Raw genomic sequence first — 144179 nt, 5'->3', positions numbered from 1 at the left:
AGCAAGATCTCCGGATCTGTCCCCCATTGAGCATGTTTGGGACTGGATGAAGCGTCGTCTCACGCGGTCTGCACGTCCAGCACGAACGCTGGTCCAACTGAGGCGCCAGGTGGAAATGGCATGGCAAGCCGTTCCACAGGACTACATCCAGCATCTCTACGATCGTCTCCATGGGAGAATAGCAGCCTGCATTGCTGCGAAAGGTGTATATACACTGTACTAGTGCCGACATTGTGCATGCTCTGTTGCCTGTGTCTATGTGCCTGTGGTTCTGTCAGTGTGATCATGTGATGTATCTGACCCCAGGAATGTGTCAATAAAGTTTCCCCTTCCTGGGACAATGAATTCACGGTGTTCTTATTTCAATTTCCAGGAGTGTATATCAACGCCCGTTAGCAGCTGAAGGTATTAATATATAATTCTAATTTCGTTCTAGACGGCTGCAGGTCAATGCAATTCCTGCAGGACAATGCGACACTCCCACGTCCAGAATTGCTACGGAGTGGCTTCAGGAGCACTCTTCTGAGATTAAACACCAAACTCCCCAGACATGATCAATTTTGCGCTTATCTGGGATGCCTTGGGGCGTACTGTTCAGAAGAGATCTCCACCCCCTATTACTCTTACGGATTTATGGGCAGCCTCCCATAATTCATGCTGTCAGTTCCTCCAACACTACTTCAGACATTAATCGAGTCCACGCCACGTCGTGTTGTGGAAGTTCTGCGTGCTCGCGGCAGCCCTACACCTTGTTACGCATGTGTACCAGTTTCTTTGGCTCTTCAGTGTAGATGCGTATTATGTTACTGAACGCAGGGAATTCTATAGTTTGTAATCTTCGTATGTTTTTGCGAAGTCTATCTTGATTTTGCAATATTGAAAGCTACAAGCCATTCATTCAGCAAGGTAGATACAATTTTTATACAAACGGCGTGCTTCATACTCAGTACGTAGCTACATACATTAATTCTTGTTTCATAGATCATGAGTACGACATTTCGTAATGATGTGGAACGTGTCACTCTAACATAAGTTTTCTTCACACAAAATAATTAATTTTTATTTTATTTTATTTATTTTTTAATTTTTACAGTTACTTCTTCACATCTAAGAAATCATCTATCGAGTAGAAGGAGTTGTCATTCACAAATTCTTGTAATTGGCTTTTAAATGTTGGTTGGCTATCTGCCAGAGCAAACATTTTTGTGGCAACATAATTCACCCCTTTCTGTGCCAAAGTGAGATTTAATCCACAGTAGTGAAGATCATCTTTTCTTCAAGGGTTGTACCTATGCACTTCACTGTTTTTTTTTTTAATTGGCATGGGTTATTAATGACAAATTTTGTAAGTGAATATATGTACTCTGATGGTACTGTGAATATCCCAGTTACTTGGGTCGGCTCCAGCTATTAGTATGACTACACGCTTTTGTGTAATGAATACTTTCTCTCTCAATGACGAATTGCGCCAAAATATGTCATATGAAAGTAGTGAATGAAAATAGGCATAGTAGACTAATTTACTGATATGTTTATCACCAAAATGTGCAATAACCCTAATAGCATAAGTAGCTGAACCTAACCGTTTCATCAGATCATCGATGTGTTTCTTCCAATTCATTTTCTCATCAAGGCAGATACCCAGAAATTTTGAGCGTTCTACTTAGCAACAGACTTCTGTTCATAGTCTGTATTTATCAATGGTGCTATGCTGTTTACTGTACAGCTTTGTATAAGCTGTTTTTCCTCAAAATTTAGTGATAGTGAATTTGCAGAGAACCACTTAATAATTTACTGAAAGATATTATTTACAATTTCCTCAGCTGATTCTTGCTAGTTGGGTGTGATTACTGAACTTGTACCATCAGCAGAAAGAACTAGCATTGCATCTTCATGAATATGGAGTGGCAATTCGTTAATATTCAGGGTGTTACAAAAAGGTACGGCCAAACTTCCAGGAAACATTCCTCACAAACAAAGAAAGAAAATATGTTATGTGGACATGTGACCAGTAACGCTTACTTTCCATGTTAGAGCTCATTTTATTACTTCTCTTCAAATCACATTAATCATGGAATGGAAACACACAGCAACAGAACGTACCAGCGTGACTTCGAACAAATGTCCTCCGTTAGCGAGGATACATGCATCCACCCTCTGTCGTATGGAATCCCTGATGCGCTGATGCAGCCCTGGAGAATCACGTATTGTATCACAGCCGTCCACAATACGAGCACGAAGAGTCTCTACATTTGGTACCGGGGTTGCGTAGACAAGAGCTTTCAAATGCCCCCATAAATGAAAGTCAAGAGGGTTGAGGTCAGGAGAGCGTGGAGGCCATGGAATTGGTCCGCCTCTATCAATCCATCGGTCATCGAATCTGTTGTTGAGAAGCATACGAACACTTCAACTGACATGTGCAGGAGCTCCATCGTGCATGAACCACATGTTGTGTCGTACTTGTAAAGGCACATGTTCTAGCAGCACAGGTAGAGTATCCCGTATGAAATCATGAAAACGTGCTCCATTGAGCGTAGGTGGAAGAACAACCTAAAATGAGTTCTAACATGGAAATTAAGAGTTTCCGGACACATGTCCACCTAACATATTTTCTTTATTTGTGTGTGAGGAATGTTTCCTGAAAGTTTGGCCATACCTTTTGGTAACACCATGTATATCAAGAACAATAAGGGACCTAAGACTGAACCCTGTGGGACACCATTCTTGATACCTCCCCAATTACAGGACTCTGGGGATTTTTGCAGACTATCTCTACTTTTACATTCAACGTTCTGCATTCTTCCAGTTAAGTATGAATTAAACCACTTGTGCATTGTCCCACTCATACCACAATACTTGAGCTTATCTAGAAGAATTTCATGATTCACACAATCAAAAGCATTTGAGAGATCACAAAAATCCCAGTGGGTGATGTTCAGTTATTCAATGCATTTAATATTTGATCAGTGAAAGCATATTCTGAAAACCAAACTCACATTTTGTTAGTGCTTAATTTTTACAAATAAGGGATGCTACTCTTGAATATATTACTTTTTCAAGAATTTTGGATAAGGCTGTCAGAAGTGGGATTGTGCAGTAGTTGTTAGCATCAGACCTGTCCGCTTTTTTATGCAATGGTTTAACAATAGTGTAATTCAGTCTACCTGGAAGAATGCTGTTTCAGTGAGCTACTACATATGTAGCTGAGAATCCTAATTATTTGTTTGGAACAACCTTTTAGAACTCTGTTGGAAATGCCATCAATTCCATGTGAACTTTTACTTTTGAGTGAATTTATTAATTTCCTAATTTCAGGTACGTTCAGTTCCAGTTTTATCAATTTGTTTAGGTACTGCCTCTTCCATACACTGCCTTGCATTTTATAATGAATAGCTGGATCCTATTTTCTCTATAACACTTAACAAATGATTATTAAAATGTTTTCTACTTCTGACTTCTTGATAACAAACTTTTCATTGAGTCTGATAGAAATACAGTCTTCCTGTGCTCTCAGTTTCCATGTTTCCCTTTTAACACTATCCCAACTTGTTTAAATTTTATTATCAGATGTGCTGATCTCACACATAATGCACATACTTCAGGCCTTTTTAATAACTTTTCTTAATATACAGGGTGTTACAAAAAGGTACGGCCAAACTTTCAGGAAACATTCCTCACACACAAATAAAGAAAAGATGTTATGTGGACATGTGTCCCGAAACGCTTAATTTCCATGTTAAGAGTTCATTTTAGTTTCGTCAGAATGTACTGTACTTTCTCGATTCACCGCCGTTGGCCCAATTGAAGGAAGGTAATGTTGACTTCGGTGCTTGTGTTGACATGCGACATTTCTGTGAACGTTTGGGCAGGCATTGTGTTGATGTCTTGATTGGGCCCCATGTTCTTCCACCAACGCTCAATGGAGCACTTTTTCATGATTTCATACGGGATACTCTACCTGTGCTGCTAGAACATGTGCCTTTACAAGTACGACACAACATGTGGTTCATGCACGATGGAGCTCCTGCACATTTCAGTCGAAGTGTTCGTACGCTTCTCAACAACAGATTCGGTGACCGATGGATTGGTAGAGGCGGACCAATTCCATGGCCTCCACGCTCTCCTGATCTCAACCCTCTTGACTTTCATTTATGGGGGCATTTGAAAGCTCTTGTCTACGCAACCCCGGTATCAAATGTAGAGACTGTTCGTGCTCGTATTGTGGACGGCTGTGATACAAGACGCCATTCTCCAGGGCTGCATCAGCGCATCAGGGATTCCATGCGACGGAGGGTGGATGCATGTATCCTCGCTAACGGAGGACATTTTGAACATTTCCTGTAACAAAGTGTTTGAAGTCACTCTGGTACGTCCTGTTGCTGTGTGTTTCCATTCCATGATTAATGTGATTTGAAGAGAAGTAGTAAAATGAGCTCTAACATGGAAAGTAAGTGTTTCCGGACACATGTCCACATAACATATATTTTCTTTCTTTGTGTGTGAGGAATGTTTCTTGAAAGTTTGGCCGTACCTTTTTGTAACACACTGTAGTGCAGTAGTTTTTATAGTATTTCACTGTTTCGGAATCATTACTCCTCCTGGCTATAAGGAACTCCAGCCGGAGTGGCCGAGCGGTTCTAGGCGCTTCAGTCTGTAACCGCGCGACCACTACGGTCGCAGGTTCGAGTCCTCCCTTGGTCATGGATGTATGTGATGTCCTTAGGTTAGTTAAGGTTAAGTAGTTCTAAGTTCTAGGGGACTGATGACCTAAGATGTTAAGTCCCATAGTGCTCAGAGCAATTTGAACCATTTGAACATGTACACCTCATCCCAGTCTAACTGTTGCAAGCTTTGCCTAAAATTTTGAATTGTTGAATCGTTAATTGAACACACTATTATGGAGGACTGTTTTGCGTTACTGTATGGATCTATGTGATATACTGTAACTAGCTGTGCACATGATCAGACAGACGATTTTTAACAGGATTTTTTTTATTTAATGAAATTTATCTTGATCTATGAAAACAGTACCTATCAGTGAGCTGCTTTCCTGTACCACCCGAATAGGAAAATCATTAACTCATGTCAAATTGAAAAACCAAGTAACACTTCAAGGTCAAATTTTCTATCGGACTCTTTCAGAAAATCTACATTGAAATCCCTACAAACAACGATTTGCTTTCCTCTGTCTGACAGATAGCACAACAAAGAATCCAAGTTTTTCAAAAATAGTAGAAAATTTCGCAGCGGGGACCTATACACCACCACAATTTTTTTTTTTATTTTGAGCGTTTCCTCATTACAGAGGCTTATCTCCAACATAATAATTTACTTGGAAATTACAATACAAACAATAAACGTTCTTAAACTATATTCTCAAAATATTTCTCCAGGTGTTTCGATCTTGTGTGTCTTCTTCCTCTGCGCCCATTCTTCTCAATGTGTGCTGTACATTTTGGAGCCAGGTGGTCATAGGTCGTCCTCTTCTTCTTATCCCCTCCGGTTCCCACTCCAGTATCAATTTTGGTATTCTGGTTTTCTCCATTCGTCGTACATGCCCGTGCCACTATAATTTCTTCCTATCCATTACGTCATATATTCTTTCTTTTATTTCCATTCTCCTTATTACTCCAGTGTTCCTTATCTTTTCTTTCCTGGAGATTCTTGCCGATCTTCTCCAAAAGTCCATCTCTAGAGCTTGTAATTTTTTAATGTGCTTCATGTTAACTGTCCAGGTCTCCGTTCCATACAGGAACACACTCTCTAATATGGATTTGTATATTAATTTTTTAGTTCTGCTCGTTACATTCCTGCTCCATAATACTGAATTAAGCATCCCAATGACCCTCCGTCCGCTACTAATTCTTTTATTGATTTATGACTCTGATTTTCCCTCGATTTCTAAAATGGATCCCAAATAACAGAAAGTGTTTATCTTTTTGATTTTCTTCCTTCAATGTATAGCTCATCTGAATCATTAGTCAAGTATTCTGTTTTTTGGTAATTAATCTTCAAACCCCAAGTTTTGTATGGTACTGCTAGTTGATTGCACATATAGTTAGCATCCTCCCCATCTTGTGCTACGACTACTTGATCATCAGCAAATAATAAATGATGTAGGTAAACTCCATCTCTTATTTCTAATCCCATACTATTACATTTACGAGACCATGTTCTAAGGCTAATATCTACATAGATTTTAAATAATGATGGTGACATGGGACAGCCCTGTAAAAGGCCTTTGCTTTTTCTAAATTTCTGTGAAAGTTTCACTTGGCAAATGTTATCTTTATATGTCTGTTGTATTATTTGAATCAGGGAAGGGTTTATGTTTGCCATATGTAGTGCTCTCCAAAGTAATTTTCTTGGAACAGTATCATACGCTTTTTCTAGATCTATGAAAATTAATCCTATATTTTTTGATTTTTCCCTATGTTTCTCCAGAATCTGTCGTAACGTGAAAATATGGTCTACACATGATCTCCCAGCCGTGAATCCAGATTGTTCTTCTGGGGTTCTAAAATTTTTTTCCAGTTTGTTTTTAATAACTTTCGCAAAAATTCTCATAAATGTGTTTGTAACACAAATTCCTCGATAGTTTGACCAAATTTTGCGATTCCGTTTCTTAAATATTGTATTAATGTAACCTAGCTTCATCTCGTTGCGTATTGAATTTCCATGTATCATTTTGTTGAAGAGCTGTGTTATCAGTTTCACAATTTTGTCACCACCATATTTCAGACACTCCAGATTGATATTGCCTGGTCCCGGTGATTTACCATTCTTTCCTGTTCTCAACGCCTGAAGTACTTCACTTTTTAAAATTTGGATCTCATTACCTTCATGTCCTTTATCTTCCCCTGTTCCTTCTTCTAGACATTCTTCTCTGTCCTCATTTAATAATTTTTGGAAATACTCTTCCCATTCCCTTTGTGTTCTCTGTTGGAGATTAGTTTTGCTTTTTGTATCCTGTCAGAGCCCTTTCAATAGTGACCATGCTTCTTTTGCTCTCCCAAATCCTAATTTGCTATTCCCCTTGGCACATGTTCTTTCCCATGCTTCATTTTTTGCCATCCTTATTTTTTTCATCACTTCATTCTTCTTTTCCTTGTATATTGATCTTGTTTCTTCTGAGTTATCAGTCAGCCACTGAAGGAACGCATTTCGTTTTTCTCTAACGAGGACCTCTAGTTCCTCTGACCACCACTCTGCTGCATGGTTGTGGTTGGTATCTTTTTTACCCAACACCTCTGTTGCTATGATTTTCACATTAGCTTTATATAGTCATATATTTCCTCTGTAGTTCCTTCAAATGATTCAACCAGTTTCCTTTCCATCCTGGCCGCAAAGAGTGTTCTGATACTTTCGTCTTGTAGGCTGTCAATATTAAAAGGTAAATTTTCATCTTTCTCAGCCTGGTTCGTTTTATTTATGTTACTTGTATCACTCCTTGCATTCTTCCATGGCGAGAAAGGCTTCATTTTAACTAGATAGTGGTCTGATCCACACTGGGCTCCTCTATAAGATCTGACGTCTACTGCTTTGAAACGACTTGTTTGTCTAATGATAATATAATCTGTTATAGAACGAAGTTTTTTGGTGTTCTGTTGCCAAGTATATTTATGAATGTCCTTATGTTTGAAAAATGTGTTGGTAATTTTTAGATCAAATTATTCACAAATTGCAATCAATCGTTCCCCATTGTCATTATATTCGTCCTCTCCATGTTTTCCTACTATTCTACCAGATTCTCTAATTCCTACCCTTCCATTCAGATCTCCCATGATAATTAGTTCCTTTCTTCTTGGGATATTATCAATAGTCTCCCTGAGGGTGTCCCAAAATGTATCTTCCTCCTTATCTTTTGTGTCGTTCGTGGGTGCATATACGCCAATAATCACAACTTCCCTAGCAAATAATGTCATTTCAACAGTTATAATACGTTGATTGATGGATGTCCAATTTGTGATTCTTTCTTTTCATGATTTCTTTATCATAATGGAGACTCCTGCTTTGGCTCTTACTGCTTTTGATACCCCACTCCAGATATGTACATAATTATCCAGTTCTTCTTCTTCGTGGCCTTTCTTCTTTCTTTCAGAGAGTACGACAACATCCATGCTGAACATCATGTCAAGTTCTGCAGGTAGTAAATTTATTTTAGTGGAAATACCTTGCACATTCCAGCATCCAAACATAATTTTCCGTTTCTCATCGCCAGTTCGTCGTCCAAAGTTCCAATTTTTCCGAGGCATATTATTAGATTTTTTAGCATTTTTATGTTTTTATGTGAGTGAGGAGCTGGCCCACTGCACAAACCCCAACCTGGAGGACCAGGTAATTTTTACTCAAGGTTTTCTTCCTTTAGCCTTTGATAAGCCAATATCATATTATAAGGCAGCAGTTGCTAGTTTTGGTCCACTCCGGGTATTTTATTTCCCCGGTACCCACCATATCTGGTGAGCATTCCCCTATCCGCCACCTGGGGAGGCGCCTGATGGGAGACCAGCAAACTCCACACGGGTACCACAATTTTAAAAGTGTCATTATTTTGATTAACCTCACATGCCTCTATATGTTGCTCTACGCAAAATTTTTTAGTTTCCAAATTTTTCACACTCTGTCAAACTCCTCCTCTCTCCATAGTGTCTCCACCTACATGTGCTGAAACCTTATATCCACCTACATTTAGCATTTCCATACCTGTGACTATATGATGTTCAGGCAGGCATAGTACATCTGTTCCACCCTCAGTTTCTGAATCTTCCAAACAAACGAGAAGCTCATCTACTTTATTTTTTAATCCCCTGATATTCTGATGGAATATACTAAGATTATTTTAGACTGTGCTTTTATGCGAATATTGTGATAAACTAACATTATTTTTCACTGTACTGTTATGAGCATCTTGTGACATTTTAACATCTCTAGTACCTGCCTGTCTGAACTTGTCATTCAGCATTAAGTCATGCGGACAGTACCTTGAATTACTGACGTTATTACTTGTAAACAAAAGATTCATACTGTACATACGATATTTCTTTAATGGTTGCCCATTCATAAAGAAAACATATACAGGGTAGTATAACTGAGTCCTTCGTTTTCGAAGCTATGTATTTCCAAAGTATTACATGTACAAATGTGATTTATGCATGAAGAGAATCGTAAACTCAGCAATTTTCCATTTTGCACTCTACAAATGTCCTAATAGTGCCCTTCAGATCGAATGACACCGTCCAAGAGGTGTCCAAGTTTGTTCCATACCTTATGACATCCTGTCTGTGATTGCCCAGTACCACTGATGTGTTCTTTGAGTTGATCCAGCGATCTTGGCACTGCGGTTTACGTAAACACTGTCCACTGATGTACCCCAAATTGAAAATATCACAAGGCTTTCAGTCAGGGAATCTGGGGAACAAAGCGAAGAGAGCTGCATCATCTTGACCAACCCAGCGATGCGAATTTCGACGTTTAGGAAGCAACAAACACTGATGCTCAAATAAGCGATGGGAGATGAAATCCTCGGAATCAGCAGTCCGTTGTGAAACAACAACTCAACATGTCAAAGCAATTGGTAAGCTGGCAGTCTTCTAACATAAGAAAACCATTCCATATATTTTAAAACCTTAACCTTCGGCGAATCTCGTTCATGCACCACAATTTCATGAGGATGTCCACTGCCTCTCTGTGTCACATCGTGGCATTTAATATTTCCAGATATATGGGAGGTCGCTTAGTCGTTGCCTAGCAACTTGGTGGCTAAATGTTCATCCGCAAGTGCTTCGTCCGTTGTGATATAAAATTGAAGGCGCTGGCCATAATGTTGCAGTTTTAATTGTTGCACGAAGCGCAGACGGTACGGTCTGAAATGTAACCGCCGTCTTGTACAAAGTTTGCTGCGGTATTCCAAGTTCGTGACTTGCGCGGACTTTTTTATTACTGCGTACGACCGTTTCCCTCACCCTCTCCACGACTGCATCTGGCACAAATTTTCCGACCATTACTTTGCTGTTTGGAGAGACAAGGAGTGTGCTGTCGATACCAAAGCATTGTTCTCTGCTTACAAGTTGGCTTTTCTTCAGAGTTGTTTCTGAATGCTCACCGCGTATTCCAGCTCACAGAAACTGTTGTCTTGCTTCGCACCGTTTTGTCAATGCACTACACTAGTAACGTCAACTGGTGGCCAGAATGCAGAGTTAGTGAGTTTACGTTATGTTCATCCATTACTCACATCTGTACGTGCAACATTCTGGAAAATACAGACCTCTGTAAACGAATGAACCACTTGTATTAGTAATTTTTCCTGCTCCCTTTCAGGAAGTGAATGTGATCAGAAGAGCGCCTCTACTGATAAGGATAACTCTTAAAGTACTTCACAGAATTCTTCAGTGCAGGGACAAGGCAAGAGACATACTGTATTTGCACCAGTAAGTAGCTGTGGGCCTTTTGGCTGGAACTTTATTGATAAGTCTAATGTTTTCATTTAATAACTTGGCTGTTTTCACTGTAGTAGCAAACAGTTAACTAGAAACAGAATACATTCTTTTCTGAAAGAACGTCTTTATGCAACCAGCGAACTTTAGACGTTAACGCAAATCATTCCTTCACAGTTTGTGCGCGTAATCAAATTAGTTGTAATTCAGAGCATACCACAACTAGCTAGGGCATTCATCTCATACTTGTTCATGAACTACATAGTTCAATCAGGGAGACATATTTCATTTACTTGTAAAATATAATGACAGGATAATAATGTTGGGTACATAACAAGTCTCATTAACATCGGTAATCTTCTATCACGAGTACTGTCTCTCTGGTCCTTAGCTTTAAACCGCCATAGGGGCGCCTCTGTTTTTCACGTTTGGACAAAATTTATTTTCATTTCAACTTTGTAGCCAGTGCCCTTCTTGTCGCCACAATAGTATGTTTATTTAAGGGGTGCTAAACCACTGTACAAGGAAATGTAACGAACTTGTCGGCGGTTACCAATATGGCAACACATACAGTTGCTCAAACACCGACCCCCGCATGTTTGCCGTTCCTATTAATCTATCGTTAGTTGCGCGCACTTCCCACAGGCTATGGCTAGCAGAGGTCAGTATTCCTACGTATCACTTATTACTTTAAAACGCAATAAGTAATCTACGTAACATTTCTTGTTTCCTACTTTATCCATTTGCTTTCATAGTGCGTAGACGCTTGGAAATTACGTATACTGGAAAAAATTGGTAAAGCAGGTAAGCACGTCCCATGTGCAGCGCGACTATGAATGGAAGGTAAATGGGAGTAATTATCGGGAATCGAGACGGAGGGATTGGGGGGGGGGGGGGGCGGTGTACAGAAGTTTGTGCCACTGCCTGACGGCCTGACGTAATAGCTTCAAACCGAACGTCTCTAAGCTAATGCAGACCGCCTGCAGGCATAGAAACCACATTTCGTCGGCTACAATATTTGTTTAATGGATCAGATTAGAACTTTTACTCCTCTTATTACACTGCTCTCTTTTATTTTATTAGAGGGCCAGAATCACAGTGTATTGTGTACAACGTATGTAGTAGGCCTAATACTAGTGTATTTTTAGTCCAGAAAATTTCAGTCAAACAAATTACTGTGCAAAGCATAAATGACTTAGGTATAGCACTCATGCAATGGTCAGTACCCTTCTTAAACTTATATGATCCAAACATGTATCGTTTGCGGAGTGGTGGGATCGGTCATCTATATTGTTATTATCGCCATTATTCAGTCATTCTTGCGGATGGCCCTTCACTCTGTGGTAGCAGATACACGCTAGGCAGTGTAAATCAGTGTTGATGAAACCACTACCTAATAACTACCACGTAGAGGGCGCGTAACTCGAGTTGAAAGTCAGTTTCTGGAAGTTCTTGATTCAAAAATCGGCCGTTCGGGATATTCAGCCTGCTTGCAGAAAAGCATTAAAATTGGATTAACTCCGTTTTTAATTTATATTGAAACACATGAAATGGCTATCAAGTCCGTATTTAATATGGCGAAACGTTATCATTGAAAGTTCACTGTCTGTATAACAAATATTCACTCGAAAAAAATAGCCAGAATTTTAGTAAGTCCGACACGACTGATTTTCACATTCTACCAGTCACAGACCCACAGATATTCGCGAGCTAAACATTCGGTCGTTTCAGTGGTCTTCTTCGTAAGAAGTACTCGCCAAATATTCGGTAGAGGGCACGAAACACGCAACGCGGAATAGTTACTACGACCAGAAAGTTCACACGCTCTTATCTCTCAAACTGTTTAACTTAGAAACATCAAAATTCATTGAAATGCTCGTACCGTCAGCCGCTTCAGTCACGATATGTTTGAACCGAAACTAGCTCACTATTTCCTCATTTTACAGAGTATTTTTAAGGAGCGATCTATCATCGTATTATCTGTAGGCCGGCTAGCAGGCAACTCTCTCGAGGTACTCTCCTCTCTGCACACTTCTCTGTTCGCATGGGAACAGCCTAATTCTGATTGGCTGTGCATCTAAATGACCAATCTGAACATTCCTTCCTGATCATTCACGCGGCAAATCTTGCCTTATCCAATCACTAATTCGATAGTAATTAATGTCAGCCAAACTTCAATTTCTTGTATTATGTTTAATGAAAATGAGCCAAGTGCGAAATATTCTTCAAAATTAATAAACTTTTCCGGCTTTAACTTCCATTCTGGCAGCTTTTATACAAAAGCATGCTCACACAGATATACGTCACTTGAATCTTAGTTGCATCATAACTTTCCCACAGCTCATTTTGTACAAGGGTTTACGTAAAATGAAATATTAAATTTTAACGTATGTCCCACATACACTCACCCAACAAAATATAATCAAATACAATTTTGACCGATTTTTTCATTACGTATTTCAAAGTGACTAATGTTTTAAAAAGAAAATTCGAATTAATTGATTTTTGTGCACTGCATCTTTGTAACGGCTTCAAATAATAACGAAAGTCAATCTGTTATTGTTCCTAACTTGGTTTTAAAAAACAATAGTAGGTTTTAGCATTTTTAGGTAATTCTCCTTATCTCTGGATCTATAATAAATAGAAATATTAAATTTTTGACAGCATCATTCCATTAATAACAAAAGACTGTGTACCACATTTGAACAAAATCAGATAATAGCTAATTCGTAAAGGGTATGAATCTTCGTATCGACTGAATGCAATTCTCACGGAAGAGTGGAAAAAAGAACGTAGCCATCATGCAGCCACCTTACTAGTCGACTGCGTGCCTTACCGCAACTAACGTTATCTCGTAATAACTTGATGCGTTACACGTTCCCAGTATCGCTGACGTACAGCTTCAGTTCACACATCCTTATCTCGATTACGGTGTAAGTGATTGATGTCACTTACGGATCACTGTATTAAGGTAGAGAACTTTCAGCAGAAATATTGGTGCCAACCCTTATGTACACTTTAGCTGTGAAACAATTATCAGTTCTGTTGGCTTAGCTCTACGTCATCGTTTCTTGGGTGTCTGAATGACCTGCAGACAATTAAAGAGACTCATACTTCAAGAACTTAAACTCAGATCATTACGGGGGAACTTAGAACACAAATTCAGGCAAATTAAAATATTACAGCTCTTTCTTGCATGACACACTCATCGCCCAGTCTTAGATCCTAAGAAGATTTACGTCAGTACATGACCATTTCTTGCTGCATTTCATCTTTCAGAAGGAATTCTGTGAACTTCCCGTCTCATCTGCGCTTGAATAGTGCAGGTGGAAGCACAGTGCCGTGGCACGATTTCACACGCAGCTTCTGAAAATACTTAGCACTTTCTGTGCAACACACGTAACGGGTGGGTCCAATATGGCCGGCTGCATTACGTGGCTACAGCCACTCACGAACTGTACCCGTAGCACGCAGACGGGAAAATAATGGGCATACTTTCTCTGCAAATCTTTTAAACTTCGCTACGGTCGCAGGTTCGAATCCTGCCCCGCGCATGGATGTGTATGATGTCTTAGGTTAGTTAGGTTTAAGTAGTTCTAAGTTCTAGGGGACTGATGACCTCAGCAGTTAAGTCCCATAGTGCTCAGAGCCATTTTTTTCTTTTAAACTTATTGCAGGTTAGGTTGTGCTGAGAAATAATTTTTAAGAAAAAGATTCCACTTGATGCGACGTTTCCGAGTTAATTACCATTGAAGTTAGCCAATCAGGATGTAGCGCGCATCAATTCAAGCCACCCGTCAGACACGATGTCGCCAAACGCACTCATAGTTTTCTTTCCTAAAGCCAATCACGAGAGCGATACAAAAATTCAACATGGAACGGTAGTAACGATCGAATCTGAGCCAAAGGCTGAGCGGTCTCGTGCGCTATCATCTACGCTCTGAGAGCAGCTGACAGTAACTGTACGAGTATCTGGCGAACCATTTCAATTTGCACGTGCAGTAGCCTGAGTAGCTAATATAAATGCCAACGGCGCAAAGTAACGAATTTCTTTCTTAACAATTATTTCTCAATACAACCCACCCTGCCACTCGCTGACAAGCTTGCCAGTTTTTGAAAACCCTGTATAGACTTTTATGGGTGGCAAGTCATTTGCGCTATCCGCTTGTGTATCATCTGTGTGCGTTATGTGTGTCGTAGTATTTTACCAATTCTTGTGTGATATTTTATGTGGCGGACATTGGGAACCAACCACGTATTCTCCTCAACAATCGAGGATAATCATATGCCCACTGTCCGAGGTACCAAACCAATGGCCGGCCGCGGTGGTCTCGCGGTTCTAGGCGCGCAGTCCGGAACCGTGCGACTGCTACGGTCGCAGGTTCGAATCCTGCCTAGGGCATGGATGTGTGTGATGTCCTTAGGTTAGTTAGGTATAAGTAGTTCTAAGTTCTAGGGGACTGATAACCACAGCAGTTGAGTCCCATAGTGCTCAGAGCCATTTGAACCATTTGAATTTTGAACCAAACCAATGGTCGTTAATGCGCAGCGAGGAATCGAAGCGGGCCTCGCTCACCTCCCCGTCTCGGACTGCAGCACGCTGCGCGTTCAGCGATAAGAGCACTTCTTGACCAGTCTGGAATCGCCGCAAGTAAAAAAAAGTCAATTGTTAGAGACTCATCAAAATAGGTTTGTAGAGTCTCAGGAATTCGTATTACACCAAAGAGTACCGATATCGCAGGAACATACGAGTAAATTTGCGCCTTCTTTGCGAGATGGCAGTAGGCACATTTTCAATCAAGCGAAGGGAATATACAGCACATCCTGATAGCACCTTTCACCGTTTCCCTTCGAAGTGCTAAAAACAACACGGTTTTGGAACGTGTGCTGGACAGCGGTAACGAACTTTGTTTGTGCTTCTTCTGTGTGGGGCGTTGAAAGGACTAGGCGGCCGCCACGATACGCAAAGCGGACGTGAGTGCTATGCAACAAGGAGGTAGTTCCCCAGGCATTAAACATACCGCGCGTAAGATGTTGCGGCGGCGACTATCACGGCTTCCTAGAAGTCACTCGATACGGACTGCGCTGCCGATTGGCCGGCTAAGTCACATTATTAGTTACAAAATAAAAAAAGCCGTGCATAGGTCACGGACATAACTTAGCACTGCTCCCTAGCTACACAGCTCTCAGTGGAAGTGCTGTGGAGTCAGGTGGACTGTTCTCAGTCTTGTTATACTTTCTACCTGAAGCAGCTAGAGTCAGAGTATTAAACTGGTCACCTTTTGACAGGTAGTGGGATGTAGTGACCCCGCCGTCGCTATACCAATGGGAACGTGGCACTGCCGTCTCCCATGTGTTGGCGCTTCAAATGTTCCAACCATTGTGGCTGCAAGTTCCCTGTGAGTATTAGGTGTAAGAGATTCGCGTAAACATTAGTTTCGCATGGCTTACGACGTGAGATGAAAGTATTTGAAAGGAGGACACACGGGAAACAATGAATATCTATACCGCATGTTAATTTCAGAAACTTTAGTTACTTTTTTGGAGAGATAAACAGAGTCTTCATTCTTGTTATGAGTTACGTACTAATAAAACTGCAGAAGAAACATAAACGCTGTGTTCCGAAGTTCACACAAATCAAAAGCAATGCGGTACGCAACTTTGGAAATATGTGTTGCCGAGCGAGGAATTTTGTTAACAAGCAATAAAAAAAGTTTCTCAGTGACATCAACACCTTTCGAGATATTACGTGACAATTTTCACGCTGTTTATGGAACGGAAAAATTTTATCTATTTAAACAACTAAAATACTTCGCTCTGACCATAATAAAAATTAAGGGCGGATATTTGACATGCGTAGAGACACTACAGAGATGTGTTAGTGAATTTCAGATTTTTTTCGTGATTTTTGTCGGAGAGAGAGAATTCAAGGCAACTTTCTATCGCCATGAAGAAAAGACAACTGTGGCGGCTAACTGCAGACAGGACTTGTCGAAAAAACATCCCCAGTTGAGGCCATAAACGTCAAATTCCGACAAAATGAGGCTATAGCCCACGTAGGGTACAATCGAAACTTACTCGTACTGTTAAGCTTCGCATGTTCGGGGTTCACAATCATGTAGAATTTATTTAAAGGTCATCATATTCGGCGTTGACTGTACTAACTTGGTGTAATCTGTGACTTTGTGTATGTCGGTCGCTGTTGATAAAAAGCCTCATGAAGTGAGGTGGCAGTTACATGCAGGCCTTATGGAACGCCGTACATACTGGGTGAGTCACTAACTATTGCCACCAAGAATAGCTCTGAAAGTATGATAGGATCTGAAAAGTTTGTGGGACAAAAGTTGGTTGGGACAACGGGGGCCATAATATGACGCTGGTTTTTTGTTGCTAGGTGGAGTCGCGTCAGAGATATGTAGGTCAACTTTTTTTTTTAATGAGATGCTGTAGTTTGGTACTTATTTTCTGATAGCAGCTATCGAGACTTATCCAATAATGTGTAAGAGCAAGGTCTTTGAAGATCAACTAAGGTCACAAAGGGGTCATGAACGCCCATTTACAGAAGCTGTTCGAAGTGATGACCATTGTTATCAATGCAGTGCTGCAATCTTATCATGGACTGAATGGTATTCCTAATCACATCGGCACTTATCGAAGCACATGCTCTGACAGTTCTCTCTCGCACATCTTCAGCTGTAGTTGGAACGTCTTTATAAACAATGTCTTTTACGAATCCCCACAACAAAATGTTCAGAGGTTTCAAGTCTGGCGGACAAGCCGGCCACGACACATCTCCTTCGCGTGCAATCCAACGATTTGGGAATTGTCTCTAACTCATTTCTAGCCATCAGTGAAAAATGTGCCGGACACCCATCGTGTTGATACCACATTCTGTTCCTTGTTCCTAAAGGCACTTCTTCCAAAAACAGACCTAATGATTCTTGCAGGAATGTGGTGAACTTCCTACCATTAAGATTTCCTTCGATAAAATAAGGGCCTACAATTCTGTCCTCCAGAATCCCACACCTTACATTCACCGACCACTGCTTTTGGTGTGCAACTTGCCGCAAACAACATGGATAAACAGTTGCCCAGTAATGCTTGTAATGCAAATTAAAATTTCCATGGTTCGCCAATGTAGCCTTGTCAGTAAATAAAATCAAATTAATAAATGTGTTATCCCTCTGAATCTGAAGCTGAGCCCATCAGCAGAATTCAATGCAACGCAAAATCCGTTCAAATGGTTCTAAGCACTATGGGACTTAACAGCTGAGGTCATCAGTCCCCTAAACTTAGAACTACTTAAACCTAACTAACGTAAGGACATCACACACATCCATGCCCGAGGCAGGATTCGAACCTGCGACCGTAGCAGCCTCGTGGTTCTGGACTGAAGTGCCTAGAACCGCTCGGCCACCGCGGCCGGCCATAAATCCGTACCAGTTAATTCTTGGTGCAGACTCGTATGGTAAGGATGATATGTATGGCGATGTAAAAAAAAATGGTTCAAATGGCTCTGAGCACTATGGGACTCAACTGCTGAGGTCATTAGTCCCCTAGAACTTAGAACTACTTAAACCTAACTAACCTAAGGACATCACACACACCCATGCCCGAGGCAGGATTCGAACCTGCGACCGTAGCGGTCTTGCGGTTCCAGACTGCAGCGCATTTAACCGCACGGCCACTTCGGCCGGCTATGGCGATGTAGAACACGAACAACACTACTCTGGCTCATGCCAGATTCCCTTGCGATTTGACGCGAACTAACACTAGGATCTGGAACCACAGTGGCAAGAGTACACATTTCTGTTTCCTCGTTAGTAACTTTCCTTTAGCCGGATACTTTCCGATATGTTAAAGATGCAGTTGTTCTCAGTTTATCATAGACATAGTTAAATGTACGACGTGTACGGTGAGTATGTTCAGGAAATCTTTCAGCGTATAAGTCTCTAGCTCTCACTGAATTTCTTTGGCATTCTCCGTAAATGAGAATCATATCGACTTGTTCTTCGTAGGAATACATCATTCAAATGCGCTTGATTCGACTATACTATGCTTACCGTTCCTATCAGCGTTGTACTACGAAATCGTCGAATGGTGTATACATGTCAATGGCACATTAGATGGATACGCCGTATTCGGTGAATATTTACTATTTGTACGGTATATGAGAGAGAATTTTCAGAACATGTACTTCGGTAAGCGCCGAAGTGATCAGGAATACCACTCAATCTGTGATAAGAAGATCGTAGAACTACTTTGATAACAATCTTATCAGTTCGAACACCTTCAGCAAATTGACGTTCATGCCACATTTTTCACCTTCGTTGATCTTCAAAGGGCTTACAGTTGGACATCATTGGATTCGTCTCGAAAACCGCTATCAGAAAATAAGTACCAAACTATAGCATCCCATTTAAAAAAAACAAAGCTGACCATATCTCTGACGAGACCTCACCTAGCAACAAAAACCAGCAACTATCGTGTCACCTGTTGACCCATGCAACATTTGTCCCACAAATTTTTCAGCTACTATCATACTTTCAGAGTTATTCTTGGTGGCAATAGTTCGTGACTCACCCTATATACAACCTAATTCCTGAAGTACAACATAGATAATTTATTTATCTCGGGACATTGATACCAATGGAACCTAGATATGATCACTCTGCATGAAGACGATTTTCAGTAAATTTTTCCACCCTGAGGAAAAATGCTGTAGGTCATTACTAACTGTCAGATTTTCATATCCACTATGTGATAAAAAGTATCCGGACACCCGCAAAAACATACGTTTTTCTTATTAGGTGCATTGTCCTGCCACCTACTGCCAGGTGCTCCATATCAACGACCTCAGTAGTCATTAAACATCGTGAGAGTAGAATGGTCATGCGATTGGGTGTCATTTGTGTCATAAGTCTGTATGAGAGATTTCCACACTACTAAACATCCCTAAGTCCATTGTTTCCGATGTGATAGTGAAGTGGAAACATGAAGGGACACGTAAAGCACAAAAGCGTACAGGCCGGTCTCGTCTGTTGACTGACAGCGACCGCCGACAGTTGGAGAGGCTCGTAGTGTGTAATAGGCAGACATCTATCCACACCATCACACAGGAATTCCAAACTGCATCAGAATCAACTGCAAGTACTATGAGCGTTAGACGGAAGGTGAGAAAATTTGGATTTCATCGTCGAGCGGCTGCCGGTTAATGACTAACGAGGCCTCGCTTGGTGTTAGGAACGTAAACATTGCAACATTGAACAGTGGAGAAACGTTGGTGGAGTGACGAATGACGGTAAACAATGTGGCGACCCGACGGCCTGGTGTGGGTATGTTGAATGACCGGTGAACGTCATCTGCCAGCGTGTGTACTGCCAACATTATAATTCAGAGGCGACGCTATTATGGTGTGGTCGTGTTTTTCATGGAGCGGGCTTGCACCCCTTGTTGTTTTGCGTGGCACTGTCACAGCACAGGCCTACACTGATGTTTTAAGCACCTTCTTGCTTCCCACTGTTGAAGAGCAATTCGGGGATGGCGATTGCATCTTTCAATACGATTGAGCATCTGTTCATAATGCACGGCCTGTGGCTGAGTGGTTACACGACAATAACATCACTGTAATCGAGTGGCCTTCACAGTGTCCTGACCAGAATCCTATAGAACATCTTTGGAATTTTATAGAACGCCGACTTCGTGCCAGACCTCACCGACCGTCATCGATACCTCTCTTCAGTGCAGCACTCCGTGAAGATTATCTGCCGTTCCCCAAGAAAACTTCCAGCATCTGAGTGAACGTATTCCTGCTAGAGAGGAAACTGTCATCAACGCAAAGGGTGGGCCAACACCATACTGAATTACAGCATTACCGATGGAGGGCGCCACGAATTTGTAAGTCACTTTCAGCCAGGTGTCCGGATACTTCGGATCACATAGTGTACTTCGTATTCTGGGAATGACGATGGTAAACCAGCTTGGAATAAACTTAAGCGTTATGAAGATAAAAGAGTCACATTAAAACAAGCAGCAGTAACAAGAACAATAGACAAGATCATTCCATTTAATATGCGGCGTAACATGTTGCAGTTAATATCATTATCATTGTTATTAAGAATTTTGACCATCAATGTATAACATAGTCAACATTTTCATTTAGCCAAATCCTTTTTTTTTTCATGGCTTATAATAAATTTGCAGTTTATTCATTTATCTCCTCTGACAAATTTTTTTGTATCGACTTATTGTTAAATAAATTTTATTTACCTGCGAAATTTTCTCCTCTCCCTTCTCACTCCATGCCGTCCAACGCTCATCTTGCTCAGTGGTTTCAATTTAAAGGGTGATTTACTCTGCTGTCTTATCTATTTTACTAAAAGGCCAACTATATTCAAGGCAACTAATCCGTATGGCAGGTTGCCTGTCAAACAGATTCCAGCGGATAAATAAGTTTGATTTTTGGGATTTCATATAATTATTGACCGATATAAAAAGATGAAAATCCTGTCATAATCTATTACTTATGAGGTATAATCTGATACAAAGGCTTAACAAAATAAGTCAAGTATTCTAGTTAGAAGCAGTGTATGTACACTATTGTTTGGAGAAAGTTAAACACCAATATCGAGAGGTGTGACCACAGTGGAATTTGTTTCACCCATTAGGGACATGACACTAAACAAATGACTATATTTACACGCCCGTACGTGCGCTGTGACTGTGGAAATTCATTACAGAACAGCGCCGCCACGTGCTGCAATCACCACGGGAAATTTAAATCTTGTTTGTCGAAAGAGAACGTACTAATTTTTCTTCTGAATGAGAGTCAATTGCCTCTCTAAAGTCATCACGCTTGTACGTAATCTGCTGTAATGGTATCGATACATAGATAGTATTGGCATTACACTGACAGTACTTAAAAGTTGCCATCAGATAACATTAAAGCACGTGATGTCCTCATAATTTCTGTTTCGAAGTCTGAAAGCCAATTACAAACAGCCACCTATAGTTTGAGGGTGAACATGGAACCCCACAATATAGACGTATGCTTTTTATTGAAACTGGCATTTGATGTGATTAATCTGGTCGTACTAATTGCTTCCTTGGAAGAAGCCTCATAGAAGTTTCTAGATAGTGCGCTGTGGCCCAGATCGCGAAATCGAGACGTGTCGAACGGTCATGTGAAACCGGTATTTATATGGACAGCCGTCCGTATATCAGCGAGAAGCAACAGCTTGTATTGATTTGATGTCCCATCTCAAAGGCAATATACACTACTCAATAAAATTAGGGTTTCAGCCAAGGTTTCCCGATATAACATTTAGCGGATATTTCGTCCTCAGCTGAGGCGGCTGTGCGTGATGCTTAACAGACGTTCTCAGTGGACAGCCGCTTTGTGGAGTTTTAGTGAGCAGTTTCACGGGAAATGACTGACCGCTGTGAAGCTCAATATCTGATGTCACAATCTTTCGTTTCGAAGAGACATTAACGATTACAGGTGAAAATTACTGGAGCTTCTGTCCAGGTACAAATAATATATTTGGTCTACAACTTTACAACTGAGTTCCATTATGTTTTCTAGTAATTATAAATGATAATTGCACGTATTTCTACGTAATAATGTGTTTCTCAAACATCGCTTACACCAAATACGAGCGAGAAGATCTAGTGTAGTAAAGAACTTAAATTGTTGGAATCATTATTGTTGAGTAGAGATACAAATCATATCTCTGAACTCATCTGGAATCCAATTCGCTTACGTAGAGATATGCAAATACTTTTTATGGAATGCCTACTATACATCACTTTCTTTTTGCATTGTAACACTCTGTTCTTTTTCCTTGCGTCGTTTTTGTGAAATTAGCTGTGCAGTATGAGCCGGTTCCCAGTTCCTCAGAAAATTGTCTGTTTTCTTTCCGTGCGGTGCGTTGGTGTCGCTCCGTCTCATAGGTTCAAAAATGGTTCAAATGGCTCTGAGCACTATTGGACTCAACTGCTGAGGTTATTAGTCCCCTAGAACTTAGAACTAGTTAAACCTAACTAACCTAAGGACATCACAAACATCCATGCCCGAGGCAGGATTCGAACCTGCGACCGTAGCGGTCTTGCGGTTCCAGACTGCAGCGCCTTTAACCGCACGGCCACTTCGGCCGGCGTCTCATAGGTAAAGTCGCTGAGAGATGAGTTACACGGTGTAACGTTAAGACTACAAGCGGGAAAGAATTCACCTTCCAGACATTCCTCTACGGTTAAAACAGCCAAGAAAATTTGATGTAATATTATCATGTCTCACAAAATACTTATGAGAAACCGTAAGGTATCTCTAAACAGCGATTTAGATGTACAATTGGTCTTCGTCCAAAGTATGAAATAGAATCCTCCCTTCTGGTTAAAAGAGGACGAAATTCAAAAACTGCCTTCCAGCTACCATTTTGACTTGTAAATGTGCATTAGTTCTGGACTCTTTAACTATGAACACAGGTAGCTATATATATTCTTAGGTTTGGCTGATCGTGGGATAACAGCGAAGAATTTTCGTTACAGACTTTGGTTCGCAGCACTCAGCAGACCAAATTACGTATCACAGACTTCCTATTCCTGCAGAACATTCCGTCCTATTACAGATTTTACTGCCGGTTTGTTCGCTGAGGCAACTTCATCTACTGTAATAACATTAGCACATTTTTTTGTTCAGATACTTTGTGTTGGGATGCTACAGCGTGTTCTTATGGTCTGTGTAGCATCTGTGTATGTTCGCTGAATCATTTCAGTCAACTTCAAAACCAATTGAAGCATTACTATAGGATACTTTTTATTTTACATGCTGCCTACGATTAAGTGATGAACGATTTAGTATTACCTACGGAAATGATAAAATTGTTTTATTTGCAGGAAAGAAAATTGCAATATTTTGTAGCTAATGAATGTTGGTACAACTTTCCTAGTGTCGCTGTTTATGTTCTTGCAGGTAGACAAAAAATGGCTGCAGTTTCATCTCAGCGAAATACGTGGGCCGTCGATATGGACCTACGTCATTACATGTTGTGCTGTCGGCAGGACAGACGCGGTTGGCAAAGGTGCGAAGGAGGGGAGGTGGGAGGGGAAGCACTGGCTAGTGACCTCGCGAGGAGAATCACCAGCAGTTGATCCGAGACTGCAGCAGCGCCAGCTGCGATCTTGTCCTCGACTGCGCAAGTCACCAGAGCACAAAAATCTGTAAGTATTTCTCACTGTTATCTGGAGTATGACAATGAACGCTACAACCTTTAGCCCGCCGACTGGCGTTTGATAGCTTTGCCTTATTTACATCACCGCTGATTCCCATGTTAAAACCAAACAGCATCCTAATGTAGGGTAGACTGCACAGAGCAAACTGGCACTATACACTGCTGGAGATCCCTCTGCAAAGACAATATTTTTCGGCTCATTTCCACCACGCTGCTTAATTTTATTGTAGGTCCCCTGCTTCACGGATGCCGTGTGAAGTTGTCATGTGCTTCAGACTGAAACTCTTTAATTTTACTGACGTATCTGGGTTCTTAGTGGAATGTGAAAACTAATTCTCAGTCCTTAAGAGTTTTCTTTCCAGGTAGAATGGAGCATTTACAACTTCAGATATGTCTGAATGCAACAGTTTGTTGTCTTCTTGCGTTCACAAATTAGTAAATTCACTGGTTCCTCGGTCGAATGTAGACGATAAGCTAGAAGTAAGATGCGATTTATGTTATTACAAAGAACCGTTTTGTGTTGATTTAAGATGCCATTAACTGTACCATTCTTTATCCAAAACCGGTGAAGCCTATAGCAGACTTGTTGCATTATAGTTCTGTACCTGTGTTGCAGCTTCATTGCCAGACTGCAGTTACATTGTCTTTACGGAGGTACAACGCATTAAGGTTTTACGAAAGTTCCCTTTTTCCATATCGCAATGGATCAATGCTGGGAATGTTTTTTGTAGTGAAGTGACAGGTGAATGAATAGGTTAGTTTCACATGACTGTCCATCGTACAACTGCCTTGACATAACTAAAATTACATTACTATCTGCGTAGGAACTTTGTTTTATATTGATGTGATGTGAACCTTGGACATGAAAGGCAGACAGTTAGAAGCTAAAATTTGCCCGATAAAAATAGGAACAGGAAATGAAATTAAACGTTGAACAAGAACAGCTGTGAACCGACCTGGTCAGGTACCCAAATGTGGAAATGCCGTAAATTCGTATGACGTTCCGCGCAGTGAGTCATGGGCTGGAATAACACGACACACCCAATGCACACAGGTCTACACCAGCGCCGTAAGCATACGAGCCTGGAACTGCCAGCATTTTTGTTAGCGTTATTAAGCTGTACGTCTAAAATGTAAGTCTGCACCAAGGGTGCTGCTCCAAGGGTACACATTCGGAACTGTAAGATTATTTACATCGTTGAGTCTGAATGATATTTTTTACTAACATTTAAACGTCTGAGAGGTCTACGTTTGCATTTATTATGTAATTGTTACCTTGTGCTGCCAGAACGAAATCACATTACGACAATACAGAAATATGCAGTAAAGTGTTTATGTCATGATCTTACAAGCGAATTAATTTCACAGAATTCGGGATATGGAGGAGGCAATTATTTATGCAGCACTTGAGATGATAGTGGCCACCGTAGTCATTAGGAGATGAGTAGAACAACGACGTAATGCCAGGAGTAGTAATTGTGTTCGACCCTGGCTCGGAAGGAGGTGTGAAAGCAGCAGCATACACACCTCTGATAATGAAGGAGTTGAGACCCGAACTTCTACGGGGATTAAGGAACTTCGTCAGAATGGACGAGTCCTGTTTTGACAAGCTGCTATCAATTTATATGACTGGATTCACACTACTGATACAGTAATGAGGAACCACTGCACACATGGTTTGTGTACTTCTTTTTATCGTTGCCTGTGCCACTCCTCTCTCTTCTTCAGCTCAGGACAACTGTGCGACCGGACATATGCAGAACGTCTTTTACAGTCCTCACCGCCGGCGGCCGGCACAGCTGCTCTGGCTCTTGTGGCCAGGTATTCTCTCAGCACTATACTGCCCGGCATGCTGAAGTAATACAGAATATGCAATCAAATCATACACGTGCTGTTATTCCAGCGATTTACGTTATACATACACACATCGAAAGTACAGTTACGTGCACATTTACACATGAACTCCCAGTCAAACTTTTGTAGAGGTATCTTATTAATGTACAGCAAATGTAGATCATATAAACACCTTTCTTTGGTGTATGACACAGTAAAAACACTTACACCATCGGTGTTCCATTTCATTTCTATAATAATAATCTACCATCAAATATACAGCTTTTCGCAATGGCATTACAATAAAGAGGATTTTCATTTCTTTTATTTCTATGTTAAAAGAACATTACACAGCAAAAAATGGGTACAATATCTCCAACAACCGCCAAAAGAATCCTCAAGAGCTCATGTATTCCTAGTTCGCTGACCAAAAGATAAAACAATAACAAGTAGAAGACCCCTCTAAATGTTGTGTTGTGCGCATGCCTGCTTACACCTCTTCTACTGCGCACCTACGGATAACAGCAGAATAGAGCACTTGCTATTAGTAAGTTCGTACTGTTTCTGTTTTAGGTTTTGCTATTGCGACTGCTGAAGGTTTATTTATTGATTGTCATTTTCTGGTTGTAGTTCACTGTAGCTATCTGAGTTTACATATTGTCATTTTGTCATTTGGAAATACTGAGTGCAGCTGTGGACGCGGTGAAATGGAGAGGCAAATGGAGAAAGTGGAACATTTCCGACATTTTCTTCTGCCTGGTTTCAATAGAGAAGTGACAGCAGTGTAGGTACCCAGTAACATCTGCCCCACATGTATAGGGATAACGCTAAAGGACAAAGTACGCCAAGAAAATGGTTTTCTTGTTTCAAGGAGGATTGTTTTGACATTGGAGACTATCCACGTTTAGGAAGACTTTCGGGCTTTGATGAAAATCGTTTAGTCGCATTAATGCAGAATGACATCTCTAAAACGGACCACTGCAGAAGTTGGAAAGGAAAACGTAGCTACAAAGAAGGTAACTGCGAAGAAATCACTCGTAACAGAAGATATTTCTTCTGTTACGAATGGTTTATTCGCAGTTGCCTTCTTTATTGATGAAAGGAGGAAGTTCGAAAATGTTCCGGGAAACTCAGGAATACAGAAATACAAGTCGCTGGGGAATGAAATAAATAGAAAGTGTAGGGAAGCTAAGACGAAATGGTTGCAGGAAAAATGTGTAGATATCGAAAAAGAAATGATTATCGGAAGAACAGGCTCAGCATACAGGAAAGTCAAAACACCCTTCCGGGACATGAAAAGAAAGGGTGACAATATTAAGAGCGCAATGATAATTCCACTGTTAAATGCAAACGAGAGAGCGGATTGGTGGAAACAATATGCAGGGGGAAGATTTGTCTGATGTGGTAGAAGAAGAAACAGGAGTCGATTTAGAGCAGATAGGCGATCCAGTATTAGAACCAGAATTTAAAAGAACTTTGGAGGACTTAAGATCAAATAAGGTAGAAGGGATAGATAATTTTCGATTAGAATTTCTAAAATCAATAGGGGAAGTGGCTAAAAAACGACAGTTCACGTTGGTGTGCACAATGTACCTGCGTGAGTCTGGCGATATACCGCCTGACTTTTGGAAAAATATCATCCACACAATTCCGAAGACTGAGAGAGCTGACAAGTGCGAGAATTATCGGACAATCAGCTTAACAGCTCGTGCATCCAAGTTGCTGACCAGAATGATACACAGAAGAATGGAAAAGAAAATTGAGGATGTGCTAGATGACGATCAGTTTGGCTTTAGGAAAGGTAAAGCCAGAGAGAGGCAATTCTGACGTTGTGGTTGATAGTGGAAGCAAGACTAAAGAAAAATCAAGACATGTTCATAGGATTTGTCGACCTGGAAAAAGCGTTCAACTATTAAAATGACACAAGATGTTCAAAATTCTGACAAATGTAGGGGTACGCTACAGGGAGAGACGGATAATACACAATATGTACAAGACAAAAGACGGAATAATAAGAGTGGAAGACCATGAACGAAGTGCTCGTATTAAAAAGTGTAAGATAGGGATATAGTTTTTCGCCCATACTGTTCAATATGTACATCTAAGAAGCAATGATGGAAATAAAAGAAAGTGTTAGGAGTGGAATTAAAATTTTTGGTGAAAGGATATCAGTAACGCAATCCGCAGATGACATTGGTATCCTGAGTAAAAGTGAAGAAGAATTATATGATCTGCTGAATCGAGTGAAAACTCTAATGAGTACAGAATATTGATTCGGAGTAAATCAAAGAAAGACGAAAGTAATGAGATGTAGCAGAAATGCGAACAGCGAGAAAGATGATATCAGGATTGATGGTCACGAAGAAGATTAAGTTAAGGAATTCTTCTACTTAGGCAGTAAAATAACCAATGTCGGACGGAGTAAGGAGGACACCAAAAGCAGACCAGCAATGGCAAAAAGGGCATTCCTGACCAAGAGAAGTCGACTAGTCCCAAACATAGGCCTTAATTAGAGGAAGAAATTTCTGAGAATGTATGTCTGGTGTACAGCATTGTATGATAATGAAACATGTACTGTGGGAAAACCGGAACAGAAGAGATTCGAAGCATTTGAGATGTGGTGCTACAGACGAATTTTGAAAATTATGAAAATTAGGTGGATCGATAAGGTAAGGAATGAGGAGATTCTGCGATGAATCGGAGAGGGAAGGAACATGTGGAAAACACTGATAAGGAGAAGGGACAGGACGATAGGATTGCTGTTAAGACATGAAGGAATGACATCCGTGGTGCCAGAGGGAGCAAAACTGTAGAAGATAGAGATTGGAATACATCCAGCAAATGAGTGAGGACGTAGGTTTCAAGTGCTACTCTGAGATTAAGAGGTTACACAGGAGAGGAATTCGTGGCGGGCCGTATCAAACCATTCAGAAGACTGGTGGAAACGCCGTGTGGCTAGGGTTTCCCGTCGGGTAGACCGTTCGCCTGGTGCACAACCCTGTCTTGCCAAGGTGTAGTGAGCTCTGAAAGACTGGGACCACCTGCACCCGGCTGCACGTTTGTCGGGCGCGGCCTTGGCTCCGCTTTCGGAAGCTGCACCTGCTGTATCAATCAGGTAGATTTCATTCAAGTCCCACCAAAGGAAACGCAAATGGTAGCCTAATTAACAGAGAAATACAGAACTAAGTGCCGGCCGAAGTGGCCGTGCGGTTAAAGGCGCTGCAGTCTGGAACCGCAAGACCGCTACGGTCGCAGGTTCGAATCCTGCCTCGGGAATGGATGTTTGTGATGTCCTTAGGTTGGTTAGGTTTAACTAGTTCTAAATTCTAGGGGACTAATGACCTCAGCAGTTGAGTCCCATAGTGCTCAGAGCCATTTGAACCATTTGAACCAGAACTTAGTGTAGGAATTGCGCCGGGCCTCTACTATAGACCGAATTTCGCCGCGCGACAGTGGAAATTACAGCAACAACAAAAACAAGTAAATAACTTTTCAGTAAGTTAACGGAGTCAAATCAGTGAAACTTGTAAGGCTACAAAAATCTGCAAGCAGGTCCTAATACAGTTACCGACCATGAAGTTGGACCGCGAACCACGAATTGTACCAAACTCTCACGATATGGCGAGAGGTAATCCAAGTAATAGCGCCAAGCTGCGCCCCAAGCTAAAGCATCCCCTGACTAACGGAAGACAGAACATAACCTTTTAAATACCATTACATCCACGTATAAGACAGCAGTAACAAAAACCAAATAAAGTGTTCACTGAAAGAGACTTAATAATTAAGGGGCCCCACCCTGCAAACAAAATAAAAAAAAAACAGTGAAAACTGATAGTATAAACACCCAACAAGACAACAGATAGAATTGTGCGCTCCAGTAATAGTACATGCAGGATGTGACACAGACTGGAGCATAAAATAAAGAAACAAATTTAGTAGGTTTATAGCAGCGCACACACAACTTTCTTGCTTAAAGAGAAAGCGGAATCAAACTACCCAAGTAATCCGTCCCAATACTGGTACAGAAAATGGCAATTACATCTACTGCCTATGCTTGGCTGTCTCGCGTTCGATGTACGAGGTCGAAAGCTCACCACGCATATCCGTACAAAGATCCAGCAAGGACAGCGAGGAGCTGACACACAATTTCAACACAACTGTGATCCACCTCCCGCCTCCAGGTCCGGTCGGTCGCCGAAGCTCACGCCTCTCCCCTCGCTACGCGCCCCACACGTTCAAAGGTTAGCAGCCGGCCCCAACGATGGTAACAATGGTTAGCAATCGTGGAACCCGTCCGAGTGTCTCTCCTTGGTATCGCTGCTACGCTCAGAACCGGTGACTGTTAACAGTTGAACTTGTACCAGTCATCAAGTGTCGGCATGCACCTCACCTCGCCGCCAGTTTTCAACTCTGCCGCCTCGCCCCGAGCAAACTGTTTCACCTTCCCGGTCTCACTGTCACTGCTATCGCGCCTCATATCACCGCGCGAACCACGCCCTGTTAAGCAAAGATGTTCTAATTGAGACCGTGGCATGACCTGTCGATCGCACAACGGATCATTTAGGTTTTCAACATTTCAGGATTATTTCATTTCTACGAGATTTCTCAGGCGTATGACTGTTTCTGCATAATTTACCGCTCTTGATGTCATTCGATTGGTTTGCCACACTCGCAACTCATATTCTGCCAAAGTAACTTTCCACTTGGAGTGACAACGGACTCAACAGCACAATGAAGATTTGTAATGCATCAGCCAACTGCAGTCACTGACCGAAACGGAATAATTAACTTACAATCTACAATCTAGAGTAGCATACGCTACGAAGGAATTACTGCTTCCAGGGAACCAGTTTCATGGGGTAATCTAAAATGTAATTCACATACAGAAGACGTTCGTGACATTTTTTTTAACGTAAGAATCATGATTACAGTAGAGTGTGAAAATCACACTAGGGTCATACTATACTATATTAAAGGGAGTGGAGATATTTAATTTTGTGATGGTTTCGGGCTAGATTTTAAGAGTACTTAGACATTTAATTTTGAGATGGTTTCCAGCTAGATTTCAAACGTGTTTGGTGCATAGAGCAAGAACTGGAAACGTAATATACATAATATCGAAGAGAAAGGCATTCTGTATCATCTTCGACAGGTCTAATTTAGTCGACTGTAAGAAACAAAAGTGGGTAAGAATATTGTCAAAATGTACTAAGGGAAATGTTCTTTTTTCGTTTTTGTTCTGAATTCTACTTGAATTCTAGCTGTAAAAGTGTATTTTAAGTACTATAAAGGTAATAAAACGGAAGGATGTACAGGTTTTCACCAGCCAACTGTGCCACTTGCAGTACAGCAGAATTTTATTCGATGAGGAAAGACACGCCCACACAGTTTCATCTGCGACAGTACCTCTCTCCTTCTTTATGAACTCCACAGAAGCTTTTCTGCAAACGTTGCTAAAATTGCACTTTTGGAAACAGTGTATTAATGTAACGTTCAAATGTCTTGCTCAGCGGTTAGACTTTACGTCCAGAATAAATGTCCGTGGAAGATTCACACCAACGGACACGAGTGCGGCCAAACCACGTCTCCCTCACTATTTTTTCATTTTTCTTAGATGTGGTAGTCCAGGAAGATATGTAAGAGAGCTTCTGTGAGTTTTAGAATGTGAGAGATAGTGGTTTTGGCAGAAAGGGAATTGTGGGATGGTCATCAATTATGACTGTATAATACTGTACACGATAAATTTATACTCAGAGAAAGGTAAGGTCTTTCCTGGCGAGAGCTGGTTCGTAACACACTTTCAGTCTGCCATGAAGTTTCAAAACAACGCAGACGCAGCTGAACACTGAAAGATTCATTTTATGTAATATACAAACATGTTTCCGTGGGCTTTATCTGAGAATTCAGCTCATACGCTGCTCAGCAATTAACAAGAAAGTTTGCACGAGAGATATGTGGGATGTAAGCTACAGTGCAATCTTCTAGGAAAGAGCAGTTCTCAGGAAACAAGGTTTAGAAATGAACACCAAACGTTGCAAAACGTACACCGGTAACGGAGATAAGAACAGCTTCCTCCTCAGATAACGGCCAGCTGAGGGCTGGAAAACGTCGTGGCCGCATTTAAACTGTCGCATTGCAGAAAGAACTTGAATTAGTACAACCATTGTCATTTGCAGGCCTTCGTGTAGTTGCCGAGACAGCGACGTTGAATGCAACGCACTGTAACGAAGAACACTAGCTGGTGGTGGTAACAACGCGTTAGCTATGAAGCTGAAACTGTCAGTCGCCGTCGTGCTTGCCGTCGTTGGATTTATGACACAATGTAAGGTAAGTTGTTGCATTAGTAGTGGCAGCATTGATAGAGAACAACTGAGTATTCTTTCGGGTCTTGAAGTCGACCTAGCCCTTTGTTTCTCTCCCTGTAAAACGAACTTATCACCGAAGTAGCGAAAAGTCGAAAATAGTTCAAATAGCTCTAAGCATTATGGGACTTAACATCTGAGGTCATCAGTCCCCTAGACTAAGAACTACTTAAAACTAACCTAAGGACATGACACACATCCATGCCCCGAGGCAGGATTCGAACAAGCGACCGTAGCGGTCGCGCGGTTCCGGACTGAAGCGCGTAGAACCGCTCGGTCGCAAAGGCTGGCGCGAAAAGTCGTGAAGATTCATTATCGAATACCGTTACCGAGTGAAAGATTAAATCTGAGAACTGACAAGCTGTAACTCTGAGTCTGGTTCAGTTCGTAAGTGTATTTTCCTATGAAGTAAACGAAAATATATTAAAAGTTTCTCTTCCGGTGCAGATGGCTATAAAATTTTCGTGAATGGTACTCAATATGTTTTAAGTTCTGTCAACAGTACTAAGTTCTATAATGAGATATAAAGGCACATATTCCCTGAGGTCCGTTGTGCCGAAATGTCGAAAACTTACCGCCAATAAATTTTGTGCTGTGGTCCCGCCACGATGTCCTGGTGCACTGTCGGAGAGGCAGAGTAATAGGAAAGTGTCCTGTGCGCATGCGCTACTCGAGTTGCGAAGACCATCCCGCAAATATCGGGCGACTCGTTATTAGGGTATGTAATGCTTGGTGCGTGTTGTTCTGCTTCTCTTGTGGCGTAGTCGTCTTTTTAGGGTATAAGACACGGTTGACTCCTGCATTACGCAGATGTTCCCATATTAGAAAACCATCGTTCACAATATTTGCTGTAACGGGAAGGTGAAATCTACACATTGTTTGCTTTAACGTAATGCACAATACTGTGATCACAAAAATAAGAATGGCATTAATATAGCTGGTTGGACGCGAAATAACTGTCACATGATGTTTCTGGATCCTTTCATAATTCATTACGCGTTTCGGTCTCTGCCCATCTTCGGATGACAGCTGTCTGTTTTCAGCACACATGTACATTTGAAATCTGTAAGCTGCTAATAGTTGGCTGTTAGTAGGACACACGTTTAGCTGAAATCTCATTTTGCTATGTTGAACTGTAAGACTTATGTCGCTTTTGACGTTACATGACAACTTTGCCAAAGTTGTATGTTCACTTTGTATAAAAGGGTGATCTGAAGACGAGGAGAGCCCGAAACGAGTTGTTGTTGTTGTTGTTGCGGTCTTCAGTCCTGGGACTGGTTTGATGCAGCTCTCCATGCTACTCTATCCTGTGCAAGCTTCTTCATCTCCCAGTACCTACTGCAACCTACATCCTTCTGAATCTGCTTAGTGTATTCATCTCTTGGTCTCCCCCTACGATTTTTACCCTCCACGCTGCCCTCCAATGCTAAATTTGTGAACCCTTGATGCCTCAAAACATGTCCTACCAACCGATCCCTTCTTCTAGTCAAGTTGTGCCACAAACTTCTCTTCTCCCCAATCCTATTCAATACCTCCTCATTAGTTACGTGATCTACCCACCTTATTTTCAGCATTCTTCTGTAGCACCACATTTCGAAAGCTTCTATTCTCTTCTTGTCCAAACTGGTTATCGTCCATGTTTCACTTCCAAACATGGCTACACTCCATACAAATACTTTCAGAAACGACTTCCTGACACTTATATCTATACTGGATGTTAACAAATTTCTCTTCTTCAGAAACGATTTCCTTGCCATTGCCAGTCTACATTTTATATCCTCTCTACTTCGACCATCATCAGTTATTTTACTCCCTAAATAGCAAAACTCCTTTACTACTTTAAGTGTCTCATTTCCTAATCTAATCCCCTCAGCATCACCCGATTAAATTTGACTACATTCCATTATCCTCGTTTTGCTTTTGTTGATGTTCATCTTATATCCTCCTTTCAAGACACTGTCCATTCCGTTCAACTGCTCTTCCAAGTCCTTTGCTGTCTCTGACAGAATTACAATGTCATCGGCGAACCTCAAAGTTTTTACTTCTTCTCCATGAATTTTAATACCTACTCCGAATTTTTCTTTTGTTTCCTTTACTGCTTGCTCAATATACAGATTGAATAACATCGGGGAGAGGCTACAACCCTGTCTCACACCTTTCCCAACCACTGTTTCCCTTTCATACCCCTCGTTTAACGTTGTCAAAAGCTTTCTCTAAGTCTACAAATGCTAGAAACGTAGGTTTGCCTTTTCTTAATCTTTCTTCTAAGATAAGTCGTAAGGTTAGTATTGCCTCACGTGTTCCAACATTTCTACGGAATCCAAACTGATCTTCCCCGAGGTCCGCTTCTACCAGTTTTTCCATTCGTCTGTAAAGAATTCGCGTTAGTATTTTGCAGCTGTGACTTATTAAACTGATAGTTCGGTAATTTTCACATCTGTAAACACCTGCTCTCTTTGGGATTGGAATTATTATATTCTTCTTGAAGTCTGTGGGTATTTCGCCTGTCTCATACATCTTGCTCACTAGATGGTAGAGTTTTGTCATGACTGGTTCTCCCAAACGGTTCTCCGAAACGAGTACTGAATAAAAAAAAAAGGGGGGTTCAAAAACGTTCTGTGACTACTGTTTCGCAACCAGCTACATATTTTAAAAAATTCAAATGGCTCTGAGCACTATGGGACTCAACTGCTGTGGTCATAAGTACCCTAGAACTTAGAACTACTTAAACCTAACTAACCTAAGGACATCACACACATCCATGCCCGAGGCAGGATTCGAACCTGCGACCGTAGCGGTCGTGCGGTTCCAGACTGTAGTGCCTTTAACCGCTCGGCCACTCCGGCCGACTACATATTTTAAAGCCATTCGTATTTTTGTGCTTAGAATGGTCACACGACTCTTCCACGACTTTCAGTCACGTCTGCGATACAGTACTGTGAGACCATAAAAACACGCTTGCAGAGGAAGACAAGAAGATCAACACACACGAAGACATCACTTACAGTACACACGTAAACTCGCAGAGCACTTCAGAATGTGAATGCATCCATGAACCCGGAGGTGCTACGTATGAAAAAACGTAAGTGGTGCTGTACTTTATTATTTAAACAATTATTAATACAGAATGCCGACTTTGGAAAAATATCGTGTATGATGCATGAAACAAGTAGGAGGGCCAGCGCTGGTGGTTCATGGAGTGGCGTCAAAGCCAACGCACTTACCTATAAGATGGTGAAGTTTCTTGCGTAGGTACAGCACTATTGAGTCACTATCTCATAATTTGTCTTTCTCGCAGTCACTTTTGTCGTTCAGTTAAAAATATCTTCCCTGCCCGTGTAGCAAGTTGATTTTCAATTTATTTCCAGTAGAGGGTATCTTGTCTTTATTGTTCTGTTTACATAAATTGTCAATGCTACAATTTCTTATGTTCTTATATAGTCATTTTCTGTGTTTTTCGCACAGGTACTAACTGATTCATATGCCTTCTTTCCTTCTACATCACATTTCGCAAGGTACTTCAACTATTGCTGCACTACCTTGAGTTACTGAGTTTATTTGTATTCTATTTTATATTACAACCCATCAAATTATGTTTGCTAATGATGATGGTATTCATGTGGAGGATACCCATTAAGAAACTTAGACTCGATGAAGTTTTCTTGATATACAATACAAATTACGTTGTTGTTAATATCAACGATCGCAGAGATATAAACTGAATGGGCAAATATTGTTCGGAAATTTTTAAGCAGCTGATTCGGCCCTTTACTTCAACCTTCATACTGAGTACGTGCGATGAGACACGTTTTTTTCCCTCACGCCAAGCTCTCTACGTCTTATAGAAAAGTACTTTGTGAGAAGATGCATTTGTGGTGCGTACTGTAACTGGTTTATGTGGCGTACAAATACCAGTAAACTTCCAGGAAGCAGAATAAATCTAAGGAACTTGTTAATGTGATTTTCTCCGATTACCATATTCGTTTTGGACGTTGTGCAAGTCTACCTATTTTTTTCTGTTTAATATCTCGCAAACGTGACTGTACAACTTTTTTCTCAGCACTCAGCTTGTTATATTTTATATTTCATTCGTCTATCATGGAAGTGAGGTGAACAGGTATTTTAACCCTACGTCTTCTTCAAATACATGAATGCCCCTTGTTCTATGTTTCCCTAAAGTATTCCATAATTCCTCAAACAAGAGCTACAGCATTACAGCACATTGTTAAAAGGTTTGGGACGGAATGAGTTTGATGTTATCCCACCCCTTCGAAAATTAACATTATTCCACCACAGCAGTCTAATATACATATTCCTTGAACAATACAACAGAAATACTGCGTCGAGCCAACGTTCTGAGGTAGCGGTACCAACAGTCAAAATATGTGCTTCACACTGTACTGCCACTAACATCCAAAGCGTATGAAAGAACAGTTAAGGTGAGGTTTCTCAGAAGTTTAAGAGAAGAAAGAGCATTTCTCTGGCATAAAATGCAAAAAATTTCCATCCTGTTAATGGGAGGCTGTTACTATAGCAAACTACCGTTTGCTGTCACCCATTAATAGGATGGAAATTTTTTGCTTTTTACGGCAGAGACATGCTCTTTTTTTTCTCCGAAACTTCTGAGAAATCTCACTTTAACTTCTCTTTCATACGATTTAGATGTTCGTGGTGGTACAGTGTGAAGCATACATTTTCAGTGCCTTCACTAAAGTGTACTACTCTGATCAGATTAATTTTCACCATTCGCTACATTAGAGTATTCATGATAGATGACTTTTCTTACCATATAAATATTCTACCTAATTATAGTATTTCTCATGTAATAAACATGGCTCAAACTCCGTACAGGCATCCCCATTTAGGTTCTTGTTGGCTTCCCCATAGCACTGCATCTGAAACGTGGACTGTGTCTGTAATATGGCAACTGGCGTTTTTCTTCCATATACTTTTCCATTCCTGAGGATGTACTCCGTTTCTGTTGATCTCGACTTATACAGCACTTTTAGTGTAATAATCTTTTCTTTGTGTAGTGATTTCATGCTCATACCGTGAAGTTTTCCAAACGTGTAACGCGACATTCCTTGTACATTCCAGGCAGAGGACGTGCTGGTGACGGTGCAGCAGGGCACTCTACGGGGAACAACGGCGACTGGCGTCTACAACACGTCCTACACGGCCTTTCGTGGTATCCCATTCGCAGAACCACCCGTTGGGGAACTGCGTTTCCAGGTGAGCACTGCAAAACACTCAAAAGGAAGCCATCTATATGTCATTCAAATTTACAGCTATTTCTTCTTTAAAATTGGGCTAAATGTTTGAGTGGATACGATATGTGACCTGCATTCGGAAGGAATAGTGTACAAATCCTCGTACGGTCATAGTGCCTTAGGGTACCTGTAAGTTCTCTATATCTAGAGGCGAATAACAGGTTGGTTCCTTCAATTAAAGATGATCGGTTTCATTTCGAATCTTCGTTGTATTCGAGCGTATTTTCTTTCTTTTGTAAAGAAATTTTCCTGTATAACTGCACGCATCGACTGTTGAACATTGATAAAACGTTTCAATAGAAATATGTCAAGTATAGACGTTAAGACGCAGAGGAAAAAAGGAAGACTGTGGAGTAACGTCCTGTCGACGACGAGATCACTAGGGAAGGAGCACATGCTTGGACAGGACAAGCTTGTTTCGTGGAAATTATCCCTAATCCTTCCTTAACCCTAGCACCACTAAGGGGAGCAAAAATTGCCCGCAGTATTTGTTTTATTTGTGTAATATATCTATTTGTTGGAGTGAAGAAGCAAGAATTTAGGTAGTTGTAGAAAAATATGTAGAGTATGTGCTGTCGTGGTTTTATAATTTTTGTGATTTTTTTAAAAATCTGCCTATTACATTTAATCTAAATGTGGGCAGTTTGTGACCCCCCACCCCCTTAGACATAGGTGAGACAATTTTTGTCATTAAAATATTTCTCAATATGGCAGAAAGGGGTGCAGTTTCTGAATATTGTACTTATGTATTGTGTTGACATCGTTGGTTTGACCTCTAGTGTTTCAGAATCTTTCCAAAAGTTTAAAACTCCCGAAATAATGAAGGTTATCGTGGACTACACAAACCAAGAAGCTCGTAACAAGAACTTAAAACCTACAATCATAGAAGAAATGTACGCCTTCATTGGTATTTTGATCCTCATGGGCACAAATAATGACACTAGACTGCCTCTTGAGGACTCATGGGGTAAAGTACTGGGAAACAGTATCTACATAGCTACAATGAGTCGTATTCGATGTGGAGAACTTCTGTCCCTGATTATATTTGATGATAAAGATACAAGAACCGACAGACGAAAGCAGGATAAGTTTTCCCCGTTCGTGAAGTTTTCGACAAAATTGACGAAATGTTTGTGAAATACTACATACTAATTACAGATCTAACGATCGATAAAATGCTGTCCCTATTCGAGGAAGATGTCTCTTTAAGGTCTTTATGAAAGACAAGCCTGGGAAGTAAGGTATGTTGATAAGGATGTTATGAGGTGCACACACCCGGTATGTTCTAAAAATGGAGTTAGATGCAGGGATGTATGAACAAACTGCTGAGGAACGGAGTGCAAAGGCAGTTGTTAGACGCCTAGTGAATCCGCTGGCAGGAAGTGGCAGAAATATAACAACAGATCGTTATTATACATCCATTGACCTAGCCGAGGAGCTTTACAATGATGACAAGTTATCTTTGGTGGGAACATTGAAGAGAAACAGAAAACACATACCAGAACAGCTAAAGAAGACGCAAGGTCGAGCGCTACGAGTATATTCTTATTCACAGATCGGAAAGCAGGCAACGCACCTGTTACCTTGGTTTCATACATCTCCAAACTGAAGCCTACTGAGGATTTACTTCTTTCCACACAATACAATGATAAAAAGGTGGATGAGTAGACAAAGAAATAAAGACAAACCCCCATCTCTACTTCAATGAAACCAAAGGGGGCATAGACATCATTGATCAAATGACGCGACATCATTCAGTAAAACGAGGGCCATTATTTCTCTTTTTCACCTTGATAGATATTGCCTGTTTCACTGCTTGAACAATTTTCATGATAAACTACCCAAACTGGAATAAGAAGAAGCATAACGTAAGAAGGATGTATCTGCTAGAATTAGGCCAACAGCTCGTTAGGCTAGCTGTGGAAGAGAGAGCAAAGAATATCATGGGTTTACAAAAGTCTATCATCTCTGCAGTGGAATGTGTTCTAGGGAAAACGCTGCCCAGCATTACTGCAACTGTTCAATCTGTTGAATTTTATTCAAGAGGAAGATGTCACATCTGATTGAAGAGTGGAAACTCTATATAGGAAAAAGGCTAGATGACAACAGTGTCTGTAGTTTGCTGCAAGTGTTCCAAGTAAGTGTGTTCCACTCATTCTGCAAAAACAATTATATGCAAAGATTGTGAAACTGAAAGTGAAAGTGATTAGGAAGGAAAAACTAAATTGTAATTTCTTTGATATTCTGGTTTCTTATTTGTGGTTTGCTATTGCCCGTTCTTTTATGATTTCCTAATGAAGTCTGATGTATATGAAAGTGTTAGTTTCATGATAAAAATATAATAACATTTCTCATATTCATTACTTTATTTATTGTATGTGAATACGTTATAATGTTCCTGATAACTATGGAAAGTGTGCTGCAACCCAGTAAGGAAATTCATAGTTCGATATAAAATCAAAACAAAACAAACAAATAAACAAAAAAGTGTTAAAAAGTGAAAAGAATGAGAGGGAAGTTTTTGATTTTTGCCTCCCCCCCTCCCCCCATCCTTAGACATCCAAGTGACTGATCCGAGCTTAGTGGTGCTAGTGTTAATCGGTTTAAATATACCAGTAAGGGAAGACTTTTCAAACCATAATATTATATCTCTGAAAAATTATAGCATATCACAAATATCCTCCGTAGCAGTTACTTTTTAAATATTCCAACTCGATCTCAAACAGTCTGGGTTAATTTCCACAGCAGCAATTAATTAATACAGTGATTTACTGTGACTTTTATGCCTCTCACACATCCTGCCACCAACCAGTTCGACAAACGCCATTACTGTTTCCCTACTCACTCAACTGTCCCTCAACTGCCGCTTTATCCTATTTTACGCGTATGTTAATGTCTCTGGGTGCGGTAAAAAATGTACACATGCCATATGTTCCTGGTGTAGTTTCTAGTCCGAGGACTGATTTGATGCAGCCCTCCGTGCTACTCTATCATCTGTAACTCCCGCAGTCCTGAATTTAGCTTTACTTTCAACTCTTCACATTTCCACAAGCTCCCACCTGAGGAAGGGCAAAGGCAATACTGAAGTATTTAGCACAATACACAGCCAGAAAAAATTAGTACACTCTGTTAGAGGTTTTCAAGTCACTCAAGACTTATCCTTACAACAGTGCATATGGATTACGTGAAATGATTACATTAATAGATAAGTAGTGCAAGAGGTTTAGAGGTACCAGGTATCGACCCATGCTGAAACACATTATTAGTAAGTGGTGTAGCCTCCATCGGTAGCTATGCAGGAGATGACTCTGGCATCCAGTTGATCGCACAGGTGGCGAATATTGTCCTGAGATATTTTTCTCCACGCCTACTCCAGCTGTTCACATAGTTATGTATGAGTTGTGGGTTGACGAATCATACGTGTCACTTCTCGTCACATTATATCTCACACGTGATCGATTACAGACAATACCGGAGATATTGCTGGCCAGGGAAGTTGCTGAACGTCTAGAACATTGAGTTTCACAGGCAGTGTGTGGACGAGTATTATCCTGTTGGAACAACATGTCACCTTGCATGGATGGCAAGAGAACGGGTCTAACAATATGCAGCATGTACCGTGCGGTAGTTAGTCCTTTCAGAAACACTAAGGCAAAACTAAAGTTGATGTTTTACCGTAACCCAGACCATAAAGCTTGGAACGCGGCCAATGTGTCTTGGAAGAACGCGCTACGAAACGGCGTTCACCAGGTCTACGTCGAATGTTCAAGTAGAATCTGCTTTCCTCGCTAAAGACCACGACGCGCCATTCTCACTTCCAAGTGATTCTACACACATCAAAAAAAGTTTTGCATCACCTCGGTTCCGAGAGTTCCGGAACCTGTACAGATAACTGGAATAGAGGTCAACATAAACATCATTTCCCCCCTTTTTATTGCCCATGAAAATCATACATTCCATGTTGTATCACCATACAGCAAGACCTTCAGAGGGGGTGGACAGATTGCTGTATACACTGGTACTTCTAATACCCATTAGCACGTCCCCTCGTAGTTATGCATGCCTATATTCGTCGTGGCATACTATCCACAAGTTCATCAAGCCATTGTTGGTCCAGATTGCCCCACTCAGCGGCGACTCGATTCGGCGTGGATCCCTCAGAATGGTTGGTGGGTCACGTCGTCCATAAACAGCCCTTTTAGATCTATCCCAAGCATGCTCAGTAGGATTCATGTCTGGAGAACATCCTGGCCACTCTAGTCGAGCGATGTCGTTTTCCTGAAGGAAGTCATTCGGAAGATTTGCATGATAGGGGCGTGAATTATCGTCCATGAAGACGAATGCCTCGCCAATATTCTTCCGATATGGTTGCACTATCGGTCGGAGGCGCCTTCTATGACCATCTGCGGCAGACGTCGGCCCCACATAGTGCCATCCCAAAACAGCAGGAAACCTACACCTTGCTGCACTCGTTGGGAAGTGTGTCTAAAGCTTTCAGCCTGACCGGGTTAGCCTCCAAACACGTCTCCGACGATTGTCTGACTGAAAGCATATGCGACACTCATCGTTGAAGAGAACGTGATGCCAGTCCTGAGCGGTCCATTCGGCAATTTGTTGGGCCCATCTGTACCGCTCTGCATGGTGTCGTCTTTGCAAAATTGGACCTCGACATGGACGTCGAGAGCAGCCTATTGCGCACAATTTGAGACGTAACACGTCGTCCTGTGGCTAGATGGAAAGCATTATTCAACATGGTGGCGTTGCTGTCAGGGTTCCTCCGAGCCATAATCCGTAGGTATCGGTCATCCACTGAAGCAGCAGCCCTTGCGTGGCTTGAGCGAGGCATGTCATCGACAGTTCCTGTCTCTCTGTATCTGCTCCATGTCCGAACAACATCGCTTTGGTTCACTCAGAGACTTGGAAACTTCCCATATTGAAATCCCTTCCTGGCACAAAGTAACAATGCGGACGTGATCGAACTGCGGTATTGACCGTCTAAGCATGGCTGAACTACAGACAACACGAGCCGTGTACCTGCTTCATGGTGGAATGACTGGAACTGATGGGCTGTCGGAGCCCCTCCGTCTAATAGGCGCTGCTCATACATGGTTGTTTATATCTTTGGGCGGGTTTAGTGACATCTCTGGTCAAAGGGGCTGTGTCTGCGATATAATATCCACAGTCAACGTCTATCTTGAGAAATTCTGGGAACCGGGATAATGCAAAACTTTTTCTGATGTGTATAAAACGGCACCAGTCCGTCATGCATGTTGATGCTGTGGCATGAGTGGCAGACGGGTTAGAAGTCTCACTGCTAATAAACAGTTCGCATTAGTTCGTGTTGACACGTCTACGGTACAAGCTCTCGTATCTATACTGTGGTAGCTGTGCGATCTGCCGCTGCTGTTCTTACAGCACGACGATCCTGGTGGGCGTCTGTGGTATGTGGATGTTCAGAATATCAGCGGGTATGGGAGTTCTCACTTGACCGCTGATACGTGTATCGTTGCACAACCGACGAAATATGCCCAACTAGTACGGCAATTCTCTGAGATGACCATCCCGCCACTCGGAAGGCCTCAATTTGACCTCTTTCAAACTTCTGATCTTTTAAAAAACTGTAGAGGGTGAAGAGGCAGCAGCAGGAAAATTGAATGAACATGTATATGTTATAGAACGTGAAAGCTACATGTGAATATTACTGAGGGTCCAAACTGAAGTCTGTATTTCTGGGAACCGCGGGACTGCTACGGTCGCAGGTTCGAATCCTGCCTCGGGCATGGGTGTGTGTGATGTCCTTAGGTTAGTTAGGTTTACGTAGTTCTAAGTTCTAGGGGACTTATGACCTAAGATGTTGAGTCCCATAGTGCTCAGAGCCATTTTTTTGTATTTCTGAAGCTTTTGTTGCATGTTTTGTTGTCCTCCATCTCCCATCATTTCAGAATTGAATTGACATATAAAATTTCCAGATCTAGATCTATGTTTTATTTACAGAATAATCAGTACAACACCACTTTTAGATAAGCACCCTGTAAATGACTTGCCTAGTGATACGAAACTGGTGTCAAATTTATAAATATGGAGACTGTAACAGCCGAGCAGGTACGCACTACCTGCGTGCACCTCCGAGGCATGGTTACTTGCTTGTTTCAAACGTTTGCATCACACTACCCCTTCCAGCTGTAAGCATTCCCTATTAATGGGTAGAGACAGATGGCGCCGTGGCAGCTATGCACTACGCGACTAGTCTAGAACCTCGCGACCGCTACGGGCGCTGGTTCGAATCCTGCCTCGGGCATGGATGTGTGTGATGTCCTTAGGTTAGTTAGGTTTAAGTAGTTCTAAGTTATAGGGGACTGATGAACTCAGATGTTAAGTCCCATAGTGCTCAGAGCCATTTCAACCATTTCTAGGGGACTCGTGACCTCAGATGTTAAGTCCCATTGTTCTCAGACCCATTTGACCCACTACGCGAATAGTTCCCAGAAGAAGCTGAAACCATTAGCATTAGATCTGGTATCCCACAGCTGGCGTATGCCGTTATCGTATCAAAATCGACACCGTCTCCCAGAAGTAGATTTGTTTGAAATTCTTTATGTCGGATGTTTCTCCGGAAATATACACTACTGGCCATTAAAATTGCTACACCACGAAGATGACGTGCTACAGACGCTAAATTTAACCGACAGGAAGAAGATGCTGTGATATGCAAATGATTAGCTTTTCAGAGCATTCACACAAGGTTGGCGCCGGTGGCGACACCTGCAACGTACTGACATGAGGAAAGTTTCCAACAGATTTCTCATACACAAACAGCAGTTGACCGGCGTTGCCTAGTGAAACGTTGTTGCGATGCCTCGTGTAAGGAGGAGAAATGCATACCATGACGTTTCCGACTTTGATAAATGTCGGATTGTAGCTTATCGCGATTGCGGTTTATCGTATAAGGACATTGCTGCTCGCGTTGGTCGAGATCCAATGACTGTTAGCAGAATATAGAATCGGTTGGTTCAGGTGGGTAATACGGAATGCCGTGCTGAAACGGATCGTGCAGCCACGTCTCGATACCTGAGTCAACAGATGGGGACGTTTGCAAGACAACAACCATCTGCACGAACAGTTCGACGACGTTTGCAGCAGCAGCATGGACTATCAGCTCGGAGACCGTGGCTGCGGTTACCCTTGACGCTGCATCTCACACAGGAACGCCTGCGATGGTGTACTCAACGACGAACCTGGGTGCACGAATGGCAAAACGTCATTTTTTCGGATGAATCCAGGTTCTGTTTACATAATCATGATGGTGGCATTCGTGTTTGGCGACATCGCGGTGAACGCACATTGGAAGCGTGTATTCGTCATCGCCATATTGGCGTATCACCCTGCGTGACGGTATGGGGTGTCACCTCTCGTTCGCAGTGACGGCGCTTTGAACAGTGGACGTTACATTTCAGATGTGTTACGACCCGTGGCTCTACCCTGCATTCGATCGCTGCGAAACCCTACATTTCAGCAAGATAACGCAAGACCGCATGTTGCAGGTCCTGTACGGGCCTTTCTGGATACAGAAAATGTTCGACTGCTGCCCTGGACAGCACATTCTTCAGATCTCTCACCATTTGAAAACGTCTGGTCAATGGTGGCCGAGCAACTGGCACGTCACAATACGCCAGTCACTACTCTTGATGAACTGTGGTATCGTGTTGAAGTTGCATGGGGAGCTGTACCTGTACACGCCATCCAAGCTCTGTCTGACTCAATGTCCAGGCGTATCAAGGCCGTTATTACGGCCAGAGACGGTTGTTCTGGGTACTGATTTCTCAGGATCTATGCACCCAAATTGTGTGAAAATGTAATCACATGTCAGTTCTAGTATAATATATTTGTCCAATGAATACCCGTCTATCATCTGCATTTATTCTTGGTGTAGCAATTTTAATGGCCAGTAGTGTATCATGCATTACTTATATTGATTAGGATCAAGCTACCCGTACTAAAGTGGACTGTAGTAAGAAACATTCACTGGAAAGGAGTTATGTACTCATGTATTAGTTTCTGCCATTCTAAAGACAAAGAGAGATTTTTATATCCTATAAATCTCTTATCTTTATGAGATTTATCTAGAAGAATAAGGTCTTGTAGTCTCCGTGCTCTTTTCGCACTTATTCGAAATACATGCATGAAAGTTTTTCTGCAGAGTTCAACATTCGTAGCATTAATTATTATTAAAAGTACTTGTAACTGGCACAATGCGATCTTTTGTGAGGAGTCACCTCTTCCTGATATCAGTGGTCGAGATATACCCTTACAATCAATAAGACTCGACTAAAAGATGTCTCATTCATTTTTTGTATTACATTTGTACAGTTTTGCGGACGTACTAACTTGTTTCCCTTTGATATCTTGTTACAGCATTGTTTACGCAACCATAACAAAACGAGGATAAACTTCAGTTTGATCGTAGAAGTAATATTTTCTTAAGTAACAAGGTTAGATTGTAACACGTTTCTGCAAGGCTCCCGGGTTACTTGGTGCTTACAATTTCTTCGCAACAAGTTGTGTATTTGCAAACCATTACACGTGAATCTTTGATAATATTACACAAATATTAATCACTATTCTCCTGCCCGTTTAGCTTTTTCTTGACCTGAAAGCTCACTGCTGCTTGCGGTAGACAATTCCTGCATTTTGACAAACTGTAGTTAAAGAAACTAACACCAGAAGCTGTATTGCAGGAATGAAGATCTTTCTAAAGTGGAGTATGAAATGATGCGGCCACACAGTTCAAAAAGACGGCGGGAATAAAGCCCATTGCAAATAGAAATGAGCAAATACGTAACTGAAGCATTTCTAGTGTTTGATCTCATTTTCACCGGTTTTGGAATAACGCCCATTCAATAATGATCGATTCAATCCTCGGCAGACGCCGCGGCCGGCCCGCTGCTGGTCCGGGGTTCGTGACGCGACGCGCTACGGCAGCGACTGCGTGCAGCAGAACGGGGCCGGCTCGGAGGACTGCCTCTACCTGAACGTGTACGTGCCGGGGGTGCCGCAGGAGGGCGCCCAGCTGCCCGTCTTCTTCTGGGTCTTCGGCGGCGGGTTCATCTTCGGCGGCGGCTCGGACCAGCAGTACGGGCCAGACTTCCTCGTCTCCTACGGCGTCATACTGGTCACCGTCAACTACCGCCTGGGGGCGCTCGGTACGATTCTGTCTTCTTCTTGCGCTCAGCAGCATTACTATTCCCCTTTATTCCGATAACGTCCCCATTTTTTCCCATAAAGAGAGGCAAGTCACTGTGAAGGCGTGGAGCGTATGTCGACATTAGTTACACACAATCAAATACTGGAATATCTATCCTTACATATGTCCATAAAATACATTGTCCTCTGACATTAATGTGACCACCTGACAACAACCTGAATAACCACATTTTGCGGCGCTGAATGGTTCGAGATGTGCAGGAAGAGAGTCACTGAGGTTCTGTTATTTATCGACAGGGATGCGGAGTCATGCCGAGTACAGTGCCGCGGCCAGCTGCGTTAGGTTTATTTGTTGAGCAGCCATGGCCTAAACAGCTCAATCGAGATGGTCCCACAGATTCTCGATTGGGTTTAAATCTATGGAGTGCGGTACTCTCATTCTCCTCACGTAACGTGAGAGTTGTGTGACATGTTGCATTGTTCTGCTGGCAGATTCCGTCGTACCATTGAGAAACGAATAGCATGTAGCGGTGATCATCATCACCAATGTGATAGATACATACTTTTGTTGATCCATTGGATCTTCCAAAATGACAAGATCATCCAGGGAATGCCAAGAAAAGTCCCCAGATCACTAACTGTTGAAGGGTATTTGCCTTCAGACGTTTCACGCCGTAAATGACAAGTGTCCGATGGATCATAAAAAGAGATTCATCTGAAAATGGCACCTGGCGCCGTTCAGTGGTAGTCCTCTTGCGGTATTGGCGTGCAAATTGCAGTCTTTGTCGCCAATGAACAACAGTCAGCATGGGTGCATGAAACAGGCGCCTGCTGCAGCGGCCCTTACGCAGCCACGTTCCCTGAACGGTCGTTGAGGAGACACTATTGGTAGCAATTTGGTTCATCTGGGCAGTCAGTTCTCAGAAGTTCCATGTCTATTCGCCCGCACACATCTCCGCAACTTTCCTTCGTTCCAGTCATGTGTGACCGGTGGTGTGCCACAGTTGCTTCGGCGTCGGTATTTAATAGAGCCATTTTTCCATGCACGATATACTTTAGCCATCTCGGCACGCGAACAGTTTGCAAACTTAGCCGTTTTGGAAGTGCTAAAACGTTGGCCTGAAAGGCAATTATCATGCCTTTTAGCACGCCACGTAAATTTATCCTTTTCCGCGTTACGATAACGACTGGAGTGTTACTCTTTCCTCTGACACACTTTATGTGTCCTCCATTTGTTTGATACCACACACTGTGCGTGAGTGGTTATTGCACGTTGACGCCCAGCATATACGGTGGTTACACTTTTGTGACTGGACTGTGTAAATAAAAAGTACTACAATGCCGACCAAGGCTTTGGGGAGTTTTCCCTTGGTTGTAAGGCATATGTTGGAGCTAGAAACCCTATACTTGCCCAACTAGAGTTTCTCTATCCCATTACTACCCTTTTCTAGTACGTGGCTTAAACGAACTAGGTACTATTTCGGGTACAGACTAGGAAGCTTATAACACGTAGTAAATCAGAAATTGAGAATATTATATACTTCTATATAATCGCCTACCACTGGCGAGGTATATTCAATAGTGACACGGGAGTAATGGTCACTGGGACAACAAAAGTAGCATGTACATCGCAGTAATGGCGTCGGTAAAATAGATAAACCAGAGCCTATGTTACAATTGAAGGAAAACGCAATACACAGGATATGGCACTCAATATATAAATATATCACTACGATATTGAACGTCAGAATTAGATAAATGTACGTTTCGTGGAATAACAGCACAATGACAGGAGGCATAAAAAATCGAAGCAAAGAAATTAGGGTAAGACAACAATAATAACGGGTTGTCGGACGTGATGGGTAACGTGTGAAGTCCAGCCAAATCAGAAGAAACAGCAAACGAATGAAAAAAAAAAAACAAATACAGTAAACTAATGCTGACAACCCAGTCTCCAAGGAGAATCTGGAGAAGAAACAGTGTGGCTTGTGGATTCCACTACAAACTAAAAACATTTTAAAAAAGCACCACGAAGGAGTTACCTGAATGGGACGGATATTGGTAGATGTACATCTACAGATAAACAAATGTTTAAAATTTCAGTAAAATTTGAAGATTCATCGAAGACAAAGTGCTTCACAAATTGAGAAAGTCAGTAACGCGTTGGTTAACCTCTGGCCCCTATTCAAGCAGTTACTCGGTTTGGCATAGATTGGGAGGGTTTGGTAAGCACGAAGATAAACAGTAGAAGGTCTCTCCGGGTGCGGGAGGGAATTATCTTTCTGAGGTGTAAGCCCAGGATGGCTTGCCATGAAGGGCAACAAAACTGAGCGTAGATCATCGTTGACGTACCACTGTACTGTAAGGGTGTAGCGGATGACAAAGAGGGCCCTGCTATGAAAAGAAGTGGCACAACACACCACCAAATCCTGATGCTCGGGCAGACGGGCGACTGTCAGGTTGGCCATCTACCGCTCTCCTGGACGTCTACGGACACGTCTTCGGCCTGGAATCTCATTGACTGGAGTACAATTGTTTCCAGTGCTGAGTCCAGATTCGAAACGAGCCCTGAGAACCAGAGAAGATGTGTTTGGAGTTAGTGCGGTCATACTGACCGGCGACCAGCAGTGACGGTCTGAGGTGCCATTTCTTTTCATAGCAAGGTCCTTTTGGTTTTCTTTCGCGGCATCCTACAGCACAGCGGGCCGTCGACGATATTCTACGCCGCGTTCCTACTGCTTGTCCCGGCGCTTGCCAAACACTGCCTTCGCCAGCAAGATCGCCGGATCTCTCTCCAATTGAGGACGTTTCGAGCATTACGAGCAGAGCCCTCCAACCAGCTCGGGATTTTCACGATCTAACGCACCAGCTGGAGAGAATTCGGCACAATATCCCTGAAGAGGACATGCAACAACTCTACTAATTAATGCCCAGCAGAATAACTGCTTACGTGAGGGCCAGAGGTAAACCTACGTGTTATTGACTTGCTCAATTTGTGAAGCTCTTTCTCTTGAATAATTCATCCATTTTTTTCTGAAATTTGTAGTGCTCCGTTTGTCTCTACATGTCAATCTCATCTACAGATTTAAGTCACATTCGGATAATTCCTTCGTGGTGTGTCGTATTTATCTGCGTCTTATAGTGTGCAACAGGAGCAAGATTACAACTTACTTCGAATTACATCTGGTTGGAGACCAAACTGAAAGAACACACAAAGAGTTCTGTTCGAATCACGCGATGAACAAGGAGCAGTCAGTAGCGAAACCTCGGGCGATAAATTGGAGCGCTCAACTCAGCTGGACACCCGAAAATATTCCATGTCAGTGTATCAGTGTTTTCCTGACTTGTAATGCCCGCAATCTGCCGAAAATTATTGCTTTGAAAAAAATGGCTCTGAGCACTATGGGACTCAACTGCTGTGGTTATCAGTCCCCTAGAACTTAGAACTACTTAAACCTAACTAACCTAAGGACATCACACACATCCATGCCCGAGGCAGGATTCGAACCTGCGACCGTAGCAGTCCCACGGTTCCGGACTGCGCGCCTAGAACCGCGAGACCACCGCAGCCGGCTATTGCTTTGACAATTTAGATGTACGCAGTTGTCGATTGTAATCATAATTTCTTCATTTTGGCGGTTTTAGTTCTACACATATTGTCTCCGTTCGGGAAACAACAGGAATCTTAAAACTATTTTCAAAGATCTGTCGTAATATATTTGTAATTACGTTATCGGTTTCGAATCAGTAGACAAACCATATTAAGTCAGTCTGAATAAACGTAGTTATCTTGTTAAGATAATAATCACATATTTTTTCGTCTCAGTTGTTCATTTTTAATTATATAGCATATTTCGATCACTCTGATTCATCTTCAGATCTAAGTAGTTGCGTGAGCAATCCGTCTTATTCTCCTCAGAAACACTACCGACATATGATTCTGAATAGAAAAGGCAGACTGCTGGCGCAGTACTTAGAACTGAAGATGATCCAGAGTGAACAAAACATGTAATCTAATTAAAAACGTATTCAGACTACTATGATATGTGTTTCTGAATATACAAGACAGACTGCTGACACAACGACTTAGATTTGAAGTTGATCCGAAGTGATCGAAACATGCTAATTAAAAATATGCCAATGAGAGACAGAACAGGAAATGAGAATTATCTCAATTATCTAAGCAGTTGCTGAATCAAGACGATTATGTCGACTATAGTGTTATTATCTTGATGTGCAGTACATTTTTTATAGTGATGTGGTTTTGGAAAACGGATTTACTCATCAATAATCGACCAAAAAACACATAACTAATTTTGGAAAAGCGTGTGACGTGGCCCATAGATATTATGTATAACATTTTGCTTATTTCATAACCATATTTTCTTTGATGAAATCATTCGTGCTTTTCTCCGAAATTCAAATAATTTCCAAAAACCGCGAATATTAGGATCTAACGTAACACAGCTCCCCTCATTCACGTTCTTAACGTGTAGTTCGTAACGCAGGACTATTACGCCACAACATGAACTACGTAATGAATCCACAGGTTCAAATTTAAAAATAAATAATAGTCCATCTAAAATGGAAACAGCTTGCTATCGCCGATTCGTAAACCAGAACAAACGCAGATATAACTAGCAACCGCATAAGCGTCCTTAATAAGGAATGTACTATTCCCGCTACATTAGAGCATCTTCATTGGATAGGTAATAATAATTATAATGAGCGTATGGCATTAGTGGCCGGGAGACCCCTCGCGGAGCGGTTCGTCCGCCGCTCCACAAGTTCTTTAACGCCACTACGGCGACTTGCCAGGTAATGAGGATGAAATGATGATGAAAGACATGTTACCTCTAAGATGGTGCAGATCTTTACAGTGAAACTGTTGCATTATTTAATTTGCCAGGCATGCGTGAGCTAATTGACTGAAGCTTGCCTGCAAATGATAAAAGAGGCAAACGGAAAAGAGGAAAACAACACATATTATAAAATAGCATCTATGTGTATACGTTGTAGGTATGTAATTTGTACGTCTAAGTACAGGGTGTTTCAAAAATGACCGGTATATTTGAAACGGCAATAAAAACTAAACGAGCAGCGATAGAAATACACCGTTTGTTGCAATATGCTTGGGACAACAGTACATTTTCAGGCGGACAAACTTTCGAAATTACAGTAGTTACAATTTTCAACAACAGATGGCGCTGCAAGTGATGTGAACGATATAGAAGACAACGCAGTCTGTGGGTGCGCCATTCTGTACGTCGTCTTTCTGCTGTAAGCGTGTGCTGTTCACAACGTGCAAGTGTGCTGTAGACAACATGGTTTATTCCTTAGAACAGAGGATTTTTCTGGTGTTGGAATTCCACCGCCTAGAACACAGTGTTGTTGCAACAAGATGAAGTTTTCAACGGAGGTTTAATGTAACCAAAGGACCGAAAAGCGATACAATAAAGCATCTGTTTGAAAAATTTCAACGGACTGGGAACGTGACGGATGAACGTGCTGGAAAGGTAGGACGACCGCGTACAGCAACCACAGAGGGCAACGCGCAGCTAGTGCAGCAGGTGATCCAACAGCGGCCTCGGGTTTCCGTTCGCCGTTTTGCAGCTGCGGTCCAAATGACGCCAACGTCCACGTATCGTCTCATGCGCCAGAGTTTACACCTCTATCCATACAAAATTCAAACGCGGCAACCCCTCAGCGCCGCTACCATTGCTGCACGAGAGACATTCGCTAACGATATAGTGCACAGGATTGATGACGGCGATATGCATGTGGGCAGCATTTGGTTTACTGACGAAGCTTATTTTTACCTGGACGGCTTCGTCAACAAACAGAACTGGCGCATATGGGGAACCGAAAAGCCCCATGTTGCAGTCCCATCGTCCCTACATCCTCAAAAAGTACTGGTCTGGGCCGCCATTTCTTCCAAAGGAATCATTGGCCCATTTTTCAGATCCGAAACGATTACTGCATCACGCTATCTGGACATTCTTCGTGAATTTGTGGCGGTACAAACTGCCTTAGACGACACTGCGAACACCTCGTGGTTTGTGCAAGATGGTGTCCGGCCACATCGCACGGCCGACGTCTTTAATTTCCTGAATGAATATTTCGATGATCGTGTGATTGCTTTGGGCTATCCGAAACATACAGGAGGCGGCGTGGATTGGCCTCCCTATTCGCCAGACATGAACCCCTGTGACTTCTTTCTGTGGGGACACTTGAAAGACCAGGTGTACCGCCAGAATCCAGAAACAATTGAACAGCTGAAGCAGTACATCTCATCTGCATGTGAAGCCATTCCGCCAGACACGTTGTCAAAGGTTTCGGGTAATTTCATTCAGAGACTACGCCATATTATTGCTACGCATGGTGGATATGTGGAAAATATCGTACTATAGAGTTTCCCAGACCGCAGCGCCATCTGTTGTTGAAAATTGTAACTACTGTAATTTCGAAAGTTTGTCCGCCTGAAAATGTACTGTTGTCCCAAGCATATTGCAACAAACGGTGTATTTCTATCGCTGCTCGTTTAGTTTTTATTGCCGTTTCAAATATACCGGTCATTTTTGAAACACCCTGTATGTACGTATGTAGGTATGTATGTGTATACGTTGCACAACTCCTCCTAAACCACTGTATCGATTTTAATCAAACTTTGTACACATAGCCCTTACAGTCAGGCAGCAATCGCTGTGGGGGTAAGAACCGCCTACCTATCGTAATTAATGAGATATGACGTCACAAACAATGAGAAAGGAGAAAAACTCCGCATTATGCTTGACGTTCAAATGCATTATTTCTGTGCTTTAGACTCTATTCGCAATAAATTTCTCGCGCAGTATCGACATATGCCGCTAAGTTCACCAATAAAAATATATCACGGTAAAAGACATAGTTCATGAGACGGGACATCGTAAACACTCATGTGCGGAGAAAACTGCATCATGCTTGACGTTCAAAGTTTTTAATTGTGTGTTAATAGCTCTATTCGCGACATATTTCGCTGATAGTAATCACATATGCCGTTAAATATAGGTACAGAAACACATCATTGTGCGACACATAGTTCAAGAAATAGCACGTCATAAACACTGAGATACGTAAAAAAATGTCGCACCATGCGTGGAGTTTCAATACATGTCTCCTGCACTACTAACGTCTCCCTGGCATCTGGGAGAGCTTTTGAAATGTTTCAACTACGAAACGAAAACGGCAGTAGGCGACAACGATAAGCCGTCTATGGAACTATGAAGAGGCATTACCATAGAGACGCCTACAGAGTTGGAGAGACGCCAAGCAACTGTGCTGAGCGTACAGGAACTGTACGGAGGGATAATGTTTCTTAATCTGGATTTGTATTTTTACATTTGTGCAGTATGCATATTTCTTTGCACGACTATTTCATAATTTCAAAGGTGTTTTCACGAATACTTGTAAATGAATACTGTTTTCGCTAACTCACAATAACCAGATTTAATTTATTTTCATTTCTGACAGAAAATTGACAAACTGAATACGTAGAAAATTCCAGACTGTGAAATAGTAATTAAATAAAATCAGAGAGAAAGTAAATACCTACACAACATCGCATCATGAGAGTGGGCGACACAGAAGCGTCATACATAATTAAATCTGCACTGCAGCAAGCCCGAGCGTGGGGATGCGGTGGCTGAAGCGCGGTAGTAGCATCGGGGACGAGCGGGACTTGGATATCCATCCGGCCATACGAACCCTTCGTTGCCGTAGTTTCCCACGATCGATTAAGTTTAACACTGTTCTGTTGTAAGTACCAATGCCGCTTGGAGGTACGAGGGGCGCTCAATAAGGAATAAAACACATTTTTTTCTTTCTCGGACAATTTCGGCTGAAAAAAAGCGCAGTTTGTTGTGGGACATCGTGGAATATTTTCGCTTCAGCCCCTGTGGTTTCATGAAGTTCCGATATGTGATGGCGCTATACATAACCTTCTATGTGGCGTCTGCAACGTAAGTGCAGGTCCCAGCAGAGAACTGGATTTGAGATTTTCTTGGCGGAAAACCAGAGCATCACGCATATTCATAAGCGCTTGCAGAATGTTTACGAAGACATGGCAGTGAACAAAAGCGTGGTGAGGCTTTGAGCGAGTCGTCTGTCATCAATGCAACAAGGTCGCACAAACCTGTCCGACACGCCTCTGGCTCCTGCAATGTTGGAACATGGGACAATGTCTTTCGACGTGATCTCCGTATCACAATCACACAACTCACTACAGAGCTAAACATCTGTGCTGGTAGTGCTGACACAGTCGTACACCTGTTGGAAGGGTGTGCCCGGTAGGTTCCTTGCCACCTAACAGAAGACGCGAGGAACGTAGGGTGATCATGACAATTTTTTGTCGGACATGGTCACATGGGATGTAACATTGCTCCATGCCTTCTGACCAGAAACAATACATTTCATGAAGTTGCACCACGCCAGTTCTCCTCCAAAAGAAAAGTTCAAATCCGTCCCCTCAGCCGGTAAAATCATGGCGACGGTCTTCAGCGACTAACGAGGGATTACTGCGTGATGTACTCCCTCGTGGTGCATCAATCACCTCTGACGTGTATGGCGCTATCCTCAGGAAATTGAAGAAACGACTACAGCGAGTTCGTCGGCAAGGATATGCAAACGAACTTCTCCTACTTCATGACAGCGCGAGACATCACGCAAGACTGCTCATCAGAAAAAAGCCCAGAAAGCTTCGTTGAAATGTTTTTCACCCACCCTACATCCTAGATCGCGCACCTTCCGCCGACTTCCAGCTGTTTGGCCCATTGAGGGATATATTACGCAGGAAGCAGCACGTCGGTGACGAGGAGGTTACTGTTCCGGCAACACGTTGGCTCCGATGTCGACTAGTACAGTGGTACCATGCGGGCATACAGGCCCTCGCAGTAAGGTGGCGTAAGTTCATCGCACTGAACGGAGATTATGTCGAAAAATAGCTTCTTGTAGCCAAAAGGGTGGAGAATAACTTGGTGTACTGGGATGCTGAACGAAACCAACCCGCTTTCAGAAGAAAAACGTGTTCCATTACTGATTGAACGCATTTCATATTACTACTTGGAATTATTCCGACTGCGTATTTATGAGCGAAGAGTAATCGGTGTAAAGAGCACGAGGTCGGTCTCTTAATTACCTCCTTATTTATTTTCCTATTACTTACTATGGTACAGTGACAGTTTCTTACCATTACGAATTAGGTACAGTGCGGTAATTAGGGAATTTGAGGAAAAATTATTATTTCCATTTAATACAAATTTTTTCTCTAAACATGCGTCTGCTTTGGAACTTAACAAGTTTCTCCTGATTTATATTTTGGATATGGGAAAGGAAAATTTTTGAAGTTCCCACATTAATTATCGCCTGCACTCAGCTAATACTCAACTGCGTTACTTACCTTTACAGGAAAGAAAGGAATTGTGCGACTATATCACTTTTTGTGATATTTTTCACACTGTTGGAACAAGAAACCAAACAATATTGCGCAGCTACAGGCATGCTTCTCAGAACAAGTGTTCAGAAAGAGGCTCACCATATTCACTTGCTCGGTATACTGGCCGGGGATAAACAAGTTTGGCCGTGCACACTTCCACAGCCAGTGCACCAGTGCCCTGCGGCTGATCGTGCTCTCAGTCCGCTCCTTATTGCATCCGGAAAGCCTTCAGCGAGCACGCCCACTTCCTCTTAAAGTTCGACACTGCCCCAGTACGCCGCACTCGGGCAGGTTGACTCTTCCAAACCTCTCCTAAGCGAGGCCGAAATCTGACCGAATCCAACCGCCATGGCACGCGCCTTGAAGTTTCCCCTGGCGGGGGAACCTATTGCAGGGCAACCAGTGTAAATAATTTATAGAAACAGACTATTGATATGAGGCAGCACGTCTCACCACTAACTCCGTTTTTATATGTTACTAACTGGCATACCCGTCATTGCCCAGGTATTTATATTTCCAATTTTCTATTACAAATGAAAACAAAATTTACTGTGTTTGTAATATAATGTAAAAATATTCAGTTTCATTTATTCATGAAAACACCTCTGAAATCATGAAACAGTCGTACAAAGAAATGTGCATCATGTACAAATGTGTAAGTCCACTATCCCGGACAGCTTCTGTACGCTAGGCACAGCTGCTTCACGTGTCTCAACTGTGACTTTGTAAGCGTCTCTATGGCAATACCTCTTCGTAGATCCATAGATAGCTAACGATTTCACCTGTAGCCGATTTCGCTTCGCAGTTGAAAGTTGTTAACAGTGCTGCCAGGTGTCACGGTTTTCTGTAAGTTGTCACGACTGTAGAAGAGTCTCGGTAATAAAGGATAAATGGATTACACTTCATGTACGATGCAGCACTTCTTTCACGTGCCTCGGTGTTTATGACGTCATAGCTCTTGATATATTTGTGTAGGTACATTCACTGGCATATGTGTATATTATCTGCGAAACATGTTACGGACAGAGTTATTAGCAAAGAAGTAATAAATTTGAACGTCATGCACAACGTGAAAGATTTTCACCCATCTCAGTATTTATCACTATATGTCCTCAATAATGCGTGGTACCACAATATAATTTTTTAGGTGCATTTAGCAGCATATATGGATACTGTCTACGAAATTTATTGCAAATAGAAATAGTAGCCCATAAATAATAAAGCTAAACATCGCACATGATGTGGCACTTTTTCACGTATTGCGTTGTCTATGACGTCATATCTCTTGAATTGTGGTAGGTAGGTAGTTCTTTACCCCTTAGAAATTGTTGTCTGACAGTAACATGTATATGCTCGATGTTGGTTGAATCGATCCAGTGCTTTTGGAGAAGAAGAGGAACATACACATAAATTCATTTTTATTATATGTATGAATCTTGATCACTATCAAGGATAGTGACACAGTTTTGACCGCCTATGTCTCCCTTTAATTTTAATTATTAGTAAATCGTGATATCTCTCTTCTTCTTAAACTTCTCAGACTTCTCTCTTCTGAGCTCCGTACTGAATAAGTCTATAAATGGTATGTTGTAAACAATGATTTTTTTTCACGTTAGAAAGTAGTCAAGTAGCATAATCATATCAACGTTTTTTCAACCAGAGGACATTTCGCAAAGCGTAATTTATTGTGTGTTTGTGATATCTGGCAAAGAGGAAAATATGATTTTTGTAAAACTGTTGCGACATAATAGATACTCAGTAAATTTGCAAATATCCTATGTTCCATGACAAAAGACCTTCTACTGTTCCAAGGTACTAGGTGGTGCACAGACATAGAAGTATGAAACTTCCTGGCAGATTAAAACTGTGTGCCGGACCGAGACTCGAACTCGGGACCTTTGCCTTTCGCGGGCAAGTGCTCTACCAACTGAGCTACCCAAGCAAGACTCAAGCCCAGTCCTCACAGCTTTACTTCTGACAGTACCTCCTAAAGTATGACTTTACCATTCAAACGTTATGTAACGAGTTTTAAAAATGTATAGTATTTCAGTAGCCATGAAATTATGTAACTGCAGAACTAACATTGTGTTGCAAACAGACTTAATATATAATACAATACTTAAATGTGCGGAACTCGAATGATATAAAAAATACTACACAAAATACAACGTCATGTCTCACAACAAAAACAGAAGAAAATTGCAGAAATTGCTAATGGCAGTCTCTAGTATTCATTCCTTTGTGTGATTCTAGAATCAGTCATTAGAGTGACGTTCCGATCAAAAAACATCGTCTGTACGCAGTTGTTCACAGCTGCTAGTTGCTCTAATTTGTATCTTATTTCACAGCCATAATACTTAGCAGTTGCCTTTAAGGTATCACTGAGTGTTCACAATGGACGTAAAACTGAATCAATTTTCTTTGTGTTTTGTTCGCACTGCCTGTTAATAGCATCTGTCTTTATCCAGGTTCCAGTAACTTGGAATCCAGTTAATCTTTAACAGAGATGAAATATAAAGAACGTTGGATATAACAGAAATCACCTACTTCTCCGGAACACCTACGTATTTGTTACTCATTAATTAATTTCTTAGACATTAATTCGAATGATGTCGACATTTCGTTAGAAATTGTGGAAGGAGTAGAACAAACAGGAAATCACTCTGACTATTCCATGAATTGTAGTTCAACGATGATTGAACTGCTAATTTAGTTCCAGAATAAAAATGCAATACCTTTCTAGCCCAAAGAAAATATATTCAGTAGTTGCTTGCAGTGCCAGAAAAAGGCCGTGGAGTTTTGGGTTATACGAAGCGGGAAGATAACGCTTGAAGTTAAGCAGTGCTCGTATCCGGTCTCGTTTCGTAAAATCAGAAAGTGAATTGTATAAATGGAAGAAATATTTACATGAATTGCGAAATATTCTCCAAAATCAGGCTCACAAAATTGTGAAAGAAAAACTATTCGGAAGATTTAGTGGTGCTTAGGAGAGTCAATGCACTGCTACTGATTGCCCTCTAAATTGCAACTGAGATGAACGCTACTTAATTCCATGCTTCTTCAACCTGGTTAAACGGATTGAGAAAATAGTACGGAAAAAGGAGTCGCAAAATTACGAAGTTTACTTCAAGTAAATGAATTCACCACATGTCATTAGTATTCACCATTATAGAAAGATTTATAGCTGACGGCAAGACGAACCTTCTTGTTATCCCCTAAAATGCCGTGTACAAAGATCATCAGTCAGCTTCGTGCAAGAACTGCGTTGAATCGCCACTTTATGATTACGAGCGATGTATGCTATGACACATTCGCATTCAACAATGTCTATAGTAATTATCAGTGAATTAATATTTTCGCAGCTTTAGATCTGTCTTCAGTAACATGAAGGCAAATTAGGACCAAAAATTAAAAAAAAATAGCAATTTTATTAAGGAAATTTTGTAATCGACGTAGCAAAATCTGGAAAACTGCGGTAGAGTAACTTTCAATATTAGACCAGAAACGTCTTCTCAGTAGTTGCAGAAAATAATTCATTGCTTCTGTTGAACTCTTGGTTTCGACTTACAGAATTCAGTGTATAGAGGAAGAGGACGACGAAAAGACTCAATACATTTCGGATGCCACCTGAAACTAATAGAGTAATTTGGCCTCTCGATAAAGAAATTTGCATTTTTCAGAATACTGTCGGACGATATACTCGTAAATTCTGATAGCTCTTTTCCATTTCTGATTTAATAGCGGAGCAGTGTTGAAAAACTTCTGTCTTTTATTCATTGTCAGTTTGCACATTAACACGTTCTCCGAATTTAATCAAATGTACGGCCTATGCAGCAAAATAATCAGAACAACAGCTAGGACCATTTCTTACTCCAGCACAACTCTGCCTGCAAAACTGGCAATTACTGCGAAGAGCCTCAACGCATTAATTTCTACTCTATCGGGTGTTCCACGTGTGAGGAGAATGCTTGTTATTGTTATCCAATAAACACTACGCTTTTTGTGAAGACCACAAGGAATAAATAGGGTACTGTGTCATTGTTAGTAAAATATACATTTTGTTTCACAAAATTTTGGGTGAACTGCCGAATGTATTGTAACTTTTTGCCACAATATTTCGGCGCAGACTCTTCTGACAATCTTCAGGTGATACTGGCGAAAACGTACTGAGCTCTGGTATTTAAGGCCCCGCCGGCACAAACGTGGTGGATTCGCTTGGCGTTGCGCGTGTGCCACTTGAATGCGTTCGATTCTGCTGCGCTGCGCGCCCTCCGTGATGAAAACTCGACGCAACGATATGAGTTCGATTGTCTTCTCGTGTTCCTATCACAGAATCAGTTTTGACGGGTTTTCACTTTTTACGAATGTATCTCTTGTGGATTCACTACATCTCATTTGCAATAGGTTTGGAGCTGACATTACAGTGCTGTTTGAGCGCACCCTCTCCTCTACATATTTTTTATTTAGCAACGAGTTTTATGAGCAATCAGACGGTGGCAGATATTGTGGCAGGAAGATACAAACATCTGGCAGTTAGCCCTAAATTTTGTGGAACAATATGTACGCCGGGAAAGTTTTAAATCTCACAACAAAATATACATTGCTCAGAAATTAACATAAGTCATTTTCTACTGGAATTGTTACAAAATATTTCATGTCAAGAAATGAAAGTCGCATCTGATGGTAGTCATCTGTAATGTAATATTTTACACTGACTTGGGTTACTTTCCTCCGCTAGTCACTTTTGTAAGAACTACATTTGCGCCGGCCGTATTGGCCGAGCGGTTCTAGGCGCTACAGTCTGGAACCGCGCGACCGCTACGGTCGCAGGTTCGAATCCTGCCTCGGGCATGGATGTATGTGATGTCCTTAGGTTAGTTAGGTTTAAGTAGTTCTAAGTTCTAGGGGACTGATGACCTCAGAAGTTAAGTCCCATAGTGCTCAGAGCCATTTGAACCATTTGAACTACATTTGCAGTAGTTCAGTTTCCGATATGAACTACAAGTTACTGTAAAAATTTATGATTTGAGACATTTTTGGTATAGTGTAAATGCTTAAAAGTTGCGTGTTTGCACTTTGGACATCGCGCTACATGGCTGTACTTCCTCCTCTCACAGATACAACAGCTTATTCAGCGATTCGTGCGCTAGGCAGGGATGTACAAACCAGTGTTATAAGCCGTGCTTCGTGTGGTAAAAAGTAGTGTGCTTTGGCAGCTAAATATTTCACAAAGCATTTTTTTCCGTGTGTTGCTGTGTGAAAGATTTCACCGTGGGTTTCGACATGTCATACTGGACCATTCCCTTGTGAGTTGACGTCGAACGACTAGGTCACCTTCGAAGTCACTGAACTGTTTGTTCTTAATGACCCATTCGCCTACTGCTGCATCTCTACTGGAAACTGAATACTCTCAGCCTCCCTTTATAGTGACAGACCAGCTCCCGTTAGATACAATGCTCAACTCCTCATTACATCCTTATGTACAGATGCTTCTGACCAGATAGGGTACTCAAAAACCCTTACAGTTACAGTGATACTTGTGTCGACGTGAGAGTGGCTGTTTACCGCTATGCCATAAACGTCCAGGGAACGGCACAGGAGGACTGGTGTGCCCGCAGGCTTCCTGAGCACGCGGGACGCTGCGGCCCCCGGCAACGCGGCGCTGAAGGACCAGCAGCTGGCGCTTCGCTGGGTGCGGCGCAACATCGCCCGCTTCGGCGGCGACCCGCAGCGGGTGACGCTGGCCGGCCAGAGCTCGGGCGGCGGCTCCGTCTCGCTGCACCTCGTCGCGCCCCACTCTGCAGGTAGTGCACAGCTGCCCGGTCAACTCCGCCGCACTCTCCGTCTCAGTCTGACTGTCTAAAAAACATTCGTGTGATTCCGCAAAACTGCCCGGTGGCTGTAACTGAATTGCAGCTACTCACGGAACTCCAGCAGCATGGGCGGGAATTATCGTACGGCAGCGAATATTGGTAGGCAGATTTATGCTGGAAAAAAAAATTACTTACAGATTTGGTCAACAGGTGCAAATCTGGTGCTGCGAACGCAAAAAAACGCGCATAGAAATATTTCTGTATGTAATGGATTAGGAACGGGACTTAGGCAAAAAACGTCAAAGAAGTGAGTCACGTGTAATGTTGATTTTATTATCAACCGCCACTTATTCGATTGGTTCAATATAGTCCGTGGAGACGTTGACGAGATGCTGCACAGTGCCACATCTGCACCTACTGCACGTACCTGTAATGTTTGAATACTCCATTAGTAGTGTAGCGCTTGACACAGTCACGTCGATTAAATATTTGGGCGTAACATTGCAGAGCGATATGAAGCGGGACAAGCATGTAATGGCAGTTGTGGGGAAGGCGGATAGTCATCTTCGGTTCATTGGTAGAATTTTGGGAAGATGTGGTTCATCTGTAAGGGAGACCGCTTATAAAACACTAATACGACCTATTCTTGAGTACTACTCGAGCGTTTGGGATCCATATCAGGTCGGATTGAGGGAGGACATAGAAGCAATTCAGAGGCGGGCTGCTAGATTTGTTACTGGTAGGTTTGATCATCACGCGAGTGTTACGGAAATGCTTCAGGAACTCGGGTGGGAGTCTCTAGAGGAAAGGAGGCGTTCATTTCGTGAATCGCTACTGAGGAAATTTAGAGAACCAGCATTTGAGGCTGACTGCAGTACAATTTTACTGCCGCCAACTTACATTTCCCGGAAAGACCACAAAGATAAGATAAGAGAGATTAGGGCTAGTACAGAGACATATAGGCAGTCATTTTTCCCTCGTTCTGTTTGAGAGTGGAACAGGGAAAGAAGATGCTAGTTGTCATACGAAGTACCATCCGCCACGCACCGTATGGTGGATTGCGGAATATGTGTGTAGACGTAGATGTAGATGTACTGGCCAAAGTTACAACTATTTTTTTCAGCGTAAATTAGTTCCGTATTAATGTAAATCTAACACGTTTGGCTGCCATACAATAATTACAGTCCACATTGGACCTACGTGAAGCAGGTGCGCTTTAATTATAACCACCTGGAGTGCAAGGATATAGTAACTACGGATACATTTCAACTTTCAAGTATATACTAAGAGTTTACTTTCACACCAGTTGCTAGTTGCCAGTTAATATGGTTGTATGGTTCCCAACCGTTCCCATATTTAATATTTTCCCGCTAATCTGTCCAAATCACAATAATGTAAAGCATGTATGTTGCTGATAAAAGTGTCTAAGTACGAATTTGTATTAGAACTCATTTGTCGGGATCAAGATAATTATCTCGTGACACTACTTATTTATCGTTAGACAACGCAGTAAGTTTGAATTTACCTTATTTAAACTATAGCTCAAGTCACTTGCCAATGTAATTTAAATATTCTGATGCAATGTATATATTACAGAAAATTCTTTGAGGTTTGAAAAATTACAACAACAATGAAAGATGCTTCTTTGAAAATATACCGTACTAACAGCAGCTCGTAACCAACGGCATAGACAACAGAAGTCAACTGTCAACGATGAGCACTTGACATTCATTTATATGTACTTATATATGGTTCCTTTCAAAATTAAATATGTACTTAGCACTGTGCGTCTTATCTGAAAGCCATACAGCCACAGTTGTTTGTTTAACAAATAGATTAACATCTAAGTAATATCGAATGGCACATCTCGCAAGTGAATTAAACGGCTGTGTCTTTCATCCAATAGTATGACAAAAGGTGTTCCCATGGTTACCATGCTTGAGTAACTGTTCGTCCAAGGCGAAATACGTACGTTGCAACATTTAGTTACAGTTTTCATGAATCTTTTTACAACTGTTAAGAATGACAAGAAACTGTTGACTAAACGCCGGCCGGAGAGACCGAGCGGTTCTAGGCGCTACAGTCTGGAACCGCGCGACAGCTGCGGTCGCAGATTCGAATCTTGCCTCGGGCATGGATGTGTGTGATGTCCTTAGGTTAGTTAGGTTTAAGTGGTTGTAAGTTCTAGGGGACTGATAACCTCATAGTGCTCAGAGTCATTTGAACCGTTTCTGTTGACTAAACCAAAATAGAAAGGTAAACATGCTTTCTTTCAGAGACTGACCAAATCATGAAATCATACATTGTGCTGCCTGATCATTATGACCACCTACCTAATAGCCGTTATGTCTACTTTTGCACGGGTAACAGCGGCGAGGCGTCGTGGTACGGAAGCAATGAGGTCTTGGGAGGCCGCTGGGGCAGTTGGCAACATACGGTAAAGTCACCCAGTTCCTTAATTCCCGTAAATTCCGGGGAGAAGGCGATGGTCTCCGATGTCACGTCAATCACATCCCAGATGTCTTCTATAGGGTTCAGATCTGGCCAGTTGGGGCTCCAGCAAATCAATTGGAACTCGCCACTATATTCCTCGAACCACTCCGTCACACTCCTTGCCTTGTAACATGGCGCATAATCTTGTTGAAAAATACTGGTGCGTTTCGGATAGAAGACCATCATGAATCATTATACGTGGTCAGCAATCAATGTACGATACTCTTTGACCGTCATGGTGTCTTTCATGAGCTCCACCAGTAGAGCTCGTGAGGATGCCGACATGAATGTTCCCCAGAGCTTAATGGACCCGCGGCCAGCTTCTCACCGTCCCGCCGTACAAGTGTCAAGGAGCTGTTTCCCTGGAAGAAAACGGATTCGCCCCTACCCCCTCCACCCCCGCCCCCAATTCTTCCGACCCAACGGCATTATGAGGAAGGTATCGGAATTCATCACACATAAAACGCTCTTCCATTGCGCCAACGTCCACTGCCAATGGTGACGTGCCCACTTCAGTCAAAGTTGCCGATGTGGCGGTATTAACTGGTACATCCACGGATCGTCAGCAGCGGAGGCCCACCGTTAACAGCGCTCGCTGCACTGTGTTCAGACACATTTGCACTCTGCCCAGCATTTAAGTCTGAGTTTACTTCTGCCACAGTTCGCCGCCTGTATCGTTTTGCCAGTCTGCCCAGCCTACGACGTCTGATATCTGTCATGGGAGGTAGCCGCTCAACACCTCGACGCCTGGACGTGGTTTGACGTTGGTTTCGCCACTTTTTGAAGACACTCACCACGGAATTCTCCGAACAGCTCACAAGTCGTCCTGTTTCCGAAAAACTCGTGTTGAGCCTCCGGACCCTTACAATCTGCCTTCGGTCAAACTAAGATAGACCGCGCACCTCCCCCTTTCTCCACAGGGACAGTACGCTCACTGATACTAGATGCACCGTCGTTCCGTGTGTGTGAGTAGCAATCGTTCCTCGCCAGGTGACGCTTCCACGGCCTGGACGGGTTGATATCGACAGAAGGTCGGTGGTCATAATGTGCTGGCTGATCACTGAATATGTTAACGTTACATATTTAACATTTGAATGTTCTCAGTTCAATCTCCGTAGAACTTATATTAAGAATTACGAATGCAGTATTTTACACTAATCTGATAAATATACATTTTGTGGTTACTTTCCTTAATAAAATAACAGTTTATCAGCGTAAAATTTGTAATTTCGTTGATGTCCTCTACTGGGGTATTTTCAAAGTTGGCAACCCTATCTGGTTGATAGAATGTATGGGTAATTCAGGAATACAGAAATACGAGTCGCTTAGACATGAAATAACTAGGAAGTGTAGGGAAGCTGAGGCGAAGAGGCTGTGCGAAAAATGTGATGAAATCGAAGAACAAATGATTGTTGGAAGGACTGACTCAGCATATAGAGCAGTCAAAACAACCTTCGGTGACATTAAAAGTGCAATGAGAGTTCCACAGTTAAACGAAGAGGAGGGAGCGGACACGGGGAAACAGTACATTGAAGGTCCCTATGAGGGGGAAGATTTGTCTGGTGTGGTAGAAGAAACAGAAGTCCATACAGCAGAGAGAGAGGTCCAGTATTGGAATCAGAATGTAAAAGAGCTTTGGAAGACTTAAGATAAATTAAGGTAGAAGCGATAGATTACATTCCATCAGAATTTCTAAAATCATTGGGGTAAGTGGCAACAAAACGACTATTCACTTTGTTTGTGCAGAATGTGTGAGTCTGACATTCGGAAAAACATCATCCACACTATCCCGAAGACTGCAAGAGCTGACAGATGCGAGTAGGAATTGTCGACATTGTAAAAGCGTGTAATATGTTGCAAGATGTTAGAAATTCTGAGAAAAATAGGGGTAAGCTATAGGGAGAAACGGGTAATATACAATATGTACAAGAGCCAAGAGGGAATAATAGGAATGGACGACCAAGAAGGAAGTGCTCGAATTACAAAGGGTTTAAGTCAAAGATATAGTCTTTCGCCCTACTGTTCAATACGTGTACCGAAGAAGCAATGATGTAAAAAAATAAAAGTTCAGGAGTTCAATTAAAATTCAAGTTGAAAGGATAACAATGATAGTTTTCGGTGATGATATTGCTGTCCTGACTGAAAGTGAAGAATAACTGCATGATATGCTTAAAGGAATTAACTGTCTAATGAGGACAGAATACGGACTGAGAATAAATGGAAGGAAGACGAAAGTAATGGGAAGTAGCAGAAATCAGAACAAGCGAGAAACTTAACTTCGGGATTGGTGGTCACGAAGTAGGTGAGGTTAAGGAGTTCTGCTTCCTAGGCAGCAAAATTATGACGAACGGAGCATGGAGAACATCAAAATCCCGCCAGCGTGGGCAGAAAGGGCTTTGCTGGACCAGAGAAGTTGACTAGTGTCAAACAAGGGTTTTATTTTGAGGAAGATATTTCTGAGAATGTACATCTGGATCACAGCATTGTATGGTAGTGAAACATGGACTGTGGGAAAACCGGAACAGAAGAGAATCGAAGCATTTGAGATGTGGTGCTCGAGGCGAATGTTGAAAATTAAGTGGACCGATAAGGTAATGAATGAGGAAGTTCTGCGCAGACTCAGAGAGGAAAGGAATAAATGGAAAAGACAGACAGTAAGGAGTAACAGGATGATTGTACAGTTGTTAAGAAATCATGGAATGACTTCCGTGGTACTAGATGGAGATGTAGAGCGTAAAAGATGTAGAGGAAGACAGAGACTGGAATACTTGTAGCAAATAACTACGAGCCCAGGTATCAGGTGTCAGATACTGTGAACATCCTAGAAGAACGCGTGGCACCTGATATATGTGAGCTTGTGCGCCACTGTCTGACGACCACCTATTTCAAGTAGAGAGGTCAATTTTATGAACAAACTGACGGTGTAGCTATGGGCTCACTCCTATCGCCTATCGCAGCAGAAATTTTCATGGAGGCATTTGAGGAAACAGCCCTCCAGTCCGCACCATTACGTCCAAATTGTTGGCTTCGCTATGTCGATGATACTTTCGTCATCTGGCCCCACGGAGAAGAGGAGTTACAGAACTTCCACAAGCACCTTAACCAACAGCATAGGAAAATTCAGTTTACAATGGAAACAGAGAAGAATGGGGTGCTGCCTTTTCTCGACGTGGAAGTTTATCGAAAACCTGATGGTAAACTTGGCCACAAAGTGTACAGGAAACCAACCAATACGGACAGGTACCTTCACGCCTCCCCCACCATCACCCCACGCAGAAGAAGTCCGCCCTGCACACGCTAACGAAGAGAGCGTACAGGATAAGCGACGAAGAACATCTGAAGACAGAACTTGAACGCCTCAGGTCCATCTTCGGAACTAATGGCTATGGGAAGCAGATGATAGACAGCACCATGTCGACAAGGGAGAAGACTAATAGGGAAGAGGAGAAGGAGGCACAGAGCATTGCTGTGTTACCATATGTACAAGGGGTCACCGAACGTATTGGCAAAATTCTACGAAAAGCCGACATCAAACCAATTTTCCGAAGCAGAAACAAAATATCAGACATGCTCGGTTCTACCAAGGATGCAGTTGACAAACTACACACAGCTGGCGTGTATGAAATTGGTTGTGCGTGTGGATTAGTCTACATAGGTGAGACGGGACGTCCGATTAGCACAAGGCTCTCGGAACATGAAAGATATATCCGCCTGAAACAACACACTAAGTCAGCAGTGGCGGAACACCGAGACGAGTGCGGGAAACCAATATTTTTTCAAGAAGCCCGTGTCCTGGCGAAACAGCCTCTCACTTTCAAAAGAAAGATTAGAGAGGCGATAGAAATAGCCAAAAGACCCGCCAACATGAATAGAGAGGACGGGTACAAGCTTCCGAGGTCTTGGCTACCTGCAATAGCAGGGCTACGGAGCGGCGGCAGAGCCGTGGCGGCCCATGCAGACACGCGGAGAGCCGCAGTAGTGGTCGCGAGCACACAAAGCAATGGCACGCCGCAGCCGGCTTCTGGACAGCATGGAAACAGTGTGACGTCACAGCCATTACCTGTTCGCTATTCGTCCGTCTCCTCCAATGGGGTGGATTAATATAAAGACCAATAGAAAACAGCTATTTCAGCCAATGACAGATAATAAAGGAAACATCAATAAAGCATACCTTTCACCCCTCCTCCTCCTCCTTTTACAGCCAATCAAGTAACGACACGGTTTTCTCGTGCAGCTATTTAAGGAACCAAGTGTGTTCATTTAGCAGTTAACGTAAGGCCCTGATGAAGGCTAGCTGCAACGTTGGCCGAAACGTTGGCACATTTTAAATTATGACAATGCGGTCTGATACCCTGAAGAATTTTATTGAAGATATAAAAAAATTGCCGGTTCAGGGTATCGGTCGATTAATTGGGTTGTCAAGTTATTTAAATTAATCGATTAATTGTTTATTCATAATCGATAATGTATTTATTATTTGTGTTACGTCTTTTTTCTATAAAATGTTCTCCTACAATAATTTTTATGATATAATACTTTTTCTACAAATAAAAATGCCATTTTTTTGTTTGTAACTTACATAAGTTGCTCACTTTTATGAAGTACACAGATACCAATTATTATTGTTAGGAGGACTATCTATCTATTTAAGAATTATTAGTAAAGCTAATTAATATATCTTTTTAACACAAATACTGTATTCTTACAAGCACCAAAATTTTTCTGGAGGAAGAAGGACTTTGCCACCGTTTGGTAAGGGTAATTAACAGGTGGAATGTTTACTTACCACTTGTAAGCGGTGGCACTGGAGGATTTGCGCTTATCATGCTGATCAGCAGCTAGGGAATAAATTACGACGGAACTGGAGAGGTTTGGTGAAAGCACTTCAGAGAGAGGTTCATGTTGAAACACTCTCGTTACGTTATTTATTCTTATTTCAGAAGTGACACTCAAAGCACACGACATCGACACGCTACTTAGAAACAATTACTATTACATCGATGATGTTTGCAGTAGTCCTAAACAGAAAATAGTCCACGTCTAGACTTACACCTGTACATCTCAAGCCGCCCGTCGGTGTGCGGCAGGGGCTACTTCTGGCACCACTAACTGATTCTCCATTCCCTGTTTCATTCTCAAATATAATACACCTCTCCGTGACGCACAACACCTTACTTGCAGCACCTACAAATGGACTTCGTTGAGCAACTCCGTAACGCACTTGGGCCAACTAAACGCCCCCGCGACGAATGCACCGATCTTCATTGGATCTTATCTAACATTTCCCAGACCAATGAGCAGTACTCAAGAATCATTCGAATAAGTATTTTGTGAGCCACGTCTTTGAAGAATGGATTACATTTCGATAAGATGCTTCCTATGAATCTCAGTCTAGTATCCGCCTTTCCTACGGTTTGTTTTGTGTAGTGAATCCCCTTAAGGTTATTGTCGATGGGTACATCCAAATATTTTACGGTGGTAACTGTTTCCAGCAAATTGTCATCAGTAGTGTAATTGTACAGCATTGGATTTCTTCTCCTACCCGTGGGCAATATATTATACTTATTTACGTTCAGGGTCAACTTCCAGTCTCCGCACCATTCATTAATTCTCTGCAGGTCTTGCATAAAATGTTCCGACTTGTGCCGACGCTACACAGTATTAGGGGCAGTCGGACTTATTTCGGTAACTAAGCTGTAGACAGTAAGTTAACACTCAACAGGCTTTATAACAAAAAAGAAAATGAATGAAATAATAACTGTATATCTAACTATGTAAAATTAATTGACGCGAAGAAAATATCGATATATCTATAATCGATTACCAGAATAACTACGACTAATCGATTAATTGCAGTTATTCGCCAATCTATAGTTGACTTTAGGTGTCACCTAGGAGCGCAGCTAGATAGCACGCTACTCCATATGGCTCTTCTATACTTGCGACAAAATGCCGAAAATTTCCAATAGGTTGAAAAATCTGCGAAGATTTAGAAATGCCAAAAATTTCGTATTAAAACAGGACAGAGCACCACCCTTCTGTCAGCGGAAAGTAAGAGCATTTCTTAGCATAAAATGCATTGCCTTGGCAGAAAGCGGCGCATGAATATCGCACTGCATCGTTAGCCTCTTGCTAAATCACAATTTTTTTTTTTAATCCTCGGAAGGCGCGATGAAAGGCTTGATGTACCTCTGCTTTCAGCATCCCTGAGTAAACTGCAACACCACGTAGTAACGGTAGTGCATCCAGTAGCTCTACACATTCATGCATAAGTATGGGACGAGTGTGTGAATGTCATGTTAGTGTTGTAGATAACGCTGAAAAAGTGTCAAAGGCTAATGAAAACTTTGACACCAAATGTGTAACGCACCCTAATGTTGTTTTGAACGTGAATGTAAACTCTGATAGGTTTTTGAAAATAACTTCGTAGACGCCTGCGTGTTAAAATTTGCCCGAAGTTTCTATTTTCATTCTTGTAGAAGATACGGTCTTGCGAAAGCGAATGTTAAACCCCGTAGTCTGAAATCCAGATGTAAATAATACTGAGTACCCAAAGCATTCCTTTTCTCAAGCACGGTGTTTCCGAGAGTATTTAATACAAAATGCGCATTAAGTAATGGTTGTCATTACGTTTGTGGTATAATCTGAAATTCGAAGATGGTACGAAAGTAATATCGTTGTTTGAAACTCTCGAAACTGGCTGTACTTGTCTGGTTGGATTTTGACATGCTGCACTGATAGCGTAATATAGTGTAAAGATTTCCTTGGAGGTCACTTCAGTTACTGTAGTAAATGCAGCAACTTTTTTCATTTGTTCTAAGCATTTTTTCTTTCCTTCTTTTATTCGCTTTCGTCCTCATTCAACTGAGTCAGTTGAAAGACGATACGACAGTGTAGTGAAAACGAGTTTCTTTGTCAGTTAAGACGATACGGACGTAAGGACAGCACATCACACAGTCACCGAGCGGAGAAAATCTCCGATTCGGCCGTTAATCGAACCCGGGCCCGTATTTTAAGCATAGTCAAGTCGTGTTTCCGTTCGCTTTACGCGCCCTGAAAGTTTTTTTTTTTTTTTATTCTCCAGATGACACCGACCGAAATGCTTCCCGAATTGGATATCTCATATCATCTAACTCTGTAAGACACTGTTGATTCACAGTAACTTCAAATAAAGAAGGATGATAATTGTACTTCCCCTCGCCCGTTCTGCATAGAAAACAATAAGAAGCTGTGAAATAAATAAAAGTTAATGGGCCGTACCATGGTTAAGACAGATAGATATGTTATTCTATCATAATTTACCAAGAAAATTATTATTCCTAATTTAAATGGTCACAGATGTTACGAAAAGTTGCAGCTTTGAATTGAAAAACCGGATGCCGTTTTCAAGAACGTCATTGTTAACCACCGAAAAGGGATTCCGCAAGGAAAGGACGTGACAAAGATATTTTTAGCACAGATATATTCTACACAATCTGTTCATTTCTTTGAGCACTACTTAATTCATTGGTTCCAGGAATATTTTATGATGTTTTTAAATAATCGGAACGGACCAGAGTACTACCCAGAAAAAATGGACCTCTATTCAGTGATATTGATCCTCTGTAGACAGAATTATGGAGCGCCAAAGACAAAAAATTCTAAATAGTGTGTCTGTCTGGCTTAGGGTAACAATAAATATACATTGATAAAATATACATTAAGTCATGTTTATACAGTATACTTGGCAGCGTTATGTGTTTGTTACACTAGGAATTTAAGGCTACAAATAAAGTAAATGTTGTCTTGTAAATAATTACATATATACTTTTCCGACACATGAAAATATTTAAGAATTTGAGGCTTTAGACCCCTCATACTTTTTATTCTTTATGAAAGTCCAAAAAAACTGTTTCTTTTCTTCTGGATGCACAAATTAACATTACACCTCTGGCAGACGACTGACAGGCTTCGATTGCAATTTGGCATGTTGCACCCACCTCTCTCGTCAGATGCATTTGACCAGTGACCAACAATATCCTGGTGAGCAACCTTTTGGGTAACTGGCTTTGATACATGCCCTATTTTCTTCCTCTTTACATACTCAGTATTTACACTTGAACAAAGTCCTCTCCTCTTTCATTTTTCTCTGGGAATCGGCTACTTCAGCTTTGTCAAATTGTCATCTGCCTGTTTTTCGGTACACCAAGCGAGTCACAGTCTCGTTTGTGCGAAAGCCTTGCATTTAGTACCACCATATCACGGAAGCGAAAAAACGGTAGTGCTTCTTCGACTGACATTCTGTATAATGCATGTGTGTGTGTTGTCCTTAGCACAAGTTAGTTTAAGTTAGATTAAGTAGTGTGTAAGCCTAGGGATCAATGATCTCAGTAGTTTGGTCCCATAGGAGTTTACCACAAATTTCAATTTTTCAAGTCTCTATAATGCAGTTAGTGAATCAAACAGATCCACTCCTTCGAAAAACAAGCTGTAGACAATATTAACTGATCGACACCGAGCCTCAAGACTTTCTTTGGCCTTCTGATCCAGTCGGTTCACCTTACTTGCTGGTGTCACCAGAGGAGGCACTCGTGCAACAGTCGTCAGTCCCTCACGGGCGAAAACCTTCCTCTCCTTTCCATAATACACTGCAGGTTTAAATATCTAAGGAAAGAGCAGCTTACTTGCGCAGGCTTAAGTTGAAACATTTGTAACGTTTAAAAAATAAGCTCACAAATTCTACCAGGATCATATTTTTATCCGGATATACCTCAAAATTATCTCTATCACGTCATATTTAAAAAGTTTCATAGCTTACGTTTTTCAAGGTCAATAGTATTAAATATCAACTGCTGAGATACATGTGTCCACGCCACGAAGAACTCCCAAGATGCAACTATTCACGTAGTTGTAGAAATTCTCATAGTGCAGCGCAACTTCCTACATTTGTAGTCTGGAAGTGTTCCCCATATGCTACGCACGGCAACTGCAAGAAAATGCATCGCTATGTAGACACAGCAATGTACTGTAAGCATTACAAATTTGTCGAGCTCGTCCATAGAGAATTAATACTGTACAAAGTTTTTCATTTCTAATTCTGAACTTTAAAATTGTTTCAGCTTATTTCCATTAGATTCCAAACAACTAGAGATTTACCAGACATTTCGACGGTAAGAATTTACGTAAATCACATTTCATAAAAAATTTCGGATGGTACTCGTATGTGTTCCAGAAAATAGGGCACTACCATGGCTCTGCAGCGTCAGTTGAACAGCAGGCAGCCAAATACCACGAAAATATTTGCAGCAAGTGATTGATTTTTGTCATCAAATTTGTAAGAATCTAACACCTTTGTGAAATGTTAACTTGTGGTAGGACTCTTCTCGCGGGCGATCATCCAAAGCGGGAACTTCATTTCACGGCAAGTGATCGCGGACGAGGCGCGCCAGCACGCCTTCAATCTGGGAGCCGCCCTCGGCTTCCACACCAACGACTCGCACGCGCTCGTCGACTTCCTGCGAACCGTCAACGCTACGGACCTCCTGGTTGACAACTCGCTCATCTTGTCGGACGAGGTACGGTGCTGTAATATTTCCATGTCGAAGGTTTGTATCTCACTGTGACTACCAAACTTCGGCTTATGTTTTCCTTGTATATCTGTTATAATAAAATTGCTCTGGAGGTTTGTTGTATGACCTGTGGTACTTCGTCGCTCTGATTAATTTTTAGCTTCATTGGTTCCCACTTTCGCAGAGGTGAAACAATCTCCCTCTGAGTTCTACTATGCATTGTCAAAGATCAGTTCCATCTTGTATAGTAAATCTACCGCTAAGTTCCCGCGTTAAGCATTCCGTATAAGAGGCAAATCTCCCATACGATCCCAGATATCTTTTCTGCTTTGAAACTCAATATAGCCGATACTATCGAATGCACTTCATTACTATCCAGTCTACATAACTTTCATCACGGTGAGCTAAGCCTCCTCTTCCCCATGATGTTCAAACTAGTCACAGACACACACAAACCATGTCCAACAAAACTTGTGTTCCTTTCCATCCACTTTTCAGTAGCGCAAGATTAATTGGAAGGGCGATCAGCGGCCATGGCGCTCCTGTTGGAGTTTAACGCTAGGGGTGTAAACCAGGCTCAAATGGCTCTAAGCACTATAGGACTTAACATCTGAGGTTATCAGTCCCCTAGACTTAGAACTACTTAAACCTAACTAACCTAAGGGCATCACACATATCCATGCCCTAGGCAGGATTCGAACCTGCGGCCGTAGCAACAGCGCGGTTCCGGACTGAAACGCCTAGAACCGCTCGGCCACAGCGGCCGGCACACCAGGCTCATTCAGACCCCGGAGTGTATTTTTTGTTACTGTGCATCCACCACTGCACATATATAGACCACTGCCACAATTGTAAATCGAGAATTTGGTGAGACCTAGAAGAGGACAGTCGTTCTAAGTTCTGTGAAATTGTTGTTTAATTAATTTGACAAAAATATTTTTGAACAGTCATTGTGGCACCGGAGTACACATTATGTAACTATTCTGTCACCGAGTTGTGTGAAAGTGGCATTTACGAATTTTTTTAAAGAAATTTCTGCCTTATGAGCAAAAATAGTCACGTGTTGCAAATCTCTTTCAAAACTTGTGTACGACTGTTCCCCCACGAAGGAAATATCGTTGACGCAAAAATCACTTTTGCTAACGTAAGATATTACACGGGAAGCATTATTAAAAGTACTAATCGTGGTAGTGACGTAAGTCACTTTCCTTGCGCAAGTGATTCTGAACCTGATGCTCCTGTAGCAGTTATGGACAACGGCGAAACTCATCAACCTGCCGAATTTCGGACAGCGATGAAGAAAATACAGTTATCTACCGTGAGGATGCTCTTTATTCACAGCTATATCTAATAGTAGCCTATATTCCAAGAGACTGGAAGTGAATCGATTTCTGAATAATTAAGAACACCTCAAAATATTTGTGTAATATATGTATTTTATTAAATGAATATGATCTTCATTTAACTAAATTGCACTTAAAGTCTCACTGGACTCGCATTCCGGAGGACGACGGTTCAATCCCGTCTCCGGCCATCCTGATTTAGGTTTTCCGTGATTTCCCTAAATCGTTTCAGGCAAATGCCGGGATGGTTCCTTTGAAAGGGCACGGCCGATTTCCTTCCCAATCCTTCCCTAACCCGAGCTTGCGCTCCGTCTCTAATGGCCTCGTTGTTGACGGGACGTTAAACACTAACCACCACCACCACCACTTAAAGTCTTAGGATCCGGATAACTTTGAAGTTTCATCCCTGAAAAGCTTCCTTGATCGTTTTTACTTAGTCGCGAATTTTGAATGTATTAATACTATTATTCATTGAAGAAGGACATGACAGAGGTGAAACGAAATGCATTTGGTATAGGAGGCTGTAATTTCATTACAAAATATTCTATTTTCAGGCAGTTTCTCCAGCAAATATTTGAGGGCCACAGTGACGCTGGCGTACAATTTCAGAGGTATACACTATTTGGGTTAGGGGTACATTATTCCCATATGTAGATTGTTCCCATACTCTTTCTTGTCATGCCCTCTATTCTGCTTAAAGTCCCGTTCACGATGCCGTACTTTTTCCAGTTTCCTACATAGCGGATGCTGACAGTCTTGTCGGATATGGCCTGATCGTCCACAACGCTAGCATTTGACGCCAGTGGAAAAAAATCCCATAACGCAGACCTGGGTCACGGCGTTTATCTCTTCTAACGCTGTTGCCCTTCCTATGACTTCATTTGAGGTTTTAGGAAACTGCTCGTACTTTCCTGGACACATCGATTGCCAACCCCCGCGAAGATGCGTCTGAGGGCCTTTACTATTCTTCTTGCAGAGAGCACCTTACTCATGTTATTTCTTCCCATCACCTCGTATGTGTAGACATTGAGTTTCCTTATTCTACTGAAACGTCCCCTTTTAACAATTTTTTACAACTGTGCTTAACCTGACACACAATATTTTTTTTTTAGCGCAACGCAATCTGACTTTCAAAATCTCTAGAAGAGAATGGCCCTGACTAACATTAAACTATCTCTTTCACAAATCACTTACCTCACAAAAATCTTCGCTGCTCAAGCTACTGCAATACAGCGAGCGCCACTACTGCCAGCTAAATAAAAGATTCAAACTATGGAAGGCACTAACTACTGATAGGGATAGTTAGCAAATGAAAGATATTAATAGAGAACAAACAATGTATTTACCTTGATATCATGACAAATTACAAAACTACGCCATCTCTCTCCCCACATCCACCACTGCTGGCGGCACACCTCCAACTGCCCAACGCTACGCGCTGTTCACAGCCAGCTGCCTAACACTACAATGGTTGAGTATTACAACAATGCAAAGCAGCCACAGACTGCACACGGCACAGCCAGTGATTTTCATACTGAGGTGGCGTTACCAATAAAAAAACCTAAACAGCCTACTTACATAGCCCCCATGCTACCCACAAAAAATTTTACAAAATTTTTTTGGGCACTGGCCAATACATATTTGTTAAAATTCTTTTTCACAATTACAATAACAAAGAAATCAAATGCACACACTTATTGATACAATGTTGGTCAAAAGCTAAAATTTTCTCTCACAGTCCATAAAGACAGTCCTGATCATTCATCACATTGCAGTGTTTTTCTTAAAGTCTGAGCAGTAAAAGAAAATGCACACGGAAGTAGTGGATTTCCATGCAGTCTTGAAGAAGTAGCGTTGTCCTTCCAACGGAAAGACAGTGCTGACTCTTGACATGCTGACAGGTAATGGGCCACAACAGAGCAAACCCACAGCGGAGTCAATCGAAGTTTTGAAGAGTATTGGTGGGTAGGTCATCACAGAGCAGACCCACTGTAGTCCTGGTAGAGATTACGGTATTGGTGGGCCACCAGAGGCGCAGACCCACTGCAGTCCTTGTAGAAATAATGGTACTGATGGATCATCAAAGATGTAGACCCACTGTAGTCCTTGTAGAGATTATGGTACTGGTGAGTCAGCAACGACGTAGACCCACTGTAGTCCTCGTAGAGACGGCCAGCAGCCATCCGTTGTGACCGTGCAGGTGCACAATCACAATTGAAGAGTCTTGCGGATAATATAGCAAGTCCATAACCACCACTTGTCTACTCACAAAGTTTTTGGAATTGTCCTTAGAACCAGCAATGCTGTTATCCAGTCCCTTGCTGAATTATTAACACATGTGCAAACACTAACAGTCCCTACTTGTCACATATTGTCCATATAGTATGACCAACAGAAACGTGTGCAGTGAAATGGAACTTACAAGTTACTTAATTTGATGAACTGCTGTCAATTACAATTTTATAACATGAGAGTACAATTACAAAGGTACAAAATACATCATTAAAGAACATAACAATACAGATAACATTTGTAGTACAGGCTTTACAAAAGAATCAAAATAACATATACATCAATGTTACAGGAATTATGAGATAAGTAGATACATAAAAGTTCAGAAAAACTTTCAAAACATCAACTTCACACATGAGCATTAAAATAAAACAAAATAAATAATGTCTAAGCATATTTACAAGTTAAATAACATATTATTAATACCAATTATATTTGAGGATAACAGTATTCCTCATCATAGTGAATAGTATTAGAAAAAAAATTCTATGAAACTACACAGAGACAGGAAGAAAACAAATACACAAGGGTACACAAACACATAGAGGGATAACACAAAAGGAAAGGACAGGGTTTGTTTTACTGCAGTATTTTGCAAACAAAACTTTCTTTACTTCTCGGAGATCTCCCTGCGTTCTTCATTATTTCCAAAAGGTCCTATCTAAACCTCCTTCCTGTATCCTATTCATATTTCTCTCAAAATAATTATTTCTCATTGTACAATACTCATTTGGCCCAAATCTTTTTCATATACCTTGTTAATGCATTGCTTCCAATTCATCATAGTTAGTTTCTTATATAGTCTACCCCCTCTTAAGCTAACTTAAATCTACTGAGCTCAGATATATATACCAAGGGACGAGGCAATGCAGCATCACATAAAACAGTTAATATAAACAGCAATGAAAAAAAACGCAGATTTGCGAAGCAAGCAGCATTAAGAAATTAGCAAAGCAATTGTAATATTACAACTAATCTAAGGCAATGTGCAGCAAACAATAAAAATAAATCATTAGTAAAACTGGCTTAACAGAATAATACAAAGTCAAATTCAATAACACTATGCCTGGCAAACAGCAGCAACTTATACCTAAACATGACATAGCTCAAGCAGAAAAAATATTACACTAAAAATGGCCATGTCTAATACCTATGTCACATCTTAACACTAGAGTGATGCATCACAAGAACTTACACTAGCAGATAAGTTACCAAATCGTAAAGAAATTGTTTATGCAATTCCTGTGAAGGGAAATGTCTTTTTATGCTCCCTCATTTTTTGGAAATATATCACAAAACTATTATTTACTGGATCTGGAGACAGAAAATATTTATATTAGTACATCTATAAAATTTTATTTTAACCAGTGCTGCAGTGCAGCTAGAAACTAGATATTAAACAAAATGAGTAAATAAATACATAAAGCAAGCCATATGGCATTTCTCTCAATTCTCGTAGATAGACACTTGTCCTAATCAGGTGTGCAGATGTAAGAATGTTTCCAAGCTATTATTAGTGTGTCGTATTTACGATGCTTTCTACAAACGAATGTCAATAGCGAGGATAATGGCCTCCCCTTTTTTTTTTTTCTACCACCTGCGCCACACACTAATGGCTTTTTCTCAAGGCGGCTGGCACACCTGGCCGCTCACAACGCATTACGTGCAGGGGGTCACTTAACTTTCATACGGAAATATTTACGACACCAGTTTCCGCTACAGTGACAGTCTCATATAAAAATATTTCACAGGTCAAGAATCTGGGTTACAAATCTGTAGAAACAAAATCCTATAAATATAACAGTGTCCAAAAAATTTTCGCCGGCATTGTGATACATTCACGCATTTACACACATTTCCTACCTCTTAAAGTACGATTCTTGGTTTCCAACATCCTTTTTCACAAGTCAGTGTCCCTAACCGCTACTCATTACTCCTTACCTTATTACACATATATATATATATTCGTCGACGCTTCTTTAATATTTCATTATATGAAATATGTAGCATAATCAAATTCCTCATATAGCATCAGCTTCTTGACCATAAACATACCTCAGCAGCATAATACACATCGTCGTCGTAAAAATAACATCATAACACCTCAGTCAACTCTCAAAATCGTCGTAGCTTCCTCCAATAGTTTCAAAACCTAAAAAAATTCTCTGCTCATTTCAATAGTGTCATCAACCTCAAACGTACTTTAAATATTATGATCCCATACCAAATATATCATTCAAAGCTCTCATAGTATCACAATGGGTCCAAAAAAATATGAACAGTTCACAAAGTATAGACAAAATACAATTTCGTAAGTGTGAAGTTATCCAACTGTGTAATTACGTAAACATCTGTCACTGATGTAGTAAAAAGAATGTTTGTTTCTCTGTCAAATAATCAGATAGCTGTGTAATTTATGTGTTAGAGAAATATGGTACCGATGTGTAAAGTTGTATAAGCAAATACCATATTAGCTAGGGTTCCTTGTGGTTGCCACACACATGGTACACAAAGTAAGCGTGTACCCCCCTGAGGATTAATGTAATTATACCCTCAGGTGTTACAGATTACAGCAATGGAATGAAATGTATCACGGAAAACTTTCTTTGTAATTAAAAAATCTTTAAAAATAAGTGTCTTTAGTATAAGATTAATCACTCAAATGCGTGTACTGTAGCGCTAAACTGTGTGTCTTGTCGCAACATAATCTCTGTGGAAGTCTCGTAGTTATCGTCCTCCGAAAGCTAAGTTCTGCAGAAGTCAATGTACTTACCTCATGATAAACAAAAGTGAAATGCTTTGTGTATAGATATCGTAGTTATTACGCTAATTGTTGTGATGAAGAAAGTACTGTACAGTAACGTATTGTTGTGCCACGAAAAAGGCTGTCTCATTGTTGCTATACCACAAAAGTTACTACTAAAACATGTTTTACTTTCCAGAAGAATTCAGAAAAACTGTGCATATATAAAACAGATACACCGCAAAAGCAACAAGGTAAATTGTGTCACACATTAGTAGCGTCGTGATATAGTCGTGTAGCTGTCAAATAAACTAACCACTGTGTCACCTGGTATCTCTCAGAAAGCACCTTGAATCCATAATGTATTTGCAAGTAAACCAAAATGTTGCATTAAAATCTCATTAGCAGTACTGGTAAATGTTCTAAGTATGTGAGCCTTATAGTCGTTACGTAATCGTGCAACAAACAAGCAAGAATGTACACACACAATAACACTGTGTCGTCTGTTCACTATAACAATGCATTCGTAATTTCTGCTTAAATAAGATCTCTTGGTTCTTGACTGGATATTTAACTTCAAACATTGTTGCATGTTAACAGTTTCTAATTCTTACAAAGCATACTAGTAATGTGAAGTGAAAAGTTTTATGGCAAAGACAAAGTTAAAAAGCAGATTATCTTTCAATAAACGGTTTTACATGTGAAATGTAGCGTAAACCTTTACTCTTGCTAGTACGCAGAGTTTCAGCTTCAGTGGAATTATCATGTGGTATATGGCACATCGGTAAAGAATGCTAAAAATTTTCTCAAGGTTAGCGTCTATGTTATTTTTCCCTGAGCCAGCGGCCGCACGCAGCTGCCTGCTGTGCGAGTCATTGTCTGTCTCTTTGTTGGCGCGCGTCGTTATTGGGATTAGGAGACCTAACTTCTACAAATTCGCCTTGCCGAGAGCGCCCAGCTCTGTTAGAATCCCGCCAGTTCTGATGAAATTCAGGTCTGTCGTTATGTCGGTAGTTTACATAGTTTCTTTCTTGTCGGTCATGTGGTGGAGAATTTCTTCCTGAATCGTACCTGCGCTCTGAACTGTTGCGTCTGAAGTTATTCTGTCTCCCTTGATAATAATAGTTCTGGTTACCATATTGTCTGTTTCTATGATTGTCTCTGTCATATTCATTACTACGGAAATGCGAACTTTCTCTGTAACTATTACTCTGCCAGTGGTTGTCATACGGGTGGTGTCTGTTTTGGTCACGATTTACGTTGCAAGAATAGCCTTGACGTGTCCAGTTAATATTTCTTTCATCGCGGAATTGTGGCGGATGTGACCTGTAATTGTTATGTTCCTGTTTCCGCGTTCCCCGATTGTCAGTGTCAATGTCTAATTCTTGTAACAGACCCTGAAAAGCTTCAATGTCGTCTTTGCAACGTCCTGCTAAAATAATATGCCGTAAATGTTCAGGTAATTTGGTTAAGCAAATGCGGATGAGTTCTGAGGGGCTGTATGGGTTTGACAGGTACTGAATCTTGTGCAACATGTGTTCAAAATATTTGACAAGACTGGAAAATTCAGATTGTTCGAAATGATTCATCATTATGATGCTATGTTTTACTCGGTCTTGTGTGGCTTGAGACCAATATGCTGAGAGGAAGGCATGGTAAAACTCTCCTTCACTGTGACAATCGTGATTGACTGATCGCATTCTTACAGCTGGTTCATTCTCTAAGTAACCACACATAAATTCTAATCTGTGCTCTAACGACCAGTTGGGAGGAAAACAATGAGAGAATTGATGGAGCCACGCTTGTGGATGAATGTCGTTGGCAGAATTCTTAAACGTTTTGAATTTACGTGTAGTAATGAACAGCTTATAGTCAAAATCATCATGTCGGCGAGTCGCATATCGGTCATTGTTAGGTCGTGTCGGCCGTTCCATCTCAAAATTCGGTGCACATTGCCAATTTCTTTCATAACTTCCGAAATGCCCTGTGTTATTATTTTGCGGCTTTTCCGTATTTCTAAGTCCCTCATCCCGTATTGGGGCGCGAGTGTCCTCTGAAATACGTAATTCTGGTATTACCTGTGTCAGCTGATCTTGTACTTCCCGGATTTCTCTTTGGTGTTGATTCAGATTTTGTTTCAGTTTCCTAATTTGTTCGCTCTCTTCTGTGTCATTAAAGACTATCGGTTTTGTGTCATTCAGATTATCATCTACCTTCGTAGATAAATTAGTGAACTGATCCGAAAGTTCGGCTACTTTCTCCGATAGTGTACTTATTTCCTCAGTGTGTTTTTCTGAACCAAGTTTCAGAGTATCTACTGTGTCCTTTAAGTTTTCCTGAGATTTTGCAAGTTGCGTAACCGAATCGGTAGATGCAACTGAGTCAAATTTAGCTTGCAAGGTCTCATGATTTTCATGAACAATAGTTTGCAGTTCTTTTATGGCTGCTTCGTGATTCTGTAATGCATTTTCATGCCGCGAAAAAATAGGTTGAAAATGCTCACAAATTTGTGTTTTTACGTCGTTACAGACTTTTTGACATTTCGATTCAATGTGATGTAACTCATTAGTTAAATCCTCACGTGTTTGTTCAAGTGTGGTGTCTAACTTTTTAAGATTTTGTTCCACTGTGTCTAACTTTTGAAGATTTTGTTCCATTGTGTCTAACTTTTGAAGCTTTTGTTGTGTTTGTCCCATTTGTTGTATTAATTGTAATAACAATGCACTGGTGTCTGGAACATGTTCCTCAGTGCTTTTCGGCAGTGAATTTGCACCGGAAACATTCACATTTTGACAAGCAGAAAATGTGTCTTGACTTATTTGAGAAAACGGTGAGGATCCAAAACCTGAATCTACAGTATTTGCGAGATCGTGTCGCGTCATTTCGGATTCCTGAGCCGAGCTATTGCCGACCGATCGATCGATAATGCTTCCCTCTTCACTAATTGTTTCACTGTCCACGCCATTGTTTGAAACCCGCTCCATTTCCCTATGCGCAATTACCAAATTACTACTATTAACATTAGTTAATTCATTATTCTGCGGCGCTAACATATTGCTTTCGTCTTCACTGTCATTTCTCAATTTACTTTGGAGCCTAGTGTTACGTTTTTCACACGCCATTATTGTCACAGTATTTCACACGACAACACAGAAAAACTCAATTTGAAGAGCAAAAATAAGAGAACACTTTAACATAACACTGAAAATAATATCTAGTTAATTGCAGCTGCGAAATACTTGGTGCAAATCTACATGCATACCACAACTGTTTTACTGTACAACAATGAAAAACTACAACTACAATGGAAATTCTCTCTACAATTACGCGCTAGCAATAAACAAAAGCTACACTAATTACACAAACTATAAGAAAAAATCAGAAGATTCCAGTGAGGTATCCTCGGCTAAGGGTCGACATATGAAACGTCCCCTTTTAACAATTTTTTACAACTGTGCTTAACCTGACACACAATATTTTTTTTTAGCGCAACGCAATCTGACTTTCAAAATCTCTAGAAGAGAATGGCCCTGACTAACATTAAACTATCTCTTTCACAAATCACTTACCTCACAAAAATCTTCGCTGCTCAAGCTACTGCAATACAGCGAGCGCCACTACTGCCAGCTAAATAAAAGATTCAAACTATGGAAGGCACTAACTACTGATAGGGATAGTTAGCAAATGAAAGATATTAATAGAGAACAAACAATGTATTTACCTTGATATCATGACAAATTACAAAACTACGCCATCTCTCTCCCCACATCCACCACTGCTGGCGGCACACCTCCAACTGCCCAACGCTACGCGCTGTTCACAGCCAGCTGCCTAACACTACAATGGTTGAGTATTACAACAATGCAAAGCAGCCACAGACTGCACACGGCACAGCCAGTGATTTTCATACTGAGGTGGCGTTACCAATAAAAAAACCTAAACAGCCTACTTACACTACCAACGAAACTTTCGATGGATTCCTCCTGTCTTTATGACACGGTGTTTAATGGCTCCCGATGATTTGTACAACTATTTTGTCTCATATATCTAATGTGTGAGTATTTCGTTATTCCTCGTGATACATCACTTACGTTTTTGTATCTCCTACTAACTGTAACTTCCATATCTGCAAAAATAGCCCCTCGTCCTACTTAGCCATTTTCAGTAGTAGCCTTCATTCAAATAACCTAGCTTTGCGGCTGTCAACAGGTTGTCCACAGAATCAAACTGCCAAACACATTCTTTCCTGCCTTACTTTTAAATAGAGAAACCAAGTTAGCAGCACTAGCATTTTGGTTACTTAATAACTGGTAGGGGCTCTCTCCTCTTACCCCTTTTTCCCCATTTTCACGTACACGCAACACGATGTTAAACTTGACAAAATACAGTCAAAATGAACTTATTATACCCAATCCGTCATCATTGTGTTAAAAGGCATTCACAGGTCCTCTGTCGTGTTCTTTTATGTTTAAAAATTAGTCTAACACTTCATGAAAAACAAATTACTGAAAACTTCGTGTTGCGTGTACGTAACAATGGGTAGAAACATTAATTTATCCAATTGCCAACACAAGTCTATATCATCTGCCGTCATCTGAGACAACTGTTTTAGCAAGCACTGAATCCACTGTAGCGATAAGCTCTTGCTACCGTGCTTTACTCATCGTAAGGCATGTGTCTTAACAATAGGAAAAAAATCGCTAGGTAAAATAGCACGCGAGTGGACTCAATGGACGTGGCCGATGGTGGGGAAGGTTTGCGTGCCTCAGCGATACAGATAGCCGTACCGATGGAACAAACACAACGGAGAGGTCGTTGTTGAGAGGCCCTACCAACGTGTGGTTCCTGAAGAGGGGCAACAGTCTGTCCTTGTAATAACAACTAAAACGGTCTTACTGTGCTGGTACTGAGAACGGCTCAAAGCAAGGGGAAACCACAGTCGTAATTTTTCCCGAGGGCTTGCAGCTCTACTATATGGTTAAATAATGGTAGCATCCTCTTGGGTAAAATATTCCGGAGGTAAAATAGTTCTCCATTCGATCCCCAGGCAGGGACTACTCAGGAGGATGTCATCATCAGGAGAAAGAAAACTGGCGTTGTACTGATCGGAGCCTGGAATGTTAGATCCCCTATTTGGGGAATTAGGTTAGAAAATATGAAAAGGGAAATGGATCAGTGAAAGTTAGATATAGTGGGAATTACTGAGGTTCAGTGGCAGGAGGAACAGCACTTGTTGACGAGTGAATATAGGGTTATAAATACAAAATCAGATAGGGGTAAAGCAGGAGTAGGTTTTATACTTGAATAAGAAATGAAGAATGCGGCTAACCTACCATGAACAGCTTAGCGAACGCGTTATTGTAGTCAACACAGAGACGAAGCCCACACGCTCCACTGTAGTATACTTTATATACCAACTAGTTCCGCGGACGCTGAAGAGATTGAAGAAATGTATGACGAGATAAAAGAAAGTATTCAGAGACGAAAATTTAATCTTGATGGGTGGCTGGAATTCGATAGTAGGAAAAGGAAAAGAAGGAAAAATAGTAGATGATTATAGAATAGGGAAAAGGAATGAAGAAGAGGTTACTTGGTAAAAATTTGTGCACAGCATGATTTAATCACCAGAACGCTTGTTTTAACAGTCACGCGTAGAAGAGACGGGCAGGCACCGAAAGGTTTGAGAAAGATTACGTAATGGTAAAACATAGATTTAGCACCCAAATTTGAAGATGTAAGACGTTCCCACGACCGGGTGTGGATTCTAAGCACAATTTATTGGTTATGGACTCCAGATTACAACTGAATAAATAGTAAAAAGGTATGAAATTAAGAAGCTTGGACCTGGACAAGTGGAAAGAACGAAAGATTGATTACAGTTGGAAAGGAATACAGTAGAAGAGGAATGTGTAGCTTTGGGAAAAGAAAAAGTGAAGGCAGCGGAAGATGAAATAGACTAAAACACAGGGCCTAGTAGAAATCCTTGGATAACACAGGAAATATTGAAGTTAACTGATGAAAGGAAAAAATAACAATACAATAAATGAAACAGGCTAAAGGAAACACAAACTTCTAAAAAACGAGATTCCTAGGAAGTGCAAAATTGCTAAGCAGGAATGGCAAGCGACCAAAAGTAAGCATTTAGAAGCATATATCTCTACGAGAAAGATAGATACTGCCTACAGGAAAATTAAGGAGATCTTTGGAAGTAAGAGAAGCAGCTGCATGAATATTAAGAGCTCAGATGGGAAACCGTACCTAAGAAAAAGTAGGGAGAAAGGTCGTAGGTGTATGTAAAAAGCCCTCTCAAGGTAGGTGTACTTGAGGGCAGCATTACAGAAATAGAACAGGACATAGATGAGATGGTAGATACAATACCGAGGGAAGAATTTGCCAGAGCATTGTAAAACCAACGTCGAGACAAGGTCCGAAGAGTAACTGGAAGAACCAGTCGTGACAGAACTCTTCCATCTAGTGTACAAGATTTATGAAACAAAGGAAACACCGTCAGAATTCAAGAAGAATATAATAATCTGAAATCCAAAGAAAAAATATGGTGACAGGTGAATATTAAACGACCATCAGTGTAAACACGTACAAGAATCCTTTACAGATTAAAGGTAGTTTGGATGACGAAAAAATGTGGAAACACATGAGGCAGTACTGACCCTACGAGATGTTTTAGAAGACAGGTTAAGGAAAGAACTTACGTTTGTAGATGTAGTGATAGCTTTTGACAATATTGGCTGGAATACTATGAAATTCTGAAGGTAGTAGGGGTAAAACAAAGGGAGGGAATGACTATTTGGAACTTGTACAGAAACCAGAGCGCAGTTCATAGAGTCGAGGAGCATAAAGGGGAAGCGGTGGATGGGAAGGGCGTGAGACGGATTGTAGCATATCAACAATGTTATTCAGTCTTAACATTCAGCAAGCAGTAAAGGAAACCAAAGAAACATTCGGAAGTCCATGGAGAAGAAGTACAAACTTTGAGGTTTGCCGATGACATTGTAATTATGTCAGAGACAGCAAAGGTCTTGGCACAGCTGTTGAATAGACTGGATATTTTCTTGAAAGGAAAATATAAGATGAGCATCAACAAAAGAAAAACAAGGATAATGGAATATACTCGAATTAAATCAGGTGATGCTGGGGGAATTGGATTAGGAAACGAAACACTGAGAGTAGTAGACGAGTTTTGCTGTTTGGACAGGAGAAAACTGATGATGGCCGACGTAGATAGGATATAAAATATGCACTCGCAGTGGTCAGAAGAGCGTTTCTGAAGAGGAAAAGTTAGTTAACATCGAATATACACTCCTGGAAATGGAAAAAAGAACACATTGACACCGGTGTGTCAGACCCACCATACTTGCTCCGGACACTGCGAGAGGGCTGTACAAGCAATGATCACACGCACGGCACAGCGGACACACCAGGAACCGCGGTGTTGGCTGTCGAATGGCGCTAGCTGCGCAGCATTTGTGCACCGCCGCCGTCAGTGTCAGCCAGTTTGCCGTGGCATACGGAGCTCCATCGCAGTCTTTAACACTGGTAGCATGCCGCGACAGCGTGGACGTGAACCGTATGTGCAGTTGACGGACTTTGAGAGAGGGCGCATAGTGGGCATGCGGGAGGCCGGGTGGACGTACCGCCGAATTGCTCAACACGTGGGGCGTGAGGTCTCCACAGTACATCGATGTTGTCGCCGGTGGTCGGCGGAAGGTGCACGTGCCCGTCGACCTGGGACCGGACCGCAGCGACGCACGGATGCACGCCAAGACCGTAGGATCCTACGGAGTGCCGTAGGGGACCGCACCACCACTTCCCAGCAAATTAGGGACATTGTTGCTCCTGGGGTATCGGCGAGGACCATTCGCAACCGTCTCCATGAAGCTGGGCTACGGTCCCGCACACCGTTAGGCCGTCTTCCGCTCACGCCCCAACATCGTGCAGCCCGCCTCCAGTGGTGTCGCGACAGGCGTGAATGGAGGGACGAATGGAGACGTGTCGTCTTCAGCGATGAGAGTCGCTTCTGCCTTGGTGCCAATGATGGTCGTATGCGTGTTTGGCGCCGTGCAGGTGAGCGCCACAATCAGGACTGCATACGACCGAGGCACACATGGCCAACACCCGGCATCATGGTGTGGGGAGCGATCTCCTACACTGGCCGTACACCACTGGTGATCGTCGAGGGGACACTGAATAGTGCACGGTACATCCAAACCGTCATCGAACCCATCGTTCTACCATTCCTAGACCGGCAAGGGAACTTGCTGTTCCAACAGGACAATGCACGTCCGCATGTATCCCGTGCCACCCAACGTGCTCTAGAAGGTGTAAGTCAACTACCCTGGCCAGCAAGATCTCCGGATCTGTCCCCCATTGAGCATGTTTGGGACTGGATGAAGCGTCGTCTCACGCGGTCTGCACGTCCAGCACGAACGCTGGTCCAACTGAGGCGCCAGGTGGAAATGGCATGGCAAGCCGTTCCACAGGACTACATCCAGCATCTCTACGATCGTCTCCATGGGAGAATAGCAGCCTGCATTGCTGCGAAAGGTGGATATACACTGTACTAGTGCCGACATTGTGCATGCTCTGTTGCCTGTGTCTATGTGCCTGTGGTTCTGTCAGTGTGATCATGTGATGTATCTGACCCCAGGAATGTGTCAATAAAGTTTCCCCTTCCTGGGACAATGAATTCACGGTGTTCTTATTTCAATTTCCAGGAGTGTAGATTTAAGTGTCAGGAAGTCGTTTTAAAGTATTTGTACTGAGGTTAGCCATGTATGGAAGTGAAACATGGACGATAAACAGTTGCACAAGAAGATAGTAGAAGCTTTTTAAATGAAGGAATCACCAGTTTAGTACTGGAGGGAAGTGTGTGGGTGGAGGGGAATGGGGTGAGAATGGTAGACGGGGATCGAAAGATGAATACAGTAAGCAAATTCAGAAGGATGTCGATTTGCAATAGCTATTCGGAGTTGTAGAGTAGCTAGGAGATCTGCGTCAAACCAGTCTTCGGACTGAAGACCATAACAACGACAGTCTTTATCCGTGAGTACAAACCATGCGTAGGCGATTTAATTTAACGCAGATCACCGCTGAAGATTCAATGCACACGGTGCTACGTCACTGCACACAGTCCAACTAGGTGCAATCTAGTGTATGTTCCTGTAGTGTTCGCCCTAAACTCACTCAAATCATCGCCTGAGTCCACTTTCAAGGATCGAACCTAGATAAAATTCTTCAGCTTTTTGTTGTCATTCACCACACTGTGATAATGATACTGCATGCTGTCCCATGACGTTGCTCGGTATCACTTCCTCTCTTCTAAGACCAGTATAATAGTGTCGTGGGGGGGGGGGGGGGGGGACACTGAGACAAAGCATGATAAGCAGGACATTATGTGCTTACTACCAGTTCGTCGATGGTCGTGGAACCACCAATGTACGATTGATAAGCAGTTTTGTTCTTGGTTCTAGTCGTCAGTTGCTGGATATATTCCAATCTCTGTCTTCCTCAACAGATTCTGCCCACTACAACTCCCTCAAATACCATGGAAATCATCCCCTAATATCTTGACAGATGTATCATTCTGTCCTTTCTCCTTATCACTGTTTTCCACATATTCCTTTCCTCTCACATTCTGCGCAGAACCTCCCCATTCCTTACCTTATCTGTCCACCTAATTTTCAACAATTCGGCTGTAGCACCACATCAAAAATGCTTCGATTCTCTTCTGTTCAGGGTTTCCCACAGTCCATGTTTCACTACCATACAATGCTGTACTCCAAATGAAAATTCTCAGAAATTTCTTCCTCAAATTAAGGCCTATGTTTGATACTAGTAACTTTTTCCAGTGTTAGTATGCTTTTCATGTCCTCCTTGCTCCGTCCTTCATTGGTTATTTTGCTGCCTAGGTAGTAGAATTCCTTGAAGTCATCTACTTTGTGACCATCTATCTTGATGTTAAATTTCGCGCTATTCTCATTTCTACTACTTCTCATTACCTTCGTCTTTCTTCGATTTACTCTCAATCCATTATCTGTACTCATTAGACTATTCATTCCATTCAGCAGATCATGTAATTCTTCTTTACTTTCAGTCAGAACACCTATGTCATCAGCGAATCGTATGGTTGATACCCTTCTACCTTGAATTTGAATTCCACTCCTGAAACTTTCTTTTAATTCCATCATTGCTTCTTCAAGGTACAGACTGACTAGTAGGGGCAAAAGATGAGATCCCTGTCTTACACCCATTTCAATCCGAGCACTTCGTTCTTCGTCGTCCACTCTTTTTAGTCCCTCTGTGCTCTTGTTCATATTGTATATTGCCCGTCTCTCCCTACATCTTCCCCCTATTTTTGTCAGAATTTCGAACATCTTGCACCATCTGACATTCCCGAGGCTTCTCTGGGTCGACAAATGCCATGAACGTGTTTTGATTTTTCTTTCGTCTTGTTTCCGTTAACAGCCGCACTGTCGGAATTGCCACTATGGCGCCTCTACCTTTCCTAAAGCCAAACTGATCGTCGTCTAACTCATTCTCAATTTTCGTTTCCATTCTTCTGTACATTATTCTTGTAGTAGCATTGATGCATGAACTGAACGGTGACTGTGCGATAATCCTCGCACTTGTCAGCTCTTGCATCCTACGGAATTGTGAGGATGATATTTTTCCGAAAGTCAGTCGGTATGTCGCCAGGCTCATACATTCTACACACCAACGTAAACAGTCGCTTTGATGCCACTTCCCCCAATGATTTTAGAAATTCTAATGGAATGTTATCTGTTCCCTCTGTCTTTTATAATCTTAATTGCTCTAAAGTACTTTTAAATTCTTATTCTAATATTGGATCCATATCGACACCTGTTTCCTCTTCTATCACATCACACAAATCTTCCACCTCATAGAGGCATTCAATGTATTCATTCCACCTATTCGCTCTGTCCTCCGCATTTAACAGTGGAATTCCCGTTGCACTCTTTATGTTACCACACTTCCTTTCAATTTCACCCTAGGTTATTTTGACTTTCCTATATGCTGAGTCATTCCTTCTAACAATCATTTCTTTTTCGATGATCAGCAGTATCATTGTTTACAGAGACGCTCGCACAGTGGCTAAAAGCTGCAACTCAGTGGCATGCCTTGACCCCAAGGAGGCAGTGTGTGCCTCAGCAAAGCACTCGGCCAGGTGCTTGGCTTCCGACAGGAGAAAACAAAAGATCAGCACCGCGATGGCATTGCAAAGCAACGTCTGCTGGCTCTTCCCGGCAGGGGTACTGCAGCAGCAGTTGCCGTCCCACAGTTGATTAGTAAGCTAGCTCTGTGAACATGAACGGAGGGTCCCTAGCAGGTGCACGGAAGCCGGTTGAGGTCAGCCCCATCTTGTTGGCTCCAGTTCATGCCCAGGTTGCATCATGTGCAGCAATGACTTATACACCACAAGCTAGCGGATGCTGCAGTACACATAGACGAATGAGAGTGAGCCACACGGGATTGGTGCATAGTTCTCGGCGTGGGCCAGAGGTACAGCAGATCCGAGCGAGCAGTATTTAGTCACTCAGCCAGGTTTCTTTAAGACATGCCGCTGCTGTCGGCATGTAGTCGACCAAGTCGGCACAGTACTTTCGCCAGCACGTGGTAATTCAGCTCACCACTCTAGTGGACTGGGCCCTGTTACCGCACTGAATGATTCCGTAGGCATCCCACATATTATGGTCTGGTTGGAGGGCTTCTGGCGTAACACTGTGTAGAACCAGATATCTCATGTGAAGTGGAGTCCTGCCGCTCCAAGACCAGTATATCACAATTGAGGTGACAGTGGAAAAAAGAAAATCGCCCTTGGATCAGTTTTCATGTTTTGTACCACAGCCTGAAGAGGAAAAAGTCTCCGCTAGATTAGTTACGTGACTGCTCACACACATTCACAAGCCTCACCGAACCTAGTCTTCAGCGGATATGTTGCTGTTGCGTCAGGCCAAGTTAGGTGACTTTTGTAGCCGTCTAATCACTCTGGATCAGGGTTACATTTATATGACCTCGAGCCAAAGGAACAAAGCCGTAGAAAACGGCGAAGATCCAACCGTCATCGGTCAAGGCAATACTGTAATGCCATAATGTGGCATTTTGCTCATAAGGTACAAATCATTGAAGAATTATGCGCTCTAATACAAAAACAGACACGCCACGACGTAATTACCTGAATGGGACGGAAATCGGTATATATGACATATATGTACAGACAAACAAATGATTACACTTCCATAAAAATTGGTTTATTTTTCCTAGAGAAAGCGCTATAAAAATCGAGCAATGGTCCATCGCTGACCCCATGCAAACAGTTATTCGGACTGGCAATCGTTGATAGTCGTTCGATGTCCTCCTGAGTGATATCGTGCGAAATTCTATCCAATTGGATAGTCAAAATCCCCTACCCGTAACTCAGCAAACTTTCTTAATTGGGGAGAGATACGATGACAAGTACGAAGACAAGCAGTAGAAACTCTCGCCGTGTCCGGGCGGGCATTATCTTGCTCATATGTAATCCCAGGATGGCTTGCATGAAGGACAACAAAACGACGCTAAGAATACCGTCAAGGTAAGGGGGGCCCGGTTGACAACCAAAGGGGTACTGCTATGAAATGCCACCACATACCATCTCTCTTGGGCGTCGGGGCGTATGGCGGGTGACAGATTGGTATCCCCCTGCCGTCCGGAGCGTCTCAAGATACTTCTACGGCCTGGACTCTCATTGACTAGAGTTGGATTGTCCTCAGTGACGGGTCCCGCTTCGAACTGAGGCCCGACAAGCAATGATGTCATGAAGTCATGCCTGCACGACCGCTGTGAAAGTAGCGCCTTGTGCTAGCAGTGCGCGGAAAAGACTTTTGTAAAATGATAAAATGTATCCAAATGGATTGTTGTCACCATCGACAGGCCACCTCACAGAAGTAGTTTCATCTTTGTCTTTCACTTTCAATTCAGTCCTTTCCGGAACGATGTCTCCAGATCAGATTTCTACACCGCCCGCCCCAAAACCTCCAGAGACTCACTTTATTCTTAGCGTATGGGCGGCGTCAGGGCAGTATCTACGGTAAACAGTAGATATACACTTGGCCAGTCTGTTGAGAGTAGGTAGCGTTATGTAGTGGACACGTGGCCGTAATGCGTCAACGTAGTCGTGTCACAAATCGCAGTGTAGCAAAATCTCCAAAACCAGTGTTCAAAACATTCTGGAGATGTTTTGAAGAAAAGAAAGTTTTGTCCTGCACATTTTTACTACCGACCCAATAGAAGTACAAAATGACGATAATTATTTTCTAGAAAAAATCCTCATTGGTGTCGAAACTCGATGTTATCAATGCAAAACCACAAAAAAGTAAATTAAAAAAAAATAAACGACAGTGTAGAAATTCACATGAAGGATCAACAATTTGACTAGATTACCAACACTCAAGCCAATGTGACACATCAGTTGGAGTGAACCCAAAGAAGGACTTCTCTGAAAGTTTCACATTGTTGCGTGCAAGTTCCGTCCGATGTACTCAAGTCCAGGGAGACTTTGTTTAACACCTGTAGCCTTAGAACCATCACCTTATGTCGTTTTTTTTTTTTTTTTAAGACGTTTCTTGTTTCTTGTATGTTTGTCTCCTCGCTAAAAATTTTGCATTTTAAACTATCTTCCCAATGAATTACAGACTTAAAATTTTCAACATAGCTCAGAACTGGGTAACAATGCAGTATTATACCGCTTTCGTGCATGGTATATCGCGGAGTGTACTTTGTGTACTATTGTTATTTCTCCCTGTTTTTCGACAATGTTTCGCGGAAAGAACGACATCTGACAGGCCCTTCGTGTGAGCTAGAATCTCCGTGATTTTTATGTTTACGGTCTTTTCGTGACATACACGTGTCAGGAATCAGTATATTGGTCGACTCAGGAAAAGAGAAACTGAAAGAAACCCGAAATTTTGCACATGTCTCTGATATAATGTAACTGAAATATTTGAAATCGACTGAAAAATTTCACATACTGTAAAGCAGAAAATAGTAGTATTTAAATAAAAAAAAAATTTCAGTACAAACCGACTTTGAAACAAGCGATAAAACATAAAATAAATTCAACTAGCACCATACAGATCCCTTATCACATTAAGAGAGTCTTGAAAATTTGTGCCTGTGAATTTTCAATGGCTATGCCAATACTTCTACATCTACATTTATACTCCGCAAGCCACCCAGCGGTGTGTGACGGAGGGCACTTTACGAGTCACTGTCTTTACCTCACTTTCCTGTTCCAATCACGTACTGCCGGAAAGCCTCCGTGCGCGCTCGAATCTCTCTAATTTTACATTCGTGATCTCCTCGGGAGGTATAAGTAGGGGGAAGCAATATATTCGATACCTCATCCAGAAACGCACCCTCTCTAAACCTCGACAGCAAGCTACACCGCGATGCAGAGCGCCTCTCTTGCAGAGTCTGCCACGAGTTTGCTAAACATCTCCGTAACGCTATCACGCTTACCAAATAACCCTGTGACGAAACGCGCCGCTCTTCTTTGGATGTTCTCTATCTTCTCTGTCAACCCGTCCTGGTACGAATCCCACACTGATGAGCAATACTCAAGTATAGGTCGAACGAGTGTTTTGTAAGCCACCTGCTTTGTTTATGGACTACATTTTCTAAGGACTCTCCCAATTAATCTCAACCTGGCACCCGCCTAACCAACAATTAAGTTTATATGATAATTCCACTTCAAATCGTTCTGTACGCATACTCCCAGATATTTTACAGAAGTAACTGCTACCAGTGTTTGTTCCGCTATCATATAATCATACAATAAAGGATCCTTCTTTCTATGTATTCGCAATACATTACATTTGTCTACGTTAAGGGTCAGTTGCCACTCCATGCACCAAGTGTCTATCCGCTGCAGATCTTCCTGCATTTCGCTATAATTTTCTAATGCTGCAACTTCTCTATATACTACAGCATCATCCGCGAAAAGCCGCATGGAACTTCCGACACTATCTACTAGGTCATATATATATATATATATATATATATATATATATATATATATATATATATATATATATATATATATATATTGTGAAAAGCAATGGTCCCGAAAGGAAAACGTGTGACACTTGCAATAGATAACATTAAGAACTGTAGAGAGTATCCGCAATTGAGATAAATGACACAACAGTACATATCATTTGCTTTGCAATAAAATAGTTAGAGACTTAGGTGAACTATTCATGCAAGAGTTATCTGTTGCATGCACTCTGCGTTTTTCGTTTTAAATTTTACATGGATAGTCGTAGCTATTAAACATTCAAGAACACAAATTTTCCGGATTCTGTTTACAGAGGTTAGGAATGTATATTGGCTAGCAGAAATTATTCTATAATTTTCAGTCTGTTTTAAAAGCAAGTTATATTCAAAAGATCTTTTATTTAAATAATAATTTATTACTCAAATTTCGAAAAATTGTGACTGCAGCTTCCTGTTATTTAGAATATTGTAAAACATTACGTACAACCTGGTCACCGAATGTAAACTTGTACTTCTTTCCAGGAGAAAACGATTTTGGTACCCGTGGTATGGGGCCCCAGCATTGAGGCAGATCTGGCTGGAGCTTTCATCTCAGAGGCACCCATCAAAGTCCTGAACGAAGGGCGCTTTTGCCGCGTGCCGATCCTCACAGGTGTCACATCTGGGGAGACAGGTTGGTGATTATGAAACATTTGAAACATGTACTTACAGCAATATCAATTCCATTTACTGTTGTTTTGTATCTTAGTGATTATTTCAGACCGAATGTTGAACGTGACAGCTCATGTGAAAACATGAGTGAATATAAAAACATGAAGTGTCACTACATTAATCTCAATTCCCCTCTCTGCCTCACTGCCCTGGTAAAAGTGTCATCTACAAAATGAAAAACCAAAAAAAAATTATAGATCAAATACTGAAATGTGTGTAAATCAATTTTTCCGTACTACGAGTATTTTACTTCAACCATCTTCCTGCAAAAAATGTATGTGAGCAAATGAAGCTGCGTGTTTCACGAGTTTCAGACAGACTATCCAAGTTTACCTCTTGCAGTATTTTCCATTATCATTTCACAAAAGATGAATTACTGACATCGAAAGAAGGAATGTGCGCAGGGTGAAAACGGGTATATAAAACCATGTAACCGAGAAGTATTTTGCGTCACAGCAGTGGCAGTGTGTTAGAAATCGAGCGCAGATGTGTTCAAAAATGAATTAAAATAATGTAGCAGCAGAGATACTGATCTCTGAAACCAAGTTAAATATAGCTATAAGCGTCTACTGAAAACAAGATTTTCTGTAGTCTGAAAAGACGAAATAGCTCCCACATTACTTTCTTCTCTAGGAAGTTCGTTGTTTATAATATGCTTGCATTGTTTCATAAAATACTGAAATTATAACCCGAGGATCATTGCTGGATGTGTTGTAAGCAGTAGACGCCTCTTGCATCCGAGCCCCATGCGGTTACACAACCCGAGACAGTCGTTGTGCAGAGGAAACAGACTCCGTAGCTGGAGACGCTGGTTTTTCTTGCTGTTGATGACTTCTGTACAGAGTTAATGATTTGTACGACTATCTGCTCACTGAAACCTAGATATTACCCCCGAATATCAGTTATTCTGTTATATTATTTCCAGTATACACCTACATATTTCGTACGTGTACTGTATATAAGCTTTTTTGACATAGCTTAAACGTTTCTAATGTTTTCTGCCATTGCGAAATGGAATCTGTTCGTGTTCTTGACAATTATTTTGTCTTACATCATGGCGTCAGGTTTATGAATGTTATCAAGATACCGGTTCTCGTTGCTTTGTACACTCTGTGACGTTTAGGGCAAGTACTTAGCGTTTCAAAAATTTAAAAGGCAGACGTAGCACTCGCATTAGTTGCCAATTAGGAGTCACACATAGTGATAGAAAACATGCTCTTTATCTGAAACTCACCCCACAGGAAAAGAGGGCCGGGCGATAGCAGATTTAGTCACTGTTGTTTCCAGAAAATAATTAACAAAAACTGTCACACAAAGTAAATTAGGAGTCACAGATAGTGATAGAATGCATGCTCTTTATCTGAAACTCACCCCACAGGAAAAGAGGGCAGGGCTATAGCAGATTTAGTCACCGTTGCTTCCAGAAAATAATTAAAAAAAACCGTCACAGAAAGTAACTGTCGTTCTTAGGGTAATGAGCTGATTTTTGTATCTCAGAACTGTCTCGTTACATTTATCAACTTCGGTAACAAATGTACATACCACAGAATGGTCACTACCAACACACGCTACTGATTTCGGTTTACTCTATCATCGAATGAGGTTTTACATTACATTTACTGACTGGTATGAAATGTAGCTTATTGCACATAGCCTCAGACATGCCAGACTAATTATGATGAGCGAGGGAGGTGGCACAGCAGTTCATACACTTGGGTCGTATCAGACAGTAAACGATCCAAAATCTTATCCAACCATTCAGAATTAGCTTGTCCTTATTTTGTCAAGTCCGCTTCCGTAGCTGATGGTCAACGCGAAGACTGCCATGCGGAAGACCTGGATTCGATTCGCCCTACTGCTAGGTATTTTTCATTGGTTGTAGGAATGGAACGGGGTGAACTCAGTTTCAATAGTTGAGGAGTCCTTGGTTCATCTAGGCGGTCACTCACTCCACAGTTGCACATCTATTCGCCTCTACGCATCTTCGCAGAGCCGATCCCCCGCGTCATCAATGGATGGTCGCACACAGCAGTTACCTCGGAGCCGGTTATGGATAACGGCGTTTTGGCATGTTCAGTATACATTAACCACGGGGCGATGCGAACAGATTACAAACATTTAGTTTACCTTTGTTTAGTAAATACTTCCACCTTTGGCCAGAAAGCCAATGATCATGCCCTTTTGGACGTCAGATAAATCGCTCCGCTCCAGCATTAGGACGACGACTGCACTGTTTCATGTACTCTATACCGCTAGTGCTGCCACCTACCGTCTGTGTGTGGCTATTACACGTTGACGTCGAATAGAGGAGCATATCACATTTGAGCGGACGGCGTAGTTTGCTCTTTGATCGGGCAGGAAAGTTTGTGTACCTAAAAGCACTTTTTTCTGAATGAACAATTCTGCAGTAGAGAATGCACTATTCTGAAACTTCCTGGCAGTTTGAATCTGTGTGCCAGAGAGGACCGAACCGGCCCATTACTGGATATCGGTCCCGGAATCTTAGTTTTAAGTGTTTTCTTTTTTTTTTTATTATTTTACTCTGACTCACCGAATTGTGGAGCAGCTAGCGTTAATCAAGGAAGCCCTTTTTCAAAAGTTTTCATTGACCACAGCTTGTAATTTTGTTATTCGTGCTGTGGACTAAGTCCCTGCTGACACTTCCAAACTTTCGGCTGTTCTCATTTCATAGGCCTAAGAAACATTATGAACACACCTACGATGTTCTCAAGCGGACCTTTCATCCTGCTAAGTACCTGATGATCTCCTTTGTTGCTGCAGATTTCAGCAGTCTTGCGTGGGTCACTGTATCTGACTTCTCAGTCGGGGTTTACATGTTCGGCTATGAAATTTAAATTCGTTGCATCAAGTATTGCCGCTGAATATAGACAGTGAAATTTATCTCATAGATTTTCCACCTTCCTATATTCCTTTAAAAAGCATTTCTGGGTGGAATTAATGTCTTTGTCTTACATGTAGCGGCAAGAAATAATTCCACAATCGGACAAGTGCTAAAATTCGAGGTAGCAAGGCATATGCGATATAATCGGAAGATATCCACAAGGGATATTCCTTTCCTGCTGAGAGCTTGTGTAATGATATTCACATTCGACACGGAACGGGACTGCGTACCGAGAGAAGGCGATGCCAATGACAATATCGGTTGCGTTCCGACATAGCTTTATGAAATAAATATGAGTGGAAAATAGGATTAGAAAATAACTGATTTTCAGTTCACTCTCAATAAGTCTTGAAATTCACGCTCACAGTGCACAGACAATTGTTTCTTTTTGTGTAAATGTACTAAAAGTTAATGGTAGGAAATCATTTAACAAAAACTTATACAATTTAATTTGCTTAAATACGCAAGATTTCTACAGTAAACCTGTATTTCTACATAACTTTAATAAATCTCATGTTAACTGCATCCGTAATCCTGACATAATGGTACTGAATTATGCAAAACATTTTAATATAAAACGCAATAGTCGTCTTACAATTACGTTTAGTCAAAAAATGGTTCAAATGGCTCTGAGCACTATGGGACTCAACTGCTGAGGTCATAAGTCCCCTAGAACTTAGAACTACTTAAACCTAACTAACCTAAGGACAACACACACATCCATGCCCGAGGCAGGATTCGAACCTGCGACCGTAGCGATCGCGCGGTTCCAGACTGTAGCGCCAGAACCGCTCGGCCACCAGCGGCCGGCAATTACGTTTAGTCAGAAGTACCTCAACTTCATAGCACTCTGGTAAGAGTTTTCGAAATGGTAGTACTGCATCGATCATAGCTCTCTAACTGTTGACGACAAAAATTAATACACCGTTTATTCCGGCGGAAATACGACCTCACTAACCTCAGTTGATTTGAGTTGTTTGGGGGAACAGACGAGACAGCGAGGTCATCGGTGTCATCGGAGTAGGCAAGGAAGGAGAAGGGACTCGGCAGTTTCCTTTCAAAGGAACCATAACGGCATCTGCCTGGAGTGATTTAGGGAAATCACGGAAAACCTAAATCAGGATGACCGAACGCGGAATTGAACCGTCGTCATCCCGACTGCGAGTCCAGTATGCTAACCACTGCGCCACCTCGCTCAGTGCGTAACCCCAGTATCTGTACACCACTGAACTAATGGACAGTAATGTGGTGCGGATACCAGACTACTACAACCAATAGAAATTATTTCATGTTCCGAAATGTCTCATGATGACACACTGGGGTGACAAAAATTCATGGGATAGCGATACGAACATATACGGATGGCGTTAATATTGCCTGCACAAGGTATAAAACGACAGTGTGTTGGCGACTGTCTCATTTGTTCTCGGGTGATTCATTTGAAAAGGTTTCCGACGCGGTTATGGCTGCACGATGGGAATTACCAGTTTTTGAACGCGGTATCGTAGTTGGAGCTTGATTCATTGGTTAGTCCATTTCAGAAATGGAATATATTCCGAGACCCACAGTGTCAAGAGGATGCCGAGAACACATATTTTCAGGCAATACCTCTCTTCATGGCCGACGGCGTGTACGTAGAGTTGGAAGTGCTAACAGACAAGCAACACTGCTCGATATAACCGCAGAAATCAAGGTGGCACGTACGACGACGTATCCGTTAGGACAGTGTGGCGAAATTTTGCGTTAATGGGCTATTGCAGTTGACGACCGACGGAAATACCTTAGCTACAAGCACGACATCGCCTGCAGTCCTCTATTTCGCTCGTGGAAATATAGGTTGGACGCAAGACGACTTGAAAACCGTGGACTGGTCAGATGAGTCCGGATTTCAGTTCATAAAAGTTGATGGTAGGGTTCGAGTGTGACGCAGACTCCACGAAGCCACGGATCCAAAATGTCAATAAAGCACTTTGAACGCTGGTGGTGGCTCTGTAATGGTGTGGACTGTGTTTACACGGAATAGACTGTGTCTTCTGGATATTCCGTTACTTAGAGACCATTTGCAGGCATTCATGGACGACATGTTCCCAAACAACGATCGAATTTGTACGGATGACAAAGCGCCATGTCACTGGGCCACGAGTGTGTGGTGTTGGTTTTAAGAACATTCTGGACTATTCGAGTGAATGATTTGGCCACCCTGATCACACGACATGAACGTTTGTGATACCTAATCGAGAGGTCAGCACGTGCACAGATTCCTGCATTGGCTACAGTTTCGCAGTTATGGATGGCTACAGAGGCATCATATTTCAGTATTTCTGCCGGGACTTCCAGCGACTGTTTGAGCCCATGACATATTCAGTTTCTGCAATACGCCGGGAAAAAAGAGATGCAGCATGATTTTAGCTGTATCGCATGACTTTTTTCAACTCATTGTATTGCGTTTGTGCCTCCATTTAAAGATCTTAGTTTTTCTCCTGGTATCTAGTAAACGAGCGCAATAACAAATATTAATTTACTTCCACTTAACAGTTATCACATGACTGGAATTAATTTTTATGAAACACTGGAATGAAAGGCACACATCGAATTCTACACATGCGTTTAACTTGGGCCACTCTCTTCTTGGTACCAGCAAATTAAAACACTAAGGAAGCTATCCATGTCATTTTGGTTGAAGTAATATTTTTTTTCTATCTCATTTTCCATCAGGTTTCTCCATACTCAACCAAGCAGCGGTTATCGACCGCCTGGACAAAGCGTTTCAGAGTGTGGTCGGCCCTTGTCTGCATCTATCGACAACTACACAGCAGGCAGACGCAGCGTCCAAGCTAAGGGACTTCTATTTTGGCAACGGCACCATCTCTGTGGATGACCCGGTACCTTTAGTCAACGTGAGTAAATCGTTTCATAGTACACTGCCGATAAGCTGTACTTATCAACTGTACTGATTTCCATAAACTAAAGGTACAAAAAGTTGTCTGTCAGATATGACGTGGTGAAACTTACCCAAGTCTGGAATACTTGTTGTTCAGAAAACGGAAGGTTTACCCCCACGAGAAAATAGGTGTCGATCTTAAATATTTTCCAAGGCTTTCCGATAGGTTGTTTATGGAATTAGTGAAATACAAGGAGCATTCAATCTGACTATGTAAGCCGCAAGGTAACAATACCTAAAAGAGCTGACCAGATTGTTTTGTAGCCCATATAGTCACTGTAGTATCAGGTGACTTCCTCATTTGGATGACAGGAGATATACGCTCAGTAACTGGAGTGAGGTCAAATACACTTAGTTTAAAGGTAGGACACGTGAATCGGGTAATAAAGGCTCCTCCTATCGAACTGGAACTTCTACATTGTGATCTCTTAGATTTTCGTGGCGTCATTGGTTAATGGTGAGGTTTAGGGTGTTTAATCAAGGTGATGATTCCATTTTATTGCAGTAATAAGGTATCGACAACCCGGCTGAACATCCGAAAGCAGGCTATTAACTCTCATATGCTAATCAGCTTTTACATGAATCACTATTTACTTTTCACAAGAGGATCTTGGAACCATTAACAAATATTACATCACCTCTAAAATTCCTATTGATACTTCATTTCACTTTCCAATCTCAGATCCACTAAGCTGCGCTACAGTAATATGGATACCACTAACTACGTCTTCGTAGGATATACCAACCCTGAAAAATCGTTCGAGAGTGTAAAATGCAGGAAGATGTTCGAAATTCTCAGAGAAAGCGTAAGCTATAGCGAAAGAAGGATACTTCATGTATAAGAACCAGGAAGGATCAACAAGAGTGAAAGACCCAGAACGAAGTATTCGAATTAAAAAGGATGTAAGACAGGAAGGCAGCATTTCTTCTTTGCTGTTCAATCTGTACATCAAAGAATCGATAATAGACATAAAAGGAAGGTTCAGGAGAGGGACTACTGTTCATGGTGAAACAATATCAATTATAAAACTCACCAATGCCACTGCTATCGCCAGTGGAAGCGAGGAAAAGCTGAAGAACACAGAGAATGCCATTAGTAGTCTTCTGAGCACAGAATGTGGAATGAGAGTAAATCGAAGAAAGACAAAAATAATGATAAGCAGCGGAAGTAAGTTTATGGATAAAATCATAAAAAATATGGGACTACGAAGTAAACGAAGTGAAGGAACCCTGCTGCAACAGAAGCAAAATTACATGTGACGGACGAAGCAAGAAGAGCGAAAAAAGCAGAACAGCACAAACAAACGGGGTATTCATGACCAAAGGAAAATAGTCTCAAATATTGGCCTTAAACTGAGAAAGAAATTTATGAGATTGTACATTTGGAGCACAGTACTGTATCGAAGTGAATCGTGGGCTGTGTGGGAACCGGAGAAGATGAGAATCGAGGAATGTGGGATGTGGTACCATAGAAGGTTGATGAATCTTAGGTGGACTGATAAAATAACAAATGAAATGAATCACCGCAGAATCGACGGGGATACAAATATTTAGAAACTATTGTCACGAGGAAGGGAAAGGATGATAGAACATCAGGCAATAATTTATATAGTATTAGAGCGAGATACAGAGAGTAGAATCTATGAGGGAAGTCAGAGACTGAAATATAATGATTAAGGGGATTGTACACAAGTGCTATTCGGAGGTGAAGAGGATGATGCAATATGTTTCCGCAATATAGTGATTTAGTCCTAAAACAGTGAAATTCTCTCTCAAAGGCCGAAACCGGGTTGTTCTGACTACACACATATGAATATAACATCTTGAGGAGAGAAAGTGATTGAATGTTGGGCGTGTCCTCAGAAACAAAGATAAAGAGACTCACTGAGATGAAATATCTCACAAGGGACACTTTTGACCCAGAATGCTTGGAGCCACACGAAACCATAATTAGACCAACATTCGATCACAAAAACAACAATGACCTGTTCCATTTCCATGAAAAACACCGCACTTGTGTGTTAGTGCCATGAGACGGTGGAATGTGCCCTAACGAGTACTCGAGTTGTGTGAATGGTATAGCTGTTGTATAAATGTATCTCTTGGAGTGTTCACGTGTGGTTTACTGTTAAAGTGTGTGTACGGTGTTGTCATGAAGAGAATTAACCCTACAAATATGGTCCAAATATTAGGGACAAAGTGGCATCATGCTGAATATGGAAATGAAACTCGGGTCGCCAATAATTAGTTCATGGATGTGTCATATAACATAATAATTCAGTAATATAATGAGGATGGGATGGAAATACATAACGTTAATGTGGATAGATAGACTGATATTGAAGGACAGGAAGAACCTGAAACTGAAGGTGACTCTTCAAACGGTACACGACATACGTCTCCAAAGCTACAGGAACAGTCAGCTAAGAGTGAGTGTGAGCTATCTCCACCCAATGACTAAAAAATCAATGAAGCATTTTCTAACTGCAGTCCTTGGCGAGTATGTAACAACTGATAAGAGCTTGTTGCTGTGTGATTCCTGGTAAAGTCATACAGTTCGTATCCATATGGATACAAGTTTTTGAAACAAAGTTGTTATGCTGAAGATATTCCCACCTAAAACAACAAAATATTGCCAAAGCCTTGATGTTTACTTCTTTCAGTAATATAAACACTATATCTGAAGGATTGCTGATTATGTAAGACTATCATGTGTCAAACCATAAGTGCAGGAACATGATCGTTATTTCATCATCAAACTTCACCTTGTAATTTACAATCAACTTTTTGCACCAAAGTGTAAAACGAAGTTGCAGTATTCTTGGTGAAAGGCTGATCGTGACGTTGACATACATGTATCATCATTTTTAAATGTAATTAAAGTTTTTTAGGAATTGGAATGCTTGAATGTGAAAGTGATTTTAACTGTGTAACCGTGGCCTTTTGTGAAGTGCTTCACTGCTTTAAGCACTTCATCTAAATCGCACATCTGCCCTATCAGGATTAATAACAACAATATCAGGTGTGTAGGATATGTGTTTTTCCGCTATTGTGATTAAACAAAGCGTTTTTGGCACTGTTGATTAAAAATGTGATGGCACATTGACGTCAGTGAATTACATGTAATTCCCCTCTTATAGTACTGATATCTTATTACTTTATTTCTCTCTATTACTATGTCACTTGTTGTAGAATGCAACGTTCTGAATGGAAACGACACAGATCTCTGTTTTTTATGATCGAGTGTTATTCTAAGCCTGGTTTCTTTTGGTTCTGAGCGTTCTGTGTCAGTGGTGCCCTTCCCAGATAATTGGTTCAACTCTTTCCTTGGGATATTAGAGCCCCCATTAATTACAGCCACCGCCGTTATTTATAACTATGTACTGCTATGGAATGTGAGAAACAAATCTAAATCCAAACTTAAGGGACACTTAATTCACGATCGTCTTGAAAATTAACAGTTTCTAACAAAGGTGATAGGGGATTCTCTACACTGCACTGAATTGAACTGTACTTAACCCTGTACTGGTCGCGATCAAAGAAGAAACGTAAGTGGTCGCATGGATTATCTATGTATGCCGTTTTCTTACAAAAAAAGCGGCCACCGAATTTTGAAAAAAACGTTTATTGGTTGTTTTGTGTGTTCCCCAGAGCAATGTTTATTGAAAGCTGCCAATAAAAAGTAAACACATTACCTCATATTTGGAAAAGCAACAACATTTTAATAACAAGTCACAATATTAACTAATATGACGTCATTGACTTTGATTTCGTTTGAAAAATATACATTCGTATAAATATAAATATTATCGTGGTTTTTGGAACATGATATATTTCCGAACTTGGAATGATCAAACCAAATGAATTTATTAGATGTATTTTACACATTTCATGTAGTTATACTTCATGATCTTTCACAGCTACAGCAACGACCTACAGAACTTTTCTGTGTCATTCCTGAATTTGATGGCTGACGTTTCACCAGAGGAATGGCAAAATAAGTATTTTATTTTGAAGCACAGACTTCTTGGCAACATTTTTCATTTCTAATCTTCGGTGAGCCATCAGTTTCATTCAAGACAGAGACAAGCCAATAACAAAATGTCGGTGTCGAACTGCAGTGTAGGTTTGGTTCGTTATATAAATGAAAATGCATTGAGTGCGCTAAATTTCAGCCAATCATAAAATACATCAAGAGGCCATCTTCTTGAAATTCCGGATGTGTCATACAGCACGCACATCTTACCAACTAGATCCCCACCGTTCTTCGTACGATCGTAGAACGTTATTATTTCTCGTTTCTATTGAGAAGCTGCATCGGTATCAAATTTTGCGTCATTGTGCATTGCTGACATCAAAATCACCATTTAGTTAGGCTTCGACACGTAACAAATCAATGTGCAAGTGGGGTGGGAGCCAAATTTTGGAGAATTTATTGGATTTCCTTTTCCCACACAAAATTCCCTGGGCACTTCTCCTTCGTCCTTTCGTACCGTGACAACTTTGGTCTTACTATTTTCAAACAGCTGCTTGGCAACATGGAGTGAGGAGAACCACTTGTCCACTCTTATATAGATGTTCCTTTCGCGCCCAGGAAGTACGACTCTTATTAGCTATCAAATAACTTCTTTCATTACTCAAACGATATGGACCTTCTTGTTGTTGGCCTGCTTGTATTTACAAGTTGACAGTTCATGGGTAGTGACCATTAACAAGGGCAAATACCTACACCTCATATTTTGCAGGCTTGCTGGGAATGTACTGTCTAAATGGACAGTGTCCACTGAATGCCATAGGCTGTTCATCAGAAGTCATTTCAGCCCTCAGAACAATATATTGTTGTAAGTTTGCAAGGAACAAATACAATATTTCACATACTGAGGCCACTTGGTGAATTTTTGCGTGAAGTTCGCGATCACTAAAATCATCAGATAACAAAGTTCTGATAAGAAATTTATATCTTCTCTCAGGCATAGTCAAGTAAATTGCTTGACATCCAGTATGCTTTACAGGCTGGTGCTCGAGTTGCATGTTTATAGCACACAACTCATCAACAGAATCTCAATATATCCTTTTATTTCTGCTGCATCTGCTGGTATGGCACCTATCTCTCTGGAATAATTATTCTCGATATGATTTATTTGTATGTTTGTATGTGTATTTAGTTATGAGATCAATGACATTACCGTCTAAATAAGGGTCATGCAAGCTTCGATAGTAGTTCTCTGTTTTTGCAGTTCCTTTAGGAGGCACATATACACTGAAAAGCCAAAAGAACTGGTACACCTACCTAGCATCGTGTAGCCTCCCCACCCCCCCCTCGACCGCGGGGAAGTGACGCAACACGACATGTCATGGACTAGACTAATGTCTGTAGTAGTGCTGGAGCGAACTGACACCATCAGTCCTGCAGGGCTGTCCACAAATCACTTAGAATACGAGGGGGTGGAGATCTTTTCTGAACAGCACGTTGCAAGGTGTCCCAGATATGCTCAATAATGTTCATGTCTCGGGAGTTTGGTGGCCAGCGGAAGTTTAAAACTCAGAAGAATGTTCCTAGAGCAACTCTGTAGCAATTCTGATATTTAATAACCGGAGATTTTCAAAGCAAAACTTGTCATAAGCATGTGACTTCACGAGAGATATTCCCTCCCTGAATCCCACTTCCTGGGAAACAAAAGAAACAGGTAAGCGAAGCTGTTCTTCCATTTTCATTACCTTCATTGCACAAAGATTATTTTCTGATTTCCTTAATCAAATGTAATAATTTATGTAATGTTATAAATACCTTGAATTATAGTGTGAAAATGAAAGTCCAGATCTTACATCTGGTCATACAAAGAAGTGGGAAACTTCAGTCTAATAATAACAATTGTTGATTCTCTATTAACATACTTCATCTGTCTAGTTGATGTCTTCTTGTGTAAACTGATCCGTTTTATGCTATTTTTAGGAATTTTTGGATGGTCACACTCTGAGTTATTCGGGGGGAGTATTGTGAATTCCGTTTGTGTTACGCTGGAGATGGATCGCATTGGTGCCTTCGTGACTTTTTCACTGTTTGATGGTAGAGGATAAAGATGATAGGGCGTTGAGAATCTGTTGTACTTGTACCTAGTTTGAAGCGTACAACATTGCGCGCATTTCCGGCGAATAGTCAAAAGAAGGTCCTGTTGTAGTAACTGAGATTGTTCTGTTTATAGACAGGTTGCAAAAGGTAATAGATATGTCTTTCTCCAACTTAAATTGCAGAGATCAGATGGGTGAAGATAAATGCATACTCATCTATGCTTAGAAAGGGAGATTGCTTTTTTATTATTAAGTGAGGTTTGGGCAGGATTGAATATGGTTTTATATATGCGAGTGTTTAAGATTTGTGAGTGGAAATTGCCAGCGGAGGGTGAATGATGTCGGGTTCGCTGGCTGGGGGAGACACTGTTTACATGTCCTGTTGGAGATGCAAGGGGGAGATAAAGATCTGTACCATTCAGGAATCCATTTGTGCACTGTATGACGTTAGAAAATAGCTGGAGAGCAGGTATAGGGAGAGCCCACTTCAGCTTTCTGGTCCTGGGGCTGTGTGGACGGCTGTTTAGATGGACAGCTATGTGGCTTTGACATGCCGCTGGCGGCGCTCGGACACTCGCTTTGTAAGGCGCTATGGGATTAGTTTGAGCATTTAATACTTGTTTCGGTGGTTATTGGATTAAGAACTGTAATATTGAAGGTCATGTCCTCAGCAGGACCGCTGTGTAATTGAGTACGTGTGTTTACGTATTTAAAGATATGTTTCGTGAATGCTGATGTTAAGTTGATGGCGCAATTTAGCTACCACTGTAAAAAAATAGCTGTCTGCTGCTGAAAGAAAGAAAGAAAGAAAGGGGTGACCTTGCCCCCAGGCCTGATGGATAAGTTATTAGATAAGAGCAAGTGATGTTGAATGATGTTATGTGTTCGGATAAAGGAGTCTCTAAACTGTGGGGCGAGATTTTTTATGTGGAAATTTATGCAATCTATATTCGACCGCTAGTGACAATAGTTAAAAGCGGAAAAATAGGTACAAATCGAGCCGTAGAATGTTGTGGCAATGGTAATAATATTTAATTCAAGGTGGAGGTGATAAATATGGACCAGGCATTGAATATTGGTGTGTCATATGTGCTTGATGCTCTGTATAAAAGTTTGACTCTTTAATTGCGTTTGGTATTTTTGGGTGTGTGTAAAATTAATTTTACTGTTGAAAGTGCGAGAAAGATGAGTTGATTGGTGTTCAGACAGAGGATACGTTTGAAATTCGAAAACAGGGGATGAGAATGGTAAATTGATTGATGGGCATGGTTTGTGAGGTGATATATGAGTGTCAACGTAGGGTTGAGGACGTTTGCGTATGTTGATGGTGGGACGGGTGTGAGGTTAGGTGCGGTGGGAGGTATAAATTAGGTCTTATATTTTAAAAAGATGTTGTAAAGTAAGAATAATATTGAGAAGGTTTCAGATGGCTGGTCACACGACGAGGCGAGAGCGGGGATGTGTAGTCACGTTTAGTTAAAGGGCCGTGTAATGTCGTGTGAGGAGCAATGCGCAGTGTGTCATAGGAGGTAAAGACATGTGCTGCTATTATATGTCTAGCGTATGGAGGCTGCACTTTGGAATTATGCTAAGTTGATATAAAGTTGACTTTTACCCGTGTTCGGTGGTCGCGGCTCGGGATTGTGACGGACGCGGTCCTGGACACACGTATGTGTGTGCTTTGACCACTGACGAACGCGTTGACCGCGCCAACTCACGCTTGCGGAAACCGAGCAGGGGCTGTGCGAGGCCTGAAATCAGATGGATAGGTGACTTCACGATCCTGTGGGCAGGGTGCGGAGTAGGGGGTACCTGCGCACGTCTGCTGAGTTATTTTGCGAGCGGATCTGCAGGCTCTGCTATGCGTTATTAGGATAGTTTACGAGTACTGAGCGTATCTACACATCTGTGTGGGGAATTATTTAGTAGCAGTTTGCTATAGTGTGTACTCTAAATTATGATTGGGTGCGTGTCTGTGGGCTATGCAACATGGCCCAGGGTGATTGTGTGATAGATATATTGTATGGATAAATAAGTTGTTTGAAAAAATAAATAGAGAGTTGTCAATCATTACACCGCAGCGGCGTTATTCGTGTGAGTCGACGAGCTATGCACTATTCTGACAATAGGCGTGAAGGCAGGTCCAGACCTGAGACGCCTGCGGTAAATATGAGAAGAACAATGCAGCTTTCACGTGTGTCAGTTGAGAGCGCTCTTTCTGGTCGTCTGTGAGGAGCGCTCGGAAGCTGAACTTGAGTGAAGGCTCTGGAACCCCCTCCCCCAGCCGACCGCACGCACGCGCGTGGGCGGCCTGGGCCTGCCTTTGAGTGTAATCTAAGGCGCATAGGCGATATCAATTTCTCCAGTGTTAGGCGCGAATGCGACTGTGTTGAGGTCATGTTTGGGGGGAGGCCGAGCAGAGACTTTTGGTCGGTTTGGCAGCCGTGGGTGTTTGGGCGCGTCTGTTGCACTATTTTGCGGGCATGTCTGTGCACTGTGCTGTGCTTTATTTGGAGAGTTTAAGAGTACAGAGCTCGTCTGCTGATATTGTGTACTGCATTATTTAAGAGCTGTTTGCTATTGTGTGGTGAAATTAGGAGCTGTTTACGTGTTTGTGGGCTGTGTCAGATGACCACAGTCGGATCAGTGCGGGTGTTTTGTGACAAATATACTCCACTACTAAATAGAAGGGCTTGAAATAAATAGAGTGCAGCCCTTCCTTACTTCCCTGAGCAGCACAGCGTAGTCTGAGATGTTATTGCGCAATAACGGCAATCTGGTCAGACTGTGAGTGAGCCGACAAATAACTGGACAAATTTATCTGTAGAGGAGTTACATGTCTGGATTGCACTACTGGAGTTCAGAACATGCCTTAGGTCAGCCTTACATATCGAAACCTATGAGAAGTAAAAGTTTCAAAAAGATATGTCGCAAATAAATAAAGTACACTCGTTCCTCCTTCCATCAGCCTATGCACTGAAATTATTTCCGAAAATTAGCAGTTGTTTCGCTATTTGGACGTACATGTTTTGCATTATTTACGAGCGGTTCGCATGTCTGTAGGCTGTGCTGTGAGTTATTTTTAACTGTTTACAATTAGCAAGCGTGTGTCTAGAGCATTATAAATGAGTTGTGTAGGAGTGTTTTGCAGATCTGTATGGTATGGAACATGTCGGTGTGATACATATACTCCATTCCTAAACAAAGTAAATTCGTTCCTCCATCCATGGGCCTAGTGCGGGGTGAGTCCTTTTACCCGAAACGTGTATGAAGAGGTTGAGTGCTGGTGGCTTAGTTTAGCGGTGATGAGGTTGGTGGCGGAAGCGCCAGTGAGCTTTGTTTAATGGCAGATTTCAAACTTGGCGCTGGTTCCTAGGAGGACGTGGCGGTCGGGTGGCTGAGGTTAGTACAAGTGCCCTTTATTTCCAACAATTTTATTAGGTTGGTAGAGAAAGCTGAAGTGACCTTTCTTTACTGCCAGAATTCAAACTCGGCGCTGGTTCCTAGTAAGAGGTGTTTGTCTCGTCCTCAAAAAGTAGTTGAATGGCTGGTTCAAATGGCTCTGAGCACTATGGGACTCAACATCTTAGGTCATAAGTCCCCTAGAACTTAGAACTACTTAAACCTAACTAACCTAAGGACATCACACACACCCATGCCCGAGGCAGGACTCGAACCTGCGACCGTAGCAGTCCCGCGGTTCCGGACTGCAGCGCCAGAACCACTAGACCACCGCGGCCGGTGGTAGTTGAAATTAGGTAGTTGAACACCTTTGCATACGTATATGAAATTGTAAATTGAATTATTTAATATGATTAAAAACGAAATGGAATTAAGTACTTACGTATTTACAGAAGACTATGTCCGTCGCGTGTAGGGAGGGTGTGTGACGTAAGCGGGGTGGCGGCGCAGCGATTGTACAATTATTACGCGCGCACGAGAGAGAGTCAATTAGCGAGCGTACTAGTGTGGACCAAACGCGATGTTATATAATCACGGCGGATAACAGTGTAGAGCAAACTTTGCCGCCAAAAGTGTAGCAATGCGTTCTCGCTCGCACAAGGACACGTGGTGCACGGTGAGCAGTCGGCATCGACAGGTTTGAACGTGCCCAGGAAAACAACTTTGGCTCCAAAAGTGTGGCAAGGAATGTCCGACTGTTGTGTGATTCAGCTCCGAGGCAAACAATTTTGGCGGGAAACGTGCGGAAGCGACGAATACACGTGGTGAGTGGACAAGGGACCGCTGTGACGTCAAACTCGGCAAGTTCCAGTGTGTCCAGCGAAAACATGTTTACGACGTGGGAGCGATCACTGCGCTCGCCCCCCAACGTACAGGCAATCCAGCGCAGGCGGCCGCCTCACGTGACATGCGTTGGCAGTGTCTCCGCGCGCTGGCCAGGGGGTGGTGAGGATTTGAACTAATTCAGTTGGAGCGTGGACGTCATGGCGACTGCACTGCGATATCAATGACGTGTGTGCTGAATGTGTTGGAGAAAAAGTGATGACCGTACTGCTCGAAATAAAGTCTTCAGTCCCTTCCCCCCTGCAAAATCAAAGGACATGACTTACGATACTATAAGTGCAGTTTATTTTTTGATGCGAATATGATAGGCTACCAGTGAAAAAAGATAAGTAATGTAGAAAGTTCGTACGTGTGATCAATTATGGTAATGGGATTTGAACTTGTGATAGATTTTTGTTATGGATGTAAGGAAATTGGCTTTCTCACCGAGGAAATCAGACATCTTCAATAAATAATAAATGATAACAATAAATAGAAGTACAGTTTTTGAGACATTATCATGTTGGAATTTGGCGCAATTTTCTAGTTGATTTAGGTCTATAATAATAAATGATAATGAATAATAATAAATGATAATGAATGATAATAAATGACAATGAATGATAATGAATGTTAATAAATGATAATGAATTGTTGTTGTTGTGGTCTTCAGTCCTGAGACTGGTTTGATGCAGCTCTCCATGCTACTCTATCCTGTGTAAGCTTCATCTCCCAGTACCTACTGCAACCTACATCCTTCTGAATCTGTTTAGTGTATTCATCTCTTGGTCTCCCTCTACGGTTTTTACCCTCCACGCTGCCCTATAATACTAAATTGGTGATCCCTTGATGCCTCAGAATATGTCCTACCAACCGATCCCTTCTTCTAGTCAAGTTGTGCCAGAAGCTTCTCTTCTCCCCAATCCTATTCAATACCTCCTCATTAGTTATATGATCTACCCATCCAATCTTCAGCATTATTATCTTCTTGTCCAAACTATTTATCATCCATGTTTCACTTCCATACATGGCTACGCTCCATACAAATACTTTCAGAAATGACTTCCTGACACTAAAATCTATACTCGATGTGAACAAACTCCTCTTCTTCAGAAACGCTTTCCTTGCCATTGCCAGTCTACATTTTATGTCTTCTCTACTTCGACCATCATCAGTTATTTTGCTCCCCAAATAGCAAAACTCCTTTACTACTTTAAGTGTCTCATTTCCTTATCTAATTCCCTCAGCATCACCCGACTTAATTCGACTACATTCCATTATCCTCGTTTGATTTTGTTGATGTTCACCTTATACTCTCCTGACACTGTCGATTCCGTTCATCTGCTCTTCCAAGTCCTTTGCTGTCTCTGGCAGAATTACAATGTCATCGGCGAACCTCAAAATTTTTATTTGTTCTCCATAGATTTTAATGCCTACTCCGAATTTTTCTTTTGTATCATTCACTGCTTGCTCAATATACAGATTGAACAACATCGGGGAGAGGCTACAACCCTGTCTCACTCCCTTCCCAACCACTGCTTCCCTTTCATGCCCCTCGACTCTTATAAGTGCCATCTAGTTTCTGTACAAATTGTAAATAGCCTTTCGCTCCCTGTATTTTACCCCTGCCATCTTTAGAATTTGAAAGAGAGTATTCCAGTCAACATTGTCAAAAGCATTTTCTAGGTCTACAAATACAAGAAACGTAGGTTTGCCTGTCCTTAATCTAGCTTCTAAGATAAGTTGTGGGGGTCAGTATTGCCTCACGTTTTCCAGTATTTCTACGGAATCCAAACAGATCTTCCTCGAGGTCGGCTTCTACCAGTTTTTCCATTCGTCTGTAAAGAATTCGCTTTAGTATTTTGCATCCGTGACTTATCAAACTGATTGTTCGGTAATTTTCACATCTGTCAACACCTGCTTTCTTTGGGATTGGAATTATTATATTCTTCTTGAAGTCTGATGGTATTTCGCCTCTCTCATACATCTTGCTCACCATATGGTAGATTTTTGTCAGGACTGGCTCTCCCAAGGCCGTCAGTAGTTCCAATGGAATGTTGTCTACTACCTGGGCCTTGTTTCGACTCAGGTCTTTCAGTGCTCTGTCAAACTCTTCACGCAGTATCGTATCCCCCATTTCATCTTCATCTACATCCACTTCCATTTCCATAATATTCTCCTCAAGTACATGACCCTTGTATAGACCCTCTATATACTCCTTCCACCTTTCCGCTTTCCCTGCTTTGCTTAGAACTGGGTTTACATCTCAGCTCTTGATATTCATACAAGTGGTTCTCTTATCTCCAAAGGTCTCCTTAATTTTCCTGTAGGCAGTATCTATCTTACCCCTAATGCGATAAGCCTCTACACCCTTACATTTATCCTCTAGCCATCCCTGCTTAGCCATTTTGCACTTCCTGTCGATCTCATTTTTCAGACGTTTGTATTCCTATTTGCCTGCTTCATTTACTGCATTTTTATATTTTCTCCATTCATCAATTAAATTCAATATTTCTTCTGTTACCCAAGGTTTTCCACTAGCCCTCGTCTTTTTACCTACTAGATCCTCTGCTGCCTTCACTACTTCATCCCTCAAAGCTACCCATTCTTCTTCTACTGTATTTCTTTCCCCCAATCCTGTCAATTTTTCCCTTATGCTCTCACTGAAACTCTGTACAACCTCTGGTTCTTTCAGTTTATCCAGGTCCCATCTCCTTAAATTCCCACCTTTTTGCAGTATCTTCAGTTTTAATTTACAGCTCATAACCAATAGATTGTGGTCATAGTCCACATCTGCCCCTGGAAATGCCTTACAATTTAAAACCTGGTTCCTAAATCTCTGTCTTACCATTATATAATCTATCTGAAACCTGTCAGTATCTCCAGGCTTCTTCCATGTATACAACCTTCTTTTGTGATTCTTGAACCAAGTGTTAGCTATGTTTAAGTTGTGCTTTGTGCAAAATTCTATCAGGCGGCTTCCTGTTTCATTTCTTAGCCCCAATACATATTCACCTACTACGTTTCCTTCTCTCCCTTTACCTACTACCGAATTCCTGTCACCCATGACTATTAAATTTTCGTCTCCCTTCACTATCTGAATAATTTCTTTTATTTCATCATACATTTCTTCAATTTCTTCGTCATCTGCAGAGCTAGTTGGCATATAAACTTGTACTACTGTAGTAAGCATGGGCTTTGTGTCTATTTTGGCCACAATAATGCGTTCACTATGCTGTTTGTAGAAGCTTATCCGCATTCCTATTTGTTATTCATTATTAAACCGACTCCTGCATTACCCCTATTTGATTTTGTATTTATAACCCTGTATTCTCCTGACCAAAAGTCTTGTTCCTCCTTCCAGCGAACTTCACTAATTCCCACTATATTAATTATGTATAATATATAAATAATTATAATGAATTATCACGAAACAAAAGTAAGGTTTTGCAGCCATTATCGTGTTGGAATTTTCTAGTGGAGGCAGGTCAATAATAATAAATAATAATAAATGATAATAATTAATAATAAATGATAATAAATAATAATAAATGATAATGAATGTTAATAAATGACAATCAACAATAATGGATAATAATAATAAAGACAATACAGTTTTGCATACATTAACCTGTTGGAATTCAAAGTTCCCGCCATTTTTTCTTCTGGAGGCTTAGGTTAGTGGATATCGCACAATTGATCTATTTTCCCGCCAAAATTCAAAATTGCCGCCATTTTTTCTGGAGGTTAGGTTAGTGGACATAGCACAATTGGCCTATTTTCCCGCCAATTCTGCCATCTTGGATGACGTCATGCACTGTTGCGAAGTCTACATCGTCGCCATCTTGAATAAATTTGGCAAAAATGGAGAGTGGGGCCACACGAACCTTGCCCTACTGCTATCCTCTCGAGCTTTATTTGCCTGCCACGCCCTCTGTGGTTGATTGTCATTGGCATGTCCTATCCTGGGGTGGAAGGGGCTGTGTTACCCACCCACTAGACGACAGGCTGCCTCCGTCTCCTCATATCTTTGTCTGTGAATCTTGGCCAACACCGTCCACTACTGTGTTGGGAGGAGTATAGTTCAGATCTTGCCAGCCACTCATGGTTTTCCTTCACCAATATCTCTATTTCCAGTATTCTTTACTGCAGGGTATTTACTCATCTGCACAAAAACCTGCAGAATGACTCAACACTGAATGAAGATTCCATTTACCTTCGCCCCCTTATTCAGTACCATAATTCATACTGACGTCTTCCCTAGTTATGTCTCTAATTTGTTGCAAACTATAGATATCAAACATTCTTGGAGCTTTGTAGCAGCTCCTGTACCTTACTCCTCAGATCAATGTCGTTTCAGTGTCCCTTACTTTTAATATTCCCCTCTCAAGGTCTAAATTTGGTTCCCTTAGCCAATGTGCTGCTAAAATTGAAGGTATCACTAACCTTTCTCACACTAATAAACCAATATTACGTAACTGGTTACCAAATCCCAGATATGCAGGAATGGTTACAGTTTGTTATCCCAGCGCATTCAGTATTTGTGTCTTTGCCAATGGGAGAGTATTAATATATCCAAACACCTGCCTTTTTGTTTTCTCACTGTTAATATCTAACAGTAACCCACAATTATTCTCTCTATTTACCAACGGGAACTGAAGATTTGTAGCTAAAAATTTCATTATTTCTTTTCTCAGTCTCTTCCTACAATTCACGTGGAGCATTATGTCTCTATAACATGTTAACCGTTATGCTATGAAATTTTTGCCCCGGGAAACTCATAATCCCTCGACTTTATGTATTTGTGTGTCGCCTTCCGTCCCTTCTATTCGATTAGTTAGCGTTTTAGAGTATGTTAGAGGGCCATTCTCCCTCAGGCTCCCTCGCACTTCCTCTAACTAGCGTTCTTTCAGTATATCTCTATTCTTGAGAAAGATGGTTTTTATTCAGTGGTGCCAACCAGCCCTATCATAATTATCTCTTCACTTAGGAACGGTAGGTATTCAGAAATCGTATGGTTGTGTCTTTCTCGTTCAAGATCTGATGTAGCTACCATGCTCTATCCGACTGCCAGGGTAATCTCGTCTGTGTTTCTGATAGGGAATAGTTAATTTCGTGCAAAAATTCTCAGAGAGTGCACCTATCTCCTTTCCGATCAAAACGAATCTTTGAATTTCTCGACATATTCAGAAAATATTTGATGTATGTCCTAATAGCTTAACCTGTCCATCAAAATTTTGCACCGCAGAATTATTGAGTTCACAGTCGTCGATCCAAATTATTGAAACACAGAATTGGAAATTATTGTAAGCTGTCAAATATTCTGCTCAGGGCAACCGGTTGTTGGTTCTAGAATAGACTATTTTTCCCTCCTCTGCTTCCATTCCTCTGTTGGTTACAGTTTCCAGACTTTTGCTTTGATTTCTCAGACTTTTCTTTCTCTGATAATTTCAATTGACCTGAGCTTAAGCGTCCACATCTCTGTTTCGTAATTTCCTGCATTTTTAGCTCCTGTACCTCATGTGCGTCTTGAATGCGTTCAGCTTCAGCGTTCACAGTGTTCCTAATGCCTTGTTATATGCCACCAGTTTCACAGAGATCCATCCAGTTTCGTTTGACATCAGCGCAAGAACATTCAACAGGCTTCGCTGTGTAACATTCGTTGCCATATGCCAGGGCACCACAGCTTTTCAGCCGAGAGAACCTCTTACTGCAACAATTTTACTCATATTGTCTACACTGTCACCGAAATGTTTCCATCTTTCTGGTACATATTGCGTAACTTTCGTAGCACGTAACATGCTTGTTGCCAAAGAAGACCTGACCGATGTGATGACTAATTTTGCTTTTTGGGGAGTTAGTTAGTTACATGTTACATAGGTCATTTGAACAATTCTCTTGTCGAACTGAAGTGTAACGAGTCAATTTACAGGAATGCATACTATATCTTCAGTGTCAGCATTAATGGCAACTTTAATTTTAGTAGTAGTCATGTTACTACACTTAAAAATGACGTATTTTTTAAAAATCTTCTCAGGTTACTATTTTTAGTAGAAATTCGGCCTTGGGATACAAGAGGCTGTCCAGGGATAATGATCTTAGGTTAAATTGAAAACTTGCTCTATTACCTTTCAGACAAATTATGGTATAGAGTAAATGATCAAAAGTTTTTGTTGCTGGATATTGGACTCCTTTCTGAGCCCTTGACAGATTTAATATGTCATTTCTTCATCTTATGTTATAAGTCCTGATATCATTATTTTTCTAAAACTCTGATGAATTATTTATGACGAATTTCAATAGCGAATATGTGTAATGTGACGGTGCAATTAAAATATCGGGCTCCTTAAAGACGACCACGGCTGAACAGTATGTATTATTCTTACTCTACCTTTTCTGCTAAAATTACTTTCTTTCTAAGTGATGACTTACCCCAAAAAATTATTCTGTAAGGCATTATTGAACTGAAATATGCTACTTATGTCAGCAAGTTGTTTTGTTTCCAAGTCTAGCAATCGCATGGAGAGCAAAAGCACCTGAACTAAATTGTTTGAGAAACTTAACAATATGCGTCTTGCAGTTCAAGTTTTCATCAATATGTACTCCCAGAAATCTGGAGCGTGTACCCTACTCACTGACTCCTGTTCACGCTCTGCATCATTTGTTGGTATGACTCTGTTTGTTGTACGGAACTGAATATAGTGCGTTTTGACAGAGTTTCACAGAAGAATCTAGTGGGATTTCTCACGTTTGATTGATTCCAAGTTTAATATCGAAACAATGAGTTAGAGTCAAAATCAACAATAATTCAGGCAAAATCTTTGACTGCAGCAGTTATTTTACAACTGTCTCTGAAAGTATTATACATTAGATACATTGAAACTTCGTGGCAGATTAAAACTGTGTTCCGGACCGGGACTCGAACTCGGGACCTTTGCCTTTCGCGGGCAAGTGCTCTACCAACAGAGCTGCCCAAGCACGACTCACGCCCCGTCCTCACAGCTTTACATCTGCCAGTATCTTGTCTCCTACCTTCCAAACTTTACAGAAGCTCTCCTGCGAACCCTGCAGAACTAGCACTCCTGAAAGAAAGGATATTGCGGAGACATGGCTTAGCCACAGCCTGGGGGATATTTCCAGAATGAGATTTTCACTCTGCAGCGGAGTGTACGCTGATATGAAACTTCCTGGCAGGTTAAAACTGTGTGCCGGACCGAGACTCGAACCCGGGACCTTTGCCTTTCGGAGGCAATTGCTCTACCAACAGTGAACACTAGCCCGCGAAAGGCAAAGGTACCGAGTTCGAGTCTCGGTCCGGCACACAGTTTTAATCTCCCAGAAAGTTCCATATCAGCGTACGCTCCGCTGCAGAGTGAAAATCTCATTCTGGATTAGATACGTTGTTCTCAATGGAAACCATTACAGAGAAGTTAACAGTTTTGCACATGAAGAATTTATGCACTAGTGATAGTGTAAATTTTTAGTTAAACATTCATTAGTTTAGGTACTCATAAACGACTGCTATATATAATTTATCCATAACTGAACATTTATTAAAAATTTCAAAACTAAATTTTAGCAAAACATCACTTCTCTATCATCTTGTTGCACCGCAACACTATTTCGGTTACATTGTTTGTGACCCAGTTTCACACCGGCTCATGAAAATACTTTTGATGTTGGTAGTTCAACAACGACATCCAGAATTTCGAGCCGACTGATGCCTTTGTCAGAAAAGTGGTTGAAGTCTCCAACGTACCCATTTACTACTACGAGTTCGACTACAGGGGAGAGAATGTCAACAAGACTCAATGGGGTAAGTAAAATGGCTTGTTAACTTCTTTTTGAATGCATTAAATCTTTATGTGTTCCGTTTATAGCTCAATACGGTATGTAGAATTTTGAAATATAATGCTGAATCATTTTACTGACAAAGATACTGGCCGCGTGGTTAAAGTCGCCATGTCACGGATTGCGCAGCCTCTTCCGCCGGAGTTTCTACTCCTCCCTCAGGCATGGGTGTGTGTTTTATTCTTAGAATAAGTTGGTTTAAGTTATTTTAAGTAGTGTGTAAGTATAGGGACCGAGGGCCTTAACAGTTTGGTCCCTTAGGAATTCACACACATTTGAATATTTGAACAAAGATACCTCTGTACTTATTGCAGTAATTTACAGTGACTGGAGAGAAATGAAACTTAATGTAGTTCCCTTCTCTGACGAACTTCTAAATCACTTACCTTGAATTCGAATCATCAGAACCAAAATTTATGCTGTCTTTCAATGGAGAGATGTCTTCCTTTAAATTCTAAATCTCTCCATAATGTGAGCATGTAATACTCTCTACTATTTCTCGCATCAGGACGCCGCTCTGGGTGACAATCTAGGTGAGGGATGGTGAACCAATGAGACCTATGCCACTGAAGGTACGCGACCAAAGGTATTGGTCACAGCATTAAATGAGGAATTTATTTAGGCATACCTAACCGAAATAATTCATTTGTTCATCTACATTAGAAGTCATTGTACCGAAGTTCATTGTGAATGAGCTGTTGGTGCCTAGGCATCATACAAATTGCAGAAGACATAGCTTCAGTCATGTTAACTCACTCTGAGTCACATACTGTAAACTAGTCAGTTACCTTAAATTTTAAAATTTTGAAAAATATGCTTATTGTTTTTAATGCATTCTTGTAACTGAATCCACATAAGTCCTAAATTTTTCAGTTAAACGCAACCCAAAAATATAGGTCTCAGTAGTAGTTATAATTTTCTACAATCTATGTCTATTCAGCGTTCAGGGCCATACTTACACATCAGTATATCTCTTTAAAACCTATTTTAAGTGTAAAGGTCAACAACAACAATAATGAATGAAATTTTCATTTTTAAAAATTTTCTTTGTGATGGTGATGAAGTCGGTAGTACGTTATTGAAAGTGAGTTGATACGGCTAAGAGGATGCTAAAACGTATTTTCAGGTTCTGGACCCTACTTACACATCTGTGCCTCTTCAAAAAGTACGTCGTTAATATTATCCAACAAAAATTAATGAATTTTTGTTTCCTTTTTTTTGGGAGTCCTAAACTACCCATACCCCCCTCCCCTGCACTTGGCAATGCGCGTTATTGAAAATGCCTCGGTATTGCTAGGGTCAATAAACGGAATAAAGCGTCTTGTGTTTTATATTCCAGGACCATGTTATGTCGAATATTGTCTATAGAAGGACGCTGTGTAACGAATTACATATCTCTTGGCAAAAACCGAACCAGAGCAAAAGGAATTCGTTCTATTTGCTATTAAAGACTGGTTGTATGTGCTATTGCCGGCCGAAGTGGCCGTGCGGTTAAAGGCGCTGCAGTCTGGAACCGCAAGACCGCTACGGTCGCAGGTTCGAATCCTGCCTCGGGCATGGATGTTTGTGATGTCCTTAGGTTAGTTAGGTTTAACTAGTTCTAAGTTCTAGGGGACTAATGACCTCAGCGGTTGAGTCCCATAGTGCTCAGAGCCATTTGAACCATTTGTATGTGCTATTAAAGACTGGAATAGACAGTTGACGTCTGCGATTAAGTATATTAGCAAGAACTGTCATACCAGTGCCTCAAGTTTCTTGGCTACAAATGTCATTACCGGTATGGTAAACCTTTTGTCGACTGGTTATTTTTGAAGGAAGCATGCACCAATTGGTTTCTGAATATTCGAAAATGAAGGTAAGGTGACTGGAAGCATTAAAAATATTCATTTATCTAGAAACACAATGAAAGACAGAATCATAAAACTGGCGGAAACTGTAAGTAACAAGTGACATCAGGTACTCTCCTCATATTTCTCTGTGTATTGACGGAGGTACACATGTAACTAAATCTGCCGGTTTAGCTGTATTTGCTCGATATTGTTCTGTAAATAATATCAACGAAGAATTCATTGTCGTAATGTGATTGATATCAACAACTAATGGCAGAGATATTTGTGTGGCTGTTAAAAATTCCCTTAGTGAAACAAAAATAGCTTTAAGCTACATTGCTTTAGTAATGAATGATGATGCCCCTAATACGGTGGGCTAAAATAATGATTTTATTAATTTACTCCTGGCACATATTGGACATTCTATTTTTTAATTCCACTACGTTATACATCCACAAACCCTGTATGCAAAGTGTGATTTCGTTTCCCTGGTAATATAATGACCGTAGTTACAAAAGTAGTGAACCATATACATCGCATGCATCTAAGGGTTGGACACGTTGTTATTTGAAGTCAGTTTGGCGTACAGTGGCTTGCTGATGTATAACAATGTTCGCTGGTTGAGCTGCAGCCAGAAATTTCAAAGATTTGTCGTTTGTATGAGAAAAAGAGGCTTTTTTACCAATTGAAGAAAAATTGTGCAATATTGACAATAAATTGATGTTAAGTGTCTTACAACATTGATTTTTGTTACTGATATGTGTCAGAATTTCAATAATTTGAGCGTAAAGCTTCAAGGCACAAGCAAAACTGTTTTTATCCCAGATATTATTCACTCTCTTGAGGATAAACAGCATGTTTTCAGGCACGTTATTGTTTCCAAAAACTACAAATATTGCACAAATTTGAAATAAAATTACCAGCTGTGTGGATTTACATGAAAAGTCATACCAAGAAAAATTGTCTGAGGAATTTTCTTTCTTAATACATTTTTCATTCGTACAGATTTCATCCGAATTTTCTCAGATCAAGTAGTTGTCGGAAACACTACAATTTATTATGTATCTAGATGTTACTTCACTGGTTAACTAGACATGTGTAAATTTGATAAGTTGGAAATGGAAGAAACTGGAATTCCGTTGACTGATGTCCAGTTTAGTTCAATATGGCCTAAAAATTTGTCGAAGCAAGAAAAGAACTGCAAGTAAACATGAGAGACTAGCAGTCAATACGAGGAAAAAATGGCATTGAACTGATGGAAGTTTGAAATTAAACTCCGGACCAAAAGCTGGTGTTTGCTGTCCTGGCAATATTTTCCGGTTCCTACTTCTATGAGTTATTAATACATGAAATGAATAACCTTCGCTAGGAAATTATTTGTCAGATAATTCGAGTCCATCTTACATTCTGCAACAAGTTGCGAAGTATGCACGTAATATAAATTACTTGTCATCGAATTTGCAACGCCAGAAATCACAATTATTTTTCTTTCACTTAGATAAAACAAAATGTCTGTTTTGTTACTGTGTGAAATATTTATTTCTCGTTGCAAATAAAGACTGTTAACATGGAAATATTACGTTTTTTCACTAAACAGCAGAGCCTAAATTTCTATGCACCGTCACATCTTAAAACTTGCATGCATTCATGCACTATGATACATCTAAAGATGCACAAAATAATAAAAAATTGCATGTAGATGTACAAAGGTACGGAATTTCCGCTCTTGGTGGCAGTCTAGAGTCTAGGCTGAGTGGCAGTATCCAGTTTCGGACTCTCTTCTCTCTCATTAGCACCAGAAACGTGGTGCAGACTCATTTCAGTCATTACATTAATCCCCTTTCTACACAGGAATCAGATGAGAAAATCTACGTGAAAATTGAAGTGGTAAGTCTTACGTCCGGAGTTAACCGGTTCGTTCAGTTTATCAGTCGCTAGTAACAGTCGTCATACAAACTTATTGTTATTCTTATCTACAGCTTGGTGTTATAAAAACAATAGTTTCTTTATTTTATGGGCAGAAAACGGAAATACTATTGTCATGTTCACCGAAGGGAAGACTTTGTAGTCGCAAGCCCGTGTCGACTACGTACAAAGGATTGGACCAAGACTTTATTCATGTTACATCAATGTTAAATTTTGTTGGATGCGATCATAGGCGCTTCAGTCAGTCACATTGGAGCTAGCTTACTGTAGCTCACAACAGAAAGCATTCAATTGTAATGAAATTGCAATTTAGGCAATAGAATTTCGAATCAATATGAATTGTTCCTCGTATAGGTCTCTTCATCCCTGCACATGGATTACAGTTATTTATATTCAAAACAATGTTTTCTCTTTTAATGGCAGGTGCCATATACGTAAGAGAGTGGCCATTTTATTGTGCCAGTGAGATTGTTACACTACTGCTAGCGTTTACGTACTTGTTATGCAGTATGAAAACAATGGAATAGTAAAACCAGACATCGCCTATAGGGGACGCATCGACTGTTGTAACTAACGTCCAAACACACTTACATGTCGAGTGTTATTTGGATTGACCCGTTCCTCACATCAGACGGTAGCAACCGCGGATCTTTATTGCCCTGGTGGCAGCAGCTTCCTAGTTAAAGACAGTTTGACACCATCGCTAACACACTTTACATATGTTGCTCGTTTTTCACTAGCGAAACCGGTCAACCTAAATCAAATAATACGTGACTTGTGGCTGTGTCCTGTGCATATTCTGAAGTAAAGTTGACACAATTTTCAGCACGAAGTTGAACAGAATTTTGTGGAACAGATGAAGTGCATGATGTACAGGAATGACAGAAATAGCCTAAAAATCTGCCATCTCCAGTTTTTGTGTCGCTTACTTGTTCGATTTTAGGAGACCAAACGGAGAATACTTTTATCGATAGCGTCTCTGGTGGGCCGCTTGAATCTGCACGCACAACGGGCTGATTGGCTAATTCCAAAGCTAATTAATTTTGCGCAACGTATCTAATTTTTCTTAACAATTTTTTCTCAGCACAACCTGCTCTGCAACATCCTTAGAAGCTTGTCAGGCTGTTTCTGACCACTTTGTATAATGGTTAGCATTACAGAGCTGTACAATATCTCTGAATTTGAGGATTCGTTGCAGTCTGACTCCACTCTCTGCTGAATTCTGAATCTCTGAACAGTACGACATTGAATTAAAGAGGACCTGGATGTATTTCCCGAGATTCTGAATCCAAACGGGATAAGTGCGTGTCCAGAAGGAACCAGCAGTTATTATCGATCAGCCATATCCCTGTAATTCTCAATTGGTGATAAGTAACACGAATTGGGAACATCAAATGCGGCATGTGTGGCTGTTTGAAGAAGGATTTCATACTCGCAGGGCCCTCTTTATAGACTGTACGCTTCTAGTCAGGGGTGGTGGGGATTATTCAGTTTGTCTTTCATCTTGTGACAACCTTTCTAGGTATCTGGTATATGAATTGTGGTGCAACGCCTAATTTTCTCTACAGATTACATTCAATATATAAATATAAGTGTCGAGACAGTCTTGCAGAGCATGATGTTGTTGTTGCTGTGGTCTCCAGTCCGAAGACTGGTTTGACGCAGCTCTCCAAGCTGTAACCTGTACAAGCATCTTCATCTTCCAACAACTACTTCAACCTGCACTGAAGCGCCAAAAAAACAGGTATAGGCATGCGTATTCAAATACAGATATCTGTAAACCGGTAGAATACGGCGCTGCGGTCGGCAACGCCTGTATAAGACAACAAGTGTCTGCTGCAGTTGTTAGATCGGTTACTGCTTCTACAATGGCGGGTTATCAAGATTTAAGTAAGTTTGAAAGTGATGTTACAGTCAGCGGACGACCAATGGGACACAGCATCTCTGAGGTAGCGATTAAGTGGGGTGTTTCCAGTACGACCATTTCACGAATGTGCCGTGAATATTCAGAGGTGTGGGGTTGATCTGTTATTCTGTTATTTTGCACAACGAATTAATATGAGATGTACCTTTTACCCTGTGGCTCCTGCAAGATGCAATTTCCACCCCCACACTACTACAGAAGTTAGAGAGAAGCTCCTAACGTTCTAAAGAGAAATACCTGAAAAACTTTCAGCAATAAATATCTTCTGGAGTCGTCCGCTGTAAGGAAATGACACAAAAATTCACAAAATTTCTTACGTAAGTAGTGGGATACTTGGGTACTAGAGTAGTGCTAGTTAGTGTAAGAAAAACATGAAACTAAAGAAATTTATGATTTATTTTGCAAAAATTCCGAAAATCACAATGGCACTTTTCGTTATGAATTGAACAAGTTATATCCTAGTTCTTTTCGGAATGTGAAGTTACCTCTCAAGGATAGGATTTGCTAATCAAATTTCTATACAAAGTTTAAGATGGTTGATGACTTGGCAGAATGGCTGAGAGGCGCACCTACTCAACTTGAATAATTATCCTTTAGAATGTTGCTGGGTATGGTCGAGGCTGTCGTGTGTGAAATGCAGCGAAGTGTATTGTTGTGGAGGAAATATGGGGCTCGCAATAGCTGTAGCGCACAATACCATAAGCTGCGATGACTGCTGTCTGCACCGCTCGCTGCTGACAAATAAGATAACTCTCGTTCTATCTGGACTGACCTTCGCCAATCAAACTCTCCCTATGCGTTGATGAAGTCAAGGATTCCTATTCGCCCCTAGTCTATTGGCGTGGTACACCGGTCAGATAATCAGTCCACCGCAATGCCACTCAAAATTCGCTCACAGGCATTTAACTATAACTCTGTCCATTCACACCACACAATAAGTATGTTGGCCAACACAGTGAACAACGCTTAATCGCAAGGACTCAATATAGAGTAGCACTTCGATTCGCTCTCGACAGAGGTGCTCTCCCAGTGAAGTACTGAGGAGAGACTTGTTCCTCGCTCTAAGAGCGACAACGGAATGGCGCCTCTCCATGCCAGACATGAAGGGGTATATCTTTCGATCTCTTCCATTATTCCTTTAGCTCAAGGCGTCAGAAATATCGTCTCTCAATCAGCATTGCTCCTCTAAAACGGGAGAATGACGTTTTGTTTAGGGCGACCAATCCAGAAATCCGTAACAATGGCGTTTGGCATTTGCTGTCTCCCTGTGAAAATCTCTGAAACTGTGTGCTATGTGTAAAGAATGCGTAGGATGGCTGCTCCCACACAATGTAGCGGAATGTGCTTTTAAGCCGAACTCGGGGTCGTTCCCCCTTTCACTCGGGCACCCGCTGTCCCCTCCACGGGCACCATCTCGGCGTTTGGAATTGACTTGTCCTCTGAAGGGACTGGCGCCCTGTTGTGCGGTTTGCGTCTCCTGAACTAAAAACTCCTGTGACCGTCATGTCTGGAATGTGTGTGTGTATGCCAGCCTTGAGCATTTCAACCATGGTGCGCACTTGCGATTTATAAGTTATTTGCATATCGTTTACATGAATTCATACAGCATTGACTTTATCTTATCGACCTTAGGTTCGAATGAAGCGTCTTGATGTGAGGAATATGATTTTGAGGGTAGAATATGTAAGCAATGAAGGTCAGGAGACCACGACGTATTACAATATCACGAATCCCGTAAAACATCAAATCTCCAACGTCGCTGCGACCTGCAAGAACGGAGCCAACGACGACCGAAGAGAATCATTCAACCTGACAGAAGTGCAACCCTTCAGCAATACTGGGTCATCGACTAGGCCATCACAAGCGTCAGCGTGCAAACCATTCACACACTGACCCTTGATGACTGCACCACACAAAACTGTATGCCTTTTCTGCGCCCGTCAACACCGACATTCGACTGTTGATGACTGAAAACATGTTGCCTGGTTGGGCAACTCTCATTTCAAATTGCACCGAGCAGATGTACGTGTAACACCACCTTCCTAGAGCTTCAGTTCTCTTCTTGTCCGCTGGCCGGTGTGGCTGTACGGTTCTAGGCGCTTCAGTCTGGAACCGCGTGACCGCTACAGTCGCAGGTTCGAATCCTGCCTCGGGCATGGATGTGTGTGATGTCCTTAGGTTATTTAGGTTTAAGTAGTTCTAAGTTCTAGGGGACTGATGACCTCAGATGTAAAGTCCTATAGTGCTCAGAGCCATTTGAACCATTTTTTTCATCTTGTCCAAACTGTTTATCGTGTATGTCTCATTTCCGTACGTACCTGCACTACAGACAAATATTTTCAGAAAAGACTTTCTAACACTTAAGTCTGTGGCCAGTAAACGCACCAGACATGAACATTATTGAGCATACCTGAGACGGCTTGGAATGTGCTGTTCTCAAACCCTTTCCTTGTCATTGCCAGTCTTCATTTTATATCCCCACTACATCGAACATCTACAGTTTGTTGCTGCGCAATTATCAAAACTCATCCAATGTCTTGTTTTCTAATTTAATCCTCTCAGTATAACCTGATTTAATTTGATTACTTTCCATTATCTTCGTTTTGCTTTTGCTGATTTTCATCTATGCCCTCCTTTCAAGGCACTGTCCATTCCTTTCACCCGCTCTTCAAAGTGTTTAGCTGTCTCTGACAGATTTTCAATGTCATCGACAAACCTCAAACATTTATTTCTGCAGGGATAAATTCCTATTCCAGATTTTTCTTTGGTTTCCTTTACTGCTTTCCCAGTGTACAAAGTGCATAACATTGGGGATAGGCTACAACCCTATCTCCCTCTATTTTCAACAACTGCTTCCCTTCAGGCCTCTCGAGTCTCACTGCCGCCTGGTTTCTGTACAAACTGTAAACTGCCTTTTGCTACCTGTATTTTACCCACGCCTCCATTAGAATTTCAAAGAAAGTGTTTCAGTCAACATTGTCAAAAACTTTCTCTAAGTCTACAAATGATATAAACATAGGTTTCCCTTTCCTTAACCTATCTTCTAAGATGAGTCGCAGGAGCAGTATTGCCTTGCGCGTGCATACAATTATCCGGAATCCACACTGATCTTCCCCGAGGTCATCTACTACCAGTTTTTCGAGTCTTCTGTAAAGAATTCGGTTTAGTATTTTGCAACCGTAACTCATTAAACTTATTGTTCGTTAATATTCCCAGTTGTCAGTACCAGCTTCCTTTCTCTCAATACGTCTTTTTAATTCATATTTCGGCGGTATAATTCTCTCCTGTAGTGAAATATGCTCCTAAATCCATACATTTGTCCACTTGTTATTCCTCCTTAACCATTTTGCGCTTCGTGTTAGTCTCATTTTCTAGACGTTTGTGTTCCCTTTCGCCTTCTTCATTTGCTGCATTTTTATATTTCCTTCTTTCATCGGTTAAATTCAATATCTTCTGTGTTATCCAAGATTTCTGGTAGGCCTTGCGCGACTGTTACGGTCGCAGGTTCGAATCCTGCCTCGGGCATGGATGTGTGTGATGCCCTTAGGTTAGTTAGGTTTAAGTAGTTCTAAGTTCTAGGGGACTGATGACCACAGATGTTAAGTCCCATAGTGCTCAGAGCCAATTTTTTCTGGTAGGGCTTGTCTTCTTATCTATTTGATTGTCTGCTTTCGTTGCTCTTTCATCAAAGCCACACTTCCGGAGAATCATCACACATTGTCCTCTATGACGCTCAATAATGTTGTCTGTCATACTACTGCCGCCATAGTAGTTGCTAACACTTACACAAGCTTCTGTACGTGACTGTTCCCATTCATCACGTCAAGCGACGAAGTTCATTTACTGGTTACGCTCTGGGCCGTCGTCCTTTGTGAACAATGGAAGTCGGCGACGTGGCATGTGTTGTACCGGTCCAGGTTGGAATCATCTATGTAGACAGGTCTACAACCGTCACAGTGCTCCGGTGTATAACCGTCACTGTGGACAAGGATGTACTGCCCATTACAGCCATGTAGACTAGAGTCTTTATGCATAATAGTGGATAATGATTTGCAGCCTTACTATCCTCCGTTAGTTAGCTTTCTGCGAGGGCTATTGGGATACGAAGTTCTGTTCGGTCACGAAATCAAAACCACAGTGAAAATAATAAAAAAAAATATTGGGAGTAGTTAGCTATACCTTACAGCTATTTCTCTAGATAGTCGCCGCTCCGTCTTAGACTTTTGTTGTAGTGTTGTACCAACTTTCCAATACCCTTGTCATAGTAGGGGGTCTCCTATGCTTTCCGCCAATTCTCTACGCACGTCTACAGCTGGTTTCCGTGTCAAAATGTCTTCATAGCAAGCGGTTCATGTAAGCAGAAATGAAACTCAGGACGACCCTGTTACGGACTGTCTTGAGGGTGATCAAACACTTCCCGTGGAAAACGCTGCAGGAACATATTAACTGCCTCTGCAGAGTGCGGCTGAGAATTGTCATGAACGAAACGCTTGGAAATTATGTTATGTGGGCTGCACGATCTCGGCGAAATTTCTACCAGGCCCTTATTCTTGGCGGGGAACTGTTTTCTAGGCGTCTTTACGTGCTCACAGTGCACGCAGAATTGAAAAGAGCGAAGTATCGCGATCTAACGGCATACTAGAGGCACTACCCAACACATTTGTCCGAAAATTCATCGGATTTCCACAGTGGTTTCCATTTCGCGACCGATCGGCTTTCCGAATAGCCCTCGTATGTCATCATCGTAGCGCCGACTTGTATAGCGCATCATCGAACCGTTTTCTAGTGTTCTATTAGTAATTGCATTCTAAACGAAAACGATGCACTATGAGGTATTATAGAAAAGAGAGAGGTTCATTCCACCTACACGTAATAATGTTAATCGCTGTACGAAACATAGATACAGTGAAATTATGTGTAAACTGTCTGAGTGGACACGAAACGGAAATATCGTATTCATGTGTCAGGCGGACATGTTCTGGTATTTCTCAGGAATAATACTACCTACACAAAACTTACAGGACGAAGCGCATCGGCGGATATTCAAAGTGAATAGAGAAGCTAGACGAATTCCTTTGGTATAGTCCTAGTATATGTATCGCAACACTGTTAACAAAGTGACGCTCATTTATACGAGCTTTATACGAAATGTAGTCGATCATATAACAGTAAATTTCTCTCACACATTACGCTCTATAAGTTCTAAGGGCTAACGACAGTATTGAAAAATTTGGCATTGGACGCCATTATGTTACCATCAACTTTAATAACGCATGAATATCGCCTTTTACATTTCATTATACTAAGGAAAAGTGATTGTTACATGTCTATTGTAAGCTCAGAATCTACTGACAGCAGAAAACCGACTGTACAGAGTGCTGTTTTGAGCGATGTTTGTATGCTGTTGCAGGGGTAACACACAACGGTGAACTGCCTTTCCTCTTCCTGAGGAACGGCGTGAACTACAATCTGGATCCAAATTCCGAGGAGGACCGTGTACGAAGGCATTTCCTGCATATCTGGACCAACTTTGCCAAACATGGGTAAGAGCGTGTACTTATGAAATGGAAAAGTTCAGAAAATGCACCCTTAATTCAGTATGACCTCGGCTGGCTGTTAAGCACATAGTAACAAATGTGTAACCGTAATTCATCAAAGAAATCAAATAGCTGCAAGTACGCTTTAGCAGTATTGGGATTTCACGACGTTTTGTTGAACAAATAATCGGTTTGTTCTTAATAATGAAACACAAGGCTTAGCGAGGAAACAGGTAAGTGAATTGGTCTTGACCTAGGCACAGTTTTTTGTAAGACATAGTTAAGATCAAATGCGTATTATGTAATACATAGTGATTATAGTTAAATTTCCAAAACGCTGTAGAAATAACACCACTGGTCAGAATGATGTCATATTGCAACGGAATATTATCTGAGAGGGGGACAAACATATGGCAGAAGAAAAAAAATAGCGTGAAAATTGATCAATAGATGGCGCTGTATGTGTCAGAATACGTAAATGAAAGCACCTGCCATGGGCACGACCAATTGAAGTTGATATAAACACGCCAGGTACATGGCTTTTCTCCTTTCGTGTCTGCGACGTTCACAATGACTGTCTTAATGCAGGATCTCATTGTGCTTGTAAAACTGTGTTACAAGAATAATGACTGTGCACACAACCCTCTGCAGAAGTTCCGGACACTGAAGAGTTTGAAAAAAGGCATTGGTCCGATGACTGCCCTGGGTCTGGAGAAAATGATAAGGAAATTCGAAAAGACGGGTTCTTTTGGTGTGCAACCTGGTAGAGGGAGGAAACGAATTGATTCGGCGTTAGTGGAAGCAGTGGCCACAGCAATGCAGAAGCAGACGAGTGGTAGTGGGCACGGAGATTTGCCCGAACGTTGGACATACCCGTGAGCACGGTGCGTAAAATCCTACGAAACATTCTTCTTTGCTATCCATTCAACATTACCCATTCTCTTGCTGGCAGGTCAACAAGAAGCATCATGTTGACCTGCCAGCAAGAGAGACCTTTTCTTTAGAGTTTCTTGCTCTCGTGGAAGCGGACAATGATTGGCTGTGGAAGATTTTGTTGACAGACGAAGCCCACTCTCATCTGACAGGATATGTCAATACACAGAATTGTCGAATATGGGTAACGGAAAATCCACACGCGAATGAAACACTACCACTTCGTCCTGAAAAGGTCACTGTGTGGTGCGGGCCTACTGCATCATTTATCATAGGGCTATATTTTTTTCGGAGAGACAGGTGCTTCCGGTCCTGTTACCTGTACCGTCACTGGTAAGCGCTATGAGTGTCTTTTGCGTAACAACATTATTCCAGCTATCCAACAGCGTGGATGTATGGATGGGATCATATTTATACAAGATGGCGCCCATCCGCACATTGCAAATCGGTTAAGCAGCTGCTGAAGCACCATTTCAGAAATACTAGAATTATCAGCCGCCATTTCCCACAGCCTGTCCGTCCCGATCACTTCTGGCTGTGTGGCTATCTGAAAGACGTTGTGTTCAGTGTCCCGACTGCAAACTTAGCTGCATTGAAGGCACGCATTGCGTAACACATTCTGAACATGACTCCGGAAACACTTCAATCAGTTGTGGAACATGCTGTTTCTCGATTTCAACTTGTTGCAGAAAACGGTTGACAGCGTATTGAACATGTTTTACGTCAGTCACACGGAAATTAATAATCCGATTTGACTTTGATTGATGCTTTTTATACGATTTTTGGTCTCATGACAATTAAAAACATGTGATAGATGCTTTTTATGCGGTTTTTGGCCTCAGGACAATTAAAAACCGATATTTCCCATCCGATGCGGTATGACCTTGCCGTGGTGGATGGGCTTACGTAACTAACAGTCTCACACCTGTACACCCATGCACACTGAGTAGTACAGCTTCTTTAAAGTCAAACGTACACCTTAGGCATTGTATAATTCATTTGTCATTTGTAGTCCACCACTATTAAATTATGATGCTTACAGTGCCATCTATTGCTACATTCTGTAACTATTTTGTTTTCTTCTGCCATACGTTTACCCACTTCTCCGATAATATTCCGTTGCAATTTGACGTCCTTCTGACCAGTGGTGTTATATCTACAGCGCTTTGAAAGTCAAACTTTAATTATAATCACGCTGTATACATCAGATCAAAAAATCTGCAGACGTCTAATTCATAAATTTATCATAGGAATTCAGCCAAACGTATTGCAAGATATGAAGTCTTGACCTTGGTTAAAGTCTAGACGACAAGAATGCTATGCGACGAGTCACAATCACGACCTTGGATTGTGTCGCACAGCGAGTTTTGCAAGGTTCTAAAAGTGTTATTTCAACCTAGCCATAAGGACTTGTAAATTGCTTTAATGACTAATCAGAAAATAATGGTAACGTGTCACTCGAAACCTGCAGTCCACCTTTCCACATTCTGGCTGGAAGGTAAATTACCAATCACTACTATAAAAGAAATGAGGAAGTATTAACAAAAATCAAGAAATCCACTGTTTGCATTTCTGTGCCTCGTGATGACTGGGTGCTGTGTGATGTCCTTAGGTTAGTTAGGTTTAAGTAGTTCTAAGTTCTAGGGGACTGATGATCACAGATGTTAAGTCCCACAGTGCTCAGAGCCATTTGAACCACTGTTTGCAGTAACCGCAGTAACCAAGTATATTCAGTATTTCCACTCACACACACACACACACACACACACACACACAACACACACGCACACACAAACACACATACAGACACGCATACCCACGCACACTCACACGCAAAGTTATTTATAAAATACAAAAATTTTATTGCTGTAATCCACACTTGGTACAGTACAGAACCTAAATCTCCCGAAAGTTCCGTTACGCAGAAATTCCTGTTTTGCGACAAACTGTTCTATTGTAAGTGTGTGGTTTTAATACTTCACTCGCCACGCAAATGTAGAATACGGACTACACACAAAACATGTTGATTATTTGCAGTCCACTCGGAATTCAATTCCTAGGACTTCGATAAAAGAGCGATCTTAAAGTTTCTCATTACCACTTAAAGAGTGTCCATACACAGCCACTCCTGGTTCTCTTTTCCAATAACAATTAACGTCGCAACTCACTACATTTAGAATTTCGCCACTAACTGACTTGTTTGCGACACACACTATTGACGAAGGACTCCGAGCGAACGAACCCACCAAGCAACTCCGGAGTTCGGTAATTATATTCCTGTAATCTCGGGTCTTCGGGAGAGGCTGTTAAAAGGTGTGATGTGAGACCAAAAATAGTTCACAGTCAAGCTGGGACTCCAGGCAGCAAATAAGCAACACTGGTGGCACCTGAAGAAGACGGCTAGACCGATCGCGGAAATATTGTACATAAAATGAAAATGACAACTTGGAGGAACGGCCAGAAACACACTATCAAATGTATTTCCCGTATGACATCTATTGTTTTCTCGTAAAGGTTCCATCACCTCTCGAAAATCTTAAGAAAAGTAAGGTGTAAGATGAGAGAACCACAATTCCTTTCCCTCAAGTAAGGTAGGTGCAAAGGTCCGTTAGAAACATCACGGACATGTGCGGAAGGGATACAAAAGCGATCTGTGGCTCTTTATTGATCGAATATCCTCGGCTAGAATGATTTGGTAATTTCATGAAACAACTGTTATTGTTACATCGTGAAACCTTCACGCAAAAACATGTGCATGTAATGGATGAGCTTTTGACAATAGTTCGGTAGTAGGACCGTAGACTGACACCAGTGTAGGCACAGAAAGAATGAAAAAAGTGTACTCTTTGATTAGTAATCGAAACGTCCTCGTCTAGCGTTCTGCTTAAAATTTGAGTAAAAATTATCGGCTTTTGTGCCCGAAGACTTCAGGCAAGAAAGTCACATTCATCCAACGGCATTGTGAAACAGGTGGAGGAGCGGACAGAGGTTAGGGGCACACTCTTGCCCTTGATGTAGTAAACTGCCCCTGAAGGCGGAAAAGTTAGAAATGATTCATGTTATGAAGATGCAGAAGGCAAAGTAAACCACTGCATTAAAAACACATAATGCCTCTCCACAGGACATGTGATCGGTAATTAAAAAACGTATCATGATGATCTCTCCGTTGGTAAAAGATCCGGACTAGTCCCACATTCGGATCTCCGGGAGGGGTTCGCCAAAGGGGAGGTGACCATTAGAAAAAAGCTGAATAACCAATGACACGAGGCGTAGAATGCCAGATGTTTGAAAGTGATAGGGAAGCTAGAAAACCTGAAAAGGGAAATACTGAGGATCAGACCACGGCTAGTGGAGTCAGTGAACTGAAGTAGAAAGAAGACAAGGATTTATGGAAAGAAGACAAGGTTTTCCGGTAAGATGAATATAGAGTAACATTGACAGCTGCAGAAAACGGTATAATGCGAGTAAGATTCGTTATGAATAGGAAGGATTCGCGGGGAGAGAGTTATTGCGAACAGTTCAGTGATAGGGGTTTCTCATCAGCATCGACAGCAAGCCAATACAGACAACGATAGTTCAGGTATATTCCGACGTCGCAAGCCAAAGATGAAGAGATAGAGAAAGTGTGTGAGGATATTGAACAGCTAATTCCCCCCCATGAACCATGGACCTTGCCGTTGGTGGGGAGGCTTGCGTGCCTCAACGATACAGATAGCCGTACCGTAGGTGCAACCACAACGGAGGGGTATCTGTTGAGAGGCCAGACAAACGTGTGGTTCCTGAAGAGGGGCAGCAGCCTTTTCAGTAGTTGCAGGGGCAACAGTCTGGATGATTGACTGATCTGGCCTTGTAACAATAACCAAAACGGCCTTGCTGTGCTCGTACTGCGAACGGCTGAAAGCAAGGGGAAACTACGGCCGTAATTTTTCCCGAGGGCATGCAGCTTTACTGTATGATTAAGTGATGATGGCGTCCTCTTGCGTAAAATATTCCGGAGGTAAAATAGTCCCCCATTCGGATCTCCGGGCAGGGACTACTCAGGAGGATGTCGTTATCAGGAGATAGAAAACTGGCGTTCTACGGATCGGAGCGAGGAATGTCAGATCACTTAATAGGACAGGTAGGTTAGAAAATTTAAAAAGGGAAATGGATAGGTTAAAGTTAGATATAGTGGGAATTAGTGAAGTTCGGTGGCAGGAGGAACAAGACTTCTGGTCAGGTGACTACAGGGTTATAAATACAAAATCAAATAGGGGTAATGCAGGAGTAGGTTTAATAATGAATAGGAAAATAGGAATGCGGGTAAGCTACTACAAACAGCATAGTGAACGCATTATTGTAGCCAAGATAGATACGAAGACCACACCTACTACGGTAGTACAAGTTTATATGCCAACAAGCTCTGCAGATGACGAAGAAATTGAAGAAATGTATGATGAAATAAAAGAAATTATTCGGATAGTGCAGGGTGATGAAAATTTAATAGTCATGGGTGACTAGAATTCGGTAGTAGGAAAAGGGAGAGAATGAAACGTAGTAGGTGAATATGGATTGGGGCTAAGAAATGAAAGAGGAAGCCGCCTGGTAGAATTTTGCACAGAGCACAACTTAATCATAGCTAACACTTGGTTTATGAATCATGAAAGAAGGTTGTATACATGGAGGAACCCTGGAGATACTAAAAGGTATCAGATAGATTATATAATGGTAAGACAGAGATTTAGGAACCAGATTTTACATTGTAAGACATTTCCAGGGGCAGATGTGGACTCTGACCACAATCTATTGGTTAAGACATGTAGATTAAAACTAAAGAAACGGCAAAAAGGTGGGAACTTAAGGAGATGGGACCTGGATAAACTGAAAGAACCAGAGGTTGTACAGAGTTTCAGGGAGAGCATAAGGGAACAATTGACAGGACTGGGGGAAAGAAATACAGTAGAAGAAGAATGGGTAGCTTTGAGGGATGAAATAGTGAAGGCAGCAGTGGATGAAGTAGATAAAAAGACGAGGGCTAGTAGAAATCCTTGGGTAACAGAAGATATATTGAATTTAATTGATGAAAGGAGAAAATATAAAAATGCAGTAAATGAAGCAGGCAAAAAGGAATACAAACGTCTCAAAAATGAGATCGACAGGAAGTGCAAAATGGCTAAGCAGGGCTGGCTAGAGGACAAATGAAAAGATGTAGAGGCTTATCTCACTAGGGGAAAGATAGATACTGCCTACAGGAAATTTAAAGAGACCTTTGGAGAGAAGAGAACCACTTGTATGAAAATCAAGATCTCAGATGGAAACCCAGTTCTAAGCAAAGAAGGGAAAGCAGAAAGGTGGAAGGAGTATATACAGGGTCTATACAAGGGCGATGTACTTGAGGACAATATTATGGAAATGGAAGAGGATGTAGATGAAGATGAAATGGGAGATGCGATACTGCGTGAAGAGTTTGACAGAGCAGACATGAGACGAAACAAGGCCCCGGGAGTAGACAACATTCCAGTAGAACTACTGACGGCCTTGGGAGAGCCAGTCCTGACAAAAATCTACCATCTGGTGAGCAAGATGTATGAAACAGGCGAAAAACCCTCAGACTTCAAGAAGAATATAATAATTCCAATCCCAAAGAAAGCACTTGTTGACAGATGTGAAAATTACCGAACAATCAGTTTAATAAGCCACAGCTGCAAAATACTAACACGAATTCTTTACAGACGAATGGAAAAAGTAATAGAAGCCGACCTCGGGGAAGATCAGTTGGGATTCCGTAGAAATACTGGAACACGTGATGCAATACTGACCTTACGACTTATCTTAGAAGAAATATTAAGGAAAGGCTAACCTACGTTTCTAGCATTTGTAGACTTAGAGAAAGCTTTTGCCAATGTTGACTGGAAAACTCTCTTTCAAATTCTAAAGGTGGCAGGGGTAAAATACAGGGAGCGAAAGGCTATTTACAATTTTTACAGAAACCAGATGGCAGTTATAAGAGTCGAGGGACACGAAAGGGAAGTAGTTGTTGGGAAGGGAGTAAGACAGGGTTGTAGCCTCTCCCCGGTGTTATTCAATCTGTATATTGAGCAAGCAGTAAAGGAAACAAAAGAAAAATTCGGAGTAGGTATTAAAATCCATGGAGAAGAAATAAAAACTTTGAGGTTCGCCGATGACATTGTAATTCTGTCAGAGACAGCAAAGGACTTGGAAGAGCAGTTGAATGGAATGGATAGCGTCTTGAAAGGAGGATATAAGATGAACATCAACAAAAGCAAAACGAGGATAATGGAATGTAGTCGAATTAAGTCGGGTGATGTTGAGGGAATTAGATTAGGAAATGAGACACTTAAAGTAGTAAAGGAGTTTTGCTATTTGTGGAGCAAAATAACTGATGATGGTCGAAGTAGAGAGGATATAAAATGTAGACTGGCAATGGCAAGGAAATCGTTTCTGAAGAAGAGAAATTTGTTAACATCGAGTCTAGATTTAAGTGTCAGGAAGTCATTTCTGAAAGTATTTGTATGGAGTGTAGCCATGCATGGAAGTGAAACATGGACGATAAATAGTTTGGACAAGAAGAGAATAGAATCTTTCGAAATGTGGTGCTACAGAAGAATGCTGAAGATTAGATGGGTAGATCACGTAACTAATGAGGAAGTATTGAATAGGATTGGGGAGAAGAGAAGTTTGTGGCACAACTTGACTAGAAGAAGGGATCGGTTGGTAGGACATGTTCTGAGGCGTCAAGGGATCTCAAATTTAGTATTGGAGGGCAGTGTGGAGGGTAAAAATCGTAGAGGGAGACCAAGAGATGAATACACTAAGCAGATTCAGAAGGATGTAGGTTGCAATAGGTACTGGGAGATGAAGAAGCTTGCACAGGATAGAGTAGCATGGAGAGCTGCATGAAATTAGTCTCAGGACTGAAGACCACAACAACAACAACAATTCAGTTTATAAAGGGAGGTGAAAGTCTAATCGTCATGGGGATTGGAACAGGGTTGTAGGGAATGTTGTAGGGAAAGAAGTAGAAGAAAAGGTTACGGGAGAATATGTGCTTCGTACTAGGAATGAGAGAGGAGGAAGACTGAGTGTTGCAATACATTTCAGCTAATAGTGGTGAATACTCTGTTCAACAATCACAAGAGGAGGAGGTATACTTGGAAAAGGCCGGGATAGACGGTCTGATTTCATTATAAGGACATGGTCTCTCAGAGATTTCATAATCAAATACCGGATGGTAAGACATACCCAGGAGTGGATACAGACATAGATCACAGTTAAGGAATGATGAAGAATAGGCTGAACTTAAGAGGAGAAGAGGCATAAGTTTAAGGGGCTGTGCAGGAATAATTAAGGTGCAAAGAAGTGAGATACGGAAGTACCAATGAACGAAGAGATACGATTGAAATTCTCTGACGCACTACTTACTGCGATAACGAGTAGCTCAATAGGCAACTGCAGTTGAAGAAGAAAGGGCATCTCTAAAAATGGCGACCAGAAAAGAAAGGAAACACGCGTACCAAGAAGGTAACTGTGGAGCGACCATGGGTGACAGGAGTAATAGTGCAGTTGATGTAAGAGAGAAGGAAGTAGAAAGATATCCAAGGAAATTCAGGAATACATAAATCCAAGTCACTTAGGAACGAAATAAATCCTAAGAGTTGAAGACAACATTTGGTGAAATTAAAAACAAGTGCGGCAACGTTAAGAGTGCAATGGTAAATGGACTGTTAATTGCAGAGGACAGCGAGTAGAGGTGGAAAGAGTACACCGAGGATCTCTATGAGGGGGAAGATTTGTCTGACGTGATAGAAGGCGATAGGAGGCGATATGGAAGAGATTACGGATCAAATATTAGAAACAGAATGTAAAAGAGCTTCGAAGGATTTAAGATCGAATAAAGAAGAAGAGATGGCTAACATACTAAAATATTTGGGGGAAGTGGAAACAAAACGACCACTCACGTTGGTGTGTGGATTGTAAGACTCTGGGTATGTATCATATGATTTTCTAAAAAATATTATCCAAATAATTCCGAATACCGAAGATTGCGAGAGCCTACAAATGTGACAATTATCACACAATCAGTTTAATGGCTCATGCATCCAATTTTCTGACGAGAACAATATACAGAGGAACGGAAAAGAAAATTAACAATGTATTAGATGACTATCTGTTTGGCATTAGGAAAACAAGAAGCCCAAGAGAGGCAGTTCTGATGTTGCAGTTGATAATATCAACAAGGCAAAAGGAAAATCGAAAGACGTTCATAAAATTTGTCGACTGCAGAGCTGTAGAAAACTTTTGAGTACTTCAAATCGTGTAATATGTTCGAATTCTGAGAAAAATAAGAGTAAGCTCTAAGGAAAGGCGGGTGTTACAGAATGAGAACAAGAGCCAAGAGGGATCAATAAACGTGGAAGACCAAGAACGAAGTGGATTGAGAGTAAATCGAAGAAAGACGAAAAAAACAAGTAGCAGAAATGAGAACAGAGCGAATTGTGGCATCATAACTGGTGATCACGAGGACGGGAAAGTTAAGAAATTCTTATACCTATGCAGCAAAATGACGCTTGGCGGACGGAGCTTGCAGGAAAGGGTATTTCTGACCAAGAGATTTCCGCTAGTATTAAACATTGCCCTTAATTTGAGGAAGAAATTTCTGAGCGGCGGGTAGTGAAACATGGACTGTGGGAAAAGCGGAAGAGAATCGAAGCATTTGAGATGCGGTGCTACAGAAGAACGGTAAAACTTCGGTGTACTGAAAAAGTAAGGAATGAGGAGATTCTCCAGAGAATTGGCGAGGAAGGGAAAATACCGAAATCACCGACAAGAAAAAGGGACAGGATGGCGGGTTATCTGTTAAGACCTCAGCAAATAACTTCCATGGTAGTAGAAGAAGCTGTAGAGAGTAAAACTGTAGGGGGAAACAGAGACTGGAATACACATGTAGGTTTGCAAGTGCTACTCTGAGACGAAGAGGTTGGCACAGGAGAGGAATTCGTGGGGGTCGCATCAAACCAGTCAGAAGACATTACTGAAAAAAAAAAAAAAATGTGCTGCGCTACGGTACAGTGGCGTAGGAATTTCAAAGTTTGCCAGGACTCGATGCACGTACCTACAAATAAACAAAAGATTAATTACGGAGATCTGTATTTCAGGCTATGTCTAAAACTTCGGAAATTACAAAGACCTCTGACTGAAATGGACAAATGAATATAACCGCAACCGCACTGAGAGTGAAAAAGAGTAATGAAAAAAGAAACAAAACTAAGCCCATTGTGAAAGAGCTATTTCTCATTGAGTAATGATATGTAACTCTTTTCCTTCGCTCAACAGAAACTTATCAAATGAATCGTCTCCGTGGCAGTCGATGAAAAATTCGTGCATGGGATCTGGCGCACATGAATGTAGCCCATTACGCTGATCTGTGTACTTCATAAATACGCTGACGGTGGCTTCAAAGCAGATCCCATCTGAGTCAAAACACGTCCTTATTCGATGTTTCCACTACTCAGTTCAGTTCTGCAGATCATTTTCGTGAAGCTGGTCTGGGATTTCGCTGGAGGGCAACAACAGATATGTGACAACAGCCCATCCACAGCTAAAGTAAATTTTGATGAAATGTATCACAACGCAAGGACACAGTTTAACGTCGAAAATCAATCACGCACTAATACGTCACAACAAACAGCTCCTCAGTAATGCTTGCTATGTCGTTTCCTATCTGTATGACCTCGATTTTTTCGGGACTCTGCCCCACCACATGAGGCGAGGGTTTAACAAGTCCGCTTCATAGTGCGACCAATATACTACTTCCCCCACCTACATTTCGCATGATGTGACCCACCAAACATGGCTCGCATATCAATGGTCGATAACTGGTTCATCATTAGCCCTGCGGAAGCTTCGTCAACTCTCGTTCGAGCCGGGGACATTCTCACTGTACTAAGTATTCAACGCAGGGGCCATCTGCTCTTGTGTAATTCTAGCCATTCGTGTGACCCACCCGATTAGCCCCATGTGTTAATGCGACCGCTTCCGGGACAGGTAATTACCTACCCCTTATCTGTTCCACCCGGGGGATTATCGACAAGTGGTCGGATTGCCGGCCAGTTAGAATGTGGTTTGGTAGGGGTTTTTCCACATTCCACTTAGTGAATAGTGGGCTGGTTTCTATGTCCTGCCCCAGATACACCCTACGTAACCATTTAGAACACTTTCTCACATTTGCACCCATAATTTACTCTATACGCAAGTAGACTGAGTACACTGCTTCTGTACGAAGGAGACTGATAGTCTTAGCTGTTTGGTCTCCTTAAGCACTTACTCATCCAAATCAGTGATATTCTGCATGTAACTACAGATAATTTCCGTAATGGAAGCAGAATGATAATAAAGCTGCCTAATGAAGTTTCAACGATGCGTTTCAAGAGCGCACTCGATACAATTTTTGCGATATTTTGGGAGATGCTGAACCGATGTTCTGGTATTCCCGCAGGATTCCCACTCCGTGGACGGATCCCGTGATATGGCATCCGTACAACGCGACGAGCCGCAACTACCTGCTGATGCAGGCCAACTTCACCGTCGCTCACGACAGACTCGGCGAACGCATGGGCTTCTGGCATCAGAACGTCCCACTGATGCCCTTCCCTGGAACCTTCTGATATCTGCCGCAGCAGTTCTCAGACATAAAGTCAGGCGCCATTACATTAGCATGGTGTAATTTTGCCGACTTCCTAAGTAGTTCTTCTCCAGGCTCCGCTGTAAATTAATAATTCCGTTATTAATATATTATTAAACACTATAAATCGTACTTTTTTAGCCTTAGGTTCTTAAGCAAAGTAATTCATGACTGTGACTGTGTCCATATGTAAGTCCACTATGTAAGCTGCTCAGAATTCAAAGAAACGATTGTTATCATTACAGTATTTTGGTTTTGTTCGACGCTGTTTCCAACTTCGATTTCAAAAGCTGTTTCCAATAGATCTGCTTGTGTTCCTTTGTATTATGATTCCTATTGAAATAAAAGCACAACAGTTACTCTGTTCGTGTCATTGTTGTCCAAAATAGAAAATGATGAATTAAACCATCTACCTGTTTCAGAAAATTGAAAGAGCATCATTTGCTTGCCAGTGTAATATATGTATAAATGGTTAACAACTGATTATATCTCTTTTGATTCGGGGTGTTTGAATATTATAAGTCAGTAACTTTTATTGTACTGCTCTAAATTATGTTGATGAGAGAAAAATATTGTCTACCAAAAAGTATCCTATGACCTAGAAAGTAACAGTTCCTCAGAGATGTTCCAAACCGACCTTTGTGCCTGAGTACTGACTAATTTCGCGAAAGTGATACATTGGAGATCTTACGCATTTCGTGTGACACAGTAACCACAATTGAAAGGAATATACGAGTGAAACGGAGACTTATTCACGGTAAAACATTCAAGATGGTCTAAATCACAAAGCTCTGATGCTGAAGTCACTATTAAAGTATCTCAATTAAAAGAGCGTGCAATAATTGAAATTGCTATAGGCGATGATTTGTTAGTCATTTTAATACAGAAATGATTTCGGTTGACGATTAGCTGTATTATTATTTTATTTTATTTTCCTTGATGACATTTTATGGCGTTTTTTTTTATTTCTATTTTAGCATTCCAACTAACACAAGAACCACCTACGAATATTTTGCATCAGTCATGGTCTTGATAAAGAACCTTGAGTCCTATGCGAATGTTGATGTTGCTCCAGATTTGCTTCTCGATTGTGTTCACATAGTAAATTTTATTCTCTCCCGTCAAGAAAGTAGACTGAGTCTCGTTCATTTACGATCTGTTACTACAATACTAACTGCTCTTCTCTGGGTGAGCTTAGTTCCGTATGGGTCGTGGCCACATCATACATTAACAGGAAACATTTGCTGACATTTATGCAGTTCTCCCTCAATTTCTTAGATAGCTTCCATGTTTAACTGCACAAGAACAACTGAATACTTATCACAAAGATGCTTAGTTTTGTCTTGTTAGTCAGCATCGTAGATCTACAGGCTGGTCACAGTTTTTCAAAGAATGCTCGTCGCCTCTTACTTCTGCATTCTATGACTTCATTTGTGCCTTCGTCTTCTACGATTGTCACAGGAAGATTCTCTCTATCTATAGATTGACTC

The 144179-nt window shown here is 41.5% G+C and overlaps 1 protein-coding gene across 1 annotated transcript; it reads left to right on the top strand.

The window, feature by feature from the left end:
- Positions 1–23548: 23548 nt before the first annotated feature.
- On the top strand, positions 23549–143048 carry LOC126251380 (juvenile hormone esterase-like). The gene is made up of 11 exons (XM_049951765.1): positions 23549–23651; positions 31672–31822; positions 36955–37089; positions 46051–46327; positions 61416–61601; positions 73458–73657; positions 95624–95774; positions 101430–101611; positions 119695–119824; positions 130949–131081; positions 142504–143048. Exons 2-11 carry the CDS (start codon positions 31760–31762, stop codon positions 142670–142672), a joined length of 1626 nt encoding a protein of 541 aa, XP_049807722.1. The 5' UTR covers positions 23549–23651; positions 31672–31759; the 3' UTR covers positions 142673–143048.
- Positions 143049–144179: the final 1131 nt, after the last annotated feature.

The sequence above is a fragment of the Schistocerca nitens genome, chromosome 4 (assembly GCF_023898315.1).
Source record: "Schistocerca nitens isolate TAMUIC-IGC-003100 chromosome 4, iqSchNite1.1, whole genome shotgun sequence".
Classification (NCBI taxonomy): Eukaryota; Metazoa; Arthropoda; class Insecta; order Orthoptera; family Acrididae; genus Schistocerca; species Schistocerca nitens.
The sequence above is the reverse complement of the archived record's forward strand: the minus strand, read 5'-3'. Positions and strand labels throughout refer to the sequence as shown.

Coding starts and splice junctions, on each gene's coding strand:
- LOC126251380 (XM_049951765.1), top strand. CDS start 31,760: ATGAAGCTGAAACTGTCAGTCGCCGTCGTGCTTGCCGTCGTTGGATTT. Junction 37,090..46,050: donor TTGGGGAACTGCGTTTCCAG/GTGAGCACTGCA, acceptor AATCCTCGGCAG/ACGCCGCGGCCGGCCCGCTG. Junction 119,825..130,948: donor TGTCAACAAGACTCAATGGG/GTAAGTAAAATG, acceptor ATGCTGTTGCAG/GGGTAACACACAACGGTGAA.